Below are 144,179 nucleotides of genomic sequence, written 5' to 3' on the forward strand. Positions count from 1 at the left end.
TGGGGATATACAGATGGGATCGTGTACTGTGTGAAATCTCGTATCGCTCTTCCATATGCTCCCAGGAATCTGCTCCTAGTTGGTGACAGAATCGGCTCCTCATTGTCCCTGGGGTTTCCTACATGTCCGCTTGTGTTCCGTCCTGTTTGCTCGCAATAGCAGAGAAACCTCCCGCGTGCTGATGTCTTGATGTTTGCAGAGTGGACTGTGGCCCCATGCAATGTTGCATCTTCTGCCATCGCATTCCACCTCTGCAAGGTTCATTTGCATGAACCCTCCCCATCTGTTAGTGCACTTGATACCCCAGGACAGCCACATGTATGTCACCTGTGTTTCAGGCAAATTAACGTATTTCTCAGATTATGCTACCAAATGCATTTAATTATTCGTTTCCTGTTACTTTTCATTGCATTGGATTAAAATATTACAGCTCCTGCTTGCTTACGTCCCACATACAGTTTAATTTTTTGTTCGTTCTTCTTCACTGTGGACCAGCGCTGCTCTCGCAAAGGAGTAGCAAACCCTGCAGACCCAAGACAACACCCACCAATCTAGTTTAAGCCCCCTAAACACTACCATGTGGTCATTATGGGAAACAAATGGGGAAGTGCATGCCGTAACGGTAACGCTCCGTGTTTGGTCCAGGCGCCAGCTTATGGATATTGGACGCCTCGGACCCCCCCCCCCCCCCCCACCATCCCTTCACTCCCCATTTTGCTCACTTTCAAGCTGTGCCAGGGAGGATGGATCCATGGGAGGAGGCAGAGGAAGAAAGGAGATGAAATTGAGGCCAGGAGCACTATGGGAGCCACCTTGAGGGAAAATTCACCATTCAGGAGTTTTATTGTCATCTGACCAAATAGCGAACATGTGCACAGGTACCCGGCCCTACATGGCTGCCATGTAATTTGTAATAAGGCGAAGACAAGTTAACAAAATATATAAAGCTAAAAAGCGCATCCACTCAACATTCACACCTATGACAAATGGTCATATATCCGACATACAACAATAATATATTGCAAGTAATAAACAATATATAGACTTGTTATGACACTGTCAGAGAGCATGCTGGGTAATTGTCAGGGATTTGCCATGTCTGATGTGGGAACTTGGTTACAGCCAGTGTGGCTTTTCTCTGGAAAGCGGAACAGCAGGATGAATAGTCGTCCTGGAGTTTTGTATATGTATGTGTGTGTGTGTGTGTGTGTGTGTGTGTGTGTGTGTGGGGGGGGGGGGGGGGGGTGTTAGTTGTTCACATATGATGAACCATCTGTTTCACACCATGATGCCTGACGTGCAGCAAAGACCTCCATCTGATATAAGTTTCTGCAGATATTTTGCACTAGTCATTTTTTAGCCCCTCGGAAGCGGTTTGTTTGACCAAATGGACAATTTTGGTCAATTTTAAAGTGTTGATGTTGAGTCACTGGCACCCACCACATACAGTATGTGCCTGTAGTAGAATAAGTCATTCTTAGCAGCTTGGATAGTCTGTGTTGCTGTCTGTCTCTGCAGGGCATTGTGGGAGAAGGAGCGTGCCCCGATTCCTGTGTTACGGCTTTTCCCGTTTCCCTTTGACACTCTCCATGTTCTTGCATTTCAGGAAACACTGTGTTGTCTGCTGTAAATAGTCTTTCCCCATTATTCAATTTGTTTTGTTTTATTTCTTAAATAACAGTGGAAACTTTGTGTAGTGCTGGGGACTTGTTGAAGTTATTTCTTAACAAAAACGGTTGCAATGCGGTGCTGATTATTTCTGAATTGCTTGGATAAAGGCCTAAGGTGTTTATGTTTGATGGATTTGAGCATAAATACATTAAGTTACTTTGAAAGCTCAATTATAAGTCTGCATATTATAAAGACTACAGAAAGAAAGAGACAACCAAGCTAAAAAAATCAATCAATTATTCTTAGTGGGGTGGTTTTGCAGGTCTGGAAGGTTGTCGGTTCAAATCCCAGGCTTGGAAGTGTGATTTTACCATTGGGCCCTTGAGCAAGGCCCTTAAACCCGATCCCTCCTGGCACACTGGCTGATCCTACTCTCTGATTCTCACTTATACATTTGCTCAGTCAATGTAAATGTCTTCAAACGAAACATAAAGCTTACCTGACTTTACTGCATTGATACTTTTATGGTATTTTTTTATTTTATTGTTTTAAAACAAAATCTATTAGTGTTGTGTATTGCTTGTTATTGGTTTTACTTGACCAATTATTATTTTTTTTTTACCTGGCCTGAAATTTGTTTCATTTTATTTGAAGAAATTTTAAAGAGTGAAGCATTCAGCCATATTACCAAAATCAGGAAATGCGAACAAGAACATCCAGCTGGCCTTTACTGGAGGAAAAAATACTGCAGAAACATCATAAGTACCCATAAAGAATATAGTCCGAAGGAGATAAGACTTCAAGTAATAAACTGCTGAGTAATAACAGGACCAAAGCAAAAATGTATTAAAAACTGTTAATAATTAGGTCATCTGTTGTGGTTAAATGGCTGTTTGGTGTTGGCATAGCACTCAGTCGATGGATTAATATAATTTATACAACATGTGTCATAGAGCAATTTCTAGCAGTTATAATGACAGGCTTTATTGCAGACATGATGGAGTGGGTCAGGTAGGTCGAATAGATCAGTTCAGGCCAGACGTGTTATGATTTATGGTGTTTTGCATTCATATAAAACCACAGATTCCGATAGATGCTGATGTGTTAAGGGAAAAAATGGTCTGAAGGTACTGTTAAGGTACACATTATTCTGTAGGTTGTATATATGGTAGCTTTATTGTTAATTCTACATTATTATATTGACCTATGGTTTAGGTTTAGAAAATATGCTGGTATAGAAATTTTTCTGAACAATTTAGCAAGAGTAATGCCTGGTGTCTGGTAAAAATCCATCTTCCTGAATGATTCGAAAGACAAATGAGCACCTGAATGTGATCCTGAGTTTTATCTGTTAATGGTTAGTGCGATGTTAATGCATCTGCGCAGTGTTCTGTGTGGACAGCGAGGGGCTCGCCTGCTCTGTCATTGGTGACAGATATGCCTCTCGAGAAGAGGGCCTCCACTTGCATTGACCTTCTGCAAAGTGAACGCTTGGAACCACAGGTGGGGGAGATGGTGTGCAGCTCAGAAGCTGGAATCCCCACATGTCTCAAATCGCCCCCTTGCTGTTCAATCCATGTGTCACGTTGGTAGGAATGACAGATCATCCAGGTTAAAACTACCTTCCCCTGTGCTCCTCCGTGTGAGCCAGAGTGACCCCACTTAAACTCCACCATTCCCAATGACACTTAGCCAACACCCAAACTTACTGCAATGCATGCAGACTGCCAGCACACATTCTGTTTCTAAGTGTTTGGCTCAGAACATTGTGCCCATGACCAGAAGGTAATTGGTTCAAATCTCAGGGCCAGCAGAATTATCTTACCGTTGGGCCTCTGAGCAAGGCCCTTAACCCTGAAATTCCCCAGGGGCTGGCAAAAAATGTGCATTATTGTAAGTAAAAGTATCTGCTAAGCCAATGTAATGTGTCCAGGGTTTGAGGCAGTAGGTGTTTGCCCACTTGAACCATTATCCTTACATGTACTACGTTATAAAGGCCCATTTTCCAAGGTGGACTGAGTCAGTGCAGGTCCCAGCTGTGATGTATGGGGCCTTGTGATTGTACAGGCGTAACAGGTGATCTTGACGTTCCGTAATTGATGCTGTTTTTAGTTACACAAACATACAAATTCTTCAGTTGAGTTATTCATAACTCACGGTTTTTATTGATCAGTTCATTATGAGCCAGACCTCCATCAGCATCACCTCAAGACAGCAGACTCATGACATCATCGTAGGGGTCAGAGAGGCAGCTGCCAGCCCCTTCCCCGTACCATACGCTCCCAGCCGCCTGTCAAAGGTAACATTTGTGTTGTGTGGCAGCTGGGTGGGATGTAGTATCTGTGTTCTGCGTCACACATTGGGGCCAGATCCAGTTACATTAGTCAGTAGCTAAATAGGTTTCTGTGTTCAGACAATCCCTCTTTCACAGCCTAAACCAGGGATACACCCAACCTAACAAAATAGATGGCGAGGCTTTGGGGTGTGGGACCAACAGACATTTTCTTTGCCTGACCTTATAAGCGACGGCAGCCAAGCCTGTTTAGAAATCAGCTGTAATAACGACAACGTGAATCGAGGTGCCTGTCATTATTCCTGTAATGGTAATGGCTCACACCATGATAAACAGTCTCGGAACTAGTGATATTAATCATTAAACATAGGTTTCTCTGTCCTCACGTAGTTTTTGGCGTTTATCATGAGTGCATCGTTATTTTCATTAAAATATTAACACACAGCACTTTGGCAGCCTTATCACAGTAAAACATGGAAGCTTAGATGACTATAACAGGAGACAGTTGTTAGTAGGAAAATTATTTGTCCTGCAATTTTCATCTTATAAATGAGCAGTTTATTTGCACTATGCATCATGCACACTAGTTTTGTCTTTCTTGTACATTGAGAATTTTTTTATCCTTGATATTGCCTAATGTATTATTTAGCCATTTCTTTAATGATAAAATGAAAGAAGAACGAGAGACTGGTCCGGTCAAATTTGGCCATGCGACTTTAGTGCCTGTTTTATTTGTGTACTGGTTTGGGTCAACTTTGTCACAGGAGTCTAACCTAACATTTAAGGAGGCTATGTTTTGTGGTTCTTCAAGACCGCGTAAGCGCTCTCTTTAAAATGGACTACGAAAAGTGCTTTTGTTAAACAAGCTGAGGAGCATGAACGTACAACGTACACACTGGGGTCAGAATGTCAGCCCCAGGCCAAATAAAGTGTAAGGCCCATAAAACGAGGCTCTCTAAGAAGACTGCTTGCATTATCCTTCCGAAGGAAAGGCAGAACCTGGAAGTGGCTTAGCCATCTCATGTAGACCTGCCTAAACATTTTATTGGTAACACTTTACTTGAGGGGACACAAATTCTTAGTTATACACTGACCTCATGTTAATTCATCATTAATGAATCGTGACGCATGTTTTATCCCAAACAGTTACTGTATTTGTTATCATAACTGCTAATTCTGTAAACCTTTGTGAACTACTGAAGGAACAAGTCATGAAGTTATATACTCATCTCATATTAATTCATCATTAATTAATTGTGATGCATCTTTTTTCTCAAGTAGCAACTATATCTGTTCTTGATTTGTTCTTTGGTTGTAACTGAGTTATTGAAGTATTTGTGCCCCCTCCAGTAAAGTGTTACCATTTCTAACATTTTGAGAAAGCAGAGTCAGGCAGTTCCTGGGACAGCTAGGGTCAAGGGTCCTGCTCATGGGTCCAAAGCTGAAATCACTTTGTAGACCTGGGGATTTTGTAGCAGTGACCTCCCCCCACATCACAGGCACAATGGCCTAAGCCACTGAGCCAGACGCCACCCCCTTTCTGAGCTGCAGATGCGGCCTGCATTTCGACACTGATGGTTGCACAGCCTGCACTACTCAGGGTCGCAGGTGTCTCTGACCTCGCAGGTGTCCCTGATCTTGTAGGTGTCCCTGACCTCATAGGTGCCCCTGATCTCGCAAATGTCCCTGATCTCGCAGGTGTCCCTGACCTCGTTGGTGTCTCTGACCTCGCAGGTGTTCCTGACCTCACAGGTATCCCTGACCTCATAGGTGTCCCTGACCTCGCAGGTGTTCCTGACCACGCAGGTGTTCCTGACCACGCAGGTGTCTCTGACCTCATAGGTGTCCCTGACCTCGTAGGTGTCCCTGACCTCGCAGGTATCCCTGACCTCGTAGGTGTTCCTGACCTCGTAGGTGTCCCTGACCTCGCAGGTGTCCCTGACCTCGTAGGTGTTCCTGACATCGTAGGTGTCCCTGACCTCGCAGGTATCCCTGACCTCGTAGGTGTTCCTGACCTCGTAGGTGTCCCTGACCTCGCAGGTGTCCCTGACCTCGTAGGTGTTCCTGACATCGTAGGTGTCCCTGACCTCGCAGGTATCCCTGACCTCGTAGGTATCCCTGACCTCGTAGGTGTTCCTGACCTCGTAGGTGTCCCTGACCTCGCAGGTATCCCTGACCTCGTAGGTATCCCTGACCTCGTAGGTGTTCCTGACCTCGTAGGTGTCCCTGACCTTGTACGCTTGCAGTCCAGGCCTGTAAGCCTGCCTTGGCGCCATTTAATGGAGTGTCGAAAGCCGCCCCTGGTGTTGCTGTAACATTTAATACGCTACATTATTTCCTTGGGCCCTATTAACTGCCCGTTACCTTCACAGGGTCTGCCTGCACACACCACACATGCTTTCCCTCCCTGGGCATGTGCGCAAAGTATTTTATTTACACACTACTAAATTGTAGTCGTTAAATTGTAGTTACTAGGATTGTAGTGTACGTCTTACATGCCTATTGCACAGAACATGTTTAAAAATGATATTTATGATATTCATTACTATTTTACTGTTAATTTTGATGAGACATTTTTTAAAAGATTTGTGAAAAGAGGAATTATCCACAGAGAGCTTTTATTTTGACCACTTGGTGGAGCTCCACAAGGTTAACATTCTTTGGTCCCATTGTGGTTTGTTTCTGAATAAATTCCTGATTGGAGGCAGCAAAGAGTACCGTCCCATAAACCCCTGTAACTAGACCTAACCATTAACCCCGTACTTCATTCGTCTTGCCTTTTTTATGCTAGCTATGCTGTTTTGTCCCCTCTGGCACGCATTAGACAGGACTGAGGTTCACCTCTTAGCAGAGGGCTTGCAGAAATTTCTTTGCATGTGGCTCAGAATCTGCATAGCAGACAAACTTCAGTCTGGTCTTCCCTGCCACCTCCTGCTACTCATTGGGCAGGAGCTCCTTACAGCTGCCTAATACATTTTTGTTTTTTTATTGTGTTTTGCATATTATGGGCCATGATGTCATTTCCCGCTGCCTTCTTATAGAATCTCCCAGCTATAGATCTGTTTCCACAGTTGGAAATGGCCCATCGAAATCGCCTGTATAAAACGCCAAAACTATAAGCACTCCGTGAGTAGCTTTAGAACATTTCAATAATTCAGTGCCTCCATTTTTTATATTTTTATTGCCAGAATTTTATAAATTCTTTTATTATATAAATGTACAGTCAGGGGCGTAGCCAAAGTTTGAAAATTAGTGAGGTCCCCACCGGGGGTGGGGGGTGAGTCTCGTCAGTCACATTACTAGCACCGTCCCCTTCATTAGCTGTTTATTTTCTTTAGTTAATTAGTTACTGTAGGTGCAATTGGGCACGACATAGAATCACTCAAACAAAACGTCTGTCTGAAGTGAACTTTTCTTGAGGCCCCACTGCAAACCAGACGTCTTTAGCAGACGAAAGAACGAGCATGGATTCTGGGGTCTCACTGCTCACACTTAATGGTCTTTCAATCAAGCCTGTTCCTCCTAATTCCCTGTTTCACTGCAGCAGCTGCTAAACTAGTTTTACACCGTAGATGGGTCAACACTCACAACGCACTGGGGGCTGGGTTTTTGAAGACACATTCTTGACACAGGCCTAGAAGTTGCTAATGTTGTTTCAAGAGAGAGTGAGTGTAATCGGGAGTGCAGGGTTTTACATATACATTATTCTTTTCCTCTGGTAACATCCGCCTTTGCATGTGGTTTTATGATCAGGTGCAGATTTGACACTGAATTAATATCTGCACTACAATCCAATGGGATTAGTAGTTATGGGATGCTATTAGGAGACCCAGTGGCCTGTCAGTGATTAATTCAATTCATTTTTTTTTATAGAGAGTCCAAGGCACTTTGCACAGGTGGTTTGTGATACACAGTGTTGGGTAAGTTACTCTGTGACTGTGACTATTTATACTCAACTGGTTAGATGAAACAAAACCTTGGTCTGGATTTGTACTTTCTGGACCTGAATTTTCCACCTCTGTCTGTAATGGATCACTTTTGTAAGTATCTTGTCCAACACTGGTGATCCACTACAACATCATTAGGACAGAATAATACAGGAACAGGGAAAAGAGAGGATAAAGAAATTAAATGAAGAAAGTCAGATGAGAACAGAGGAGAGGAATCAAAAACTCCCAAGCAGGGAGATATAAAACCTCTAGGGATCCAGGGTCAACTGGCGCAGTCAAGCTGCACCCCAGTCAAGCTGCACCCCGGTCAAGCTGCACCCCAGGCAAGCTGCACTCCGGTCAAGCTGCACCCCGGTCAAGCTGCACCCCGGTCAAGCTGCACTCCGGTCAAGCTGCACTCCGGTCAAGCTGCACCCCGGTCAAGCTGCACCCCGGTCATGCTGCACCCCGGTCATGCTGCACCCCGGTCAAGCTGCACCCCAGTCAAGCTGCACCCCAGTCAAGCTGCACCCCAGTCAAGCTGCACCCCGGTCACGCTGCACCCTAGGCATGCTGACATTATGTGAAACGAATTATTGAAAAATTCAACATTATTTGGTCACTCCATTAATGTTTTTACCCAGAGGAATTATTTTTACTCATTCATTTTTCCCGATATTTTGCTGGGATGCCTTCTTTCAGAGGCACGTCAGCGGGGAAGCGCCACAGGACTAGCTTTTGGTTCTGAGTAGAGACCCTGAGTTCCCTCCTTCATAAAGAACTGATGTTTCTCCTCAGTAACAGGACCATGAGAACATATTTAATATACGTTGAAGAAAGAGGGGGGGTGAACAGGATGGTAGGGGATAGTTCTGCATAAAGCCGGGAGCCCGATGATAGTGATGGAGGCTCCGCTCAGCCGTGGCGGCGACTCCTTCATAAGCTTAGGGGTTGATAGATGGAGCACAATGGTGAAGAATGGACTCGCCTTGAAAAGCAATAAGGTCCCAGGATGATTTCTATTTTATTCTCATTATCTCATTGAGGTTCAATGGGGCACGCTGTCTGGGCATTTTCCATTTCGCCCAAACAGAGCCGTCCCTCAAGATGCATAATAGTCGGCATACATTTTGTTGAACTGTCCCTCTTTATTACCCCCAGGTGAGTTTAAATGTGTTTTTCTTACCAGATTGTCCAACTGCTGAGTTTTACTGAGGCTATAACCTACAAATTTACTCAGTACTCCTGATTCCCCCTCTTTACCAGCCCCCAAACAAACTAAAAAAACACTTGGAGGTCTTTCCCTAGAAAAGGTCTTGGAGACTGAAGAATCCATCTTGCTTTAGTACACATAATAGTACTAGCCTGGAATTTGATATATTATATGTCAACACAGCATTCACAGAGACTGAATATTATGAATTTATGGACCATAAACTGAGGCTTTGCATTATTTTTCACCATCGCCATAAGTGCTGTAAGGTTTTTATCCTCTGGGACAATTCATGGTCAGACTTACTGCAATAGTTGCCACCTGCCCTGGATTTTATGGGATTGTCGTGCCTCATTTTGAACCAATATGGAGGGGGCAATATGTGCCCCCACCTTCCCCTAATCCAAAGCTCAGCATATTTTTATCGTCCTGGGGGGTTGGGGGAGTTGAGGGGTGTTGCCATCCCATAATTCCTTAGATCGAAGGTGGCCACCCGACTTACAAGTTTTGGTTAGATGCCCGCAGCCCCACCCTTGGTATTCCTGACTGTATTTAATTGGGCTGGCTGGCCTTACAACCCAGCTACTGTCTTAACTACATGCTCAAATTGTACTTTCTGTTCTCCTGCGTACAGGACCACCCAACAGGGCCGAGGCGAATGCGCCATGCGATCTAATCGGCACGACGATCTCACAGGGGCAGTCTCCCGAACAAGACACCCTTGTTCAAAAGGGATTAACAGAGGAAAACCCATTGCACACAGCGAGGGGAAAACGTATTGAGTTTGCTACAAATGTGTTTGGCTGACATCACGCCGAAGGGGAGGGTGGGGACCGAGGAAAGGTGTGTCAGGCAGTCGGAGGCCAGGCAGGGATTCTTGTCTCCGGTGGTCACCCTCAACATTTTTCTTCTGGTTTATCTGTCTTCTCTTTTTTATAAGGGGCTTACAGATGACCTCATTCAACAGCCATGAAGATGGAGAGACATGGACCATTAATTTTTGATTGTTGCATTACAGACATTTAGTTCCTCTGGGTATTTTAAAATGCCAAATATCCAGACCCAGTCTCGTTTACACATATGTGTCCGCTAGACTCCTATCCTAGCATCTAATACACACAGTCATATTCACATAGTTGTATATTAATATGATTAGAAAAAAATATGTGCTAACACACATCTGCATGGGCATTGCAACCAATTGTAGGCGGTGTGTCTGTCAGTAAAGTATGATCACTCACTGCCTTCCATCCACCTGTAACGGTCAGTTCCTTTCTCATGGCACTGAGTCACTGTGAAAGTCCCTGCTTGCACACGGCTGGGCGGAGGTGAGTGAAACTTGCTGATAACTAACAAACGAGAGAGGGGAAGCGGACAGGGTGGGCATGGAGCCGGTTCTGTCTGGCCAGTTGGTGGTTTGTAGCAGACAGGAAGTGGCACTCTTTTTAAACTTTCATTCTGACACACCAGGTTTCAACTCCACTAGACAGAAGGCACACTTCTTCCTGTCGAACAGCCGCGATTATCCAGCCCTGGGGAAGGGCGACACAAAAGATTGACAGATTCGGCTGAATTTCGGCTTCTAAGCAAACATCTCATGGTAATCCAGGGATAATTATATAAAAATATGAGAGCTCTGATAAGGTCATCCAGCTAAAACAATTTGCAGCTATTATTTTCATTAGGATTTAAAACAACAAGGCAATCAAATGGAACAGAGAATAATGCTCAATAATCTTCACTCTCCACGCTAGTTCCAGGGATTTCACCAAGAAAAAACAAGATAATGGTGCGGTATTGATGCCAAATGGCATGTGAAACTGCTGCAGTGAGGTTTTTTTGGGCTGTGGTTTGCAGTTGGTTACAAGTGATTGATTCTATTCTCTTCTGTAAAATCCTAAAAGAGTCACATTACCTTTAAATGAAAAATCCTTTGTTTGCCAGTTGCACAAGTACACTGGAATTCTTCTCCTCGCCTGCCCCATCTTGCTCTCTATAGCTTGGGGGTCACAGAACAGGGTCAAGCCAATGTGTGGCACCCCTGGAGCTGGGGGCAGTTAAGGGCCTTGCTCAAGGGCCCAGAGATATGTGATTATCCTGCCCAGGCTGGGGTCTGAACTGGCAAGTTTCCAATCCCAGTCACAGAGGCTTAGTGCACTGAGCCACTCACCGCCCCCTATATTATAAACCGGATCTCCTTTTATCCCAGAGAGTGTGTGTTGTTGCTGTTGTTGTTTATGACTGTTTATGGTGTTTTCCTGTTGTGAGAAGGTTAGGATGGCACACAAAAATGTCAGGTCCCTGCCTTATACTTTGGAACTGTAGCTGGAGGCACCGGGCTGGAAGAATCTCAGGGTGGCTGTGGCTGTGTCCGGCACGGACTGGCTGGCGCCGCGCTAGGCCCGCGTCCTCCGTCAACATCCCGCTGCTGTCTTCTTTCTGCCGCGCTCTTCCGTCTGCCTTTCCCAGACCTTCATGCCTAAATATTTCAATCATACAGAGGCTGATTGGTGGGGTGGACCAAGCCCGAAAAACAACTAAATATCACAGTGAAGCAGATGTTTCTCTCTTTCACGCCACATGTTAGTGTTAAATGATCATTTCCTCTGTTTTTTTTCCTTCTTTTCTTTTTGTGCCGATTCCAGTTTCGCAGGGAGCTGGAGAACTGCATTTGACCCCTCTGCTTAGGTGCTGGATGCTTTATTGCGCACAATGCAGTTGGCTTAAGGAAACGGGAGGCCGAATGAGCTTAAGCTCCTGCTCGCTAGGTGTGTTTGAAGGGCCGAGGGCAGAGATGCGTCACATGGAGCCTGGGGGGATCGTGGCAGATAGCCAGTGCTGTGCAGTGCAAAGACCTCTGCGGAGGATCCAGCCCAGATCCCTTAGCGAGTCGCAGCCTCATAGTCCCACTTCACTGCTACAATATTTCCAGTTACATCTCAAGTTCACTTAATTGAGATTTTCGATTAGATTTGTATCTATTTAGCAGATGCTTTTATCCAAAGTAACATACAATTGAGAAAGCAGAGTCAGCCAGTCCCTAGGGAGCTGGGGGGGTTAGGGCTCCTGCCCAAGGGCCCATCGTCCTGCCCCCTCCGCGGTGGGAACCCGTCACCTTCTCATCACAGGCACGGAACCCTAACCCGCTAACTTATACAACATCCCACCGATTAGCTAAACCTTTGGCCGACGCAGAACCTCAGTAAACTCAATCTTAATGCTGAATTTGCCAAGTACATTTTTAACGTAGAACTATGTCATTATTAAATTAGCACTGCATTCATTTTCAGAATGTAAGCATTGAATAGAACAGAAAAGGCATGTAAATAATTACAACTGGGAGCTGGAAGATACGTATTTCTGTGTATTTCTATTTCAATTGTGTGTTTGGAGGACCCGCGTATACATTCTATTCCACATACAGTGGGGCAAAAAAGTATTTAGTCAGCCACCAATTATGCAAGTTCTCCCACTTAAAAAGATGAGAGAGGCCTGTAATTTTCATCATAGGTATACCTCAACTATGAGAGACAAAATGAGAAAAAAAAATCCAGAAAATCACACTGTCTGATTTTTAAAGAATTTATTTGCAAATTATGGTGGAAAATACGTATTTGGTCACCCACAGACAAGCAAGATTTCTGTCTCTCACAGACCTGTAACAACTTCTGTAAGAGGCTCCTCTGTCCTCCACTCGTTACCTGATTTAATGGCACCTGTTTGAACTCGTTATCAGTATAAAAGACACCTGTCCACAACCTCAAACAGTCACACTCCAAACTCCACTATGAAGGTATACCTATGATGAAAATGACAGGCCTCTGTAATTTAATTTAAGTGGGAGAACTTGCACAATTGTTGGCTGACTAAATACTTGTTTGCCCCACTGTAGGTGTATTTGTATGAGCGTGTTCGGGGATTTACTGTTTAAAGAACCACCTGGAAGCTCTTGAGACTGACTGCATTTATGGTTTTGAGGCTTTTAAGGGTGTTCACTGTTTTTTTTATTATATTATTTTGACTAGCAATAACTATTGTGATGGTGGTTAAAATGATCTGAGGTTTCATTGTTATTAAAATATTTTAGAAGCTGCACCATTGGTTCCCATTCAGATGTTTCTTTTGTGATAAAGGAGCGCAGTGCAGTAAAAGCGAAGGCCTTTACAAGGTCACAGAAAGCGTCGCAGAAAGAGCTGGTGATTTCAGACTAAGCAGCTTTCTGCTGGCACCTGCCCGCTGATAGACTGACTACAAGAGGCAACAGGAGGTGGAGTTTCTCTGGAATTTTGGGTAATCAAAAAATAAATAAATGCTAATGCTCCGTGCTACGGAAAAGCTTGACAAACTCCATTCCTTCCAGCTCTAGTTGTGTGCAAAGCACGCTGCCTTCCTGCCGAAGAAATAAACTTTAGAAGGAGGAAATTGCCAGCATTCCCCTAGCCCGCAGATTAGGAACATAACACAGCCTCATTTGCAGTGTCCACACGGGATGCAGAGGCAGACTGCGTGGCCCAGGGTATCCATATGTGCCTCTGTATCTCCATATCTGCATGTCTGTATGCATTTTGAACTCAAATGAAGCTTCTCTATCTTTCATTTGGATTAAGATGCCCGTTATAAGGCAAATGAAGTCGAAATGTCCGAAACTCACTCAGCCCGTTCTTTGTTGTGTTTGGGATGAGACCATCAATGACGAAAGTCAGACTTCCTCATCATATGTTACAGTAACGGGAATGAAAACACACTCAGTCCTCACATAATCCAATGGAGAACAAGGCCGGTCAATCCTATAGGCGACAGGCGGCCGCCTAGGGCACCAACTTCTTGCCAACCAATTTCACTTTCCCACAGACAGGGGGTGCCGGCAGTCATGCTCGCACCACAGCCTAAGATCTGTGCTGATGGAGAATTTTTGTGAAATTTTCAAGACTCAGTGAGTCCTCTTGCACATTAATTACATTTGAAAAACTTGCTAAATCCAGAGAAATGTTACTTACTTACTTATGAACTTATGCTACCATTATGTCTGCAGGACCTGATGGGCTGGTATCCCGATCAGGGACTCGGAGCTTCCTGGATAAGCAGTTGTGGAAAATGAGTGTTTGGGTGGAGGAGTGGATGCAGCAGCATGCTTAAATGCACCAGCCAAGGTTTTTTTTTATGTGACGAACTTCAGATTATTTTCATTTGTGTTAATCTACTGAATGTTTGGGATGGACTACCAGTCAGCCGATGAAGAACATGATGTCTGCATGGGATAAGAGATCTGCAGGAAAGCAGCTGCACCTGACCTGAACTCCCCAGTAACGATAAAACATTGTGCAGGACATTCCACCAGACTGACCAGAGTGCATTGTCCCTCCCTGCTCTGAATCATTTAAAGGAAATTAACAAAATAACCTGTCTCAATTACCTCAAATTGTAAACGCTTTAAATCTGTTACTATGAAAACATTAGAATTTTTGATTCCATTCTACCTTGTAAATCTGTGATGGATTCTCTCCTTAACTCTCAAGATTTTAAAGACAATGGGCAATTTAAGTTTAGTTGACAGTTAATGTGGTTGTTTACTATGTCCTACAACCTCTGACCTCTTCAAGCCTACACACAAAGGTCCGATTAATTGGTCTCATTTCCACATCGAATTTTTCCCCAAACTGCAGGTGCCTCTTTTCAGCATAGCTAACTCTTAGTGAGTCTGAAAATTCTTGCGACATTGCAGAGGCAAGCATCAAGTCACACTTATACGCCAATGAAAGCTTTGAGCTCAATGCCATCCAAAAAGTTGGAAAAATCATTATTTCCGCAGTAGACACTCCCCTTAGAAACCAATGAGGTGGGCAGGGAGGTGGTTGACTCCTATAAACTTCTGTACACCATGTTCACTGGCATCAAAACCACGACGAAGACAACACAACAGCATGGGTGTGACCTGTGCCAAATTTAAAAGCACCCCCCCAAACTGATCCTGGTATAATTCCAGAGTCATCAGTGGAGACATCGTCATGTTCTCCATGACTGTCTGCTTTGCACTACTTTCTCTCTTCCTTTGAGAACCTGCAGAACTCCATAGTAAGGAAGCATGTCGCTGACCCTTTCTAACCAGTGCACTCATCCAAGGACACTCTTCTAGAAAATTCCACAGATCCATAAGTAACAGAACAAGCACCACTTGAAGAGCTTCTCCCTCAGCTGTCTTCTGTGTGGGCAGGGGGCTCTGTAATAAACACATCCCCCGGCCCTCCCCTAACCCCCACTCACACTTGGGCCCCATTCATGATTACTTGTGCACAGGTGCATCTATATTTTAGCTCTCATTTACTTGTTAACTTTGTTGCAGTTGTATGCTTATCTGCAGTACTGCAAAGGCCAAGTGTGTAAGCAGGCTTTGGGGATAATCTTTAGTTTGGCTGCTCAAACCCAGGTGTGAGGAATCTTCAGCCAATTAGTTCCCTAATTAGTAATTAGTAATCTAAGCTGAATACACAACACCCCTTTCTGGATAAGACTGGCCACCCTTGGTGCAATGTCCTTAATTTTACCTTGTGCAGGACGCAATGCAAATTCCAAATACTTTATAATATACTTGGCAAAAAACTTTATTTTGGTTCTGTTTTTAAAAGTCAAGTTTCACCCTGAATGATTTAATATTGCAGAATATTAAGTTTCCTTCTCCACTTTTCATGCTTCAGGTCATAATACTAACAGCTCTAAAGCAGGGACTCTGGATCTTCTGTTTGACCTGTTTGCCTGACATTTTGACAGGATCACGGGGGCGAATGCCTCTCATATAACCGGTAATCTCTAGACCCCAGCTGTCTTTGCCATCTTTACCATCACGCCCTCCCCGGTTGGTAACTGGGAGTGGAATGGGAACGGAAGCGAGCTGGAAGGCTGAGTCTGTCCACGACGTAAATCCTGCTAACCAAGAGCAGGTAGGTCAAGTACAGCTCCTTGCAGACCTTCATATGGCAGCTCTGTCACCATTTCTGCAAGCGCACAGCACTGTATGCGGAAGTTCACACACCTTCACACCATTCTAAGAGTCTCATTCATCCTCTGCAGGCAGCTGCAGTACACATTCTGCAAATTTTAGCATGTTAGAAAACAATTAAAATAAGTGTTGCAATGGCTCAGTTTGTCGACCCAAGTGCTAGTCATGGTTGCCTGACAAAAGTCTTTAAAAAGAATCTCTTAACTTCCAACGTGCACGACTTGTTTTTTGAACGTACTTTCTCTGATGTCCCCAAAGCATCACTGAGATAATATTTAGCCAGGTGCACGGCATTGATTTTAAGACGTTTTTATGGGGAGTGTTTTATGGAATCCAAGCTTGCTTCCTCGCATCACTCTCATCCTAAAGACAAGCTGGAAACTGTAACAGGCAGTTAAAATACTTCTGCAAAATCTGTGACTAGGAAGAAAAAATTCCTCTGGCAGAGTATATTCAATATTATGTTCAGTATTACCGTCTTCAGCAAGTTTGTCATTCAGCTCCATTGCAACGGTGTCACATTGGAATAATATGTCATTCAGACGTGACCTTTTTGCACTAGAATTTAGCCCTTGTGCCTGATAGCGGGGGCGGTTCTAGCTTGAGAGGATATCCGTGACTTAGCCCCGAATTTGTCACGCATCGTAACACAATGATGGTGATTGTAAAAGTGTAAATGTAATGCTACAAAAGTAGCCCCCGAGACCCCCGGTGCTGCCCATGTTTGAAAACACGATTCATCTACCATATAGAGCTTGGCTTTGTTTCATAGATTATTTTTGTATTTCCATAATCAGACATTAACCTTGTTTGGGACATACTGGCAGTTTTATATAACAGAAGGTTTTGCAATAAGCCAGCATATAGTAACTGCCAAACATAGCTCCTCTATCCGAATGCACTGGGGCGGCTCTGATGGTCGCCTTTCCCAGTCGTGGCAGTTTTTTGGATGTGGAAGCTTGGCAGCGGAGACCAGATGATAGGCAGCAGTGTAGGTACCCTGAACAGGATCTGAGTCACCTCCCGGTTAGTCTAGCTGAGCTGACTGTGGCTCAACAGGTTAGGCCTGGGGGCCCGTGATTGGAAGGTTGTTGGTTCAAGTCCTGGGATCACCAGAGTTATTTCACTGAATAAGGCCTTTAACCCCAAATGCTCTAGGAACTGGTTGACCCTGCATTCTCAATTGCATGTTGCTTTGGAAAAAAGCTTATGCTAAATTAATGTCATGCCCAGATTTTTCCAGTACTCTGTCTTTTGGATTCAAAGACTAAGAAAATGTAGCATAATGTCGTAGTCAAATTTATAAGCACATGAAGCACGTTGCTTAGTGTAAAAGACGGGCCCTTGTCATTTTGGTACTTACTGTACATACAGGTATTTCCCTCTTTCTGCGTTCCCGGTTTACGAGTTTATATCTTTATGAGAAAAAAAAAATTAATTAAAAATTGCGTAATCCAATATGTGCTGCCCAAAAACGCCGTCCGTAGCCCGACAGAGTTTTCAGATTTGCTGTACTTTGCTTTGTGAAATATGTGACTGCGCATGCCCGACTGGTACCTGGCACGTCTGCGCAGGCGCAGCATTACACTTTATGGCATACTTTTCGATGCCGCCTGGTTTGTACGCCTGCATTTCACGTCCTGATCCCATTAATACACCAGGCTCATTTTAAATGCTATTTGTGAGCCACAGCACCAGCTCAGAATGGAACACATGAAAAAAACCTCCCCGTCTGCAGAACATCACAGGCACCAAAATGAGGCCTTCCGAGGCCTGTTTTTTTATTTTTTTGTTTTAAATGTGCATATATTTTTCATTCTAATAATAAGTTTGTGTTTCATTTGTTTATTTGGCAAAAAATAGTGAACATTTTTTTATTTTTTTTGGCTTGAACCAAAGTCATCGTTTTTATAACTTTTCTATGGGAAAATACCTCCTGCTTTAAGAGTTCTCGATTAACGAGTGGTAATTTGGAACGAATTAGCTCATAAAGTCGAGAACTACCTGTACATTAGTGTTTTTAGAAGTAGGGGTTAATGGAGTGGTCAAGGAAATGAAGCATTTCGTAATAAACAAATAGCTGTATAACGTTACCAGTCTGGTTGAAAAAATGGCTGAACAGTCAAATAAATATTGGTTATCTTTTTGGAAAATAAGGCAATGTTACGTAAATGATATAAAATGTCTCATGGAGACTTTGAGGTTATGCCTCTATTCCTGTCTTTCTTTGCTAGCTATCCTGTTGTGTATTCAGGTGCATCAGCTTTGGCTGAGTCTGCGGGACATTTGCACATTGTTTTCAAGCCTCCGTTTGTTCGTCATTGACAGGGTCAGTGAATGAAGGTTAGAACAGCTAGTTCTGTGTTGGCTTTAAATAGCTTTGAACAAACTAGTATAGTGTAGGGCTGTCTGGATGGTGTCCTTCAGAAAGACCGTTTAACAGATTTAAACATATTGAAAATGGAAGTAAAATAAGGAACCCCTGGTTAAGAACCCTCTGGAAGCAAGTTCCGTCTGGTCTCTACCGCAGCCTGTGGAAACAGAAGTCAGTGAAGTGTGAAAAGATGCTGGAGCTTCAGACGAACTTTTATAGAGTGTGGTTATGCACGCTGCATTTGTTGGGGAGGGGCTCCTTACATCTGCCGGCTGAATTTATGGGGCAGTGCTAATGAGGACGGTTACTGCTGCTGCTGCTCTGACTAAACACCCGTGTAAGGAGGGGGGAGCGGGCATCACCGAACGGCCGATACCAGGCAAGCCCTCTCTCTCTCTCCCCTTTTCTCTCCTGACAGAAACCTGATCAGAGGCCGCTTATCTCGGTCATTCACCGTAAGAACCCCCCCATAGATAGCCCCCAATCCTACTCAGGACTCTTCCCTTTATCTGCCTCATCTCCAAGGCTTTGGTTACCCATTTATCTGTCTTGTACAACTGAGTCCATTATCTCCCCCTCAATAAATAAAAAAATAAATATATAAACCTGATAAATAAATAAAATTCCTCTCTCTTTCTTTTTGAACCAAGTGGTGACTCTGGTTTCCCTCTGTGAGGAAAGCCGACTCTGGTTTCCCTCTGTGAGGAAAGCCGTTTGGCGTGAACGGGAACCTTGGGTAAGGGATGTAGGCACGGCATGCCCTCCACAAACAAGAGAAAACAGCGTCCCTGATCGACCTTTTCAGCACGTCCAGTCTTTTCTTTGGCTCCCCTCTGCCCTCGTTTGCCCGCCCCCTGCACCTCTCATCCTCTGCAGTCTTGCAAACATGTCTGGGGTAATGCATGGCAATGGATGGCTTTCGTACAAATATTTCCACTGTAATTTCAACCTAGAATGCGACTGCAAATCATTTTAATCACCCTGTTTGCTGAGGCAGCCGTGAATTGCTGCTTTCCTTGGCTACTAGGCAACAGCCTGTCCAAATAAATGGCCATTCTGCTGTTTAGAATACAATTAGAATTCAAAAATTAGAAAGATTCTAAATTGTAATGCAGATTTTATGTAGGCTACAATCTATAATTTCATTGTATACTATTACACTTTTATTTTACATTTATTGTCACCATCACAAACAGTTGATGCTTGTTGTGCATCAGGTATAAACTCGTACCACAGGCAGTTTTTCCTTTGTAATGCCATGACAGATGTGGATGTTTGGCCATCTCATTTTTGCATGTCCTCAGTGATACTTACAGTATTATGCCTGTGCATGTATGTTTATCAATGTGCACATGCAGGTATACTGCTCCAGTTCTCCAAACGTTTGATCCATCAGCCATGGAGCCACACCATTAGTAACAAGGCTGAAGATGTTGCACAGAATGCAGCAAGTACCCAACAAGCCTGAAGAGACTCGAAGTGTGTCCACAGGGGTCGATCATGTCCCTCAGTGGTATAGCAGATAGTGCCTCATGTACAGGAGCGTGATTGACAGTCTCAGCGGCATGATCGAGGACATATCACATCAGATGTTTTAGCCTAAACTGACCATACGAATGAGGATCAGAGATCGGGGATATCCAGTCCTGGGACAGCTTGGGTTAAAGGCCTGGTACAAGGGGGTTGGTGCCCCATCCTGGGTTATTCTCTGCATTGTGCCCATAGCTTCCAGGAATATGCAATGGACCCCTGTGACCCAGCATGGGAGAAGCGGGTACAGAAAATGGATGGATGGATGGATGGACCATGTTCAAGGGCTCATTGTTAATATGTTAATGGGTATGATTTGTACCCAGGGGCACCTTGTTAGAACCAACATCCTTCCAATTACAGTTGAGAGGCTTAATCCACACAGCGACACCCCACCGCTATGGAGGAGATCAGATTATTTCATGATAATCTGGAGGGGGGGATTACATTACTAATTATAGGAACCGGAAAATATAGTGGCAACATTAGGATAACGTTCTGAAAGCATTCTCAGGATGTTCCCAATGACCCTCATTGGCTGTGTTTACTGACTCTGCCAGTAAGTGTCCCAGTCTTCAGGTTATGATTAAACGGCCATTTACTCTCCCTCAGGTTGACATTGTGGGTTATGAGAACTCTGTAAAATCTTTCTTTTTCTAGACTACATATTTTCTGGTTATAGTTTTTTATTTATAGTCTTTAAAAGCATTTTATCCAGTCATCAATCTCACAAGAAGTAGAGCGTGAGTATGCGTGCTGTGACCGGTAGTTTATGAAATGTTTTTATATGAATGAAGGGTTGAAGTTTAATACACCAAAATCGCTGCTTATAAACATGTTCCATCCACAATGCTATTAAGAAAGTTTATGTTGCATTCCTGGTTATTAAGTGTCATATGGGCACGTTATTAAGATTATGTGATGTTTTCAGACATTTTAAACAAGTCACATGATTTTATGTTCCAAACAGTTCTGTACTTTCACAGTTGTAAAAGTAGTGAAATGTTATGAAAGCTGGGGAGAAAGAAAACAATCCTTAATATTCAAAGCAGACTGAACTAAACCCCTGCCAGCTGAAAACCAGAGATGTTAAAGTAGAACATCGATTCATTTTGATAGAATATTCGTGCAAGGAAGTCATATACTGTACTGTACCGTGTTCCAGTATTCCAACGTGAGGCACCCCATCCCTTTCCGGACTCTGAACTTTTATGGCACCAATGAACCAGTCACTGATGGTCTAGCTTTATTTATTATGATATCTGAGGGGGCACTTTTTCTACCAATTAACCTATGCAGTTTAGCCATTTATTAGTGGATTTACTGAAGCGATTAAGTACAGTGTTCTGGAGTATAATCAGCAGAATTCCTCCGGGGACTCGAACCGGCAAACCCGCATCCCGAGCTTCCCAAACGCCCTGCCCGCTCGCTTCAGCTCAGCTCCTCTGCTCGTTCATTAGCCATAGCATGCCACGACCGCAGCCCTATATGTGCTTCACTTCCTCCTGCTCAGCCCAGCCGCTCCAAGTGTGATGCCTCCACTGATGGTTAGACTGTGGCCACTTTTCTGCATGTTCCCTGCATGGAAAAAGAAAATACTTGCTCCAAGTCTGCCATGAACTGACACTTTATTTCCCATTTGCGCAAGAACGAGTACAAATACATTGGAGTACAGCAGTAAGAACAAAGCTTTGAGTCAGAGCGCAGAGTCTTGCCATTTATCTGGGACACTTTGAGCATTTCAGGGGGTTTAAGGGCCTCACTCAACGGGCCAAAGGAGCCTATTCTGGCTATTTTGGCAACGGCGGGATTTGACCCCACAACATTCCGAGGCCTAGCCCAGTGACACTCACACTGTCAGCAGCCTAATTATATACGATTCCCGTCCTCAGGCTGTATCACGTCCCTTTGCCGTCCTAATGCCTCCTCAGGTCTGGCTCTGTCGCTTTGTTCTCATGTTGACATTCTTCTTTCCAAAGTGCCATGTGTATTTGCCCAAATCTTCACCCCACTCTACCCAAACCAGTGTTAGTCGGATGCTCTGTTCAGCTCAGACCATTATCGGTCCTTCTAAATCACTTCCCTTTCCTTCAGGAAGGACCCACAAAGGGGCTGGAACCCCCCCACCCCCTGCTGAACTGTCGGCTGCGAGGCGCTCATTCCTAACCCAAAGAGGGCTCAGCACATTTACGACTATGTTACATTCGATAAACTTGTTAAATCTTACCAGTACGGCCTGGCTGACACATTTCTGTCTTTGACAACCCAGGACAGGCATTAATTCTTGCGGCATTATAATTACAAAACCTGCATTTCATCCAATTAAAAAGAGTAATGAGGTGCCTAGGTGCAGTTTATACTGAAGTCTGCTATGTGAATGAGCTGCCGAGTCTCTCCTGCAGGGGGAGCAGTGGTTAAAGCACGCCAGAGTCCTGCACGGGTCCACTTTTGGAGACCTGCACCCGCACAGTACAGCAACACACCCGCCCGTGCACCCGTGATTATTTCAAAGTTAAATCCGCACCCGCCCGGGCCCATTAACATTCCGCCTGTTACCCGCCCGTAATTGTGTGATAAATTACACACAATTATTTTTTCTATGCACCTCTCAACGTGACAAGCGTTAGGCCTACATGAATTTTGAATTGAAACGAAAAAGTCTGTTTAACACAAAATCAAATCAGATAGATCTAAGCTATCCATACTGTGATGAGCGTGAAAGAGATTACACGACGACACGCTTCAGCAAGGATTCAGACGTGTATGTGAATGTTTGTCGAGGCGGTTATCTAATGGTGCATTCGTTTCTCTCTTGGAACTCAGAAATTCCCAGTTGAGTGACATCACGTTCGACAATCTCCCGTTCGAGCGCCATGTTGAAATTCACAGGGGCAACTCGGACAACAAAATCTTGTCCGACATCAACGTCATAAAAGAGGCGTGTTTCCGACGGGAAGTGAGGTTTCTCATGACGTTTTCATCCGAGTTCCGAATTGGAGAGAAATAATCGAAAGCACCATGAGGTACTGTACCCCTGACATACTGAACACACTGTGATGATGACAATTTGTACATGATAGTCTAATACAGTACATAGATATTTTTGCATATATGTTATTTTTGCAGGCTACAATACTGTTTTGATTGAGCTGCCACCCGCCTGTGTGTAATGAATTACCCGCCCGCATACCCACCCGTAAAATTCAAGAACATTAAAGTCCGCCCGTTTCAGCAACTATCTGCGGGTACCCGACCCGGTGAAGGACTATGCAGCATATAATTCCAGCAGCAGTAATTCCTTCCATCATGTTCTATTTCATGTTCTCGCATGTTCTGTGTAAAACTGTTCCCCATAATTTTTGGCTTTTTCAAAGACATTTTGTTTGTGTGCCATTTTCAGTGCATTGAAAAAAGTAAAAAAATGTCATTTTAAATATACTTTTAATATTCCCTCTGGAGTGAGAAAAACAGAAACAATCTGTGATGTACTATGTATTAGAGCTGCAGTCCATGAAACAAAAAGCGTTTTTGTTGTATATCGTCATTTGTTGTTGTGTGCAGCCGATCTTGTGTGTGTGTGTGTGTGTGTGTGTGTGTGTGTGTGTGTGTGTGTGTGTGTGTGTGTGTGTGTGTGTGTGTCTCCCGGAACCGGAAGGAGAGAGTTTAATAAAAAAGAATGAGTCACAGCCATTAACTCGGGCTAGACTCCTTATTACAGGGGCACCAGGGAAATTGTACCCGTATTTCCACCATATTCAGGAACATAAGTTTTGTTAACGCTTTTCTTTAACTAACAAAAACTTGCCTTTTTTCTTCAAAGCAGAGTGACATTTTGAAGCACCCCCCCCCCCATTTCCATTGATTCCTGGGGGAAAAAAACCTGGAAAACTTCAGCCTGCTCACACCGGAAAGGAACTTATGTTTTTCTGTCGTTTCATGTCAAGAATGAAATTAATTTCAGCTGAAATTGGAAACAGACACTAATGCAAAAACTATTAAATGACCTTGGGTGGGTGTCCTTCTAATACACCTCGTCTACCATCCCATTTATAACTAATAGTAACCAGCACTTAGGCCTCTTGGGAGTTCATACCTGGAATGGCAGACGTACCCAGACAGACAAAGACTTGACTTGACTCGATCGAGCCGACAAAGAGTCCAGCATAACCAAGTATCTTACATGAACTGGTTACATCAGCACCAGTATATCTATGGAATGCTGGAAAATACATGTCTTTAACTTTGAGTGCATTTTCTTCCCTCATAAAGGAAAACGTTTTGTTTTTAAGGCTCAAGATTAATTCCAGTTGCACAGTAGTTGAAGGTAGTTTTTGTTTCCCAAATCCCGCCTAATGACATCATATTTAATAAGTGCTGAGGGTCTGTCTCGTTTTCTTGGTGAGGGGTTTCCACCTTTGAAGGCCGGGCTCTGGCTGCATGCTCTGCAGCGCCCCTGTTTTCCTCACATTCCTGCCTCTCTCGCAGCCATTCTCTCCCTATTTCAGCTTCGTTATTTGGTGCTTCTGTCTGGCTCTGGATACCGCCCCATGTATGGGCTTGTGCGCAGTGGCCTATCTGGGTCCTCGGAGCTGCGGGCAGAGAGCGTGGCTGCCTGCGGCCTCATTACCTAACCCACACATCTGGCTTGCAGCTGACCACCATGATCCTGAAGAGTTTGTAAAGGTGCATGTGTGGATGTGAGACATTCTGCACAGGGGTTGTGACAACAAAACACCCCCAGTTGATTTCTGCACATGTCATAAAATCTTAATACTTTGCATGCATAATACTTATGCATACTACTGAGAGAATCATTTTCTGAAAGGCAATTTTCTGAAAGACAAGTATTGTGTGTTGTATGGTGGTATTGAACAAAGCTTTATTTGTTGATTTAATTGCCTGATTCAAATATAATAGGTCTATGTCAAAGTATGATTGTGGCAAGTTAAGAAAACAAAGATCCAAATAATTGTGGAAATGTGTAGGAATAGTGTATAGTGATTTGGGGAGCGTCCAAGATAGACACTCGGTCCCAACGAAAACCGCTCGGAATTGGAGTCGATTGCACAATTTCACTTCATGTGGGGCATGTAAATATGTAACTGGGACACCACTAGGGCTGTTTCTGTTGCCCCCTCCCCCAAATAAATACACACTAATTAGTTTATGTAATGTGCTCTCATTCATTTTCATTAAAAGCTTAGCTGCCCTTTTCATAAATCTCTAGTGATGTTCCTGAGTATTAAAGCACTATCCCGCCAATCTGTATTGCCCAGTACTAACGACTGCTATACCCTGACCACTAACCACATAGCACGCCGACTGCTGCTCCATACTGCCCCACGGTGACCGGTGCCATCCCCGACACTTCATCTCTCCCATCACTCACAGTGTTTAATGTTCCTCACAGAGTTGCCATGACTGGTGTTTTCTCTTGCGCCTCAGACGTGTATCAGTGCAGTGGAATGCGAGCCCCATAGACTTGCACATGTGTTTCAGGCTGGGGGGTGGAGGGTAGGGGGGGGGGGATGGTTTGGAAGGTGCATATTTTTTGTGCCTTCGATTCCACGAACAGGCCACCCAATTCATAAGCTACGCTAAAGTCTGCTTCCAGATTTACAGGCACAGCCAAGCCGGCCTGAGCCCCATTCATTGTGGCTGAATCTGGGTTGATAGTGAGGCCATATTTTGGAGACAAAAAGCAGAATCTTTCCAGACCTTTCAGAAACAGAACATTTTCATTTCCCTTGACTCCCTTTATGTGTTTGGTCATCCCACAACAAGGCTGTCAGTGATTGGTGGCCAGCAAATCAGAGGGCCCAAAGGACACAGAACTAAGGAGACACGGGAATCGCCGAATCTCAGTCGATCGTTCCGGGAAATTCCGTGCCGGTGAGAGATTCGGAAATGTCCATGAGACTTCGAGGCCCCTCCAGAGGAGGACACATATGGTGGTGCCATCGGTGAGGGTTGCTTTGCTTTACTGTATTATCCGCTTTATGATGCGTGCATCGCTGATGAGTTATTTAGGGACGCCGTGTTACCTATAAAGAGCAAGCGGGACTTTTGAGAGTTACGCTAAAGATCGCCGAGGCTCCACTTCCCAGCTGAGAATCATATGGTGGTTTCACTGGGTACAGAACGCATATAAATCAGGCCTAATGTGCTCAGTCTCCACTTATGTGCCGTGGGGCAAACTAAACTTGTTTGAAATGAGGAAGAAGGAAAAAAATAAATAAAATGATCCTAAGACTAATGTTATTCCTGGCGCTCTATGTTTTATAAAGTTGTTTATCACTTTCGCTTAAATCGCTCCAGGCTGTATGTTTTTTTGTTTGTTTCTAATCTGCTTATAACACATTCTGCCACAGTGCCCCCTTCCTCAGGGTATATTGAGGTAACCGGATGTCATAGCCGCCCGCCTGGGCTTCTCTTTTGGCTGTTTTACTCATTTCACACTCTTTTCACCTTCAAGCATTCAGAATGGGATAAGCAGAAACGTTTTATGTACAGTTGTTTAATATACAACATTATGTGTAGTTAAATTGCTTTTCGTGTTTTTTTTTCTTTGTAAAGGATCAGCCCCGCATTCTTAACATCCCTCTTCAAGCATGACAAACCACCGCGGACGTACTAATGCTTCATTTCGGACACCTGCTTCCGGTGCTATTCCCACAAGCCCCCTATAAAACCATCTATTCATTCTCTCATCATCTTTTCCTTACCTCCTATATAAACAGGTGCCTTTCAGAGAGGAAATGCGCAGCCGTTTCCTCAGATAGTTCACCAGCCCATCAGAGACAGGAAATGGGAGCCAGGGCCAGCACAGACCATCTGATGTTTAATAACTTTTGATAGGGTCGTGCAGCATGCAGTCCTCAACTCCTCCTCCTGTTTGTATTTGTTTACAGGCTAGACAATATTGGAATACATTCATGTCGCAATATTTGAAATTTTTGTGACAAGTATTACAATATTTATAAAACAAAAAGTGAGTCAAAAACTGACCCAAAATAAACTATAGTCAAATAGAACTTGTAATTATCTCCCAATAGAGTCTGTCAAATACGTTGTTGCCGTTAATTGTATCAACACAAAGCTGTGCAGAGAAATCACTTGCTTTCACTCAATATCGTCTCTATGGAATCCAAAATATTTCCATGCAGCGGAAGACGGATGTCTTTCAGTGACTGGTTGTTGTTCACTTTTCTCCTCCTTACTCATATTTGTTAAATTTCTCACAAACGCGCCACACTGTCTGAGTCCAAGAGCAAGGACGAGAATGATTATGATTGGCTCAAGGAACGTATGAAGAGCTCACGCAAAAGTAGCGCCGGTAACCTTTACACTGATTTCTTTTTTAAAAAACATATACTAGATAATCTTGAAAAGGAACAATCATTAATGTTTCTTGCTAAGTTTTTTTCCTACAGAAGAATAAAAATGTTTGACTGTAAGTTATTGATGGTCTCAGCCCAGCTGACTAGCACAATCCTTGTAATGTTACAGTTGCATGTGCGTAACATGCAATGTCAAAATGAACATGGCACATCATGCAGGCCTAAATCATGATCTGGAACAACAAGCTGATCTGTCATCAGAAATGCCTGCATATACTCACAAGGCAAAGGCAGGCCGTTAAGGATTTGCCCCCATTTGAAAATTTTTGAAAAATGCGTGACCTGAGACAGGGTAAAACACACAAAAACACGCCGAGTATCTTTTACGGACCAGAGATGCAGAGAAAGCAGGCGGGATGGAATTCTTCCTCGGCCCTGGCCGCGTTTGCATTCTTTACGAGGCCTCGTCCATCATTCCTCAGGCTGCATCAGCTGCTTGCTGTGGGCCTCAGTTGATGCACGTTACACAAGCAGTCTCAGGCAATTAGTTAGGATGACTAACTGTGGTGCATGCAGTCTTTATTTCACAGTAAGGCTTTGTGTCACATGAAAGGCCAGGCTTCAGTCCCACTGACTTTCAGACGCAGGCTCCTGCGGCTCAATCCAGCAGTACAAAAACACTCCTTTTTCCTTTGGCCTTGCTTGGGTTCAGCTATTCAGAGTGAAGTCTGCCATGGTGTAATTTATTCATCTGATAAACGAGTGGTAATTAAAGTTTCTGCCGCACTCCGGCGCGGCCTAATAACCGGACGTGCGTGGTTCGTGCAGCGAGTGAGCTGGACTCGGAGCGCCGTCCCGGGGCACGCCGGTGATGGATGGGTTGGACGCGGCATGGCGGGCCCAGGGTCGCTCCCTGCTCCTCTCATGCGGGAGTCAGGAAAACACCTTTGGCAGATTCTTGAGGCCAGTGCAAGCTGGTCGCCATTGCCATGGATGCCGCAATACAACCGGCATGTGAGGCATTTCATTGGCTTAGGCCTTGCCATTTTGCAAGGATTAAGGAACAGAATTCAAGCTGTTAGACAAGTACGTCGCCCTCAGCAGAGACGTGTGCTGTGCTTTGACGACTTTGTTGTTTGGTTGTGTTTTTTGACTGCTGCACTATTTCTGATTTTGGCCCTAAACTGTGTCATTAAAATTGTATTTTGTATTAGTTAGGAGGATTAGGTAACACATAGTGGAAGAATTACCCGCAAAAATGTACTTATAATCCATTTATGAAATTTGCAGCAGAAAGATACCGTTGGGTATTTTTGATGATGATCGCTTCAGAGATGGGTCCGCCTTTGCTACACTACTGTGTTTGCAGATTTGGCCTGTGTGTGTGTGAAGGAGAACGACCAACGCGAACGCCGGGTGAACCACCGCATGTCGGCCGTAGCAGCGGTTGCTACATTTCTCTCGGCCCTGGGGTTTTGTGATACTCTGCACATAGTCGAAACCTAAAGATCAGACACCCACACAAGGATACACAAACTCACCGTCACACACACGCACGCAGAATTGCTGAAACACTGCAATTGATGGTGTTTGATTTCCAAGGTAATTAGCATTCCTTTGGCTATTTGGATTTCCAATCTAGGCCTATCTTATATCCACGCCGCATTCCAACAGTAGCTGGCTGACGTACAACTCCCCTAAAGTACCCACGGACTGAGTTAGGCCCCTGGTCGAATGCACACACCCACGCATACGCACACAGACGGCCTCCTCATGGAAAAGAAAACAGCTTGAATGGCAGGCTAACGGGTAGGACAGCTGAAGCACACTATGACATCAGCCGCAGAAGCGCGGTCTCCTTCTTTCAGGCAGGGTCATGAATGTGTGCCAGGAAGAGTCTATAAGAAGAATTAAGATTCTTCCTCCTGGAACAATTTGCAAAAATCTCCAGGAAAAAGCGGAAGCTCCTTTTCATCTAAATGTAGCAGAGTAGCATAGCTTTCGTCAAGCAAAGAATAGACGCCAATTCATAAGAACATAAGAACATAAGAACATAAGAACATAAGAAATTTACAAACGAGAGGAGGCCATTCGGCCCATCAAGCTCGTTTGGGGAGAACTTAGCTAATATCTCAGAGTTGTTAAAATCTTATCTAGCTCTGATTTAAAGGAACCCATGGTTTTAGCTTCCACTACAATAGCAGGAAGACTATTCCATACTCTGACTACACGCTGTGTAAAGAAGTGCTTCCTCAAATTTGTTTTAAAATGTTCTCCCGCTAATTTCCACTTATGGCCACGAGTTCTAGTATTTAGACTAATATTGAAATAGTCATTTGGCTGAACAGCATCCAGACCCGTTAGAATCTTATAGACCTGAATCATATCCCCCCTTAGTCTCCTTTGCTCAAGGCTGAACAGATTCAGTTCCGCTAACCTCTCCTCGTAAGACATTCCTCTAAGACCAGGAATCATTCTCGTAGCTCTTCGTTGCACCTTTTCTAAGGCAGCAATGTCCTTCTTGAGGTATGGTGACCAAACCTGCACACAGTATTCTAGGTGGGGTCTTACCAAGGAATTATATAAGTGTAACATCACCTCCCTTGACTTAAACTCCACACATCTAGAGATATAACCCAACATTCTGTTCGCCTTTTTTATTGCTTCCCCACATTGGCGAGAGTGGGACATGGAAGCATCAACATACATACCGAGATCTTTTTCGTAATCAGCTACCTTTATTTCAGTGGAACCCATAAAATATCTGTACTGTATATTTCTGCTCCCTGCATGGATTACCTTACATTTATCTGTGTTAAATTTCATCTGCCAAGTATCAGCCCATTCGCTAATTAAATCCAGATCCCGTTGAAGCCTCTCTGCTGCTTGATTAGTATCTGCTACCCCGCCCACCTTAGTGTCGTCTGCAAATTTAACCAGTTTACTGTATGTATTCGTGTCAATATCATTAATGTAAATTAGGAACAATAGTGGTCCTAAAATTGAACCCTGCGGTACCCCACTATAAACGGAGGCCCACTGTGACATAGTGCCTCTAATAACTACTCGCTGCTTCCTATCAGTTAGCCAGTTTTTGATCCAAGCTGCCACAGTTCCTAAAATTCCTGCAGCTTTAAGCTTTAACAAGAGCCGTTTGTGGGGGACAACATCAAAGGCTTTCTGGAAATCTAAGTAAATCACATCATAGGCCTTTTTGTGATCAATTTCACTTGTAGCTTCCTCAAAGAACTCAAGCAGATTCGTTAAGCAGGATCTACCTCTCCTAAATCCATGTTGGCTATCCTTTATAATGTTATTTGCATCTAGGTAATCTACCATTTTCACTTGAATTATAGCTTCCATTATTTTTCCAGTAATGCTAGTTAAACTGATTGGCCTATAGTTTGCTGGATTACTTCTATCCCCTTTTTTGAATATGGGTGTTATATTAGCATGCTTCCAATCTGATGGTACCACACCCGCAGATAACGATTTCTGGAATATTAAAGTCAAAGGTTGGCTAATAATATCCCTCATCTCTTTCAAGACTATAGGTAAGATGCCATCAGGCCCCTGCGATTTATTTATTTTGAGTTTAGCTAGGCTTAGTATCACATCAACCTCAGTTATACATATATTGGTCATAGACGATGCTGTATTCGTATTAATTGGTGGTAAATTACTTGTGTTCTCTATTGTGAACACCCTTGAAAAATAATCATTAAACTCGTTTACCATATCAATTTCGTTATCAATTATAAGGCCCTTACTATCCTGCAAATTAGTGATTTCAGCTTTTAGTGCTCTCTTAGAGTTAAAATATTGGAAGAAACCTTTACTGTCATGCTTAGCCTCCAATGCAATTTTTCTTTCTACATCCCTCTTTGATAGCCTAATGTCATTTTTTAACTCTGCCTGTAGACTTAGATACTCCAGCTTGATTTTGAAATCATTAGTTATTTTCCAGTTGTGGAACAGAGCCCTTTTCCTCCTGACTTTATTCTTAATTTCCTTAGTAAACCACCTTGGTTGTCGTTTCCTAGATTTAGTTTTGCTGGAAACAGGTATGAAGTCCTCTTGCACTTGAAAAATGCTTTTGAAAAATTCCCATGCCTCTTCAACTGTTTTGCTATTTAACTCTGTCCAGTTTACAGTTTCTAATTTCCGTCTCATACCATTAAAGTTAGCCTTCCTAACATTGTATACTTTTAATTTAGACTTTGCTCTTCGGACACTAAAATTAACCTCGAATTTAACCATGTTATGATCACTACCGTACAATGGGTCTAAAACCGCTAATTTTCCAATCCTATCCTGGTTATTACAAAAAACGAGATCAAGAAGGGCTTCTCCCCTGGTAGGAGTATTAACAAACTGAGTAAAAAAACAATCCTGTACTAATTCCACCATCTCAAGTTCATTTACAGAAGAGCCAGAGACTGTGTCCCACTGTATCCCAGGTAAATTAAAATCACCCATAACCACCACATCATTTTTATTACTCATAATCCTGATATCATCATATAATATTCTGCTTTCCTCTACAGCTACATTAGGTGCCCTATAACAAACCCCGACAATTAGGCCATTTGAATCTTTAGCATCAAGTTTGATCCATACAGCTTCTGAATTTTTATTTTTATCAGTGAGTTCCCTTGCCTGCAAGTTTTCTTTTACGTATACTGCAACACCACCTCCCTTCTTGCCTATCCGGTCTCTACGGAACAACGTATAACCATCCATATTATATTCATCACCATCATTGTCACTCATCCATGTTTCAGTTATTCCTATAATGTCGTAATTGTCTGAAGAAATTAAAGCCTCTAAGTCATTAATTTTGTTTCTAATACTCCTAGCATTCAAATACAGACCACTAATGGTAGGCCTTTTACATTGTCTACTTTTAATATTTATTTGGGCTTTCCGTCTCTCCCCACATAAATTCATAACTGACCTCCCTGCCCCCCCAGTCCCTAGTTTAAACATTCCTCAACTATTCTGCACATACGCCTCCCCAATACACTGGTGTAGGCAAGTTCAGGAGGTCATAGTTGTGAAGGTACAGTAGCATAGCCCAAAGAAGCAAAACGACTTCTGATACCTTTCACATCTCCCTGGTTCACAGCAGATCAGTGTGACCTGCACATACCACCTTCCCAGCCTCTTAGCCATGCTTGGATTTACAGTATCTAGGGAAAAAGACTGTCAGTTACACTGATGGCATTGACTTACCCCAGGCAAACCTGAAGCTAATTATAAAGATGTAAGCTCAAGGCATTTTCAGATGTGAAAAAGAATGTTACAGAGAAGCTCTCGAAGACACTATAATTACCTTCGAACTTTGGCCTTGGGTCACTCTTGGAAAACACCAGCTGAAGATGGATGTGCTTTTCACATTTGTTTATTACCGCCATTGTTGCTTCTCACAGAGCTTAAGGGAACAGAAGCCAGTCCAACGTAGAAGTGAGCAAACCTCAGATTGCAGACAATTCTGAGCACAGTGTCACCTTTAACGGTGGTAAAAACTAATAAAAGAATACAGGTGTACTGTAATACACCATCGGTATAGTAGGGTGACCTGATGATCCATGACAGGTAGGACACTTTGAGCTAGAACATGATTTGCAAACTACCATTTCAGTTAATAACACCTGTATTTCACTTAAGCGCTGAGTTCCTGCTGTGTTCTGATTGGTCAGTCTCCTATAATCATGTTAATAATCACTAATGTTAAGTTGGATGAGACTTTCATCAAGGAAACAAACCAGTCAAAGGACAAGAAGAACTGAACAATTTAGTCAAGCACAGAAGCCTTTCAGTTTTAAAATAGTTTCTAAAACCTGAAGTAGCTCAAAGTGTCCCCCTGATATGGATTATCTAGTCACCATATGTATAGTCAGAGCAAAAGTAACTTTTTATGTATTAAGCTTCTGCAGTTAAGCATGGTCTTAGGGGCGAACAAAACAGAAAGGATGGTTGTTTCTCAGTGCCGCTGAGGGCCAAGCCGGAGTAGCTGGCTCACGACCGACGCTATAATCCACACACTAGCTAACAGCTATTGTATTACATAATTACATATGAACATTTTTAAATTTCAGCTAATTATGTGAAGAAAGAACCATTCCATTTTCTCAGTAGGCAGTAATGTTTGGACATTATTCTCAGTAACTTTGTAGTGCTTTTTGTTGTCAGTAGCAGTGTCATAGCTTTCAGTCAGCATTTTATCGACCTAGTAATTTATTTGGCCCCAGATGCATATTTTAAGGTGCACTGACTTGTTTAACGAGCAGATGTTAGTCTTTGTTTGAAGATAAAAGCCAACCTACTACTTTATTAATTTTATCTTTTAAGTGTGTTACCACCGTGTCTAACAAGGTTTTAGAGGAAACTCTGCACTCCATCATGCAGTTATCATTTTTTCATCAGATGAGTGGTCATGTGACTTGGTAAAAGCCAATAAAAATCTGAAATTACCCGCACCACATGATTACATCACTACACGAGTGCACTTCATTAAAGCATTCCCCCTAAAAGCAGGGCTGTGGAGTCGGTAGATAAATGCTCCGACTCCGACTCCTCAGTTTCTAAATCTTCCGACTCCGACTCCGACTCCCCGACTCCGACTCCTCTGTATGTATATACTATGCTAATGTATTTTCTACATCCATTGAAGGAAAGGAAGGCAACATACATGTCATTTCACCACAGAACTACTGGCTAGGAAGCCAACACTCTACTATAATGCCAGATTAAAGACAAACACAATGAAAACAAGGTTTCAAGGGTAGCGCATAGCGAAGGGGAGCCGACGGAGCTGAGAACACACCAGATGATTTTTCAGGCGTTTGACGCGTGATGACTCGTTGAACGGCCGAAAAATCGGCAGTGCATCTGTAAATGTATGGGGGGCTTTAGGCTAGGTTCACAGTTCCCTGTAACAGTGGAACACGACACAATGGAAAGCGGTGCCGCACCTTACCTGTGCATTACATCCCATATAGTGACGCATACAGTCAATGAAAAGCATGCTTCATGGTTACTTGACATGTTCGTTTTGTGGTAACATTATGCACTGCATGCATTGGGCTTTATTCTTACAGCAGAGAAGTAGTTCATTATGACTGTTTGTGAATTGGGACATTTCAACTTACTTTTTAAATTCCCATTTAAATTTAGTAGGAGTCGGAGTCGGAGTCGGTTAACTTTTTGCCGACTCCGACTCCAGGTACCCAAAATTGTCTCCGACTCCGACTCCTCGACTCCGACTCCGACTCCACAGCCCTGCCTAAAAGTCACGTTAAAAAGCTTTGTTTCTCCCTGATTTTTGAGTAAATGATTTACAGTTGATATAATGACTCTCATTTAATCAGCATTCCCCTTTAACAGCTGTCCCACAGTAAGGACACAAGCCCAGCAAATTAATCAACTTGTTGGGATCACTGCATTTAAGTTCTCCATCCGCCCAGCCCGCAGTGACCTGCCGCAGCGGCCACAGAGCACCCTCACACGACACGCTTCTCATAAATTCTGAAGTTACTGTGCTGTTTACATCATGCCAGATGTAAAACTGCCATTATCGTATCACTTTAAGGACTTTGATGAAATAGCCTTTGAATGATAGAAAATCCCGATGACACGCACTGAGGAATGTCATTTTTTAAAAATACTTATCTCTAACTCTCATTTTTGCGAGACACCATCGGTGCTGAGGATTTGATCTTGGCTTCCCCTCTGTATGTGTGGAACTTGCTCCCTCTCCCTGTTTTTCCATCGTTTTCTCTTTTCAGTTTATGATAATTGAAAATGAACAGGATGGATGGATGGTTGAATGGATGGAAGGAAGAGATGCACCATGCTACTCCTAGTTTTGTTAAAAATGTTGAACATTTTTGAATATTCATGGACATTTGAACAATCACCCAACTAAACGTGATACTGGACTGAGGCCCACAGTCAACTGACATACAATGTAAATGCATTCCATAGCTGACTTTTCTCTCATTACTCACCCTAACACTAAAAAATATTCCAGTATTTTTTTTCTCCTCGTCTGCAGGGGCACAACTAAAATATTGAACGTGTCCCCAGTCCAAAAAGTCATTTATAAGGTTGTTGTACAGGGTTTGTAGTCGTGGTGCCCTGCTGTGCCAGAATAGGCACTTGCATTGAAAATGTTCATTGTGGGTTCAGGTCTGAGATGGAACGCCCTACATTCTATAGGAGCAACTATGATATGGGGGCAGTATTGGAGAAGAAAGCCTTCTGATTAGGAAAGCCTGCACTGACTGTTGATTCTTATACTGATAATGCCCTTTGGCACATAAATATGGGTAATATGGGTATACATTTTTATTTCATTATTTCTTTGTTTGTTACTGAAAACTGCTCCAAATGCTCTCTTTTCTGGTCAACCCACAGGGTTTTGGAAAAGAATCTATCGTATTTTTATGATTACAAAGTATGGTACAAATGTGTCTGGTTGATCCCTTGAAGGAACATTAAGGATTTTTTTTTGGCTCCGTCATCCATTTAGAATAAATAAATTCCACAAAAAAACTCCACATTGAGCAATAAGTGGGGACACGTCTAAACTTCTGCAATGGCATTATAGTTAAATAAATCAGTATGATTCGCGCTACACTAAACAAGCTGGAAAATGTATGCAGGCATCGTGAAATAGTTGGCTTTGTTGTAGGAAGGGTACCTGCAGTTTTTACTCTATGAAAGTCTGATCTGTCCATCATTTGACAAACATGCCATTCTGAGTCTCACAAATAAATATGCCAAGGTCCTTAGTGACTGCAGTGAGGACCTTGGGATACTGGCAGGGGAATCACAGCAGACTTACAGTAGGCCAGGAGCCAAACCATGTGAACAGGAAGTAGGGGGGGAAACGCCCTGACACACTTGGCCCCTGGGCTGGAAACTGGACATATAACAGAGCTGAAGCAGCTTTAAAATGCGGGGGGGGGGGGGGGCTCCTCTCTTCCATTTGCAGAGGATACCGACGGAACTCGTCTGCCTTGTGCGTAAAGGTGCATTTTACACGCAACTGGCCTTACAAGTTTACTTTTGCTCCACCTTTTCAGGGTACTTGGATTGAAAGAGATTTTATGTAAGAACTTGGGTTTGCCATGCAACCATCCATGTATTGATCTATTCCAAATGATTGATTGATCGTTCATCCATCTACCCATCCATCCATCTTCTAATTGCTGGTCCTAGTTAGGGTTGTGGGATAGCCCATAGATGTAAATTTGGTTTCAGCATTGATAGAGCCCAAATCAGCCCCCCCCCCCCCCCCCCCCCCACAAACGCACCCAGTATTCCTGCAATACCAATAGTGACATGTTCCTACTGTCCACACTCAAATCTATACTCCTGATGAACCATGATTTTTTTCTTGCTGGGCTGTACGGTTAATAGATTGAGAGAGAGATATAAATTTGGTATTCATGAATTGGCAAACAGTGATCCACATGCACAAATTGTTTTGCATTACATTCAAAAATGAAATACCAAAATTTTCAGTTCTTCCCCCCCCTACCCCCCTTTGGAGCAAGTAATTAGAAGGGTCATGACCCATCTATTACACAGGTAATTGCCTCCTCTTAACATCTAGTACAATAAAACTAATTGCTACTAACTAAGATGACCCCACTGTTCAGCAGAGTCAACCTTTCAGGTCTGTCCCCAGAGTCAACTTAAGGTCACACCTCAGAAGTAGGGAGAGGGAATGTTTGCTGAGGCCCTCTTCCGTTTACTGCACTGTCACTATATGTGTTGGGAGGGTACAGTATAGGGCGGTAATTGCTGTTTGTCCTTTTCACTCTTCAGCAAAATTTACCCTGAATACAGAGCAGTCATAAAAGTAACTCTCAAGCTCCGGGTCAGAGAGAGTTCAGAGTACCAAGAGTTAAGAGTCATCGTGCTTTTAAGAAGCAGCTTGCCTGAGTTCCATATGCTTTTCATTTTATAGAACACCACTGTCATTAATGTCACGAATGTTCATAAGTAATACTGACAATCAACAGCACAGCCAGCATTATAATATTTTCATGCCACGAGGATTGCATCACTACAATGGTGAATGGTATTAGATGTATAACCAAAGGTTTCATTATCATACTGACATCTCCCAATTGTAGCAGATACCATCCGACACTTTTTATAACGAAATTCAGCGTTTTCCATTTGGTGCCGCTGTGTCTCTGGGTGAGATTTCACACACTAATGCAGAATGACTGACACCTCCACAGTACACGGCTGGCTTAGTGACATTTCACTGCCAACCCCAAGTCCCACTAACTTTTGTGCTACTTGTGAGCGTTACGTCCAGCTCTTCTCAGCTGTGCAGTAGCTTCTGATATTAAGCAATCAGTGAAACTGTAATCTAACCCGTTTAAATAAAAATTTAGTTTCTGTATGACTTGAGTAAGTTTGACGTGGAGACTTGTGTGTTTATGTACTTGCACTAAAATACCAAAGCTATGCATGCACTATTTGCTCCCATCAGATATAAGTACTTCTCAATATGAATTTATTTATGTCTCTGTGTGTGTGAACTTGGTATTACTTTTGTTATGATATGAGGTGAAAGAAAAATAGTCACCACAACAAAGGCTAATGTCTGAAACCGGGGACACCAGCTGTCCTTCAGAAAGCTTTGATGCTGGATTCTTATGGTGTCTTGGTGTCTTTTTAAGTATTAATAAGCTGACAACCCCAATTCCACATCATTTTAGCACTTCATACAGGATTTGGAACCCATTCCCTTTTAAGAACCATGAATTAATTGTTACATTGTGTCTAATCATTTTTATAATACAGATGATAAAGCTGATGAAAACAATTGTGCATAATGAAGTAATAGGTGTAACAGTCATAGTCATCTTGCCTGAATGCTCACTGTTTATAGGACAATCAAATTGCCCCATCGTTCACCCAGCTGATCCAGAACAGTTCTGCAGAGCATCCTCTCCTGCTGTCTCAGGGGCTTCGCAAGCATCATGCCAAATCTGCCTGGATACCCAATATTCACAGTATCAGCACCTCATGCTGAAAACCGATGGAATCGCCACTGTAATTGTCCCGCAGCATCATCTTGCTCTTCTGGTTCTTTGTTTAGCATGTGTGGTCCAAGTGAATCAGACATATGGTCACGTTTAAAAGTAGATTACTTTCAATAGTTGTATGATCACAATAACAGCGCATATCCCTGAAGCCCCGCAGGCATTCTTAAGATACAGATACTTAAGAATAAAATAAAATAAAATAAAATAAAAATTCCTGGATTTCTTCGGCATTCCCAGGATTCTTGCGGTGGAGAGTTGCCGTTTCGGCATTTCGCGGGTCGTGGGTGTCTGGCAGAGGCCATCTTTATTCAGACTCCTGGCAGGGAGATCAGAGAGGGTGATTTATTGGGATGTTCTGTCTGCCTCGCTGAGGCAAGAAGGGAAGCAGCTGAGACAACCTGCTGTAGATACAGAAAGCCTCACGGGCCCGGGTTCAAGTCTCATTTAGAAGCTTGAGCGTCATCGACCACATACTCAAGAAAATATTTGCTAATTATGCTTTTTACTGCCATCTGTGAATCTGTGTCTCCTTCGTTTTGTGTAGTAACAAGTGTATTTCTCCACATGGTATCCCTCTAAACCATGGATATCTAAACTCTAAACCTGGATTCCAAATCCAAGCCGTGTTTTCAGTTCTCCCAGGATGTTCGTTTAATAATTACTGATTCTGATTGGCCAGAAGCTTCACACCTGGCTCTCAGGTGAAGGAAAGCTGGAAATTCAACACTGTAAGTTGCATAGCCCTGCTCTAAACAGATGTATTATATTCAGTGAATGGAGTTGCTACAGTTTTAATATTTAATCTGTGCTTTGCTACCTAATTGGGATTTGTTCTAGATAGAATTTTGGGCTGCCATTTCATACTGAGCTCACTGTGTTTTTCATCCCTGTGAAAACAGCTTGTTTCCTTCAGAACAGTCAGCACCTGCGATCAAAACAATATTTTCAGTCATTGCCCTTCAGTTCTGCTACGCTCGCGTAGAACAAGGGGGCCGCTGCTTAGCCAAGCCACTTGGCGGAGAGATCTGGAACATTAGTTAGCAAAGACCGGGAAGCATTTATTATTGAAAACTCTTTTTGTGGAATCTATACGCTAGATTTTTCCGTGCACACCGTTGATAGACATGTCCCAGGAGGGCAATCACGTCACAAACACCTAATTTAACTAAAAGCTGCAGCTAATGAAATGGAGAGATTGGCAAAACGGTTGGAAGGGGGTCATTTGCATAAGACTGCTGGTTGCTGTTGCCCTTGAAAGGTGTATCGGAGTCAGGAAGGTAGTTTTTTTTTGTTTGATCGGCAGTCTGCTGGCAATGATTGGAGGTTTCACATAGAGCAGAGGCATTGAGGTAAAAGCCAACAGTCACGACATGCCTGGAGGCACAATGTACAGAGTAAACAGATCGGTACCAAGCAGAATTTTCATCAAGTCAAAGTTAATTTCATATTATCAAATGCACAACAGTATAGCATACAAGAGTTGGTGTAGCCAATGAAGCGAGTTTCCCTGGGCACCCTCCATAATAAAGTAATAAGTAAAGAAAAAGTAAACAAACAAATAAACAGAAATAAAGTAAATATATTTTGTTTGGAAGTGTAGGAGTGTACACATTTTTTTTTATAATTTTCAGTGTACCTGCACAGAGTAGCATCTTCCGTTACGGAAATCATTGCACAGCAAGACAATCTACTCCTCTTATAGATTTATAGATTCATGATGGAAAATGGGATTGAGGGACCTTGACCGATAGAACAGACAGCTTCCTGCTACTTTTTGAGACATTGTTACCTTAAAGCTTAAAAGAAGAAGACACATGTTTCAGACCAAGTTACGTTAATAATCCTTTGAAACGTCTATGGTGAAAGAGAGAGATTCTATGGTGTTCCTTGTTATGTGAATTCCCCACTGCCCTTATTTTGTGACGTTGACCGACCATCTCTCCCGAGTGTCCTGGGATCACTGGGCGATGATCATCCCCACTGCCATGCGTCCAGCATTAAGTATGTTACATTGACAAATAGTCAGAATAATGAGTTGGCCTGCACTGGTCAATTATTAGCACAGTTCCTAGCCTTTATACTACATGTACAGCTGAAAATGTATCGGTCTGCCTCATGTTCTCATGCATGTCGGTAGAAGTACATGGGCTTTTAAGATAAAACGATATATATATTTTAACAGCAGCATAAATGTGGTGATTGAAAGATTACCAGGGTGTAAGATAACTTGCAAAGACTACGAGTGATTTAATCCTATGATAGAGAGCTGCTACTGTAGATTTACCGTCAGCCAACTACAAAGTCATTTAGGCCTGGCTGTGACACCCCCAGTGTCCCAGCATGACACAGAATAAAAACAAATACATTGTCCTAACAATATATCCTTGCAACACCATGATCATGGAAGTAATGTGTTCTTAGGCTTTTGGAATGTTCTGCAAGAATCACATCATACTTACCAACTTGCTGTCGAAAACACACATTTATTTTTACATTTTGTTTAATGGGGAAAAAGTAAATGGGACCGCATTTGAGGTGCACTTTTATGACTTCTTTCCACTGATTCTATAATTAGCCACTAACTCAAACCCCACACTGTAATATTTTTTTCCTCTGTTTCTTTTGTGTCATTCTTCCTGCCAACTTGTAACGTCTAGCACATGCCCTTTAGATCCTAAACCTCCACTTGAGAAATGCAGACATTCCTCTCGTTGCAAAGAAGACATTTAAAGCTTAAAACATTACCTTTGGTCCGTTTGTATTTGTGTGTGTGTGTGTGTGTGTGTGTTTTGTAAAACAGAGACATCAAACCTGGAGACAGAAATGGAGCCTTCATAGACTTATTGCACCCGCTTCTTACTCGAGTCTGACCCTTGTGCTTTATTTCTGATCTACTAATGAGAGAACCTTTTAGGCTCACCACTGTGGGCTGGAGATTTAAGCAAAATTTCGGCTGTTCTGACCACAAAAGTGAGAGCCAAACTTCTCATTGATTCTTTTTTGGCAGGTTTTGAGCGGCATATTTCCACAGTATCCCTTCTCTTCAGTTCCTTGTCTTTTGCTACTAACCATAGTCAGAGAGAAGGAATACCTGAGTGTTGCATGTGTGGAAGTTTTACTAAAGGGGAAATTTAACTCTCTTGTTTGGCCACGGCGCGTGAGACGCCGAGTGAGAGTACAGTGTAAGCAGACATCCTCAGCCGTGCTCCTGCCAATGGGTGGGACTCCCTGTGCAGCAGGGAACCTCAAACATACAGCGAGTCCCAACCGCACCAGGCGCAAATTTCCCTGACACCCACTCAAAATGTCCCGTTCTCACTAAGGCTCCAGAACCTGGAGATATTCAGCAAATGTGCTTACAATTTATTATTTGTACAACAGGCCGCTGGGAGACGACGTTCTCCTCTCTGCACTCTCCCACTCTTCTTAAGTTGGCGGAATAGGTTCCTTTCAAGAATATCCACAATGCCTAACAGGAATGCTGTCTTGTTGACTTTGGTGGAAGATGAGAGATTCACCCCAACCCCTCTCTGTAGATCTTAAACATGATTGCATTTCCTCAGCAAGATCAGATGTGAGGGGCCAGGCCGCATTACCATCCAGTGCTCTTCAATTTATTGTAGGCTTGGACGGGAGGACAGCACAGCGGCTTCATACGCCACTTGATACATGCGTGCTACTTCCTCAGTACTTACTTTCACTCCATGGGTTTCCACTCTAAATGCACCAGTTCATTCTATTCTGTTGTAATTACTTCCCGTAGTTATTCCCACAACTGTCATGTGAGACTGGCCGTTTTCCAATAAGCCCTTCTTCACATATACCTCAAAAGCGAGCATCGGAAAGTGAACTGCCTCACATTAGCCAAAAATAATATTGTATTTAATCTAGATGTCATTACATACGAAACGAGGAACAACTGAATTCAAGGGTGCCATTGTTTTACTGTAACTGGCTATTTTCTTGAAGTAATGAACCGTCTCCTTCAGAAATCCGCAACAGTGTGTTTAAAACTTCACAGTTAAGGGGAAAGGTGATTATTCTCACACATAAAGCTATAGTAGTATCTGACATATTAATCCACTCAGCCTCACACATCCAGTAACAATAAACAGCCAAAGCAAAACAGTTCCCTTAGATTTGCATATGAAAATAACCAGTAGAGAAGAAGCTCGTTCTTGATGGCCGGCATAATAAACTGTGTTTGTTTTCCTGGACCACCCGTTAGCATCACAGAATGTTGGAGGTGTCTCCCGGATGGTCAGTCGCCACCCTGACTTAGTCACACAATCCCAGCTTCTGCCACAAGTTGCTCGCAGGCTTGACCTACAGCCTTCTGATGGAGCGCGTGAACACCAAGACCCGCAGTCATCTCCCATCTCCCCTCCAATCAGAGCTTAGAGCACAACTTGAGATTAAGGGGATCCTTTACAGCAGAGGATTTCCCATGTCACTGCAAGATATTTAATTGCAAAGAAAGCCACCCAATGTAGTGTTCTGTCAAGATGGTGGATGACTGAATGGGTCTCAAAAGGGGATATGAAAAAGGTGAGATGTGTGAACGGCTTGATGGGGCCATTTTCTTGGGGCAACCAATCCAGACCTGATAATTCTCATGAGAAATGAAGCATGGGATTGGGTCTCCCACCGTGAACTTTCTCAGAGCCTAGTGTCTTAGTGACCATGACTGATAGTTCTCAACTCAACAGAGAAGGGACTTTCAAACACGTCAATATATTGAGAGATTCACACGCACACACACGCACAAACACACACCATCATAGTTTTGCTATGCAACTTAATCTCTTGGCCTAAGCATTGTGTGCTAGTATAAGAACAATGGAAAGAAATGGTTTAAGAAAAAAATATAAAAAAGTAACATACACAGAAAACAGACAGGAACAGTTATCAAAGTAATAAAAGCAAGGCAGCTGGTATTCATGCATATCTGCTTTTTGTTAAAAATGATTTGTATATGTGTGCTGTGTTGTTGAAAGCATTCAATATTTACAAGAATCTATATACAAAACAAATGTACATGCTCCAGCGCTGCCTTGTTGTATTGAATAATAACGTAAGTATTTTTGCTCACCTGGTATTCTATTTGTGAACATTCAGATAGACATATAAAAGTTTCACTATTCCTTTGTTGCTGAGGTACTGCTGTTCCAGAGCCTTCTGATCGTGATACAATAATTGTTTATCTGATAACCTGAGGTTTTTGCAGTATATTCTGCTTGTCTGACTGTGTCCAGCTTAGCCTATACTGCAGTACAACGCTACCTTCATAACAAGCACTAATTCAAATATGTGAGTTAGCGTTTAGCGTGAATACTTTGCATCCTTTTTTCGGTGTTAGCTTCACTAATTGTGTTGTGTTTTTCTCCTTGAGCACAAGAAATCCATCGAGGAAACAGAATATATATGTAATTTCTGAATTTTTATGGGGAGGGAAGCTGGTACAGGTGCTGTGTAGTGTGAGGATGCTTCTGCAGCCGTCGCATGGAATGCCACCACGCATGGGACCATGACAGCACCGTAAGGCAGGCGGCTGATGAGTGATACTCAGTGTCAGGCCCCAGAGTGGGGCTTCCAGAACGAGACTCACCAGCAATTGATGAGTGAGACCAGCAGGAGTCCTGGCTTCTAGCATAACTGCACTGAAAACACATGTTCTCTTTGGGGGGGCGATTAGCCTGCACAACAACCACTTGCATTTAAATTTTACTAAAACACCATTTAAATATTTAAATTTAAAAAACCATTTAACATTGCCTGTATTTGCAATTAGCTGAAATCCCCCCCACCCCCACCCCCACCCCCCGTTTGCTGAGTGGCACTACAGCACCATGACCAACCTCCAGTCTTATCATGTGATTTTGAAGCATGAAGAGTTTAACGGTCTTTCGCGTGTAACAATAATCTTTGTGAGTCATGTTTTTCTTGTGATAAGCAACGTGAAGTTAGCTTAGCTCATCTGATTATATTATAATTTTAAGGGTAATATTTCAATGCACTTCAGCAGTCAAACTGAGGACTAATTTAAAGATTTAAGAATTTAGGGATAGATTATTCTAGACTCATTAAAGTTTAATCAGCACAAACAGACCAATTAGACAACTAATGATGTGAGTAAGTTGAGCTTAAATTGCCAGTGAAGTGCTGGCTACCTAATTGATTATTATATATATATATATTCAGCTGTGTCTGCTGAGTTAATAAGGTAATGATGAAGTGGAGGTAGACTGAGGTTTGACTGAGGCAGTCATTTGCTGGCTAAAGTTCCATAACTTTTTTGAAGCTTTCTGTGGGCAGATCCCAGTGGCAGCCACAATACAGTCGCATATGCAGCCTTCTGCCCTTCAGATCAGCGTGCGGCCAGCCCATGTGAATGTTGGTGGCGAGTCAAGTCAAGGGTGGTCTCCACATGATGCCAGGGCTGAGATGGCATAACTGCTGAGCTTCCATGTCTATGCCAAGCCACAGGGCCCTTCTGTGTCGTTCCTTCACCAATGACAGCTTGGGCCAAGACTGAGCCTGCAGTGTATCAGCTTTACCTCCATGCCTACGTACAGAATTAGCCATGATACAGAATCCAGGTGAATATATTTTGAAATCTTCTACCCCAAAACACTTCTTACACTTGCTACAGCCGCTGTTATATTTAACAAAGACAGTCTTAGCTGCAGTGTTTAAAATGGAGAAATGGAGTCTGCAAGATTTCTTCCTGGTCATTATAAAAAGTTTTATAAAAGCCATTGAAAAGACACAACTGAAATGGCATATTGCTATGTACTGTATGCGCTGCCTCTAAATAAGGGGACCCTTCGCTTAAGAAGGCAAGGATCTTAAAGGTTTTAGGGTCTTGATTTCAGCAGGTTGCAAGGTTTGAATCTTAGGAAGGTATTTGCTGCTGTAAAATGTGTGTCTATACAGTATAAAATCTTTTGCTGTCACATTGTTAGCTGAAGTCCAGATCGGTTTGTTCCTGTTTGGTTTGAAGAGGTTTGGACAGACACTGAAAAACAGGGAGGCAATTACACAGTAATTTCCAGTAGAAATGAATAAATGTCCAAAAGGCTTTGAGATAAATTTTTACATTTGCATTGTCTGTCATAAAACTGATATTCAAGTCAGTTACAACAAACTGGTTGAAACAATTTAATCTCATGTAACAGTACAAAGTAAAAAAGGTAAAGACATTAAAATATCAAATTTGAAATATTAAAACTTAAGGCAAAGGTTTTTTGACTTTACGCCTGAATTATAAAGTGCTGAAATGTACCCGTACAGTTTTATAAGCCATTTACCATAACTCTTAATCTCCCAAGTGCTCCGCGATAAATCTCTTCATTCACATTAAATCGCAGTGAAAAGTGCTTATTGATTTAGCTGAAGAAATGCTTACAAAAGTGTTCCACAAACATTCCTCTTCCCACGAGAAAGTGACAGCAAGTGCAAAAAAAAAAAAAAGATGTACCTAGCACAGCCCAAAATACACGCTAAATAGCTGCAAGTGTCTGTATTGAGGACGGAAAGCATTGGACATGGTCATAATACTTTGTCCCCTGACACTTAGCCAAATGGCAAGTTTTAAGTTTTAGTGTGTATGCATGCAATGCATTTGACATATGGGGATATTTCTGAATTTAGATGTATTGTGATAGATATTCTATATTGTTAACCAACTCTTATTTACTTTTAGTCTTTGCCTCTTTTTGTCCATGTGAACCATTATTAAACAAACAAATAAGTTTGGATTCAAATCAGATTCAGTACCTAGTTTGAACATATAACTGCAGTGTTGTAGCTTTAATCCAAACCTGCAACCTGGAAATCTTTGCATTTTGTTGTTCTAAAAGATGCAGAAAGACGAGCCCTACAGGTCTTCATCTGGCAGTGAGGGCTGGAGGTTCCCAGCAATACAATACTAATATAAACAAGCAAGAAAGACAAAGGAACTCCTTGGTGGCCAAGAGAATCCTGAAGGGTCAGGAGAATCAGAAGACCAGGAGTTCAGGAGGAACATGGCAACGCAGGAGATGCTGCAAACGATACAAAATGTGAAGGGGAAGGGAACTGGAGGATTATGAAAACCCAGACCAAGAGATACCTATCAAGGAATTTACTAAATCACAGCCTCTGAGGGCTCCCTCACCCTGTTCCTCACAGATCTTTCTCATAGACAACCCAAGTATGTGGTTTGAAGGCCTCAATTTTTGGAACGGAGAAGAATCTGAGTTATAGCCCGAATATTATTTGTTTGTTTGTTTGTTTTGGTTTCTCTGGCTTATATCTTTTCTTTCCATCTCACTCTCTTGTCAATATAAAGAGACAGAAGCACATTAGCACACATGAAAACAGCAAGTATGGTCCATGTGTCGTTTGGCAGGGAGGCGGATCCAATGATAACGTTTTCCCACTTGTGTCAAATAATAACGTTTTCCCACTTGTCTCAAAACACTAAAGCTTAGCCAGTGGCTGCCATTGCAGGAGGCACACCGAACAAACGTATGTGCTTTGCCGTCCCATACATATGGCCTCATTCTGCGGCACAATTCAAATAGCCCTTTGGATCGTAGAATCAATGAGGAGTGAATCGAAAACAATAAGGGGACAAACAAGAACACTAAGAGGCCTGAATCAGCTCCACTGTAGGTGGTCTCTGCATTTCGCCCTTGGCCTTTCCGAGTTCTGGCAGATATTTTTTGGCATGTAGATCCATGTTTTTTTATTGTTGCAGGCTGGGGTTTTTTTTTGAGTTGCATGAATAGTGTTTCTGGTTAGTTCAGACCATGTCTGGGTATTGATATATGCTGTTTACTAGCTATATTGCTGTACCATACATAATGTCACATGACTGTACCGGATGAGCAGTGAATAGTTGATGTTGAGTTGATGTTACCTTCACTTTCTAGGGTATCTCTGTGGTTCCGATTTCATATAATCAAGGATAAAAACTGATTATAAACAAAAGGGATTTTATTAATTTATATTCAGGTCAATTATCATTTTAATAAATGACTCCCAGTTGAAGTATCACCACCTTCTCTCATCTACTGTATTAGGCTTAATGCCAATATCTCTGTTGTGACTTTTAACTGAAGAACTTGAATAGCACAGCACACTCTGGAAACATCGCACAAATGCCTGTAGGGTGCCAGGCTCAGTTGGACACCAGCGATTCTGCATTAGTCAGATCCATATCCCCAGTTGCAATTATTTAAGATCACAAGACAAAGGCCACATTTTCTGTGTGCTAAGCAGATGTTTATCTAGAGAGGGGTGTTCGTGCATTTGTTTATACAACTGTAAGAAGCCAACTATAATTTAGGATAACGACATTCTCCAGCCATACAGCAATTCTTCTGATGACCTATGGAATTTCAGTTGTTAGTGCAGACTGGCCCTGACAACGATAAGTGGATGGATGGATGGAGGGATGGATTGATTCTACACTACCTGCTGCCCCAGTTTCCGTTATTGGACTGTTTTTTTTTTTTTCTCTCCCAATTTCAGTTTACTTTCCGTCATGTAGCAGTCTGGCATACTTTTGATTTGATTTGATTCACATCATCCTGTCTCTCTTTGAGGACATTTGAAGTGATTCCTCAGCGGAAAAATGTCAGGACGGATTCATTCAGCCCCGCAGGGAACTGGGCGGGAGAGAGGATTTTTAGCGAGATGTAAATGGTCTGGGGGCAGAAAAACAGAGGTAGCTAGTGTCTCCAAAGGTGCTTCAGGTTTTATATAACCCAGAGAGTCACTGAAAGTTAAGTCCCCTTAGACGCCGCCTAAGTGGCCGATTTGCAGAATAATGAAGATGCAAATTCTCTGAAAGCAATGAAATTCTTGAGCCTTGAAGAGTTACTGTCCAACGTTAGAGTACATAGGATCTATTATCGAAGACGCCTTGAACATGGTTCTCGTCGATCCAGTCAATAGTGTTTCTTTGGCACAAAATACCTCGTTAATGAGAGAAGCCAAACTCATTAAAGCTCAAAGGAAGGACTGCAGAATGGATTCTCTCTGGATAAAGTTCTGAAAGAAAAGTGGATCCTTCCCTGTACTAGTTTAAATACATAATAAAGTGCTGACTGAGTGTATGAATCTCATAGCTATTTATACACATTTGGTCATTCAGATTATTTTGTGCGATCCATTAGAACTTGCTCTGATTTAATATTACTTGACTATAAAGCATTAAATTCAATTAGGAAAATAGTCTACTGTTTTCCTTTGTCATGAGACCAGAATATTGCCCTCTTGTGGTGGAACAAGACAAACAGATGGACTATATTGCCTATCAGCCCAACAATCATAGAAAATTAATGCTTGGCATATTTTGACTATCAATGTTTACTTCGTCTTTAATGGAACACTCTTGGAATTACCAGAAAATTATTGTTTGGGTTTACGTTGTGTCCTGCTGTAGGGGAAATTGCTGTCATGCTGACTTATTTTGTAATGAAAATAGATTTTAAAATGTTAGAAAAAAAGAGTAAAAGGAAAAGTCTGCCACCCCTCCCCTTCCCTTTTAAGTTTTGCTTTCCTCCAGAACGGGTCCAGCTTGACAAAATGTGACTGAAAATGAGGCTGATTTATTCTGCGTTATCTTTCAAGAATAACAACTCGGTGCGAAGCGTCCCTTATCGTCGCAGCCCAGCCCTTTTTCTGAATGGTCTTGGTTTAATTTATAGGTAGGAATGTTATTTTCTTAGTGAAATAACTGACCACGGCTCACTGGCTACTGGTTATCCGGCTTCCCTGGAAACACTTGTTTGGGGAGAGATGTTTTGAAAAATGAAGGAAGGGGAGCAATACTACAATGCAGAACTCGGTCGGAATTCCCCGCACTCCTGTCTGCCCCCCAACTCCATAGACAAGCCATCTGATTTATTTACCCATGTCTATCTGCGTGTGTTTATTTAATTTTGTCCATTGAAATCTGCTTTTCCTCCACATAGCCCGGAATCCGGGGGAATGATACAGTACACCTTCTGGAAACAATTACAATGTAATAATCTCCACATTCTTTCATCCCGCGATCTTGGCTGATTAAGTCCTTGCTGGTACACAAAGCCACCAGCCCTCGCCCTTCCTCACTCGCTTCTCCTTTTACGGCCGTCGATATTATTATTTGTTAAACTGATATTAGCAGTAACGCCGGACGAGGAATCTGATGTCTGCCATCCAGCTGCGATCGAATGTTTTTTAAAGTTAAACGCTTTTTTAACGTTTTTAAACCCCTGTTTCAGGCTCGCTGCTCTGGTTCCCAGTCAGAGCGCTTGCTAAACGCTTCCTTCCATTGTCAAGCAATGTCACGGACATGTAGACATGATCAGCGAAACGAAATACTTTCAAATTGATCATCGTTAATCTGCCTTGTTTTAAAATGTAGCCTATTATATATTAAGCAATTATAGGTAAAGATGGTAATTAAATACTTTTGTGTACTATGTATACCAAATTGCATAAGACATTAACAGGGTTGCCAACCTTCGTCAGCTGGCTGGCCTGAGATTTTCATCTGCTCATATATGCATATATATTAAAATATATAACAGTTTTATTACCTTGTAAATATAATGTAGGTACCCCAACGCGTTTGATGTAGCAAATTTTAGGTTTATAATGGAATAATGGTGATTTGGTGTGAGATTTCTTGCATGAGCTTGAATGTCAGAAAGCGTGAGTGTCACGCCAGATGCATGAGAGTTGGCGTCCCTGCATTAAGGCTGGTAAAGTACGCAGCAAGTAGTGAGAAGTGTGCATTTTCATTGTTGAATAGTGTTCGCTGCATCACTTTATTTCTCTGCAGAATCAGTTACCTACGCATCGTGAAAAAAAGGAATGAGCTCCTCTGTCTGCAACACATCCATCCACCCATTTACTGAAACCGTTTATCCTGTTCAGGATCGCGGGTGTCCGGAGCGTATCTCGGAGGCTGCGGGTGCAAGGCAGGGAACGACCCAGGATGGGGCGCCAACCCATCGCAGGACACACTCACACACCATTCGCTCACACAGTCACACCTACGGGCAATTTGATAACTCCGATTAGCCTGGGCATGTTTTTGGACTGTGGGGGGGGGGGGGGGGAACCAGAATACCCGGAGGAAACCCCACGACGACACGGGGAGAACGTGCAAACTCCACACAGGGAACCCTGGTCTCTGAGGTGTGAGACCACAGTGCTAACGACTGCCCCACCGTGCCACCCCCTGCAACACATCTTACTTCATAAATATTTTTATTCCATATATTTTAACCACATTAACAATGTATATCATTTATTATTCTATGTGCTTATGAGGCAAGCAGGGGCTGTATCTAGAAACTCTGAACCCATGTCAAAATGTCTTTGCAATTTTACGTCTAATTTTACGTATTAAAGGGACCCTGGCAAGTGGCGGCCCCTTGGATGTGCCAGGATATCCATGCCAGGATACCCTTGCCCCTCTGACGCCCCTAGAGGCACATTCCTGTTAAAAAAAAAAAATCAAAATATTTTCTTAATCCCACTCGTGCATTGTGGGTAATATTAAAGACTATTTGATTCGTTATCTTGATTGGTCCATGCAATATATTGTTAAACTCACAGCACAGATTGGTTAGACCACAGTTGAATGATGAAGAGGATTAAATATACGCTGCAAGGGGAACATGTGACAGCACAGAGCACATGTGCAGGGTGGGAGTGTCAGGGTATAATTTTACCAAATGTAAATGGGAATTAAAAATTACACACCTATAACATTATTGACTGTTCCTTCCAGAGGTCTTACTCAGCCTCGCCGCTATACAGGAAGGGAAGTTTCCAAGGTGCTTTTGGTAAAAATATCTGGCAGGCAACAAGGTTATTATATTAGTTAACTTTGATGGCATTTACTTCTGAGGTGAGGCCTGTATTATCGCTCACTGCTATGGGATGCATGGAGGACGTCCGCGTGGAGATAATTAGCCCCGTGTCACTGCCCTGCCATTTCTCCGCCAGCTTTTCTGCACATGTACCAGGGCATCTTCTGAAACGTGTGCATGTAGGTAAGACCTTCCAGCAGTTTTCCCCAATTCCAAACCGAAAGACCATTTTTTTAACTAACATTTTTTTTATCCTTTTATAATTTTCTTGGCCACACAGAAGTCAGATTGTACAGTACCCCATCTTTCTTATCTGGATCAGGCATTCTGTAGCTGGGGAAAGGCACTATCCTCACATTATAGTCATATGCCCTCCCCAGCACTGAAGAATTAGCTGGCAGCAAAGACTGTGGGTATGCAGCGTCTGTCAGGTGGATGTGGGCCCGGCCTGGACATTCAGAACCTCCACCTCCGCGCGTCCCGCTCCACCTGGGCAGCATCCAATAAACGCCAAGAGAGGAATTTCTTTCTGAAATTCATATCAATTTCAGCGACCATGCCCCCCCCCCCCCCCCCCCTTCACAAGACCACCAGCACTAGCCCAATTTTGCCCAAATGCCAGACATTCCTATTGAAGGTTACGGCAGATGAAGGCGGGGAGAGATGGTCCACATAAAGCAGCCTATTTAAAGCAGGCCAGAGACTGATGGACAGCTGCCAGGGATGAGAGGAGCCTGTCGCAGCTCCTGCTGTGGAGACTCTGTCCTCACAAAGCCCCTGACCTGCCAGAAACCCCTTGCTTCCACCCCATATTCTTCATAACAAAAGGCAGTGGAACTATTATGAAATGATTCTCCCTGTTTTTGTTTTTTTCATAATTAGTTTCACATTCTGCCGACATCTTTATTCAGTTATGGAAATTACTGACAATAACTGTATGTATTTTTATTCAACATCTGGGCAAGTTTTAATGAACACGGAACTGAAAGCTGAACTAACTCGCATCCTCAAAAAATATCAGCTCCGCCGTTGCTTACAGCCTGAAATGTGCGAGTCCAGTGTAGATGATAGAGTGGGAAGAGGCATACAGAGAAACAATGAATTCGAAAAGGGTGCATAGCGCCCCCAGTGGAGTATTATAGTGCTGCGCCATCTTACAGTGGCACTCTTGTTAGTTTGGGCCTGACATTCAAAGGCACTCACTGGAAATCCAGCTCCTTTATGCATCACTATTTAAGTACTTAGGCGTGGGGTCAGAAGTTATTTTTAGCAGCACACGAAAAATTATAAAAAGACGCCAAAGTGTGATGTCAGAGTATAGAGTCCCTTTTATTAAACATTCCTGTTTGTGGTTGTGTTCGATCATGGAACACTAAGGGAGAAAAGACGTATGAGTGAGCGAATTTCCAAGGTGTGTCAATAGAAAAGCTCCCACCCTGTAGCTAAAGTTAGCAAGAGACTAGGGGCCCCTAACTGTCCACACCCCCCCTCCACCCCCCAAGTGACGCCTTTTACACAAAGTCATTACTGGCTGAATGGAACTACCATGACATCCGGTTACTGAGAAATGTACCTGGCAAAACACACAGGCACAAGGCCCCCATTGATGACATCATCACCAAAGGCCTGGCAAACTCTGTCTTGTAAATGTCTAAATGACATCCATTCAGTGCAGCTATTCAGTTATTGCATATTGGTGGGGCTGACTTCACTGGATATTTATTTGAAGTCATTAAGGATTCTAGAAATAGGTACTTGATGTGGCTTATGAAATGGACAAGATTGGGATTTTGATGTTCCACACTTTATTTCATATATTAAAGCCAAACATTTAGAGTGAACAAGGCTGCATTTTGTTCTTTCCATGTTGCTTAAGATAAGATAAATATGAGAGCCACAAATCCCAGTCTGCACCAGTGTGTCCTTAAATATCTCCATTGTTTGAACTTTTACTCACATCCAGATTTCTTAATACATGACATTTCTGTTATTCTGATTTCAATTACGCACTAAACTATCCTATACTGTGATGTAGTTTGCATGTTTAAAGTAATTGTGATTATGTTATGCATCAACAGCCTGCATTCTGACTGTAACATTTTGGACATCAGTCTAGTCCTCCAACCAATAGTTTCTGTAGCTTATTCCAGGTAAACAAATATCTAAAAAACATCTTATTTTGTTAGCAGCGTCCTACCCAAGACCTAATTATGAACAGACAATATTGAATTTAAATCAAATCCTGGTGAAATTCTGCTCTGGTTTTCTTTCCATTTTTAAGTCTGCTGACTACTTTTATGCAGATGTGGTGCAGAAAAATTGCAGCAGGATGCAGGAAAGCACACGTTCCCGTTGGACATTTGAGGTAATCATGCCTGTCATAGACCCAAGCGTGGCCGTTATGCGAGCGAGCCAGCCTGACAAAACAGAGCCCTTGAATGAACAACGGCAGAGTTGAGTAAGATGCCATATTTAATCAGTAATAGAGGCTAATGTGTAAAAGGCTAACCTGAGTCTTTTCATTTGAAGATAAATGTAGATCTTTGAGTGGAAAAGTAAAAAAAAAAAAAATTACTGTAATTTGGCGATAGTGTGCTAAAATTGGAACGGCTGAACTTAAACTGTTATGCTGAGCAACAAGAAGCTCACTAAGCTAAGAAACATAACAGTTAAACTTCTGTCTTGTTTTGTATTTTTTCCTCGCTCGCTCAGTCTCTCATTGTGTTTCCCTTGGTCCACATTTCTAACCCTGGCTGGCAATTTACTGCTGCATTATCAGATTGCTCAGTCTGCCAGTTTCTGGTCCCAATAGATCCGGCAGTAAAAAGCCGGCCCTTTTCTTGTCGGCGGGCCAGTGTGCTGCTGCTCCATGGTCCATTTCCAGACCACAGCGACATGCAAACGCCGGTGCGGTCGGGCCCCGCGCATACCTTTGGCTCCTCGGCACTCCGAGCGCAAATTAGCGACTGGCGATACGAGCGCGATAGGGACACAATGCAAACGAAGAGGGGTGGTCAGCGAGTACAGCAGCAACGTGCTTTGTGCTCAATGACCGGCTTTGTCAGAAACGCAGCCAGTCGGCTTGGTCGAACCCCGGGGAGAGCTTGGGTTTTCGGGTGGGGCAGCGGTGAGAGAAGAGGGTTGTGTTCTGTTTATCAGATGTAGCCTTTTTTAAATTTTTATGAACTAAATATCACATAATCTAAGGGGCTGTTCATCCTAAATGGGGGCAATGACTGTGTTGGCATGGAACGCTCTATGGTCACACGGTCGAGGTCGTCATGCTCATCCAGGACTCCGTAAGTGAGAAGCTTGATGAAAAAACTAACAATAAAAAATAAAGTTTAAGCAGCAAGCGGCAAGGCACTGCTTTGTAATGTACTTATTTCGTGTAGCGAACAACAAAAAAATGCAGGTCTCACAAAGCGTTATCGTTCCTACTGGGGGTTGGATTCAAACACACTGACACTTTTGCACAAAGAGTTTAATGCTATATTGTTGACTGAAAAATGTTCTGTCAGTGTAATGAGTCAACCGATGTGCGACCTGAGCAGTTGGGATCCTCCCAAGGACCGAAAATGGGGGCCTCCCCAGGTCTGAACGCGGGATGCGTGATGCTGCTGGCTGGTAATAATGAACAATATGGCTCGGGGGGGGTGGGGTGCCATGGAGCCTCGCATCCTAGCTTCCTCTGAGTCTGACACACTACAGGCATTGCTCACCAAGCGCATGAAACCGTCTTGGTGTTTCCTTTACGGCCTGCTAAGCAAATACTGCTGCTGTCTGCTGTGCAGAATCACAAACCCAGGGGCTGCCATGTACGGCTATAAAAAGGACGTGTGCACCTCAAGTCACTGATGAAATTCTCAAGTAAGATTATTCAACATCTAGAGTTAGATTTAGCACCCTTAGTATATTAGTTATATATTTCTTTAAATATATTAAATATATTATATTAAGTTATTATTTATTTCCATTATGTAATTGATGGCTGAAAAGTGTACCGAAGAATCCTTTCCTCTGTGTGTGTATGTGTCTGTTTGTCTGTATGTGTGTGTATGTCTGTATGTAAGTCTGTCTGTGTGTGTGTGTGTGTGTGTGTGTGTGTGTGTGTGTGTATTTGTTTTCAGAGTGTTTGTGTTTGAGGTGGAAACTCCCACCTAATTCGCTCATTCACTGCTGCTTACATTTGCTTTTTGTATTAAAGGAACCTAAGAAGCAGTTCTGTCTGGGAGCTGCTCTCTCCTGCTCTCTCTCCCAGAAAGGCAGCACCAGTGAAAGGAAAAGCAGGCATTGGGGACATTACATCTTCAAGGTGCCTGATAAAGCCCGGCTGAGAGAACCTCTCTCTCTCACTGAACCGGGATCCAGCCTCAGCACCTTGTCTCTGAAACTCTGGCCGCTCTCTCGCTCCCTCTCGCTCTCCTGCTCGCTCTGCTCGCTTCTCTCTCTCCAGCTTCTCCCTCCTACTTTAACCCATGAGCAAGTGAGCACAGCGATTCTGAAGGTGCTTCACAAATCAACTTGTAGTCAGTCTAGAGGACAGCACTCGAAAAAGGTTTTTTTTTCCTCCTTGCAAAAAGCACATGGACTAAGTTTTCACCAGAGACAAATAAAAACAAAACAAAGAAAAAAGAATCTCTCACCTGCAGACATAAAAACGTTTTATTTTTGTCCTACATCTGTGTGATATTTTATTTCCTTTTAATTGCAGGACGTTGTGCATTTAAGTGTTTTCCCCTCCATCTCCTTAATTCCTGAAGTTTGAAGGAAAAAGCAGAAGATCACTGCCAGAAGCTCCACCGATACACCAAGAAATATTTCTCATTTTTCTTCAGACAGTAGAGAAAGGTAAGGAGTTACTCCTGTTCTCCTTTTAGAGTTTTCCTTTCATCTCCATTCATGTAATTCTTGCATTTTTCCTAATATCACATGTTGGTCTAGGCTAGTGTACAAAAGCCAAGTGCATCAGAAAAAAGTGTAAGAAAAAGCTGATGCCTTTATTTTGTTAGTCATGGGACCTGCATAATTCTCACTGGTACGGTAATTCTAGGCGGGGAATAATTCTGAGGAGATTAAAAACAAAATGCAGCATTTATAACAATGCTTTCTCTTGTCAATCTTTTTCATTCTTCTAAGCTCCCAAAGTTGTGTCTGAGAGGCAGAGAGAGTTTCTGCCAGGGGATGGCATTGATTATGTTTCTGGAGAGCTCATTTTCATCTGTTTTTCGATTTGAAAAAAAAAATCAAAAAACTTCATTATACTTAGAGTACGGTTCTCTCGTGGCGTGATGCAGCGTAGAATCAGAGGACGTCCAGTGCATCTAGGGGAGGGCAGGGAGGAGGTGCTGCGCTGGGTTTGGACTGCAGGTCTGGTACCAGAGAAAGAGAGCAGCTGCCTTCTGGAGCTGTGACTGACAAGTGTCCCCGTGGCCTTCATCATGCCAGCCGCTCGCTCAGAGTGCAGATTAGTGCTCAGTAGCGTAATTCAGGCTAAGCACCCACCCTTCCCCTCCACCCCCCATCGCCCTCCAGGTCTCACAGGTGCTGCCACCGCACAGCTCACATCCCGTTAGACGTGCTTTAGCTATGCTGTCATGCATCGAGGATTCCTTTCTCCTCTGCCTGTCCAGGTCTAGCTTTCCCTCTTTATTGGTCGTATATCGCGGCTTGCTTGCAGTTTAACTTGCAAATGTTTTTGTTGACTTTATACTGAAGCTGTGACAGTATCATTTGATCGGAGGGTGTTTCATGTCAGTGACTGGCTCTGCCGCAAACAGCCCCCCCCCCCCCCTCCGCCAGAGTCCCTCATGTATATTTTGTCCTCGCACCTTGAATTTTTCTCCTCCCGTCCAAACACTGCTGGCAATATAGTCTTTTTCTTCTCGATATTTTTTCAGCATCATAAAATTTTTCATGTGCAGAGGAAGAAGAAAAAAACAAAGCCAATTTCATGATACGTTCTGCATCTGAATCTCTGGGCAAGCTCCGGGGTGTTTTTCACTGCTTTCATAATATGTTATCCAATTCAAACACAAGGGGACAGGATTCAATAATACATTTTTCCTCTACTGAGCAGCAGGACTCAGTTTCTAGAATTTGACGGTGCTGAAACAGACCCAGCCCAGAAATGCTACATTCTCAAAAACATTTGGCATCTGCTCTCTCTCTCTCCCCTCCTCTCTCTCTCTCGCGCTCTCTCTCTCTCTCTCTTTCTCTCTCCTTCGCTATCCCTCTGGGCTGAGTGTGCTTTAGTGCCTGAAAAACCAATATAGGTGAGCTGAGATGCCACCAGGAGGGCAAACAAAGAGGATGCAGTGGAAGATGCTTCATGTTTTATCTCACTCCTTTCATGGGACATGTGATTGGCTAGCCAGTACAAGGGGCGGGATCTCACTGCCTTTTCTTAGATATGTTTCAGTCATAACATGCAAAGTCTGCGCAGTATGCATGTCTGCACATTAAAGCCCTAATTTGGGAGGTCCTCTCATTCCATTAAGCAACACCTCCATCCCCCCCTCTAGTCGGTCTACACGTTCGGGCACTGGAGGGGCTGTAATTGCAGGACCGTTTAGTAACCATTGACAGCTGAAGAGAAAATTTCCAAGACTCCCTCAGTACATGGACAGGATAACTGAGTGAGTTTGGGAATTTTAACAGAATTATGAGTAAATTTTGTTAATTGGTAGCCTGGGTACAGCTAGAGATTCTGGACCCTGTGAAAGCATATCACATTGGGCCCCAACCCATCCAACCCATTCAGGGTCACGGGGGGTCTGGACCCCGTCCCGGAAGCCTCGCGTATAAGGCAGGGAATCTACCAGGATGGGGCGCCAACCCATCGCAGGCCCCCAACCCAGACCAATCCAATTATGCTGCAAATGTTTTAGGACTCCTATGATTTAGGAGCCCCTAGAATCATCCTGACCTTCCCACCCCATCCCCCCTTTATAGCACCTCTGATTGGCAGCCTCATCTCAAAAAACAACGAGAAATGGACTGAGGTTTGGAAATTTACTCTTCAATTTGCCTCTTTGGACGAGCCGTTTTCCAGGGATCTCGCGGTGCTTCCTGGTTGCAGACGCGCTAGAGCCTGAGCAGCACCATCCCGCTGAGATGAGACCCTACCATCCTCCTCAATAGAACTTCACTCATCCTGAGGGAACCTGATGTAAATTACGGTTAACAACAAGGTTTATAAATACGGATCTGCTTATGGTCAGTTTGACATGCCTGACTGTGTTATTCACTGCTTGGACCAAAGTCTGTCTTGAAGCTGTGGAGTCTACATTCACAAAATACTTTTGAAAATTGTTGGATTCCGTCCAGCCTGAGTGGGCATGGACTTTGAGCTCTGGGAAGACAGCATATCAATTTTAATCCAGTGCTAAACCTGCAGCCAGTTCCGGTTGCTTTTTGCTATTTTTCCTCCAAAGGAATGCTATGCTAAAGCATATATGGATGTGAGCTAATGAAAAATCATTTCTATTTTCCAAAAATTAAACAATGGTGGTAAAGAGCTTGTCAGAATTCCTGATATTCCTGGTTTAAGGCAGTTTTAAATCTGATACTCGTGTTCAATCAGTCTATGCTCTTGTCTGTTTTGAACCTGGAAGCTTATAGCAAACATTGCTGGTAGTTTAGACAAAGCAGTACTACTAGAACATTTCCAGAGATGCTCCTTTTCTCAGTCTGCACCTCCCTTTGTGGGATAGCGGATTCTGATCCTGCTGAAAATCAGAGTTACCACTTTATCTGGCTGCAGGTTATCTGTCACCACATTAAAAGTGCTCGTACAAACCCACTGGGTGCATTAGCACTTCAAAGCACAGGGCTGATTTGACACAAGGTGTCTGATTTGTTATTGTGAGCATGTGATGATTTGCCTGGATGTTTTTCTTCCTTGGTATAGTTACTGTGCTGACTGGTTTGGTTCGCACCCAGTCGCAGCTGTGAAATCCAGTGACTTCCCGTCACTCTCCATTTCATGCCAAACCACAGTGCAGGGACACATCTGTGGCAGTGAACACCGCTGTTGTCCCATTACAGCACCGTTTAAAGCATGCATTGGCTGAAGTTTCCAGGCTCATACCATTGGAGCCACAAGAGGGCAGTATTTCTAATGCTGTTCTGCAGTTCTGTGATTACTTACCTAGACGGTGCAAGGGAACTGGCTTCACAGACAGTGATACAGACAGTGATGTGCAGACAGTGAATATTTATGAAAACATATTGCATTGACTCATAACTTAAAGGGTACAAGGATGGTAAATTAGCTAATAAATCTGTAAGATTTTATATAGAGCAATGCAATGCAAACTCTTAAAGTACTTTTATAATATCTGGTCGACTGAGGTGTCCAGTGGAAGTAAGATACTATTTTGATTGAATGGCTGATTGATTTTCACACTTTTAGAACATGAGAATGCTGGTTTTAGTCTTAATGATATTTTAATTACCAACTTTTCTGGCTGTCCTTTCTTGTTAGTGAAATGTTTAAAATGATTATTTAAACATCTCAAAAGTAATTTATAGAGAGATGTGTGTCATTTTGCCTGTAATCTCCTACTGTCTTGCACTGCAGAAGAAATGCAGACTCCGGTTTGCTATGGATCTTTGTAACTGGTACATTTGGTGCACAGATGAAACAGGAAATTAAGTGGAATGACTCCCATTACCAAGGAAACACAAATGCCCGACCGACTTACCTTCCAAACGCGAAACGTTCTAATTCTTTAGCAGAGGCCTTTGTTCTTTTCTCCACACGGAGAGTTTGTGCTTTTCTATATGTGTGCTGGCGGCGAAACAAGAATCCTGCTCCTGACAGAGACAAGTAATTGCATGGCAGCCGAGGCCGAGCGAGCGTGCTGCGGCGCAGGGGAAACGTCGCCTTGGGCCATGGCAGCCGAGGCCGAGCGAGCATGCTGCGGCGCAGGGGAAACGTCGCCTTGGGCCATGGCAGCCGAGGCCGAGCGAGCGTGCTGCGGCGCAGGGGAAACGTCGCCCAGGGCCATGGCACTTGGTGCGTTTCCATTGCTTAAGGTTCATTTTCATCAAACGTGAGCATGAGTGTCCGAAAGCTCAGAATGCATTGTGGGTGGTTTGCAGGGCAGAGGGAGCCAGGACTATAGACTGGGGAGTAAATCTGAGCTGAGCTGATTATTCATTTGATATCCATGAGGATGTCTATTCTGCTCTTGTGTCAGCCTACATATCTAGTCCTGTTCCTCTGCTTGCTGGACCAGTGACGTGCCCTGGTGCAACGAATGTCCTGCAAATGCTCTACAGACGCAGTTCCACAGTTTCACATAAGCGAAAGACAGTCTCAAAGCAGGCATGTCCGGGAGATTGAGAGCGTGCTTCAGGGAAGTGTTTGCAAGGCGCTGGGAGGAAGTGACCTCTGAATGGCGAGGGGAAGCTCTTCATAAGTTGGGTTCCTCAGAGGTGATTTATGGCTCTGTTTATGGAAGTATAATGAGTCCTGGTGGGGGGGAGGCCCACAGCTATAGGTTTTTGTCAAAGCATGGACACGCTGGTAGGCCAAGTGAACACGGAGGCAACACATGTACAGGAACCTGGTGTTCTTCAGCAGGGTAGCAGCATGCGGCTAAAATAATACATCCAGATACGCTCATTGACTCGACTTTTCATGGACCACATGACCAGTGCCCCCCCTTCAGGGGGAATTTCACACAGCATGCTGGAGGAGACACTAATAAAACTAACATCTGCATGCCTCTCTGCGTCTCCCCCTTCCTCCTGCCTCCTCTTCCCCTCTTTCACTCCCTCGGAGTCTCCCCCCCCCCCCCGTTGGACGCGGGAGTGTTTTTCCGTTCCACTGGCGGCGTTGGGAGAGACGGGAGCGCTTGGCAGCCGCCTGTTATTATTTTTCCTTTCGCTCACCATCGGCTCTGTCATCACTGCCGCTCTTAAACGTCTCAATGGCGAGACTTTAAAGGCTTCCTTATCGCCTGCAGGCCGCTAGGGGGCCCCACTAAGGAAGTGCTGTGTCAGCTGGTCCCCCCTGCCTCCGTGTGCATCGCTCCCAGAGAGCTGGAGGCAGCCTGTAGTGATAGACAGTTGGGGGGGGGGGGGGGGGGGGGGGGTACTGTGTCCACATGTCCTGAATCAGCGGCTCTCTGATATTGGGCCCATTCTGCTAAATGGACCAGAACCTTCAGTCACACGTGTGAAGGTTCGAGCTGTATATAAACATTTACATTTATTTATTGAGCAAGTGTTTTCGTCCAAAGCAAGAGAGAAAACAGGGTCAGCCAATCCCTGCAGCAGTTGGGGGTTAAGTGTCTGGCTCAAGGACCAAACGGAGAAATCACTCCAGCTACAGGAATCGAACCTGTGACCTTCCGATCGTAGGCCAGAGCCATAATCCGCAAATCCACATATGGCAGCTGTAAAGCTTGCAATCAATGGGTTGTCATTTTGGGTACCGGGGGAAGCTGCTGTTGTACCTTTGAGCAGGGAGCTTTACCTGTACTTCTGGAGTAAAAATATCCAGCTGTATAAATACATCTCAAACTGCAAAAGAAATTTGACTTCACCCAGTTAAAATATAAAACATGCATTATTAAACTCAAGGGCAGAATGTGTCATCTCGTAATAAAATTGGCACACAGACAAACATGCATATGTATATGCTCAAATATTTAAACCTCGGTCCGTGGCTAGGTGTATGTACAGAAGGGGTGTAATCAAGGACTGGCTATAGTAGGCAAGTAGATCCTCTAGCAGAGATACAGAGAAGACAGCAGAGCAAACGGCGTTTTGGGTCTTATATTTATTTATTTTTCTAATAATAAATATCTTAAGGACCGAGTCTGTCTACCCTTTGGTGGTAAAAGGGTGTCGGTGATGAGAGAACTGTAAAGCTATGAGCCTCAGCGGCCTTTCACTCCTGCCTCATCCCTCAACATTTACTCCAGGAGTCATGTTTGTGATAACGAATGTTAACATATTGCGCCCTTAGCTGATGTCTCGGCAGTACATTTTTAGCAGCGTTGTCTCATTAGCTGTCTCCCTGGAAGAGCTGTTCGGTTCATGAACTTCACTCCTGAAAGATTAAGTGGAACGCTGGCGTGAGTATGGGTCGAGCATGAACAGCTCCATGAAGTCCAATGAAGCATGGTGTTCGTGGAGAACGAGCAAGGCCAGCCCGGCGACAAGACAGGAGTCGCTGAACTATGGCAGGGGCCGACTTGGACGAGCTGCTGAGGGGACCCAAGCTTTAATGTGGGCAGTAATATGTGGCTGTGAGGAGCCTGTCGGGTAACGCGAGGCTGTGTGTGTGGTATGGCTGGAACGGCCACAAGGGAGAGAGGGATTGATTGTTGGCCAATTCCCCTAGAAGAATATGAAAATCACAGCTCCCTCATGTAGCAGATATATAGCGGGACAGGAGAGCCAGCTGGAGAGACTTCACTCCTTTGTTTGGTTTAGTTTTACCTGTTTAAGACAATCCAAGTGAAGCAATGCAGTCATGTTGGCTACAGGGCGGAGTTAGCTGGACTGTGGAGGTTGAGTTTATTTGTCTTAGTTGTTCCTTCTCCCCTGCCTTCTTGTTCAATGTCTGGCACTGAAATCCAATGAGCAGATCCAAGACTGTACAAGAAAACAGCAAGTTCCTCTTTAGGTCAGGTCCTTTGTGTCAAATGCGAATTTGCTTTTTTTTTTAACAATAGATATTACAAATGCCAAGATTTATGTCACCCCTTGTTCAACGGGAGCTTGTCGTTGGAGTGTCAGCAGGTGATAAGTACGCAAAAATATTACCTGGTGTTTTGGTCCGGGTGTGAATCGGCAACAACGGTTATCTAGATGTTTGGGGGGGGGGTATTTTGTGGGGTTGGGGGCCCTGGATTTTTGTAGCACTGCTGCACACCCCCTTTGTCCGCCCCCCCCCCCCCCCCCCCCCTTTGCCCAGACCCCCTTTGGCCGCACCCCCCATTGGCAGGGACGGATTATGGGTTGTGTGGGCCCCTGGGCAAAACGTTCGCGAGGGCCCCCCCCCCCCACCACCACCACCACCAGCACCACCACCACAACCACCACAATTCAAGGGCCCTTGGCAGCCAAACGCCCTCCCTCCATGTTTCCACCAGAGGCCCTATAGGGTCAGGGGCCCTTGTAGGCAGAGGATCAAAGAATGTAGGCCCTCTAAAATAGACAAACGAAAATACATTGTTGATAAGCGTTGCAAATTGTTTTGGGCTAGGGGCCCCACGGGCCCCCTGCACCCCAAGGGCCCCTGGGCAGCGGCCCCGCTGGCCCGGTCCGTAATCCGTCCCTGCCCATTGGCCACACCCCTTTGGCCACACCCCTTTGCCTGCACCCCCCCCCCCCCCCCCCCAGCAACACCCCCTTTGCCTGCAGCCCCATTGCCCACAACCCCCTGGCTTCCTTTTCAGATGAAACTCTGTTCACACATATCCCCATGTGAGTGTTCTGCAGACGCCAGAGGAGTCTGAAACCTAGAATTAAGCGCTTACTGTGGAGGAAGCGCTTTCATATCCACTGTAATACATCTGTCTGGGTTCCTCCAAAATAGAGAAGAATAATGGCCAGGCGTTTTATTCTCCTCTGCTCCTTCTTTCCCATCCGCCACCCCCGCCTTTCCTGTACTTGCTCCCAGCCAGCTCTTTGTGTTTTGAACCTCGCCTGGCCTGCTGAAACGGCCTTTGTTTTGTCTGAAAGTGGTCTGTGATGTTCTCACCGCGACAGTGCGGCATGGGATCCGATCTGTGTCATGGTGTCAAAATCAAACCCGGAATAACCTCCACCTAGTCTGGGAGGGTCACACATGTGCTCATCGCAGTCAGTTCACAACAGACGCCTGACCCTCTCCCCCACCGGATCTTTAATTCGGGATTTTCTACCATCACTTCAAATCTCTGCTTTACTGTAATTTTGGACATTTTATCAGTCCAATTGCAGGATGGAATTTCAGTACATGAGCACATTATCACTTGCATATCCTCAGAGAAGAACTTTGTGAAGGTCATACATATTACGTTTAGTTGTTATTATTTTATTTTGCTTTCGACGCAAATTAATATGACTTTGCTAAAAGAAGATCACCTTTTTGGTTATTGCTAAACTGAGGTAGATTTATAGTATAGAGAGTAAACGTGAAATTTGAGACAATAATTATGCATGGGCACATATGTACCATAATAGTGATTTTCAGCTGCCTGTCTAATGAGACAACTGAATACTAGTAAAAGCTAATGTTTTGGGCACAGAACAAGAGATGAGAAGGACGAGCCTGTTGTAAGCTGTGTATTGATGATGTAGCTCACTTCAATACTCTGCCTAGGCTTAGTTTGCACTGGATGGACCAAGTATTATAAAAATGTTCAGTTCTGGCTTCTAAAACCTCCTGTTACTCGACAAGTAAAGAACTGTTAATAATGCAAAGGTGGTGGGTTCAATCCCCAGGCAGGACTCTTTAATGTTTGTAGCCCCTTTCTCTACTATAGATTTCTTTATTCCTTTAAATAAAATCCATCAGATAAAAGAGTAAAATGCAAAATTCCCTTGATTGTTTTTACTAACTTCATGGATTTTCTGTAGTGCGTACAGGGGGGAAAGCTTCCGGAAAGACTTCTGCAAAACTGAGGTTAAGTACCATATCTCAAGGCTTAGCTGCTGTAGACAACACTTCTATTCTTGACCACCTCCTGTCATTAATTTCAGAATAAGGACCTGATAGTGTCACTCTGTCCAGCTATCATCATCATTGCCTAAATAAATGTTACTGGGGCTGTTTGCAAGTTCTGAAATAACACTGCTGGATAAGCACGCCCACACCTCAGACATCATTACTACAAGGCCCATCAAGAAGGTTGGGGGTGAATGCCTACACCCCAAATCCAACCACCAGCTCTTTAGCGCTGTCACTCTGTGTAGAGTCCTTGTAGGTGCAGTGAGCTTCTGGGTGCCAGTGTCTGGACAGCACAGCACGGCAACGGATTTTGATTGATCGAAGAAAACAAGAAAACCAGCAAAGGCCAGAAAATCCCACAATACTGAATAACCCACATTGTATTGCAGACTCTCTTATAATTAAATCAGTTCAGTGTCCCCCTTAAAGTAAACATGAAATCAAGGAATGTTCATGGAACGGAAATCTCAGAAATTACACTGCTTCAGACAGCCGGCCAAAGACTAATCTTGTCTGGATGGATTAATGGAATGTGGTGACTCTCGCTGTCACTCATGGCTTATTCGAAAATATTTCAGTCCTTATTTTTTCTGGTAAAGAAAAAAATGATTGAAGTCTTCCTTTGGTCAGCAAACACAGTGGTTTATTAGTCCAATATTTGAGTCAATTAGTAGTGTCCTTCATATGGCTTGCAGATGCTAACACAATCTCCTTTATTCTTTCACTTTCCTTTTATACATCTCATAAAAATGCAGCCCTGTTGTTCTGACCCTAATGCAAAGCAGAATATTACTCTGGAGTCACTTCTTCACCTGCCAATCTTTAATAGCATTTTTATCGGCCAAAGAAGAACGAAACAGCACAAGAAGTCTCCTGGGGTGCATCTAGCGAGAGGCAGAGGAAGCTTCGCTTTGTTTTCAAGATTGCCAAGATATTCACCTACTGGGGGGGTGCTGGCACGTCGTTATCTTCTGGGAACATGACAGCTTTGATCCAGCAGTGGTTTGAAATGGCATCAGCGGAAACATGCATACTGTTAGTTGGCTGGTGGCACGATCGAGAGGGTGTTTCCATTGTCAGGTCATGCTTCTTCCATTTATTCCCTACAACTGACGCAGAAATGAGGTTAGTCTCAGCCACTAGAGGCCCAATCTCCTCCTTTCATGAGCCAATCTGCCAAGAAGCCCTGCAAGTTGCCATCTTTGTGGATTTACTGGATTTCCTCACCTTCGGCACTGGAATGAGCTCATAGATCCAAGCAGTGATCTGACATTGGCATTGTGTACCGTCACACTCATGGTGGTCAACAGAATGGGAAAGGCCATCATTCAAGACACTGGGTGGCCTCTGAATGTTTAGAGGTTAAATTTGAAAACAGTTTGGTAGTTACAAGATCAGTTTTATAAGCTGCTTGCAATTAGCATTTACATGTGAGCCACTGACCTCATAAATGTGGATAAAATTAAGTGCCTTTCGCTAAGGGACTACAGCAGAGACTCACACATATCTGTAGCACACTTAATCTACACCATGAGAAGAATTTGACGCACTTATCTGGGTGCAATGACAGCCACGCCACTATCCGTCCTTGTGAGCGCCACATCTCATCCCTGTCCGCAACTGAATTCAATCCCTCTGATTTATCATTTGAACATCGTTAAATTGATGACAAACCTTCACTGTGGGCGGCTGCTCTGTGGTTCAAAGTGACCTGTAACATAAAACACTGTGGTACCCCCAGGGACGACAGCAGCGCGATTGTGACCCCCACCGCAGTAGGAAACACTGCCTCTTTCAGCTAGGCTGGAAACTCTCTCACGACCCTCACTCTGTTCTCCCTCTAGGACAGAAATCTCTTCTCATGATTAGTTTTTAGCTTTTTTTATCCCATAACTGGTCTTTTTTTGTTCAGTGAATCAGTCACTTGACTGTATCAGCGTAAGTACACGCCAGCGCGGTGTAAATTTGGGCTGGAGTGGGCAGGGGGAGGCTGGCAGAGATCCACAGAGCAAAGACCATGTGAGGACAGAGAAACGGCCCCTTCAAGCCGGAGATATACCCTCCGAGATGATGTTCAATGCCCTTCAGACCCTGCCACTGGCCTCTGAAATCTCTTATCTTTCAGTATTTATTTATTTCCTTAATATTATATTATTGTTTTTCTTCAGCATATTGCAGTGCGCACTGTGTACTTAGCACCATGGTTGCTTGTTTGCATTATGTGCGCTGACTTCGCACATCGTCTGTCTCCCTGTGTGTGTGTTTGTCTCTGCGCTCTACGTACCTTGCTGCTTTATTCACAGGTATTTCCCCCGTGATCAGTATTAAATTTTTATCTTAATCTTAATCTTAGCCTTGCAGACAGTATGTACGATTCCATTATGATATCACATTGTGCTAAAAACCTGTTATTTTGACTTTGTGGGGACCATTTTTCAGGTCCCCACAAAGATCTGCGAATGCAATCAAAAAACAAACAATGGCAAAAGTCTCATATTTTGTGTGGTTACTTATGGTTAAGGTTGTCATGTTGGGATTAGAGTTTTCCCCCATACAAATAAATAGAGTCCCCACAAAGATATTATTATAAACCTGTGTGTGTGTGTGTGTGTGTGTGTGTAGGGAAGGGTATGTACATCAGAACATATTCATTTGGTATAGGTGTCTGTTTTCCTCTTATGACTCATTCCACTAATATATTCATTTACAAATTTACATCTTATTTGGTCATTTTGTTATCATTAAAGTATGTTATAACATATCCATTAAAGCATTGTAACACGAATAATGTAGTAATTCAGTCTTGCTTAATGTATTAACCAGAAACTAAGTGCTAGTTATGTGCTAATCCCACATTCATTCATCATTAATCAGTCATAATGGTTCATGCACTTCAAACAGTTACTATGTTTGTTCATGATTTGTACTTGAGTAGTGTTACAGCGTGGCATGGTGCAGGTGGGAAAAGGGTGATGATCCCCTTGTGTTTCTAAGCCAAACAAGGGTTTATTAAATTAAACAGAACACACTATGGAAAGGCACAAATTAAAGGGACCACGAAGGATCAAAGACTAATGGGGGAAAAAAGAAGAACCTATTAAACAAACCATAAAATAATATCACCAGGGAACAGAGCAACACAGGGAGCAGGACTATGAAACAGAACTCCTAACACACAACAGTATGAAGATGACGAATGACAGACTAGGCAACAGACAGGAAACAGGCACTTAAATACACACAGATAACCAGGGAAAACAAGGGACAGGTGTAACTCATAATCAGTTAACCAATCAAGGAAGGCACAGGAACAACATGAAACAGGTGGAAGCAGTAACAGTAAATGAACAGATAAACACTAAAGACTAAGAATACCCTGCAAACACTAGAGAGAATAGGACCGTAATATGCAGAGACAGTAAAACAGCAGAAGCAGGGAAAACTTAAAAATGGGAAAATACACCGAGTAATAAACACTAAGACACAACAAACCTAATAAACATAGAACAGGCGAGATTGGTCTCACGCCAGCCTTGAAACCTCAACTGGGCTACACCACCTCTAAGCTATAGGCTCGAGCCACTGAGCTAAGCGGCACCCCAGAAAGCAAAATGACACACAAGGGCTGAGGGGGGGGTAACAGAATGGGCAGCAACACAGGACATGGAAGACCGGGCCGGACGGGTGCCGACTCTGGCAGAGTAGTAATTAAGTTACTAAGTTATAAGCAAAGTGTTACCTAGTATCATGTTACATACTGTTGTTGTTGCACATGTGTTTGCTGGGAGAAATATCTGTGCTCAGATACATTTGATTAAAATGTAACATGAATCCTTGATTTGCCCAGGTGCTAAAGTACGAGACGTAGGTTGCCTATCGCCGTATAATCCGTCTACATTACAACACGGTTATAAGAGTATTTTAATTACATGGATTATTTTGCAGACTGACTTCCTACAACCCAGAATCCTTGGCAGAACATTTACACGCATTATCTGGGCAGAGTCATTATGCTTAATGGGAGACACAGGTGACCTGTATCACAACAGCAGGGATTTGGAATAACCCAGATGTTTGTTTGATGCTAAAATTGCATTAAATATCTCTCTTGCATGCAACTAAAAGTAGTATTTATCCAAAACCAGAAGTCCCTTTCTGATCCTCTGAAGGTTTGATGGACTACAGATGTTATTGGAGTTGATGTAGGCAGTTTGACAGAAACAGCTGGTTAATTTGCTCTCCTGTCTGCCAATGTAATGCTAATTGATTGGAAAAATTTAAAAGAATACTATGTGCAGTATGTAGATGCAATACAGACACGTAGAATAAATGTCCCCCAACATGTCTGGACCCTGACTGGTAGATGGCTTTTGTTCTTCAGACATGAGTCACGCGGATCTCCTGCCTCAGTAAGCACTGAGCTTACAAAAGAGTCCATTTGGCCTTGGTGTCCCAGATCGTCTGCATAAATATTTCTGATATTGCATACTTAAAAACAATTTGTGTTTGACTGTGCAGCCTAGACGATTATGAATTAAGATTGTGTCATCAACAGCTCTTAGCTTTCAAAACTTACAGGAGTTCATTGACTGCTGTTTAACCTAACACAGAGAAGTACATTTGTTATTTTGGTCCTTGTATAGTTTTTTTCCCTAAGTTTTTTTTTACTTTCCAGGGTTCCCTGAAATTGCTCAAACACAGCCTCCAGAATCCTATAGGTTTGTTTTTTTTTTTTTTTTTTTTCTCAAACTGAACCTCAGCTGCAGAATAAGGGATGCTCAAGACAGTCATATTTGTCAGTGGAAGTAAAGCAGCAGTGAATGTGAACAAGTTGGAATTGAGAGAATGTGGCGGCGGTCTGCATCATATTAAACAGTGTGCAAATTCAGGCTCATCGAGATTGAAGGACATTAGATAAATAACAGAACACCCAATCACTGGATCTGCACTAGCTATATGTCTCAGAACAACCAGGGTGATTTTGAAACTGATTTTATAACAATTGATTTCTACCAAAGCAATTACTTAAGGGTTAATGCACAACAAGCCCTGTATTATGCATTTCTAATATGCTACTGCAGAGGTGAAACTTCTTTCTTCCAACACTGATTAATGTCCATTAATTTAAGACTGTGTCCTGCATGTGGCATTTTAAGCTTAGAATGAAATTAGAATTGTTAGAATTAAAGATCATAAGACCGGCATTGATATGCTACTGTGATTCGCCTGACTAGCACTCTGTGTGCGGTTACAGAAAATTAATCGGCACCCGTCTGACCAATCAGATTCGAGAATTCAGCTGTGCCGTGGTGTAATAGGTGTATGTTTATTGCTGGAGTAATACAGCGCCGGATTGCTGACCCAATAGCTATACTAATCTGCTTCTTGTGACTGTTCCCCCTTCTCCCTCTTGCCTGGGCTTGCTTCTCTATTTCACTGCTGTCAATAGCATTATTCAGCAAAAATCTACTTAGTTGTGAGACAAAGTGCCAGCGCCGGGTCCCACTGTCCAAATAGTTTCCAATCTTTGCTGAAACTATACGGCGCTGCGCCCTTTTTCTGTGCTCTCCAAGAATGTTAGAGGCTGGGCTTGGCTTGTTTCTGAGCTGCGCACCCCCTCCCATAGTTAAAGAGTCATAAGGGTGACAAAAGTCCCATTAGTGTATATTTCCGACATTTTTCCATAGCTAATAGGTATGCGGACCAGCATGGTTGGCTGAATGACCTTGACTGATTTATTACTTTATTCCCATGGGAGGCACGGAATATTTCCAGTGTCTATCACAGGAGCCGCATTCCAGTTCTGATTGCAGTCTCTCTGTATGATAGCACAGTCAAGTCAAGTCAGCTGTATTTATATAACACATTTAAAAGACAGCAGGTGTCGACCCAAGGGCCGCACAATAAAATCAACTAGGGTATGGCAAACGTTTAAACAATTTAAAAGAGAAAAGTAAGTCATGTAAAACTGAGAAACTGAGATTAAAATAAAACTATAAATACTTAAAAATTAAGAGTAAAAGGCAAAGCTATAAGTCATTTAAAACAGAAGGTAAAAGAAATAACCATTGGGTTAGAAGCAATTAGGAGAAAAACACAAGCCAGCAACACAAGACAGAATAAGCCAAGACAGAACAGGCAGCCTACTTCTGTGAAGTGACTGAAACGCCTGGTAAAATAAATAGGTTTTTTAATTTGACTTAAAATATCGATTGTAAGGGATGATTTTATGGAGGAAGTCTTGGAGCAGCTACTGAAATGGCCCGGTCACCTTTGAGCTTCAACTGAGGATGTGGAAAATTGAATATCATCTGATCATAGGATTGTAGGACTTGAGCATTAGAATGGAGACTGACGTGGTCAGAGATATAGCTTGGAGCCATGCCATGAAGAGCTTTAAAATAAATAATAAAACTTTAAATTCAGCTCTATACTTGACCAGCAGCCAGTGCAAGGATGTGAGCACAGGAATAATGCTCTGTACAGGAGTAATGCTTTATATGAGAGTAATTCTCTATACAGGAGTAACACTCTATAAGCGAGTAATACTCTATACGGGTGTGATGCTCTATACAGGAGTAATGCTCTCTACTGGAGTAGTGCTCTATACAAGAATAATGCTCTATATGAGAAGGTTGCTCTATAGGGGAGTAATGCTCTATAAGGGAGTAATGGTTTATATGGGAGTAACGCTCTATATATGAGTAATGCTCTATTTGAGAGTAATGCTGTATATGCATTATGCAAGTGATGCTTTATAGAAGAGTAATGCTCTACATGGGAGTAATGCTTTATATGGAAGTGATGCTATATATGGGAGTGATGCTATATATGGGAGTGATCCTTTATCTGGGAATAATGCTCTATATGGGAGTAATGCTCTATACAGGAGTGATACTCTGTATGGGAGTAGTACTCTCTCTTTTTGTGGTACTGGTTAGGAGTCTCTTGTATATTAGACCAACAGCAGGCGTGACAAGCTTGCCAAGCAGAGACACAGAGTCACAACAGTCAACACAAGATGAGATCAAAACATTAAAGTCTGGTCCTTAAAAGTCCTTAAAAAGACAAAATATGTTTGAGTTTCGCTTTATTCCTGAGTTGAAAAAAGAACTACCACGAACCACTGAGTTTATTTGTCTATGAAACTTAGCAGCAGAAAAAAAACAGAGAAAGACAAACATTGTATCAGTAATATAAGATGCACACAGACTCATTATTTATTCGTTTGCACAAATGCATGCCTCTTGACAGCCACCTGGGAACTTTCAGGATCGCTGTTCTTTAGTGCATAAGCTGCGTGCTTGATAGTGTGTATTTTTATTTGGTGACACTTGAGGGGACATGAATAATGTAGTAGAACACGCTTACTTAATACATTAATTAACCATGAACTAAGTGTTAGTTCATCATTAATCAATGATGGTTCATGCATTTTAACTAATGAGTTAACTATTAACTAATATAGTTCCTGAATGGAATACATGAACCATGATAATTGATTAATGATGAACAAGCATAGAATCAGTGCATGTGTAACAAACACTTCATTACTGGTTAATTAATTCATTAAGCAAGCATGTACTACTACATTATTTGTGTCCTCAAGTAGTGTTACATTTTATTCTGCTTTCATGTGTGGTGAGGACAGATATGCCTGTTTGTATATAGCCAGTCATTTTGACCCCCCCCCCCCAAATCTGTGGCTTATACTCCCCAAAATCTGATATGCTGCTATTGACTCAAATACCTACAGAAGTGCACAGTGATTCCCACATACAGTCATTCAGGCACTTAATTCATTTCTATGAAAGCCACAGGCTCTCTATTAAGGACCCTCAGGCACCATGTCTGAAAGAGGGAGCTCATTGGGAAACAAAACGAGCAAGTCAGACAATGTTTGTTTTCTTGTCTGCTTTTGTGTCTGCTCCTCCTCCCTGCTCTCTCTGTTTGACAGGACTGAATGGTGTTCGGTAGATTTAGTGCGCATGAGGGAGGGAGCTAAGTTAACTGCTCCCACAGTCATTTTTCTTCTCGTTCTCTCTGGGGATGATAAAAAATAAGACAGTACAAGTCTTATGCTGCATAATAGACTTTCTTCCAGAAGAAGAAGGTACAGCTATATTACCAAAACGGTAGATGATTATATATGAGTAATTAAATAATAACGCCAAACAAAAACAATTAATTTCTTTATGTAACTGGTGCTTTTGTCCAAAGTGACATAGAATTGAGAAGGGAGGGTCAGCCAGTCCCTGGAGCTGTTGGGGGTTAAGGGCCTCGCAGACTCTGGGATTTGAACCAGTGACGTTCTGATCATAGGCACCAGATCCTAACCCACTGAAAACAGCAAGTAGCAGAGGAGGAAACCGTGCAAACACGGTAATAGCTACTTCGTGCCGAGGCAGCAGGGTCAGCTGATTCCCTCCTCCAGAGAGACTGCAGTGTCTTTGGTCTAGGTAGCAGTAAATGGGTTATTATTATTATTATTATTATTAGTAGTAGTAGTAGTAGTAGTAGTAGTAGTAGTAGTAGTAGTAGTAGTAGTAGTAGTAGTAAGTGCCATCAAGTTGATGACGGAATTCCTCCTGAACGCTCGGTCTGTCTGTGCCTAGGCAGGTCGGAAAGCTTTATCACCGGCATCATTACAAGGCAGCCCACGATCTCGCTGCTCACAGACACTGCAGGCCGAAATCCACTCGCTTACCGGCTTTGACCAGAACCGGCTCTGCAGGGCATGTTTTCTACCGGTAGCTTCAGTCTTGTTAGATAATGTCCAGCTTTGAGATGCAGCTTAATAAATGTAAAAAGTGAATCGATGAAATGAAAAGTAAATGTGAAGCGAAAAATATACCCCACATCATATACTACAGCGTTTTAATGCCTTCATGAAAATCAGTAACCGTAGGGAGTAAAGGCATATGTCTGTGATCACAGAGTATTCTGTAAAACAGTGTCGTAGGTTTTAATGATCTGTGAGTTTGAGACAACCAATGAGTCTGTTAAACTGGTGGAGAAACACTTCACTTGCCTGTAAAAACATATAAACTTTCCCCAAACGTCCCTCTGATGTGTGACAGACTCAGGCACTGGGGAACAGGCACAAGGTACCTCTCTGGGTTGGCTGTGGGGCTGCGTTTGGGAAGTGGGGGTTTAAACTGGTTCCTGGTTGACTGGACCCACTCAAATCTTTTCACTTAGCCAAGAATAATGAGCCATCTTTTCCATATAGTCCTGTAGGGGCCCCTGGGGGGGGGGGGGGGGCGTTCAATAATTCTGCTTTTTTACATTGTCGTCACCTAACTTAGGTCAGAAGTGAAGCTCTTGGGCTTTGGGGGGGGTGGGGGATAGATAGCTGGATCCTTGCCCAGTGAGGCTCCCTTCCTGAGGCCACAGAAGATGAGATTGTGCCAAAAAGTTTAGACGTTTACGCATTTTGTGTTTGCCTGCAATGTGTCCAGTACCAAGTGCTAAGTGACACACAACAAGTAACAAATACTATTCTAAATACAGTACTTTGAAATGCCCTATTAGATGCTGCTTCTAATTATAAGGACAGTACTGCTAATAAACTATTATTACAGTATCAGTACTGTTAGGAGTGACAGAAGGAGAGAATGTGATCTAGGTTTTTTTAGGCTTTGTGCTTTGTGTCTGGAGATATGGGTATGAAGAACTGGTCATTGACCAGCCACGCTACATCTCTAGTGAAACATTACATCAAGTATATTAACCAGAAATACACAGGTTACAAATAGAGCTACATCACTAGACTTCAGCTAATGGTTTAGTGTTGGTCTGCAGACAGTCTGGCCCTCCTATACATCCTGGAACTTCAAGTCTCATCAGAACATCTGCTCCAGAACAGAGCCGCTGTCCTATCTGATCATCCTGCACCTTTTGGTATCTGCATATGCATTTATTAATGCATTGCAGATTCTTTCTCTGCTCCCAATCCACTGTTAAGAACCATGATGCCCCTCGACACAGCCTGTACATTCTAGCCTTCGCTTTTCACTCGCTTTGGTGTCGTATGCGCTGTTATTCCGCTCCTGGCCTATAGGGGTCGCTTGACCACAAACAAGGGGCGCAAGTCGGGGAATAACCCAGAACAGGGCGCCAACCCATCACAGGGCACAGACGCCACTCACACACAATTTGGCAACTTCAATTCACCTCAGCATGTTCTTGGACTGTGAGGGGAAACACGAGTACCTGGAGGAATCCCCACGACAACACGGGGAGAACATGCAAACTCCACAGACAGACACGGGGAGAACATGCAAACTCCACACACGCGGAGTGGAGAAAACTAAGTGGTGTCCAGAGGTGTGAGGTGAACACTCGTACAAATGTAGCCCCATGCTGCCTAGTGTGCAGGTATAGAAAAGGACATTTTATCTAGGGCTGTGATTTCCACTTTCTCGCTCTGGTAATAAAAGCCTGCATGAGGATGACAGAAAGCCTTACCGATGAAGGACTAAACAAACGTCACGCCGTCCAGCTGGCGGAGTCTACAGCACAGCAGTGTCCTTTTTAGACCATGAATACTTTGCCTCCCATTCAATGACTCTGCTAGACTGACATATATTATGCAGCGGCTGAAACAGCAGCTGGGAAGCAGGATTTGTGAGCTGAGTGGGTTGTGTTTGGCTCTTAGCTGAGAAAATGCTGTTTAACCTGTAAGAAAGTGATCTGAGTGTCTATTTGATACCATCGGCCAGAATCGGTCTGGTATAAATGGCATAAAGTATTTTTATGATTTTCTCCATTCCCACTGGCCCACCTTAATTCTTCTTAGCATCTCCTCCCATGGCAGCCGGACTGGAGCGGTTGCCGTCGTGTCTGGGATTGGGCTGCTATCCCTGGCGCTTAGATCTCTGTCTATTAGTGGTTGTCCCTCTGGGATAAACAGGATTACTCATAGCAGTCAATGAGGGAAGCACTTTGTCAAAATACTGCAATCTGCTGGGTTCTTTTTTTGATCTATGTCTAAGTAAACACAATCTTTTCCATACCAGACCAAAGAGGGGAATTATTTAAAAATAATAGTGCTTTGTCAGCATTAGTGAACGACTTCTTGGCTAAAAAAGGTACACGGACCATGTGCGTGGACTGTATGTCATTCACGTGTGAGACGTCTATGCTGACTTTCTCCCAGGTTAATCTCTGCGTCTGATCCCTGTCAAGTCCTTCATAAGGCCCGGGGTCAGGCCAGTATTTATTCTGCTCCTGATGTGGTCTGACTGGCATCCAAGTCCGCCCAGTAGAAATATGCGTCCCTCTTGCTTTGCTCACTGCACTTTCTCATGGGGATATTTCTCGGTATAGCTGAGGCATGGCTTTGCGTCCGGCATCTCCTTCCTCCTCCCTCCATCTGACTAACCATAGTCATGTTCGGAGAACAATGGACCAGCTATTTGTTGTGGCATCAGCTCAAATCCTGTGCCTCGGTTTGTGGACCGGGCCCAAATATCCAAGAGCCGCATCACTGAGCCACAAAAGCGCCCCCATTTCAGGACTGGGATAACATTTATATGTGGCTGTCACATTCTGGTTTAACTATGTCACTCTGACATAATTGAGGAGAATAAATGTCATGGCTCACAGGTTGAAAGGACTCTTTGATTATGGAGAAATAGGTGGGATGAAAGAATGTGGTTGAGAATTTTAATTGAGTTCCTTTGAATGCAGCTATGAACTTAGTACAAGAAAACTCTTTGAAGTCCATAGTCTCCTATATGAACAAAAGAACAATCTGTTCAGTGGCTTATACCTGGAGGCAGGCGTGTAGTTTGGCACTATTCATAAATTTCTATAAAACAGAAGCTTTTTTTTTTTTACAAAATAATCGCTCTAACAGAACTGCCCCAACTGCACCCCCAACCCCACCCTTTGTGCACCACTCCTGTTTTTGCCACCTGTTTGGTTCTGTGTTGATGGGACAGCCATCATGGAGACATACAGGGTCGAGCTGGATAAATGTCGCTCGCAGCTGTTTACAGAACTATAACCAGACTGCATTGCCATGATTTTAGCAAAACAGCAGTGATGTTTGGTTAAAAAATGCCAAATAAAATAAACAACAGCTATAAAACATAGCCAATGAACTGGGCAGAAATTGGATTTGAGGTGGATTTGTGGTGGATTTGAGGTAGTTAGGCTACATAAATACTAAGTTTACAAACAAGTAGGATGCCGATTTACTGACAGAATTAGACATGAGACACATAAAGATTAAATGTTTGCAGCCTGCCTTTTTGGGTGGAGTTAAAGCCTTTATTAGAATTTTAATGAGTTTCAATTCAAAGACAATTTTATTGCAACCGCCTCAGTGTTTTCTATGGGTACTGGATCCCACTGTCTTAAGTCAACCTAGCAGACTTCAAACATTTTCTTGTGATGTAACTCACAGATATAAGAAGCCACCAGCACACCTGTGGCCAGAGTTGGAGACAGAGTTTGGCAGGAGGTCAAGAACATAGCATGTGGTCAAAAATGAGAGGTCAAGATGGGGGGAATGATGCGTCAAGAAGGGTGAATTATGATTGTTATCTGGCTGGCAGCACGAGTGGTGTTTATTCGAAATATCCAAATATTTATGGCTGTGTTCTTTTGCAGGGATACATCATATTCAGCTTCTATCTGGAGAGAACAAAAAAAATGGAAATATAAACAGCTGAAACAAGCTCTTGTGGTTTTGTTCATCTATGGTCTGTCTTCTGCATCCCTATTACTTCAAAAGAAAATAATAATGATCTTAATCACTATTATAGTGATTACCCTACCAGACTGAGGCAATTCTATGCGTGTGTGTGTGTTTTTTTTCTTTCCGTGACCAAGATTGGTCTCTCCCAAGTCCTGTGCTGCCTTAATTTGGTTTGGGGTTTTGTGGCCTGGCATGATAAATTAAATATTTGTGGCATTTCATTAATGGTGTTTCCTCCTCAAACGTTAAAGTGGCTAACCAAAATGGTGCGCATAAAATGGCTCTTGTGGGATAAACAGGGCGTGGGAAATTAGGAAGGAACAAAGGAGAAAGACGTCCACATCCTTTAAAGAAGAGCTGATTGCTTTATTAGGTGCTTTGAGTAACAGTTTTGCATTTATGATCCCCAATTCACCTCCAGTTCTTAGCATTGTTGTGTATAACTAATTGAAATCACATTTCCACGCTGCTTTTAAGGGAATAAAACAACTAGATTCATACAGTAGTTGTTGGGGCCTGTTTGGTATTGTTTGGGTGGTCAGAATACAGAAATGTAGCTGCTTTTGAGGCAAAATACACATTTTCTTATGTAACTCGTCTAGCAAGCATGTCTGTTATCTGTGGGTCTGAAAGCCTCTGAAGAGGATATTTCACATGACATCCCCCTTTTTTAGTGTATGGGGGCGTGGGGGCCAACAAACAGCTATGCACCTGGCAGGCATGCAGAGGAACAATTTCAAAAGGCCGGTGTGGAATTCACATAAGACGTTATAAATCAAAGAAAGAATTTTTAAAACAAGCAGAAGGGGGAAAGCGGGCCCTCAGAATTTTGAGAAGTCAAAGGGAACATTTAAGCGAGAGATCAAACAAATCCTTTCCAGTTTGCTGCCTACTATGCTTCAGCCGAGCGGATTTTCAGAAGCAGCAAGTGTGATGAGTCGTTTCTCGCTGAGTTGCTCTGCTCTCATCCAGCAGGAGTGAGAGAATAGTGCCCAGACTAGTGCTTTACAGGTATGATTTCCTAACATTGCTTTGTCAAAACTCAAAATAAAGCAAAAAGCAGCAAAGACTTACTGAGGAATACCTACGAAATACCTCGTATTTCACCTTCCCTCAAGAAGAATACAGTCACACTGATGCAGGTATCTCCCTAGTGGGAGTGATGTGTGGTTCAGTGGATCATGGGGCTCTGCCTGTTGTCAGAAGGTTGCCAGTTCAAATCCCCAAGTCAGCACAGTGGTTTCACCAGTGGCTCCCTGAGTGAAACACGTCGCCATGCAGTCAGGTTTACAGACATTAGTGACAGAATGGGTCGTTCTGAAGAGCTCAGTGAATTCATGGTACTGTCACAGGATGCCACCTTTGCAATAAGTCAGTTTGTGAAATTTCTTCCCTGCAAAGAGGAAACATTTAGGAACAACATAAATGGCCGACCATGTAAAATAACAGAGCTATGCTGAGGCGTATAATGTGTAAAACACTCTGTTGACTCAATAATTGCAGTTCCAAACTTCCTCTGGCATTATTCCTGGTATAAACCCTGCACACAGGGAGCTTCATGCAATGGGCTTCCATGTCTGAGCAGCTGCATGCAAGTCTCACAACACCAAGCGCAATGCCAAGCATTGGATGGAGTGGGGTAAAGCACTGCACCACAGAACTCAGTCTGATGGATGAGCCAGGGTTTGGTGGATGCCAGGAGAACGCTACCTGCCTGACTGCATTGTGCCAACTGTAAAGTTTAGATAATGGTATGGGGTTGTTTTTCAGGGGTTGGGCCCCTTACTTCCAGTGAAGGGAGCTCTTAATGCTTCAGCATACCAAGACATTTTTGACAATTCAATGCTTCCAATGTTGTGGGAACAGTTTGGGGAAGGTCCTTTTCTGTTGCAGCATGACTGTGCCCCAGTGCACAAAGCAAGGTCCCTAAAGACATGGTTGGGTACGTTTGGTGTGGAAGAACTTGATTGGCCCACACAGATCCCTGACCTCAACCCCATCAAACACCTTTGGGATGAACTAGAATGGAGATTGCGAGCCAGACCTTCATGTCCAACATCAGTGCCTGACCTCACAAATGCTCTTCTGGATGAATGAGCAAAAATTCCCACAAACACACTCCAAGATCTTGTGGAAACCCTCCCCAGAAGAGTGGCAGCCGTCATAGCTGCAAAGGGGGGACCAACTCCATATTGATGCCTATGGATTTAGAATGTGATGCCATAAAAGTTCCTGTAGGTGAAATGGCTAGATGTTCTAATATTTTTATCCATATAGTGCATTTCACCCGATTTAGTTGCTCATCCATTTTCTTGACATTGAGTTCTTGATAAATCAGCTACAGCAGAGATTTTAACTTACAGAGAATCCTCAGAAACATTTCATTGTCAAGAACAAAGCTGAACATGAGGAAAAACATTGGTTTGCACAGAGGGGATCCTGAGTTATAGAACAGAATCAGTGAAGCAGGACGATCTCATTAAAATGAACTTTTCCATTTTCTGCTGGATTGTCTGAGATTACATTCTGTACGTCTCCAGCGGTCTCTGAGCTGTGCTTCTGCATTTAACAAAATGTTTCCTTTCATGTTTTTTTTTTCCACTGCCATTTTATTTCCTTACATTTCGTTCCCAGGATTTCTTTTACTGTGGTAAATCTCAGTATGAATTTAAAGTTTCGTTTTTCTCCTCGTTTATGCGAAGTCCCTGCCATCCTCCCTGGTGTCTCCTGTAATTCATTGCCAAGCGCTTTCAAAGTGACTGCTCGCTATGAAAATTGGCCCCATCTATCATCCAAGCGTTGCCCCCTAATTTCGTTTATTCAGGCTGCTGGCCAACTGACCGCACCTTGCCGGGACTTGAAAAACGTATGTTTAGCGTTGTTAGATGGGGGGGGGGGGGGTTGTAATTATGGAAACTATTGGTAATTTTTTTTTCTTTTTGTCAGTCAAGGTACCAGTGCTGGCTCTAGTAGGACTGAATCTATATTCGGCTAAATGGAATGCAAATGTACTTCCCTGCTTGAGCCCCAGTGTTGCGGAGGAGGAGTTTCCCTTCTGCTTTTAACAAATCTTTCCTTAAGGAGCTGAACCTAATTTTGACAGAGTCCTTTGAGATTTTACTTTTCCTGCATGACAGAACGGTTACAAGAACATTTCACAGGACTGCAATCGGAGGGAAGAACAGTATTTGAGAGAAACTGAGGCATCTTACTATTTTTACAATTTTTTTACCATTCCCCCCCCCCCTTTTTTTTGGCATGTGACACTACATTTTTATTACCACATTCAGAGCCAATCGAAGATATCATAGGGAAAAAAGAGGTATCTACAGTTATATATTTCTCGTTTCCTAATCAGGGACATGGCTAACGAGTCTTGCACGTGTTACTTAGTCTGGCTACGTAGCAGTTGACTTGGTTGGGATTTGCTGCTTTTTTTGGGAAATGCACCCGAACAGGTGAAAGTGGGCCGGGAGCAGTATAATTATCTCGGGAAGGTTATTGTCGTTAAAGATTTTTACATGCTTCACTGCAGAAGGCAGCAAATTTGGGCGAGGCCTAGACATTTTAACAACCTATTAAGCATAAATTTGTTGTAATTTCTTTGTGTTTATGACAAGAACAGATGTGAAAATGATTCCACTTGTACCTATAAAAATTTTATTTTATTTATTAGTTCAAGGACGATAAAACCTAAGGAGCGATCTCTCCGTTAATCCAATCATACCTCTTATCCTTTATTTCCATTAAATACGTTCTGTTGACCAGGCCGAGAGAATGAGAAAACCAGCTCTATAAACAATTTCATTTGTTTGTGGAGGATTGGATGGTTGTTGTTTTGATGAGCATAATATCCTGGCTCACCGTGCTGGGATTTACCGGCCCAACACAAAAAAAGCCATAACCGCACCCCAACACCGAGGCCCTTGCCAAACTGGCCGGCTGAGCAGCTCTGTATCCACTGCACCTGAAGAAGCCCAGTAATGACCTCACTCCCCAAACTGGTTATAAAAAGCACTTAGCCAGGGGGCGATTCCAGCGTCTTTTAAAGGTGGGGGGAACAAAAGGGGCGGTCATTCATACAGAAGGGCCAACCTTTTCATTAGCCAATGATATGTCTTACATCAGTGAGTGACATGGGAGTGGGCCGATCAGCTTTTGACTGTGCTTCTGTGGTCTCGCCCTGCACTTAGGAACTCTCACTGCAGCACATTCATGGTTCATTGCCAACATTCACTGGTGATTAGCTACCAAAATGTGATTATTTGCATTTTTTAGTAAAAAGGACGGCTCTCTTGTGAACAGTAGATATATATAATTTTATCTCATTAGTAGATCATATAGTAGATGCTTCTGAAATGTTTGTTTACATGTCATTCCATGGAAGATTGCTTATCTGTTTTCTTCAAAAGTATTTATGCTACCCATTTTATTACTTAATTGTATTGCTATGGAGTAACAGGTGCTCCTTAATCAAGTGCGATTTTTTATGTTTGACCATTCAGGAATTTCTCCAGTGAGGTTCACTTGCCATAATGAGTGAGGGTAAGCCTAAGGGAAGACCTTCTCTTATTTTCTACCTACTGTAAGCCAGTGCACTGGTATTTATTTCATGAACGTATTTGAGGACAGAGGGGCACCATTCGACATCACAGGTGACCTCAAGAGTGCTGAGATGTTTCTTACTTCTTCCTGAAGAACTGTCCTCAGCACTGTCTAGACCAGTATCTCCCAATCTGCTCCTCGGGGGCTCACGGTTGGTCCCCATTTTTGCTCCCTCCCAGCTCCCTGTAGGGAGCAAAAACATAGGCTGTCTGTGGCTCCCCGAGGGCCGGACTGGGAAACAGTGGTCTAGACAGATACACTCTGATGTCATCTGTCAGAACCATTCCATCCATGTGTCACATTGTGTAGTAGCAGCAGCTGAGCCTGTCTACACCCAGGCCAGCTTCTGCAAATTTGAGCCGCATGAGTCATTCGTCTGGTCCACTCTGACACCTGGATAATTTGTTATATCTATTTACGATTATGTCCCTCATTTTGGAACCCCTAACTTATTTCAAATTGCCTCTCTTGTCCAAATTTGCCTGGAGTTTATGCTTGTCTATGCAATTCGTTTTGGAAAAGGATGATTTTCCAAATGCAAATTAAAAAAAAATAATCAAACTTGCAGGTTATGGGCATTGTCAACACAAACACCTGCATGTGCTTGACTTATATGTGCAGTATGCATACAGCAGGTTGCACTGCGATCTGGCGACATAGACCCGTCATCAATAAATCGCCCGGAATGTCCCCTGGTTTACTGGAACGCATCGCTGTTCCCTGGAACACCGAATTCCCCGCGGAGGCCGGGCATCCAGATCTCATTCCCCTTGCTATTTAAAATTGGGTTTTACAGCCCTTTCAGCACAGGGTGAGGATGGGGGTAGTGGTGTCTGCTTACAGGGCCTGAGTCTGAGGGGCAACAATGCTCAGCAGTGTTCAGGCACTGGGTTTGATGCGGGGGGTGACCCGTAAGAGAGAGGGTGTAAGCAGCACTTAGTCGCTAAATCACACTCCAGTGCAAATGTGGTGATGAACGAGGCAGCTGGATTAGAACAGGACACTTCAGGAGGTCCAGATTGAGCTCTAGTCACACCTTTCTGCAAGCCGGCATGTTTACATTTCGAGTTATTTATTGGATGGTTTTATCCAAAGCGACATGTGTTTTTTGGGGAAGGCTGGGTCTGACAACCCCTAGTGTAACTGAAGATTAAGGATCTTGCTCAAGGGCCCAATGTGAGAAATGACTCTTCCAATCTTGGGACTTGAATTTGCAACCTTCGGATCACAGGCATAAGCCATAAGCCACCCCCAGATGAAATTTTTGAGAGGGCAGGTGAAAAGTAAAAAACACCGAGCTGTGCTTGGACTAAAAGCTCTGAGGGGAAACAGCAGGCACTGAGAGAAGTTTCAGTGCAGCGGATTAATTTTAGAAGGTCCGCCTCTATCAAAGTAACGTGTCCTGATCAGCTTGGCGTCCAATTTGGTGTCTTGCCATTATGTTGACCCATATTACTCACAGACACATACAAGCATTGCAGTTAAGTAACAAAGTGCACTAAAAGATTTGATAGCAAAACAGTAATTTGGGTAACTTTCACATATTCCATCTTCTGTTATGTGACAGACACAAAAACATGTGTCTATAGCCTACAGGTGAGACCAAGTTTGGGGATCAGATCAGAGGGTTAGCTCTGAGCTCAGGAGCAGTTGAGGTTTAGGATCTTGTTTGAGGACCCAAAGGTGATGTAATTATCCTGCTAGCCTGGAGTCCCCCCCCCCTGACATACCAATCATCATGGCCCCCCTACCCTCCTTACATTATATAGTTTTATACAGTCAAAGGCCCCTGTAAGGTACTGCCCCCCGGGTCTGCCAGGGTATCCATGCACCTACTGCACCCCTCTGCTAGCTGTAGGATTTAAACCCACACCCTACTGGGTACAGCTCTCTAACTAAGCTCTCAGCTACAGACCCAGGGGTGGAACTTAAGTGTTTTTGCTACTAGCCAGCTGGGCTATTTCAGTAAAAACTGTACTCCAACATACAACTTTTAGTACTTGTGTTCAGGCTTTTAGTAGCCAGCATGCTAGTGTTCAGGTTTTTAGTAGCCAGCATGCTAGTGTTCAGGTTTTTAATAGCCAGCATGCTAGTATTCAGGTTTTTAGTAGCCAGCATGCTAGTGTTCAGGTTCTGTGCTCCTTAATTTGAATGAGTGTATTTGGTTATCTGTTATATCACTGAAGTACATTGGCATTTACAAAAATAATAATCAGATTTTAATAAGGAGGTTGGCAGGATGACACCAAATCTCATTGTGCTTTGTCATACCATTATGATGGTGTGTGTTTTCACTGCCTTCACCAACCCCCCCCCCCCTTACTTGAGCCTCCTCTAACCTGATTTTGGGGCAATAAGTGCAAAAACTGCAGCCCATTCCATTCTGGAACAGGGAAGCATTTCATCTTATTTGGGGATTGGACAAAGATTTCCTGCGTCGTATTAAAATAAAACCCCAGCCGGCTCTTGATCCCCATTAGAGGGACTAGGCTCTGCTGCCAGCACGGCCACGAGAGCAAGCGGGGATTACCACACGTCTTTGCCAATTTGACGGTGTACGGGGAAAACGGCAAATGGCGAATCGCAAATGAGGAACAGGTTAGCGTGATGGCAGAGCTCATCCCCAGCGTGCTGCCCCACTGTCCCCTCCATCTGCTTGGAGTTTTGCTGCGGGGAGAACGCTGTTAGCGCTGCGGAGCTGCTGCCCAGCCACATTGTATGGGAATTACTATTCCCCATTTGAAGACTTAATATTTACACTGTAAATTCACTTCTTTCACTGGACCTTTACGTCCGCTGATTTCAGATTTTCCGTGTTCGAGTTTCCGAGCCAGTGTGGGATGGTGGCTCAGTGGGAAGCCCTGGGGCCTTATATCTGCAGTGATAGGGGTTTGCGAGCTGCCTGTGCTTCCTGTGATGCCTGTGCTACCTGTGCTGCCTGTGCTTCCTATGCTGCCTGTGCTCCCTGTGTAGTGAGGGTATCCTCCTGGTGCTCCTGGCCTGTCCCTGCCTGTGGTATGTGGTTAGAAGATGATGCTAAGCAGAGACCGGTAGTTTGGATCCAGAGTAAAAGTCAAGACTTACATTTTGTTTCAACTAAGGCTGTCACTAACAACTTTAACACTGACGATTTTTCTATGGATTAATCAATCGACCGTTTTACCAATTGATCGATTAGTCTAAAAGATTAATTTTCCTTAAAAAAATCAAATTGGCCGCTTAATTTAAGTGAATTTTATCTTGACAACAACAAACTTTATGTCATTGGAGGGCTTTAGATAATGGACACCAGCTTTTTGGCACTGCACAGATATTATTTTGCATGCACGTCTTCCAGATTCTTGTATACCGGCAAATCAACTACTAGTTGATCAACCCAAATGAAAAGGTTCTTTTACACTTTTAATCTATTATTGCCATGCTTCTTTGTCAAAGTTAACCCGATACACCATCAAATGGTTTTATTTTCTCTACCCCCTTATTAACAGTTTTAAATTTTGAAATGTTCTTTCACCCCAGCATGCCTCAGTCCCCTATGCTTAAATCTGCTTCCCGTTGTTGCCATTCCTTTTTTCCTCATTGCTTCTGAATGCAGTACGTGTTATTGGTTTGCCTTTCGTGGGGTCGTCCTTCAGTTTCAGTTATCCAGTTTAATAATTTCTAGTTCGCCTTGAGCTGCAGTGCTCAGATTATTATGTAAGTATCACTCATAGTTGATAATAGGCACCATACTTCATGCTCTTCTGGTTTAAAGCTCATTCTGCAGCATCATTTCCTCCCTAAATTTTCCATTGTTCTTCAAATAGCAAATGGCAGAGTTATATCTAATATTGCTCCTTCGTCTTGTAGTCACTGAAGTCAAATCGTATTACACTAGTATAAGAGCATCATAAATCCTGGTTCTGAAATGTTTCCTTTCTCAGAAGATTTGATTGGCGATGTCAGCATGAGATCTTTAATTTCCAGTGATGCATTCCTGTTTACATGTTTCCCAGTTACATTTTTGTTGTATCTGTTAACAAAGTTAGGCTAATATGTAAGCAGAGAGGAAAGATCACTGTTGTGCCAATCTAGAGATTTAGCTGCATGGACCGCAGTGTATTCAGCTTAGTTGGCAGAGATGTAGAAACCAGCAGCAGATGATAGAATCAGTTTCATTTAAAGCTGCAAGGAAAATCTGTTTCCATTTCTTGTCCCAGAAAGACGAGGTAGTTGGGTATGCAATGCTTTTCCGCTGCACATCCATTTGGCAGAAAACAGGAAGCAAGTACTGTACACACAGCGATCACAGTCAACCATGATTTCTTGCAGCATGTCTTGTGCTCTTTATCTGGTCTATAGTGATTGGAGGACTGTCTGGATTATATCATGCAATGAAGCAGCCATCACAGAATCGTTTCCTTATTTGACAGCATTTCCAAAGAAACAGAAAAAGACCATTTCACCTGCTGGAGTACCAAGGTTCAAGCGCTTCGGATAATCCATTCCATAATCCATCCATCTTTCTGGAACCTTTCATCCCATGCAGTATCACATGATACCTGCAGTCTGTCCCAGGGAGGCGAGGCCTGGAGCCTGGATACACACAGACCAAAGTCATTTAGATGCACCAGTTCACCAAAGACACATGTTTGAACTGGATGGAAACTATAGCACCTAGAAGAATCTTACATGATCATGGGCAGAACATGCAATCTGAACCAGGCGATGCTGGTGCAGGAATGACATCACAGCTGTAGAGGTTTAAGGTCATGTGTTATAACCACTGCTTTACTCTTACAAGGTATGCTTTTTTTTAAAAAAAAAAAAAAAAACTTGCTTGGTCATTATATGCTCTTCTATCTACCCATCTTCCAGCAACTGAACCTGGTCAGGGTTGCAGTGAAGCCTGTCCCAGCCTGTCCCACAATCCTGGGGTACAGCCTGGGTGGGAACTTTTATGTTCATGAATTGACTCATTTTAAGCCTGATACTGTTGCATTATGCAAATGAATGAGAAAAACATGAAAAAATTATATAAGATCATTTATTTACGGTTTAGCTCTTTGGTGATTTAGCCATAATCAATTTAGGCATCAAAGAAGACAATAAAATAGGCAAAGCCACATGTTCTAATCCATTTTGGGGTAGAGGTTATAAACGTTGTAAAATTTAAAGAAGGATTGGGAAGGCATGTAAAGAGCCAAGCCTCCGCAGACACCGCACAATGTTAAATGGAAGATTTATTCCTAATGATTCTGTTAAATGTTGGTGTCTCAGTTTCTGAGAAAAAGACCCACTCTGCAGCAGTTCAACAGGGAACACTTCTTCTGGATCATTCTCTGACTGAACTCTTTTAAATTACGTGTGATTCACCTAACTTTACATCATGAATTAGCGACCACTTAAGCTGCTAGTCTTACTGTTTACTAGGGGTGGAGCCGAACCCGAATACGGTATTCGGAAAGGCACAAATAATGTGTTTTTTACGAATATTTATTTCGAACAAATACTTTAAAAAATATTTGTATTCGGGAACAAGAAAAACTTTATATCAAAAAGCTGCGTTTCCTCTTGAGACCGCAGTGCATGCCCGGATGAGTGAGTGAGTGAGTTCAGGAGTCGGGGGGGCAGTAAAAGAGGTGACTGACACAGGCTGCTCCACACAGCAACAGAGAAGGCTCGGCTGAGTGAAAAAAGACTTAACTGTATCACTATTTTTGTTGAATAGATTTTTGTACCTTAACTGGGTTCCGGAGGCAGTTTATAACTTTCGGGAAGCAGAGTTTGATCGGGAGATTATTCCATTACGCTGCATTATTGACGTCTGCAATCAGGTGCTCTCATGTTCGCTCTGTTTACGTAGCTCTGTTAGCTCGCTAATTTAGACAATAGGCTGTTGACAGAGTAACGTTAACGTTTGGTTAAAAAGGTTAAAACAATGCTTGTGTAGTTGTGTCGAATTGGATGCACTTGTAGGAGTTATATGGTACGTTTAAGTTACTCTGTCTACTGCATATCCATAATTATTATAATGGATATAATTAAAGAATACTTACACTATAACGTAAATTAGAAGTGCAACGCAAAAAAACTGGATTTTTACGCCTATTTTGAATTTTACTCGAATACGAATATAAATACAAATACTTTTCCCCCCTCAACAAATACAAATACAGATACAAATACCGGCTGCTTTGCACACCCCTACTGTTTACCCATCACTGGTATCACTGGGACGGAGGTGTTGTGCTTAGCAGCCGAGTTCATACTGTATGACTCGCTAGTAGCAAGGAGATGAGGACAGGATGGGGGCTGGACCCCATAACTACTGGGCATTACCTCACAGTAGTCGCTGACTTCATACTTGGAAGTCGATTTTTAGATGAAAATTTTTCCTCAGTCTCTTCAAGTCTCGCTTTAATGTGTCTTGAGTATGTTCTCTAGTCATGTGCCAGATGTTAGGCGTTTTCATATACGCATGTCAGCGTACAAAGTACACAGGATTAATGTACGATTAATAAAATATCTATCTATCTATCTATCTATCTATCTATCTATCTATCTATCTATCTATCTGCCTGCCTGCCTGCCTGCCTGTCTGTCTGTCTGCCTGTCTGTGTAGCCATGGGTGCTCTTCACCACATGCCTACATGCATAGAAAATGCATTAATTTACCAAACTGATGATTACTGTCCAAAACTCACATTTAAAGGATGGGATCAAGAAATCCTAAATATGAACAGGACTATCACTTCTGCTGTTCTGACTTTTCTGAATGGTACGAATTAGATTAAAATAGTGGCATGAACCGGGCAGAACTGGATGAGGAATGCAAAAAAAACAAGTAGAATATGTAAACATTTAGTCTTTCTAAGGGCACTTGGTATGTATGGTTTATAATTACAGAGAATATCGAGAATACCGTGTTTTGGAGTGTTTGAAGCTGCCATCACTTGTGCAATCAAGTGTTGTTTTAGCCTGCCAGGGTGTCACTTTGGAAATGTCTTGCCAGCGGTTTTGCTTCCAATTCACCTCCGCCCCCACCGTGGCAGCGGGGCAGATCCGAGCCACGTGAAAGGAAATAAAATCCGCCCGTCTTCTTTTTCACCATCTCCGCGCGGGATGGTATTTGCTGAAGGGTTTCCGATATTTGCAGTGAGCCAGTCGTCACTCCGCACGCTCACAGGGCCCAGTCTTTCTTGGCTTCTTCTCCTCCAGTCTACTCTGGTTTTCCGTTGCTTAAGACACGATATGTCACATGGCGCATTAAAGACTTGGAGTGTGTTTTGCACGCAGACGGATGCCGCTTTAGTTTAAGTCTTTCTCAGACTAGGTCAGATATTAATCCGATGGTAATCTGGCAGCAAGCAGCGGGTTGTGTGTTGGTCTCCAATCCTGTCATATTAAAGCAGCACTACTGACACAAATATGTAACGTTTCCAGACCAGCTGAAATTAACTTAGCAGATCAGGTCGGCGTGGCTGAATGATTAGGTCAACTGCCTTCAATCCAACAACCAGTGATCAGGCCAACAAGTTTATATATTTATATGTTAATGTTTACATGTTTACAGTATTTAAATTCTATTTACTATTTTCTCATTTGCACTATGACCAATGCATGACATTTCATACATTGGACTTGAGCTGCTTAAAGAGGTCTGCTTATAATCTTTAAATGTTATTTTGTCATTGAAAAGGCCGTCAGGGAATTCCCCACAGTATCCTGTGATTGAATTTTTAACACATATTTTTATCTATCTATCTATCTATCTATCTATCTATCTATCTATCTATCTATCTATCTATCTATCTATCTATCTATCTATCTATCTATCTATCTATCTATCTATCTATCTATCTATCTATCTATCTATCTATCTATCTATCTATCTATCTATCTATCTATCTATCTATCTATCTATCTATCTATCTATCTATCTATCTATCTATCTATCTATCTATCTATCTATCTATCTATCTATCTATCTATCTATCTACCTAGCGATCTATCTAGTGATCTATCTAGCGATGTTGCAGTTGGTAGCGGGCACCGCATTTCTCGTTAGTGTTCTCGTGTCGCTCATGCTGCCAGCCTAATGCCTTTTACAGGGAATGTGGTTTTTGTCGTTTCATTTTTTGGCCACCAGGGAGCTGCTAAGCTACCTCAGTGTTTATGTAAAGCTTGTTTCACTGTTTGTTTCAACAACCCAGCTCGTCGCCGTCTGCACGAGGCCGTGTCTCCGCTGTAAACACATTCGCCGTCGCCAGGCAGATTGCGTGAGACATTTTAACAGCTTTGACCAGAATTTTTGGGGGAACACATTCAATAAACAGATTCTGTGAAAAGTGAGACATGTCTGATTTCATTCAGGCAGACTGTGTAGACGCCTTTGCAACGCTGGGTATCCTGGTAAAGTGCTGATCTGCTTTCTCCAGAAAAACACAGCTCTCAGGAGCAGTATAGGAAGCAGCTGGAGGGTATTGAACTCCCACAAATTGTGCTGTTTTTTTTCTTTTTTTAATTAAAAAAAGAACAGCAAACTTCCTTATATTTGTTTTCTTATTGTGCAGCTTTCGGGAGAGTTTACCATACGTGCTATCAGGCATAAGGGAATGATTGAAAGAAGATCACATATTCAAGTGTCCTTACTCAAGCCTTTGGATCCTACATTATCACATGGAGAAACAATCAAGATGGCAACCACAAAAATGATTTGCACACCAGAAATGGAATAGAACAAGTTTTAGCACAGGAACTGGGCTTGTATCACGCTTGGACTGAGTGGCTCTGAGATCCTAGAGTCCAGTAAAAATAAAATAACCAAAGATTAGGAGGCCATATTCGGTGAACCACACAGGTCTTGCCTCTCATCACAGAAGTTCTCCAAAGTTAGCGCCATGGGACCTGGCTGCCTTGCCCGCTTCTGCGTAGACTTAGGGTCATGTGTAGAAGCTCAGACAAAAGTGCCCTCTAGCAATCACTAATCACATTTGTCCTCAAGCTTCTTGCTTGTCTCCAAACGACAATGTGTCAAAAGTGTCAAATCTCCCTTTTGGTTTGATTGCCAAACAACAATGAATGCTGGTAAATGGTGGATACAGCAGAACATCTCTCACCAGACTGATCTCTGGAAGCAAATGACCAGTGTTGTGAAACATCAACCTACAGAGCTGGTGTCTCCTACTTTTTCCCTAATAAAACCAGATAAGCATCCTCCCCAGTCTGCTGGGACTGGTTTCCCTCATTGGATATTGCCCAATTTCATCATCTGTTGTTGTGTAGTCCGGATCTTTGGATGCTAATTCCTAAATGTATTAAAACTGTAGGACGTTATGTAACCTGCTCATGAATGCCACAGATCACCTGACCTCCCTCATCTTAGTAACTCAAGTACATAAGAACTATTTTTTGTGCCATGTTTTTGTCATTGTTTTGTGGGGCAATGTAATGAAGATGTTTAGGAACTTAATTAGGCATTGTGAGGATGGTTCACCCAACACAAAAACCTGTTATTTTCTTGGACTAAGAAAAGGTATAAGTGTAACAATATTTGGTAACACTTTACTTAATGGGGCTCTAATAATGTGCCGTTATGCTGTTACTTATGTATTAATTAACAACAAATTAAGTCTTAGTTACATACGTACCTACATACTACATTAATGAATGAATAATGCATTTTTTATCTTGAGCAATTACTATATTTGTTAATTCTGTAAACCTTTGTGAATTACTGGAGGAACTACTGAAGGAACAAGTCATGAATAACACCAGTGAAATACTGATCTTATGTTGGTTCATCATTAATGAATCATGATGTATCTTGTATTTTCAAGAGCTACTATATTTGTTCATGATTTGTACTTCAGTAGTAACTGAGCAACTACTTAGTATGTGTGCCCCCTCAAGTAAAGTGTTACCCTTTAATGTTTTGCTGTTAGTTTGAGTCTATTCCTGGGGTTCAAGGTGTCACTACATCCACAAGAACGGGTCCCTCACGAGCAGATCCCTCTGTCCCCCGACCGGCCGCTCGTCAGAGTAAGGTGCACGGAGCCTCGTCAGCCTTCTGAAATCACCAGCCCCGCTCAGCACCTGAATGGCCTTATGTAAATATTTGGTACGGGTAACATGAGGATGAAATTATCATTCCAGCCTGGGAATTAAAGCAAAGAGGCCCGGCTGTCCTGGGGATGGACAGGTTACACAAACAGCGAGGCGGGGAGCGTGAGGCTCGGCCCGGCCTTGCTGAAGTCCATCCAGGTGCGGGCAGCTTCGGTAACAGCGACCTGCACAGCCCATGACGGGGGGAGGCTGCCTCCTGGCTTTCATCTGGGTCTCGCCTCCCCTGCCAGAATGAAAACACACGCCCCGACTCCAGCCGCAGCCTCCTGGTACCAAGTTTTCGTAGCCCTTCTCCGGTTCAGTCTGACTGCTGCGTCTGGATCTCCATATGCCCGGGAATGATTACAGTCTTTGCAGTGTTTCTTTTTTTTGCGGTATTATCTTTCCTGAGTGTAATAGCCCAGGCCTCATATGTGGTTTACCAAGGACATGGTTCACTGTTTACACCTGATGGAGGCCTTCGTATTAGGCTCTTGATGTGAAGCTGGGGAGACCCAGTGCCCAGAGCTGTGCTGATTCCCAGCCGATAATCAGTCTCCACTTACACTGTGTATCACTGCAGTATTTTACCTCTGCAGAAGCCTTGTTCTTATTACAAAATCAATTCCTAGGCGCATTTCTGAGGCGTGACATTAAGCAAGCAGTTGCACAAAATTGTAAGTGCTAATTCAACACATGTTCCGACTCGAGAAAACAAACAGTACATGAATAGAGCAGTATGAACACACTGCTGATGCATGTGCATCTTCTCATTATGCACGTTTTATTTGAACAGTTGTCTTATTAGACTCTTGGTCCAATGCTGCATGAGTGTGACATACGTATGATGATTCAGCCTGCGTTTGGGAAATTAGCTCTACAGTTGGACATCAACATGAAGGTGTTCTCCTCTCGCTCCTCTCTCATGCTTCTCCTTACACCCCCACTCCCTTCCCCATAGGTCGCCCCTCCCTGGCTGCCTGAGGCTCCTGACCATGCTGCCTGTGTTCCTGCCGCTGTTCCTGCTGGGGGGGGTTCTGGGAGGCGGATACCACCCCCTGCCTCAGATGAAGTACGTTCAGCCCATGATGAAGGGCCCTGGGGGGCCTCCCTTCCGGGAGGGCAAGGGCCAGTTCTTAGGTAAGCTTTCTTTCTTTCTTTCTTTCTTGTTTTGAATATTGGGTGGGATGTGTTCCAAGCCCCCCCCCCCCCAATAGTAATACCTATAGATGAGAGTATAGCTGTTAGAATTAGTACAACAAACTGAACGCCAGCTAGGAGTGAGAGAAGAAGTTAAAGAAAGAGAGAGTTACAGACGAACAGCGAAAAGCTTATGTTTGGCATAAGAGGGGCCTTAATTCAAACAGAGGGACTGACCTTATAAGTAGCCAATCATGTGGCTTTTGAATCGATGAGTGAACGGCAAGGGGGGACTCAAGGGACCAATCAGCTTTTAGCTAGGGGCAGTGCATCTGTGGACCTGCCCCTGTATAAATCTTTGCAGGTTCACACACTAAGCATTTCCTAGGAAAATGAGCTTTGTGCTGGTGTGTGTAAGGTCAGGATGGCTGGGTCAAGCAAACGCTGTGATGGTGGAACACAAAACGTGCTCTGTTACAGACGAAATGCAGGCGAAAGCCTCAGGTTGCTTTTACCTGAGCTCTAATTTATGTCATTCAGCTCATCTGTAATTTGAGCGGCTCGTTTGCATGTTTTATGGCAGCCGCTTCTGTTTTATGAAGGTGTCATTTCGAAGCCCTGAGGGTAGGCTGACTGGATTTCCTCTTCAGCTCTTAGGTAATATGTTTGCTTCTAAAAATTGATAGTTAATATAAATCTGCCAGTTTTTGACTTGATATTGTCCTGTAGTCCGGTTAAATGAAGTTTCCGTTAGCTAAGGAATACAAGCAAACTCTGGGAAAGTATAACAAAAAAAAATACTAAATTTGAGCTGGAACTAAATTCAGCCGATAAGAAAGATTGCTAATCATTCAAAATATCGATCATTTTATTATTTATTACAAATATTTGTAGGGTTGTACTTTGGAAGGGTTGTTTTGAATCAGACATTAAGCCAATAACTAGGTCAAGATGTATTTGATCCCAGATACCTGAGATTCACAACCACTGTTACAAGCTTTATGACTTGTTGTCACCCCTTTTTGTCAACGTGTAGAAATATTACTAAGAATGTAACTTATTTACACTTGGTGCTTTTTCCGCTGCAAGCTGTAGCCTAGGGCTGCAGTAAACAGTAAATATCGGCCACATTGGTTAAACCCTCGAATCAACCCCTAGCAGCAATGATGTATAGCTGCTTTAATTATATATTCAGCTTATATAAGCTTATGATTGATTCCAGTAAAATGCCTCCTCACATCTGTCTGTCCTTCAGAATAAAGAAATTAGCACTGAACTACGATTCCAGTGCTTCATTAAATTTTCAAAAGTGCAAAAGTAAGATGACAGCACTCACTAATATACCTCACTAGCTGCTAATTCCTTCACTGTTTCAGCTTTACATGTATTGGTTAATCCATACGTTTACTATTTGCCAAAAAATGTTTGGACCACAATTCATGCAACTGATGCTTTCTTAGTTGCTTGACTTTTAGTGTTGGCCTGGTAGGTAGAGTACATTACACACCACTTATTGAGCATGTGTTTTTTCCTCCAAAGGAGCACATTTGTGAGAAAGCAGGCTCAGTCAGTTCCTAGAGCGGGGGAGCAGGGGGTTAAGGGCCTCCCTCAAAGGGCCCAGTGGGGAATTCACTCTGCCAACCCTGGGGTTTCAACCCAACAACCTTCTGATCAGAGGCACAGAGGCTGAGCCGCATGCTGCCCCTGTATGGTGCGCAGCTCATCTAAATGTGATAGTGCCGCAAGGAAAGCGGATGCCGGCCGCAACCGCGGCCGCCGTCGGAGTTGCCACGGCAGGGTTGGAGGAAGCAGACAAAAACATTCCTGGGATTGTGGACTGGATGCAATTCAGAGTGTTTCTGAGAATGAGAGCAGACTGCAAACAGGAGTAATCAGCGCATGCGTGTGCCCGTGAAAACAGCTTCTCACGGCCCGCTGCAGCTCTGCACCCTGAAAGGGACCACGGGCCCTCGCTCAGACTGCTCTCTGGGGCTGGTGGGGCCACATGGCTCATTCATAAACCTTTGATTGCTCTCCGTTTGGAAAGCCTCACGAAGACATGCTCCTCCGAAGCATCTGGTAGCTGTTAGTAGTGTTTTTATATATTTTTTTTTAAGTAAGTTTAGTCAGGGGCATGTGAGATTGTGCTAAAGTGTGTCAGACTTAACGGTCAGTAATGCTAATATCCCACCCAGCTTTGTCAGCAGAAGCAGCCTCTGACCCATCCTTCATTTCCTCCAAGCGAAAGTCCACCCTGGACAAAAGCAAAAAAAAACAACAGAGCAATTTCGTTCGATGTTTCGTCCGATGTGTCACCCGTACTTGGGCCTCAGAGCGGCTGGAAAAAGAAATGCTTTTTTGCTCTCCCAACACGTTCCAGTTAAGTGGGCTGTGGTAAAAATGGAAAGGAGGCATGGAAAACACAGACTCGTCATCTCCTGGATCTTGCCTGAGGCAAAGAGACCACAGCCATGAGTGAAGTGGTCTCCTGACCCAAGCTGAAGTTTAGCTCCTTTCGCTGCCACTGACTATCCATACATCAGGTATAGTAAGTACAGTAGGTGTTGGCCTGGTAAGTAGCTTATATATATATAGCACCTTTAGAGACATACACATATCTATGTAGAACAAATGTCACAAAGTACTTCAGAAAAAATAAAACAAGATATTCAAACATCAATAAAAGCTGTACAAAAAGTTTTCAGACATCATTTAATGGAGCCCTCTCTGCCGGCTGATCCAACGTCCATGGGGCAGCAACAGCAACAGCTCTGTCAGCTCTGGTTTTAGACTTGGACTTGGGATAACAGCAAAACCTGGATCGGAAAGCCTGAGTGTCCTGTTTGCTGAGTATGGGGTCAAAAGGTCACAGATATAAGTGGGTATCTGATTGTAAAAAGGATTATAAATAAGTAAACAAAAATCTTAAAATCTATTCTATATTTTACTGGAAGATGCCAGAATGGGAGAGAGATGTGCTCTGTGGCTGGTATAGCTGGTCAGACATCTGCTGACTCAAATTAAAACTGGAGTTGACCTGTTTAATACTGGAAGCAAAAGTTTCCAAACACTTTTTGACATGGCCAGGAACCATTCTGAAACCATTTTCAGCATCAGCAAGCCCCTGCAACTTATTGGAGGAAGACATTATTTTAACGAGGAAAAAAACAGAAACAAAAATGCTCAAAGACAGACAAACTGTTAAAAATGTCGCCATAGTGCAGCCAGATCATATGGAATGCAGGCAGCCCTCCTGAAATGTTACCATTTGAGAAGATGGTGCAATGTCCTGTGCATCAGATCCTCACCCTAGTGTCAAATTGTCCACCACACGATTCCTGGGACCTACCGCAGAACCCGAAACCTACATTTGTAAGGAAGATAGGAGTCCCAGCTATTTGTGAATGGTCATCCTGAACCTCTCTGTCATTCCTGGGTGTGCTTTGCTCTCCTGGTTTTCCACCTCGAGTGTGATTGGGCTGCACATAAAGGCATCCACCACAAGAAGAATCCGCTGATTCTCTCTTGGCAAAGTTTGAGCTTCTGGATTTTGCTAACACAATGGCTCCTAGTTACAGGGCCTGCTGCTACCAGGAATTTTTATTTTTATTTCATTATATATATATAGCTTTTTATGTGCTGCTTTTGTAAGCCTTGAACCCAATTTGCTGCCACAATCCTAGACTTACTGGGGAATGAGATCATCAGTGTCGTGCTGGGACTGGGGCACGCTGGCTTTGTGAAGGGGGAAGTCCTCTGTATTTAAGATCCATTCTAGAGCCACGGAATTCCTGTGTCCTTTTTCCTCTGTGTAGGAACGTTCCAGTGATGATAATGTGCTTTTTAACGGCAGCTCACTCATTTATTTGTCTCTACTCCCACCTACTGGAATGAATGCAGCATTGCATGTAAAAGTAGATCTTTTTTGTTTGGTGATCTGGCCCTAAATTGCTGGCATTTCTGACACCAGAGAAAGTGGTCAAGTGTTTTGTAAGGATTAAAATTATTCTGATTTGACTGATTCTCAAAATCATATTACTTATTTACTGTCCACACATAAGGCTTCATTTTCCCAGTATGTACATCTTTCTTCCTAAGCTTTATATAACTGGAATGATTAGCTACCCTTTTTATTATCTAGTGATGTATTGCATTTTCATAATATTGTCAGTTTTATATATTTAGCATATGTATACAATAAATATTTACACTAAATAATGCATTAGTATCAATCAATGCCACTATTCCTCTGCCGGTTGTAACCTATTTTAGTCGACTCTTACTTTGGACACGACAATTAACCTACAGTACCTTTAGCAAAATCCTTCTTTCTGCAGTACGTCAGAGCAGATTTTTCTGGAGCAGATTACCTGGTGTGGCTGTGCACAGCACAGCTTTCTAGTTCTCTCAGGGCCTAACCCTGTGTCACAGACTGACCCCCTGGCAGAGGCAGACCCCATGGCAGATACAGACCCCCTAGCAGATACAGACCACCTGGCAGGCACGGACCCCATGGCAGATACAGACCCCCTGGCAGACACAGACCTCCTGGCAGACACAGACCCCATGGCAGACACAGACCCCCTGGCAGATACAGATCCCCTTGCAGAGGCAGACCCCCTGGCAGGCATGGACCCCATGGCAGATACAGACCCCATGGCAGATACAGACCTCCTGGCAGATACAGACCCCCTGGCAGCTACAGACCCCCTGGCAGCTACAGACCCCCTGGCAGATACAGACCCCATGGCAGATACAAACTCCCTGGCAGATACAGACCCCCTGGCAGACACAGATCCCCTGGCAGACAAAGACCCCATGGCAGACACAGACCCCCTGGCAGATACAGATCCCCTTGCAGAGGCAGACCCCCTAGCAGATATAGACCCCCTGGCAGGCACGGACCCCATGGCAGATACAGACCCCCTGGCAGATACAGACCCCATGGCAGATACAGACCCCCTGGCAGACACAGACCCCATGGCAGCTACAGACCCCCTGGCAGATACAGACCCCATGGCAAGTACCATACCAGGATGACAGAGCATAGCCTCCAGAAAAAAAGCTTCACCACCCACATATCGTAGATTGGCTGGTTTCCTGATGGCCGTTGAAGTCTGACGTGACCATCACTGATGGCCTCACATGGTCACGTCACACTTCACACACCAACCACGAGGAAGGGCGAGCCATGGTGCCTTTACATCCTCAGACATCTGACGATGGTCTGAATGTCATCAGCAGCGCCAGCCCATCTTTACAAATATACTATTGTGTCTGTTCTCGTGAGAATAACAAGCGCAGCAGAGAGAGGAGATGACTGGCCAGAGGAGAACCGACACAAAGCAGCTCAGGGCATTTGCATGATACACTTCCTTAAAATGCCGGCCTGGATCATAAACTTGAGCCGAACTAAGTACTCAGATTACATGATTCAGGGATGGTTTTACCCACCGTCAGCCAGGTTCCTCAACGACAATTGATTGCATGCGAAATCTTGCAACACTTGACACTCTGACACTTTACACCTCAGCTTCTATTTCCAGCGCCGCTCTCACACATGTGTATGCCGAGTGTTTGTTTATACACTGGGGTGCTATTGTCTGTTGTCATGTATCATTGTTTATCTGTGACTGCCATACTTACCGTCTTGCATTTGTTGTCTGCTGTTTGGCACTATAATCTGCAGGAAGCATTCAGGTAGAAAAGAAAAGTTTATAAAAATGGTTTATAGTGTCAAATAAATGTACTTAAGTTTTATAAGTACTTCTTTGTTATTTAAAACTTACTATGTAGTAAATATAACATTTTCTAATGATTACAACTGACCATTAATTGTCTAATGAGGCATTTGCAGTCAGTGGAATGCCGGACATTAACAGCACTTTATGTTATTTGGTTCTGGTGGCTCTTCTGGCACATAGAATGGAGAACATATTACCTAGATTACTTCTGTCATATTTGGACTGTACCAGCAGCCAGAAAAGACAAATTTAGGAAACAAATGTAACACTGTATCTCATTTCCATTCACAGTAACAAAGTAAGAGAACATTTTTAGTTTTAGAAAACCTCAGTCCCTCCACATGTAAATTTTTTTCAGACAAACGTCGCATAATCGTGTCCAACACAAAGTGGCATTTTGCTAGTGTTACTGATTTCTAGCGTTACTGATGTTTTCACTACAACTGGTGAGATCATTTCCACAAACAGTGGAAATATGGAATTCCGGCTGAACGATAAATTTTATATAAAGTTATGAAATATACTCTAATATCACATGATTCTTTAACATGACGGCATTCTGCCTGAGTTGACCTTTTGGGAATTTACACACATCTTAGCAAACAGTGGTATTTGTTACTCACACCGAAAGTCCAAATCTGCGGCTAGCCCCCCAGCACTGAGACGTAGGTAATGTGTAAACTGGCGACACATCTTGAATCAATCTGTAATGTCTGACTGAGGCCGAAGACTTGGAACAACTGCCAGACCTGGCCAGTGGATAGACTGAGATGACATGATAGATGACAGCCGCTCTCTCTCTCCATTGCTTCTATTACTAATTGATCTTGAAATGTGCTTTCATCATCCTGCCCTGACTTCGAAATTCCCACATATATTGCCGCCATTTTGAAATGTTAGTCTACATGATGCTACTTATTCTGACACTCAGATAAACTGTGGAATGGAGGAAAACTGTGTATCTTTCCCATTATTGTATTTTTTAAATTTTTTTATATTATAATTGGACATAAACTTTCAATTTCCCCCGGTAATGTTGTCTTGGATATCCCTAATAAACAACATTTCATATTGTTTGAACAACCAATTAGCCATGAATTTGAGCACCAAGCGTGAGGTTAGCTTTACAGATACGGTTTGTTTCTCTTATTATGTCAGCTGATGAGAAAAAAAAACACTTAATGGTTCTGCCAATTACACAGTAAATTGTCTCCTTGACTGATCTGCCGTTATGTGAGCAGGATGTGGCCCAGTGGGTTTGGGTGCTGTGACTGAAAGGTTTTTGGTTCAAATCCCATGGTTAGCCAAGTGATTTTACCATTGGGCCCCTGGCCAAGGCTGCAGGGACTGGCTGACCCTGCTTTCTCAAAAAAAAAAAAAAACATCGCTTTGGTTAAAAGCATCTGCTAAATAAATAAGAATGTAAATGATGCAGCTGACGTCGGCCAGAAGTGCAGCAGTGCATCCATTCAGTGTGGGCAGTGAGAGACCGGAGCTGTCTGCAGTCCATTCTGTCTCCCTCTGTCAACAATGGCTTTCCAAAGCTGCAGCAGACCCTCCCGGAAATTAAATTCGGAGGAATCATCATTCTCCTCCATTCATTTTCTTTTTTATGTCCTCTAAGGGGATATGAGGCTGTAAGGCAACACCTGCGACTCCATTTGCAGGGGAACAAGAAAGAACTGGGATCCCAGTCATTTAAGGATGATGGATTTCCCATCTGTGTACAAAACAATAGGTCACACCTCGGTCATAACAAATAACAGCAGATAGTTTTGGAAAAATTCCCAAGTTCACTAATCTTTTGTTAAATCCCATGACTACGTGATGACAGCGTACTAGTAAATTCATACAGCTGGGAAACGAGTGTGAAGGTGAAGTATGATCCTCTTTAGGAGCCAAGAAAATATATGAGCACATTGTCAGTGGCCCTTAAATGGTTTCTCTTTGCATCACTTTGCAGATACGCTGCCTATGGTGGACGTCAAAGGAGAACCTGGCCCTCAAGGAAAACCGGGCCTCCGTGGGCCGCCGGGACTCCCAGGTCCTGCAGGGAAGCCAGGGATTGGAAAGCCAGGACTCAATGGGCAGCCTGGGTCTCAGGGCCCCCCTGGGCTGTCTGTGATCGGGAAACCGGGGCCCCCAGGCTTTCCTGGAAAGGCAGGTCTGAAGGGCATAGCCGGGGGAAAGGGTGAGATTGGCCTGCGAGGTGAACCAGGCCCAAGAGGATTGCCCGGGCAGCCTGGCCTCCCGGGACCCTCGGGCTTGTCTCTGAATGGAAAACCTGGACTCCCCGGCATTAGGGGCCCTCCAGGGGGCAGGGGTGAGCCAGGGTTAAAAGGGGAACCGGGTGCTTATGGAGAACGAGGGCAAAAGGGGGAAAATGGAAATGGAACTCCAGGTATACCTGGGCCACGGGGCCCGACTGGCCTTAAAGGTCTTCCAGGACTACCTGGGGCCCAAGGCATTGGAAAGCCAGGAATGAATGGGCTTCCTGGGCCTGTTGGGCCAAAAGGTGATGGTGGACTTCCAGGAATACGAGGATCACCAGGAGAACCTGGTGCTCCAGGATTGCAAGGTCAGCCTGGACCAATTGGACTAGGGAAACCTGGCGTAGATGGCTTGCGTGGAGTGCCAGGTCCTCTTGGACCAAAGGGGGAACAAGGGCACCAGGGGCCACCGGGTCTGCCCGGAGCTGCTGGCTATGGCAAGCCTGGGTTGATGGGGCAGAAGGGGGATCGTGGTTCCTCAGGACTACCAGGACTCCCTGGAGATAAAGGGGAGCATGGAATGGATGGGCAGCCAGGTAACATTGGCCTGGATGGACAACCTGGACCTCCAGGAATCCAGGGCCCTATCGGTCTTCCAGGTAAGCATGGCATACCTGGCCTAAAAGGAGAAGTTGGGCCTGTTGGGCCCCCAGGAGCACCTGGGATCAGAGGAGCTCAAGGTCCCAATGGACTTGCAGGAAAGCCTGGTGTCCCTGGAGAAAGGGGTCTGCCTGGCCCCAATGGTGTTTTTGGAAAGCCAGGTCCCAAAGGAGAGGCTGGCCACATAGGCTTGCCTGGTAACCCTGGGTTGACAGGTGTGCCAGGATTGAAAGGGGAATCTGGAATTGTAGGGGCCCCGGGGCCTCGAGGTCAATCTGGGATTCCAGGCCTCCAGGGCCCATCAGGGCCTATGGGGCCCCAGGGAATTCCTGGTTTAAAGGGGGAGCCTGGTCCTCCTGGCTTACCTGGGGTAACCATGAATGGCAATGATGGAGTACCAGGACCACAGGGCCCCCCAGGAAAACCTGGTACAGCGGGACTGAGTGGCATCCCAGGGCCCCCAGGTCCTCCGGGCCCCCCGGGTCCTCCAGGAGCCATCATCAATGGTGAGACGCGAGTGTCTGGGCTGCATGAACCTGACCTTGGCGGGGAGTCGGTTCCAGGTGGCCGGAATGGGAAGCCCCAGTATGGACAAGGGGTGCTGTCTGCCGCACTCGCTCCCGCTTTCACTGCCATCCTGACCACTCCCTTCCCGCCCTCTGGCATGCCAATTAAGTTTGACAGGACTCTGTATAATGGGCAGAACGCCTACAATCCTTCTACGGGGATCTTCACTAGTCCATTCGCTGGCATCTACTACTTTGCTTACCACGTGCATGTAAAGGGAACCAGCCTGTGGGTGGCGCTATACAAGAACAATGTGCCTGCCACATACACCTACGACGAGTACAAGAAGGGCTACATGGACCAGGCATCCGGCAGCGCCGTTCTGGAGCTGAAGGAGGGAGATCAGGTGTGGGTCCAGATGCCCTCTGACCAGGCTAATGGGCTGTACTCCACTGAGTACATCCACTCCTCCTTCTCAGGGTTCCTACTCAGCTCCACATAACGGCCCTCCCCACATCCAAATTCACGACCATCATCATCATCATCATCATCATCATCATCATCATCGTCATCAGCCATAAAACACCTACAGCATCAAATGACTTTGTGAACAAGCAGAAGAAGGAAAGAAAACATTTCAAAGCAGGGGAAGGATATTTTATACTGTCTCTGAGTTTCTCTCTACCTTTCAATGTTTTGATTTTGTTTTCACTTTTTGAACCTGTTTTGTTTTCTAGCATATATTATTAATATTAATATTATTATTGTTTCATTTGCTGTTTTGTTGTTCTTTTTTGATGTTATTGTAATTGATGTTCTATTGAATTGGACGGTTAAGGACCTTACTTCACAATGTGGTTGCGCCTGCTGCCAATGCTTATCTGTGTGACTGAACACTGCCTGACCCCTGACCCTTAACCCTTGACCCCTGACCCCACAGAACGTTACATCCCAGGGTTCATGGGCATTTCACTTTCTGCAGTCACAAACTTCTGATCACTCACGTGCCACCGCTTACTCCATATATGCATTATTATATCTATATAAACATATACGCAGTTCAAAAAAGTACAATCAATACACTGAGACGTCATATAAACCGGCTTGTTCTCTGATCATTTATCAATACATTTTACGTATTTTTTTCATCCATGATATTCTGAGATCACGTTACGAGTAGGTTGCATCAGGATAGCTCTTCGTTACAAATACTGATGGATATATTTGTAATGCATTTTTGCTGATCTATTAAATTATGATAGCCTGTTGTCAAAATAGCTAGGTAATGGTTACATTCTGGAAGCTGACGGCTGTGATTAACAGTGTAGTATTAGAGGTTGCATGCCACAGTGTGCTTTTTATTTTAACAACTATAAAGACAAAATCAGTCATCGCAGAACCGTTTTGTGTGCAATGTAACCCGGTCTACTATTTGAAAAGTCCTAGATAACATTTGCGTAATATGCCGCCACCAATCGATCAATACATTTTTATATAAGTAAGTGAATATGGACCAGCTATTGGATTTAGCCTGCTAGCTTTCTCTGATCAGAACAGTGGATTTTCTTTCTCTGTGTTGTGGAATTATATATATTTTTGTACTGTAAAGATAATTCTTTTCTGTCCTATGTACTGTAAGACCTGAACATATCGTTGTTATTTATTCCCCTGTTGCATTTAAGTACCGTTGCTTTACAAGCTCGGATCATTATGACTTCTGAGCGATTTGTGTTATAAAGCATATCAAACAACCTTTTCTGAGGATTCTTCTAAAGTTACACATCACATTTAAACATTCAGATCATGTATACGCATTAGGCTCACTGTTGGAGATTTTCCTTAAGGTTATTTTATGTTTTGATACGTGTTACTTTTGTGCTGTTTGTGTGCACAGGATTTGTGTACCTAATTTTTTGTCTTAGTGGCAGTGGTCTTCAGTGCCCTAATCCCTGGACTAGGTTCTTGAATGTGTCATTCCATGCAGTGTTTCTTTTTTGGGGGGTGGGGAGTGGGGGGGTCAAAGTAATCAGCTGCTTCTGTCCACCAAAAATATATGCATGGAATGTCTAACAGCAACACTCTTCTTGCCTTAGCTCTGCTGCCTTACTGTGGGCACGGCAGGTGCTAACCTCCACCTGCATGCTGCAAAGGGCCACTTCGCTCTAGCTGCTGTAGGCATAGATGGGAATGAGTCTTAGTCTCCCTTTAAAAAGCCTGACCACAGTTCCTGCAATTATATTTAAAAAAATACCTTGGGGTGTTTAATGGTAGTATTAGTTCATTTACAGATCGAGAAAGAAACAAGAATATTTTTAGAATCATTCTCCTATAACAGCGTAACAAAACACATTTGGCACAGAGTTTTCTTCAGTGTAGCCACTGAGAAAAGACTTAAGTTCAATATGGATACTTAAGCCTTTAAGAGAATCAGTTTACTACTTACTAGTTAAGTCTAGTGTTAATTGAAGGTGCCTGCATCTCCCTTTAATTTAAAGTGACACCACCATGAAGTGTTAGTTCGTCAGGAGCAGCCTGTGGGTGACGCTCCCCTTTATGCCCTGAGAAGTAAAGATAGTGATATGCAGAGTCTTATCCTCCATTATTGGCCTGCACCCTGAAGGATGAATAGGTGATCCACGCGACTGCTTGATGTGTTTTACTGGGCCAAAGTCAACAGTCAGCTACAGCTTCTGCCGGGTCTCAGAGACGGTGTCAGGACTCAGCCCAGGATTTCTTTCACTGGGTGGTGGCTAAATGAATGTCTTACTTGGGGTATTCTGAATGGCAGTAAATGCCACAGTAGAAACCCCTTAAAGATAGCGTCATTAGCAGGGGAATGTGTGATAGCCTTAATGTGAGGGACACCATCATCAGCTGCAAAAGTGTACACAGCTGGGGCACCAGCAGAAACTGTCAAAATGGACAAGTGCTTGATGTTTGCGGTGTGAAAATACTTAAAAGAAGGGATGGCCAAATGAAGCTTCATGAACCACTTGTTGTATCTTCTGATGCCACTAGATGGTGCTTTCTGTTCAAAAAAGGGCTCAAAGCGTGCCCCAAACAAACCAAGAGCACCATCTAGTGGATTCAAAGAATACAGCAAATGGTTCATGAAGCTTCGTTTGGCCATCACTACTTCAAGGGTATTAGAAAATAGAGGAGCTTACAGTACATTAACATCATCCTTGAACTTTTGGCTCAAAACAAAACAGGCTTCAAAACAAAATACATTCCTCCATCCATTTCTAAAAGGATGACAATCCTGCTAATGGAGATTGGAATCAGTGGTCGAAAAGAGTAAGGTATAAATCTGGGTGTACTGTTGAAGTGATGCCTGTCCAGGAGAGGGCAGACACATAAAATCAATTTTCAGGTATCAGGTGCGAGGAAACACCAACAGACTAATGCTGAGGATAAATGTGAACATACAAGCATGTTGGTCTGAAACCACAGAATAGAATATAGAGTTAGCACGCTGCCTTACATCGTTTGTGCGATAAATATTACAGTGATCTCATATAAAAAGATGTTTAGCAATGCTGAACAGGATCCTTAAGAGGTGCCTGCCACTAAGTTAGAATAACTAAGCATCTTATCAGTCACCCATGCTTGTTTCTGTGTTGGGTCCTTATTAACCCCACTTTCTGCAAGATTTTGGTTCGGCCTGCCTGCATATTTCACTAGAGAGCTCGACATTTTTGACTGAGAAGGAACAGTCTGGACAATGGTTTTTTGTTGGGTGTCTAGTGTTGGTCTCTGCTGGATTGAATCGCAGTGCTGATCTTTTTCAGGTCCATCATCTCCCTAACCTTTGCGCCTGACTATCAGCAAAGCGTTTCGAAGGCACAGCCCGTTCAGTAGCCCTCTGCACATTATATGTTTCTCAAGTATATATAAGCAATGTACCTTTTTTACCCTGTGTTGAAATGGTGCTGTGTATGCCACAATCCTGCAGCATGCAAGCTCAGGAAAAGGTGTGGACTGGATGTATGACACATCCTGACTGTCTGAAGTTAGGGGGGGGGGGGCTCCACTGCCATTTCTGCCAGAGATTTAATATCTGGACAGCCTTGTAGTTTCTGCAGGCTAATTATTCTGTTGGATAATTATTACATAGAGTTGTGAATGAACTGCCAGTTGTTTTTATGATGTTCCAGTATGACCCAGTCCCACCAGTATCATTGCTAATAACTTAAAAAAAAAAAACATATATCAGCTCTGGCTTGATCCCCAATAAACAGAAAGACACTCATCTGTTTACCACCTGGTACCCAGAACATAGAAATACACCCCCTGCTTATGTGGGTCAGGTACAATTAAATCATTGTTGTATATTTGATACTTTCCATTTTTGGCCATTGCAAAGTTTCCAGTTTAGTGCACAGGAAAGAATTTCACTTATAGATTTTTTACACCCCCCCGCCCCGGAAGCCTGACAATGAGAGTGAACTTTGTCCTCATAAACAGTATTTTTGTACAGTTAATGCACTGTTTGACATTACCTTCAGCCTAGTTCTCCAATCCACCATCAACACAAAGTTTGTAAATGATGATTGTTGTGAGTCCCTTTCGACAAGGCAAGGTTTTTTCTTGTTATATATCATTTATATATTTTTATATATCCATTCTGTTATGAAAACGCAGGATGGATTTCCATGTTCCCATTATGTCTTGTGTTTTATTTTCCAACGAGACTGGATGCAGTGTTGCATTGTTATACACTCTACCACAAGTGTGCATAACAAAAAGGAAAAAAAAAAAAACCATATAAGAAAAACTGTGCTTTTGCAAATAAACAAAAACTAGGAAATTATATCTCTTGCTTGAGTTTTACAGGATATTGTATTTTTTTATTTAAAATTGAGTGGAAATTCCCATTTGCACATGAAATTAATAAAAGTGATATTTATACATATGTGCTGAGATAGCAGGAATGGCCAAAATGATTGCCGAAGCCCAAAAGTTATATACAGTATTTAACAACAATGACAAGTACCGTGCATTTACATTGATAGTTAGCACTATAGCATTGTTTGTGAAGGATAATCTTTTGTGTACATTATTTTTCCTCTCGTGTTTATTGTACTACATATCACACAATTGTTTGTTTTTTTTCCTTTGTGAAGTGTCATTGCATACACTGTATGTAATAGATTTTGGGTATAAAATGCACTCTTGTTTGATTGAAAATGTTTTGTCTGTTTATACTAAATCTACAGAACTTGATAGTATTGATACCACATCAATAAATACTTTCCAGTATATCTGTGTCATTTTGCTTTTGAACATTGGACATATATCCAACTGAAGGCATATTTTATGCTTTACATTACATTGCCATACGTTATTAGAAGATTAGTACGTTTATTGCTTTTTATTTTTGTGAGATGTTTGAATTTATGGAATACCTCAGAACTATTTCTATCTCAAATGCCTCAAGCAACATCTCAGAAACTTGTAATTTGCAATTCTCAAATTCAGCACTAGAGGGAGAATAAAGCTAAAGTTTAACTCCTGAGTTAACTGGTACCGAGGGTGAGATAGGACCGTAGGAGAGGCATGGGTCCATTGAAACATATTTAGCTGGGTTCTGAAATCCTATCGACTGTTATTGCGTATTTTAGATGAATGCAATTATGTGTGCCATTGTAGTATACCTCACGCAACTAAACCTTACATTCAAAATAAAGCGATTCCTGGGTGATAGATATATAATCTTCGTGAGTGCTCACATTTTAGTCATTCATCACATATTCATATTGTCTTAAACGCCGTTAATGTAATTCTATCTTGTAAGAAGACACTATTGCATAACACGCACCACGCCACAATAATTCCTTATGTATTTCAGTGGTTACAGTTTCAATAATTCTAGAATTTGAAAAACTGCATGGTCCTCTGACTAAAACTCTACCCTACGCAAAGCAATAAGACACTTTTTACGTGATAAGTGCTTTTTACAACTGAGCTTGATATACTGTATTTAACCTTGTGTACGATTGCTTCTAAATCTGTTGTTAGAAGAGTTGACATGCCTACTAAAATACCACAGTCGCTAAATTTTGTGACCTGTTATTCAACTTGAAGCTATACTGCGTGAGAAAAAAAACTGTGTTAATGTTTTCTCTATTTATAAGTAACTCCATTGTCTCACATCCACAAAACCAATATAATATTTTTTTTATTGATGTATGTATATTATGTAGAGTAATGCAACATCGAGATTGTTATGCTGCAAAAAGGGTGCATTTTTAATTATTTAGCTTCTGGTTCTTCTCTGAAAAAATTATAACCGTAACTTTACCATCTGTTTTATGTATTTAGTAAAAAATGCATTACTATATGCGACATCAAAAATGATGGAGGCATTTGGTTCTGACGGTTTTTCGAAGCGGAAATTTATACGTGGATTGTCATATTTTATCGCGCAAACGGAGGAGATGGAAAATAACCTTCCGTGTACGTCATGGTATGGATCCACAATGGAAAAAAAAGGACACAATAGTTAACTCCGTGGAAATTCCAGGGAAATCGGCGCACCATATGTGAACCGGTTTTTAAAAAGCCTTTGGACAGATGGCTTGCGATGTTCAGGATACACTGGCTGCTTCAGCTATACAGACACAGTGCAGCTACTATATATGAAACCAACGGATTTATTGGAGATCAACGCTACAATTTGACCGCGAAACAATCAGTTTTAAAACAGCTGCAAACTCTGACGAACATGTACAAGAAATTATTCGAAGCACAGGTTTATTAACTACGGGTATTTTATTATTGTGGAACAGTATCATCGTGTGCTGCAACTTGCTTCACACGTCGGTCAATGTAGACCACTTATAACTAATATTTATCCAGTTCATTCAGAGTTGGGTGATAGGCCTACATTAAAAAACGTAAATGTGCTTTTCATTTTATAACAAAAAATGTTTCATTTTATGACTTCCACGTTTTATCTAAACATGCGCCTCTTCGATTTCTTTGAAAGTCAATACAATAGCTGTAACCTATGGTCAAAACCATTCGTCACGTTTTATTGGAAAATCTTAAAGAACAATCTAATTACTGTCTCTTTATTAAATTTTGCGTGAGAGTGAAACAGTAGAAAATTAGCACTATTAATGAATAAACAGAGAAACAATAATTCATTCTTAATAAAATAATTAACAACAACAACAACAATAATAATAATAATAATAATAATGCGCAGAGGTCCATAATTGCATGATTGCTCCAAGACTATCGCAGTATTTCCATAAAAATTACACGACCAGCCCCTTCGTCACCGACCATTTCGTCAGAGGCCACGTTGCGTGTCCGTGACGTCAGCGGACGGCGAGACGTAGCGCTCCGCTAACTCCTCCTCGGCGAGTCGCATTGAACTCAAAAGGGGAACAAAAAGAGGCCCAGCAGCGCCCATCGCTGTCTCTCCGCCTTCTCTGTCGTTGTCACGGGATTTCAATGTACAGCCTGCTCTTTGTAAGTACGCGACGCGCTCATTTTCTTAAGTACATTCCGACGATACTAGCCGAACGAGTAAAATGAATTCGGAGCTAGTCGTGAACTTTAACTAGCTGGTCCGGGGACGGCGGCTAACCAGTCAGTTAGCGTGCAAGCCGTGAATGGTTGGAGTAGGAGCGGCGGCAGCCATTGCTTGTGATACCAATATAAAGGATTTTGTTAGCAGTTTGTTGGTCATTCCGTATTTCTGAAGCTTGACGTTTATTCGCAATGGGCTGTTAAGACACACTTGGTTACTTGTATCCTCTAAACATTGTTTTTTTGGTACAATATAGAGAGTTTGACTTGCGGTGCTGTCCGCACAATGATACTGCCACAGCAGCATAATTGGCTAGCTTGAAGACTGAACTGGGACTTTTGTTCTTCAACAAATGCTAAGTATTCCATATCTCGCAGTCAGATAAGACCTTCTGGCTGCTTTCTTCTTAGACTAGCCCTTTGCCGTGGTGGCTATGTGTAACGGCAGCGTGTGTCGCTGTCTCTCTCCCTTACTGTCCATCATTGCTAATCGTGCTAAAATGCCAATAATCTCCTCAGGCGGCTTCATTGCCCCGTGACATTCGGCACGCGCTGGCTGCCTTTTGTGTCAGTTACTGTCACGCATGTGCCTGTGCTGCTCGCCGTCCTCGTTGCCTTTGTTCTATCTGAGGTCCCCGTGTATGTGACCAGGTAAAGGACGTTTCTACGTCCTATACTGGACCAGTTCAGGGCTGGTTGGGCGCACCCCCAGGGATCTCCCGGATATGACTAGCTGACGGTGTGTGGAAACGGCCGCCTCCTTTTTCCTCCTTTGCGGTTGTGAAACGGTACGGTGCGCTACGTCCCGTAACGCCCGAAGGCGGCGTGCTCCTCCTTGGCTTAACGAGCATCTGTAACCCGTTTTTTCCGGCCTGTCGGTGTGGGACCAAACAGCGCTGTAACACGCGCCGGCGTCTCCGACTCTGGAAGTCGGGGCTTCGACGCTCGCAGCGGCTGCCCTGCACGCCGAGGCCTAGTTAACTCCTTCCCTTGCGAAGCCGATTCGTGAAGGCGTGACTGGGAAGTCCCCCCCCATCACCACCACCACCACAAGTGCCGTCCAAGCTGCTGTCTTGCTTTGAGTGCAAAAGCTGTTATCGCGTCTTGTAATTTGTCACAGCGGCTTTTATCCAGCGAGGCTTATCCGTTTGCGCTGCTGGTTATTTTGCTGAAGAAGATTCAGGTTAAGCCCCTGACTCTAAGGTGTAACAGCTGGCACCTTATGACACTTGTGGCTGCGGTAGCCTTTTGGATACACGTTCTTTAGAGACTGGCTTATCAGTGCACGCGAGGATGATAAAACGCAATACTCGAGTCGTTCTGTACCCTTCCATGGATATGGTACAAATCATCTAATTCGTTTTGGGGAACACAATAATCCGTCTGATCCAAGGCAGCCTAACGTTCCCGCTTGTATCATATTTGAGTTATCTTCAGTTTGGTAGCTGATCGTGTTAAAGTTTGAATAGCTAACGGCGAACATTTACTGCTTTTTAGTAGTTTGAAAAGTAAAGTTTGAAAGACAAGGGGGGGAGAACTTGTAGAAATAATCATTGGAACCCACGGTACATGTATCTGTTCAAGTAGGTTCTAATTTATTGCAATCGAACTGAGCCATGGTGGGACTAGTAGATGGTGGTCTCGTCTTGCATCTGTGGAGGACTGAATGCCCAGATCAAGGAACTATGCATGCATGTTGTAGATGGTTGTCTCAGCTCCAAGGTTTATTGATAGCTATTAGTGTAATTATCTGTGCCATTTAAGAGAGACAAAATTTTACAGTTAAGGCTTGGGATACTATTTTTCCAATGTTACAGTAGAAGTGCACTTGTATTTGAATTTACATGTGGTGTTTTGTTGCTGAACTCAGTGCCAAATGGCCTAGTTTGTATTTGGTAGTACTGAATACACTAAAATCTCACTTTTCTAGTTAACTTGATGCAGTGTCAGATGGCCTTAAGCACTTTCCCCTTTTTGCAATCATTGAGCCACTAATTAAAGAGCCACTTTTCTTTAAACATCTGTAATATAGCATGCATGCTGAATTGCATTTGTCACCTTGTATAGTAGTTTGTACCATATACTTGGGGGTTCTTTGTTTTCTAAACTGCATTTCTAGAGTTTCATGTTGAAGGTTTCTAATCTGTTCATGATCATAAATTATTTCTTCGGAATCTTGCTAGACTAGACATGCTTTCTGGGTGATGTCTAAAGTTTTTTCAGAGCTTTGAGGGGCAGGCTTGTAACAGTTTTGATCGTAAACTGCCACAGCCCTTGAGAGAGTGTGACCAGTATGTGCGAGTGACAGCTGTGTCTGCACTGTGAAAAAAATGAGCCTTGTACCAGGTGACTGGAAGAAGCTCCATGGTTTGTTACCAGACGTGCACTTAGAAAACTATCCAACAGTTGCATGAAGGTGGTGTTGACCTGGATTCTGCTGATGTGGTTTTTCTTCCCCAGTATGCCCCCTCAAATTCTACCCTGGCCTACCATATATTATGTGTATATGTGGGGGGGGGGGGGGGGCTTACAGTAGGGACATGACCTAGGCTGCAAACAATGACTGTCGGACATATTTTTGCTTCTTGTTGATCTGTTCTTTCAGCCACACTTTACTATCTGTATTGTAAATCTATAACAAACAAGATTACAGATTCATGTTTGAATCCATTGTTAGGTGTGCAAGGATGCTGGATGACTTAACGTTTTCAAGTATATGAAGTGCAAAGCATGAGAGCCTCATTTTGAGGAGGCAAGCAAAGTGATAATATCACCCTTTTCCATATCAAAGGTCGGTTTGTATCATGTTGAGGGTTAATCTAATTTCTTACAAAAATCCCATTATGATCAAGTAAGATGGCCAACATTGCGTCATTTTAGTATCTAGTTTGTCTTGTATATCTGTAATCTGTTTTTGTAGAGAGAAGCAGCGTGGTCTCTATGCCCCCTGCAACCTCTATGGTCTATTGTCCTGCTGAGGGTTGTATATTGTCAGGTTTGTGAGAATGTAGAAGGTCAGTCCATTTTGGTAATGAAGGTGAATCACCTGAATGATGTGACATCATGCTGCTTCTTAAGGTATTATGCATCTACCACTTTTTTGTTCCTTTGGCTTCCCCTTCATTGTTGACTCACTAAATAATACATTTACATATTTTGTGATTACCACAGCTCTGCATGAGAAGTGGTAGGCACTTTCCTGCTCCCTTTTGTTTTTATAGCAACACAGAAAGCAGCTATGTAATTATCTCAGATGAGGGTCAGTCAGTCTTAAATGTTTGTTGATGTGGAGTCAAAACAGGCTTTTGATTTGTGGTCCCTCAGGTAATCGGGTCTGGCAGGTTTAGAACTGCTGGCAGTGCATCTTAGTTTGGTGTGAACACCATCTTGTTGATGCCCCTTGTAGATACTCTGACTTTGTTTCGCGTGACTTCCATTGCTCTTTCCATTGCCTCTTCTGACAACAGCCCATCTGATGATTATTGGTTGACTGACCTTGGGCTCAAATGACAAACTGAACTGCACGATTTGAGATAGTTATACAGAACAGTTTAAAATGCTTAATGTTGAGCTTTTGAAACATTCTCATAGCTGAGCAGCATTAGCAGGCTGTCAGAAATGCATATGTATGTGTGAATCGACCTGGTTGTGTGTTTGCATTGAAGCACTGCATCAGTGATACTGTAGATACCTGTTTCAACAAGTGTAGCGATCAAGTAATGCATATTAACTCAGGTCTCAGAAAGACCTTTAGAATCTTGGCCAAGCGTTGCGATGGAAGAATGGCAGACAAGTTTCTCAGGTAGTATTGCTGCCTCACATCAAGTGTTACAAGGTTAGCTCCAGTAGGATGTGTTGCATCTCTGTGCTCATGAACTTATTTTTCCCTTCCACTGTCCCTGGCTTCTGGTTTAGGTGAATTCACTGATAAGGAGAAATTTCTGTTATCATCAGCAGTGGATTGACATCCTTTTGTACGCAAAGGTTCCTGCATTGCATTGAATGTCATATTTTAAATAGAAAATCTAAATGTTGCCTATTAAATGATGTTTGATTTTATCAAGCTTGAGCAGTCCCATGTTTTTGGGAACTACTGGGCTTGTGTTTTAATAAAGCGTGATGTTTCTATGGATATGGTTAGTTTTAAATTACTTTTGATGAGAGATCTGGTCCTGAAACATGCCTTATGTTTCATTGTAGGTAGATTGAGGGGTAAGTCATTTGCTTTTCTAGCTTGAATTTTAACCTGTAAAATTGTTTCCTTGATGCAAATTCACTTGACCCTCCAGTCCCTGTATCAGCATGTCATGAAACAAGATTTTGATCTGCTTTGGAAATGCCTATCATTTGCCATTCTTGCTGAGCTAAGTGTGCCCCTCTTCAACTTGTTGGAGGTTGTTTCCTGCTGTGCTGATGGTTTCTGTTGCTAATGATACCCACAGGCCTGGTGTTGTTCTGCCCCTAATGTCTCCGGAGGATTAAGAGTGATTCAGATCTGTGAGCAGTCTGTGCGCCAGGTGTCTCTGTGGCAACGATGAGGGATTCTAATCCCCTTCTGGAACGGCATGTCGCTGAGCAGAGGCAATGTGCTACTTATGTCCCTGCTCTGGCTGATGTCAGAATTCCCTCTTTCAGGACCACATCATCCTTCATTGATATGGTGGCCATGATCTTTATAGAAATGACTGGTGTTGGGAAAAACTAAGCTTAGCATGTATGTTGTAGAACTCTGATTTAGTGTTTTTATATCACTCTAGGTCATAGAGCCCTTTGCATGTCCTCCTCAGTGATAGCCGCCTTGCACAATTTGCTTTGCAAACATGCTGTTGTGTAAATGAAATGTTAGTCATTCTGGAAACTGACTCACTACTTTCCTGAGGCAAGGACACGTGCGTACAATTGTACGTGGGAGAGCAAGAAGGATGTTGCTGCTTGTTGAGACTTCTCTTGCCATAGAGAGCTCTGGCTCCCGTCCCTAAATACCACAGCATGGCAGGGGTGCTTGGAGTTGGAACTCTCCTCCTATGATTAGGCATTTGGGTAATGTGAGAGAGACAGGAAGTCAGAGGCAGTTGGTTTGGTTGAGTGGAATTGGGGCCAGTGTAAACTCATCCTGTACTCTGCCCTGTTGTAGTTTCCTCTGGCATTACTTCCGATGAAGTCATGCCCTTGTGCTCAGGTGTTGAGCAAATGGACTTTGGGACCAAACTACTGTAATGCGAGGGGTGCTTGTAGCCTGAATGGCATAGAGCCCCCTGAGTATAACTCTGCAGGCTGGCTGGCTCTTGAGCCTGGTTTAAGAGTCTGGCTGTTCAGCCGTTTATGGGATTAAGTATTCCTTCAATTTTTTTAAACGTTAAATTAAATGAACCCTACTTGTGCATATTATGAAAAACAACCACATTATCTCTCACCAGCAGTAACCATGCCTGGTGAGTCTGTATCATCCCAACCCTCTGCAATGTGACCATAAACATCAGCCAGTGCAAACTGGGTCAGTCTGTAGCACAAGGGAGTTGCTGCCTGTTTGATCCAGTCGTCAGCCCATTTTTCGTGGAAATTCTGCTGTGGGGTGGGTGGGAGCATTTGCTGAGCCCCTATCTCCCCCACCCCACACTCTCTGTTCTCTGGGCCAAGGACTTGGCTGGCTGCCACCAGGTCATCCACTTCTGCCTCTTGGTCTAGATGTAGAAGTGTTTTTTTTTTTTTTTCTTCTGCAGGTGGCTTGGAGGTTTTGAAGAACATAGCACCTGAAAGCTTACCTCCACGGAAGAGTTAGTGATTTTACATTCAGTATATTCATGAGTGTGGGATCTGCAGGACTTTCCCTGCAGTGTATTACTGTTCTTTTCATTACTACCTGCCATTCAAGTTGTTTGCATCGCTTCTGAAACTGCTTCTGTTGTATAGCCTCATCCTCAAGTTTCTGTACCTGAGTAATTATTAAATACTCATGCTGGAAGGTGAAGATTAAAAACTACTGTACTGTGTCCTCTTGGTACATGGAGATGTAGTTTTTATTTTCAGTTGCATTTGCATTTGTTATTGCTGTCTCATTGTATTCACCCTTTTAAAAAAAATCCTTGATGCATTTTTTTGGGGGGGTGATATTGAATCCTTTGGGACAGTTTTTCATTTTGAATTGCACTTTATCTCTTGTTTGGGTTTCTTTTGTTCTCTGGGTTTCATGAAAATGCCATTTTTATCATGTTAAATATGACCCTCCCCCATGCCCTGTGCTTATATTTGAGATAGCTGGTATGCCAAAGGTCTTTGGATCTTGTGTGTGTGGTAGTGGTGGATGCATAATCACACCACTCATTAATTTGTTTAATATTATGTATGCAGTGGATTTGTGCCATATGCTTTTATGCAAGTGTGAAGTTTGTGAACATTTTGTTTGACATGTCTCAGTAGGGAAAATATTTAGGTAGGTTGCTGCATATTCTGTTCAGTTTATCAGGCCGTAAATGGCACTATTGGCTTTTTTATTTTTTTATTTTTTAAATACTTCTGAGTGGAGAAGGATTAGCCAATAAGGACATCGGGAAGTAATTGACACCATGCCTCTAAAAATGTGGCCTGTTTGTATCTATGGAATGGTGAGTGCTTTTTAGGAACAGGGCCCCTAGGCTGAATGTGCAGCCTCCCTGTTCTCACAAAAAGTAAACAGTTTTATGCTGTGTTCCACCTTTCATGATTGTCTGTACAGTCAGTCATGTTCTTAGTGTATTTCAGAATGTAAGTGCTTGTGTACATATGATATTTCTGTTTCTGTGTCTTGGGGCACAGTTTTGCACAAGTTCATATACATGGGTTTTTTTGTGAAGAAAGGACACTACTGTGCTGTTAGTTGTTACTTCCTGCAATGACACTGAGAATGGAGACCTAACAGATTATGAATAGCATAGTGTATGATCCTTTTTATCAAGATCAAAAACACTTTTTTTCTTTTTGCTTGAATGGACTTCTTTATATTTCTTGAAGCCTTTGACCTGTATTTTTTATTTTTAAGGCTCCTCAGACAGGTGTTGCTTGGGGTGAATCTGCTGAGAGTGACTGGGCTTTTGCTTTAGGATGGGGTTCATACTTTCTTTTTCAGGAGGGTGCTGTGGATTCTCTGGGGGCAGAAGCTGTCTGGGTCCGGGGTGTGTGCTCTTTCTGACAAGCATGTGAAACGCGTGGGACCGTGAAAGCGGTGCCAGTGGTTTGAAGTTTTGCTCTGTCGTTATCCTCAAATTGTGCCTGCTTTTGACACTTCGCTGCAGTTCAGGGAGTTCAGCTCCCGGCGAGCTGCATGTAAAGGTGGCCGGCTGCACACTGGGGCTGTTCTCGGTCCTTGATGGGTGGCTTCGGAGAAGGTGTTACCACAAAGACAGTTTACGGGGTGTAGTGACTGGAAAATATCACATCTCAAGCTGGTGTGATTGTTTCACTTTATGCTGGTATTCGGTGCTTCTGCTTCTGTGAAAGTACCTCGTGCACAGCCTTGTGGTAATGAGGTTGCCCTGTGTAATTGCAACACCTCTGTATTTACAGTACTTGACGTATTTGTCCGACAGTAAAAGTGAAGTTGCAGCTTTTTTTAGCTTTGAAGCCGCTACATCCCATAGTTGCATGTATTGCACACCTTGGTCCTGCACTCAATTTGTCTCCACCCCCAACTCAGGGTTCCATACTGATGCTTCCTGGTGCAATGAGTTTGAATTTTGTTTACCCCTCTAACCCAGTGTTTTCCAATCCGGTCCTTCATGAGTCAGACAGTCCACATTTTTTGCTGGGAGGGAGCAAAAATGTGGACTGTCTGACAGAGAGCTTGGAGCAAACAAAAACGTGGCCCGGCTGTGGGTCCCCCAGCACCAGATTGGAAAACACTGATCTAATGTGTTGCCTCTCTTCTCATTCTTGCAGAGTTACTGTGTTGATTTTGGCCGCCCATTTATGGCGTTTGTGAGTGTCAGCGGAGACTTCTGCCAGGCACAGCACGTCGCCTCTGCGGACGAGTGAACCATCGGCCCCAAGGAGGACTACGCCACCCAGAAGCCTCCCTGAAGACCAGCACCCTTGGATTGTAGCTGCTTTCTCCCACTGCCCTCCCTGGATTCACACGTTGTCCTTGGCCAGAACTACTTCTCCCCTGTCCCCAGATCAGGCATTAAATACGACCAATACAAAGTTTACTGCCTGCCTTTTCTGTCATCAGCCAATCTGAACACCTCTCCTGAATGGGGTAATCTGCTGCAATAATCTGATTGGATGATTGAAGGATTGACCCCTACCCCCTCCCTGTTTTATCCGTGGAGTATTGTGGAATTTTAATTTCCTTTTTTAACCTTTTGAGTTCCTTTAGCGGTCTAGTCCAAATACCCAAATTTTCCCGACTTGTATGTTTTTTTTTTTTTTTTTTTTTGTTTTGTTTAAAGTCTACTAGGAGTCCTTAAACATCTGAGCCAAAGTCTCCCTTTTTAGACATTTTATTTATTTTTATATATACGTATATTTTTAAGACTTCTCGCCAACATGAACCGCCCTGCCGCCGTCGAGATCTCCTATGAGTGCATGAGGTTTCTCATCACCCACAACCCAACCAATGCCACACTCAACAAATTCACTGAGGTGCGTCCAGCAAGAGTCGCCATACATTAACCACAGTGGTTGGGGCTTTGGCATGAAGTGTTCAGTTGTGCGAAAAAGAAAAGGTCACATGACATTTGAGTCTCACCCCCCAACCCCTCTTTCCTTGCTACCCAATTTAGGAACTGAAAAAATTTGAGGTGAACACCCTGGTTCGGGTCTGTGAGGCCACCTATGACAAGGGCCCTGTGGAAAAAGAAGGGATTGAAGTCCTGGTAAGGCCGTTTTCCCTGTATGTTTGTGCTTGTTTTCTAGAGCATTGGGTTATGCGAGTCTTGACTTTTAGGTCTTTAGGATTAACGGGTGAAGAGTAAATGCGTCGGTGCCATGCTCAGCAGACTGGGCTGAGATATTGAACATGGGGAGACATCTTTAGCCCACATTCTCTCTAAAACCCCACTTCTGTGATCCTGCCTACGTTCTCACACAGCAGTGAAGCCGAGAAGGAACTTCAGAGCAGTGTTATGGTGTATGTTCGTTACAAGCCATTCAACCAATCGAAACTGTGATCCATGCATGGATGCATGACATTACTAATAGATGCTGGGAGAGTGTTTGGCTTGGTGCCGATATGTGTCAGACATGCTTAGAGGTGTAAGATGGCAATTTTTCCATCATGATCCTGATCAGAGTCTAGATGATTTTCCTTCAGATGTTCCCAAAATGAACACACTCTGCTCATTTAATGTGCCGCAGCTGTGTTTTGTGTTAGTAATGAAGGGGTGTTTTACTAAACTTAATGTCCATTTGAAACACACCTAATTCTAATTTCATTGTGATTCAACAACTAAAGGCAAAATTAAGATGCCAAAAATTGATTAGATGCAGCTAATTATTTTTCTTTTAATGTTCTTTCAAATGAAGTCAAGTAATCTTAGCAAAAATTATTCAGTGTAAATTAGAGATGCGCTGATCCAGACCTATTTGACGGATCGGGTATCGGCCATGCGTGACCGATCCACGTCCTATACTTATTTATTTTTTGGCAATCTCTAAAAAGATGGCTCCTATTTCGTGTTAAATCTATTTGTATCAATCGCACAATAGCTCTTTCCCATTTTACATGTGTGTTTTTGCTGTATTCAAATCGAACGCTAACGCTTTTTTGCTACTCGGTGGGTGAGTACAGTGACTTCCGCCAGCTGTGACGTCATATGCATGCCCTTCGCAATACGAGGGGCGTAAGGAGACGTGACGATCTGGGAGTATTTTACGCTTTTAACAGAAACCAGTAGCACAGTGATTTGTAATCTTTGTAAAATAAAGTTTTGAGAGGTGGGAATAGCATTTAATGGACGATCTCGCTTCAAGCGCACGCAACTCTGCGAGACAAAATAAAGCAATGGGTGATTTGGGAGTCGCTAACCTGGACTGTCTTGCGAACTCACTGCAGCTTGTGGTATAAGAGGGGAATCGGATCGGAACTGAAAAAATGTGGATCGGCCCATCCCTAGTGTAAATTCCACCTCCAGTACCCTGAGTGCAGAAACACATGAATGTATCATCGTGGCCAGAATGTGTCCATATTAATCTAGCCATAAGCTCAGCTGAATTAAACTCCAAATACTCAAGACCAGTAGCCTGTACTACGAACCGGGGTTACTGGCGTAACTTGTCGGATTTAAGATACCACAGTTTAAATGGGCTTAATATTCATTCGGTTACAATTTGCCCAGACTACCTTAAATCCGACAAGTTGCCCTGATAAGCCAGTAGCCCCGGTTCGTAGTACAGACCACAGGACTGTGAGTAGCCTGTTTGTCACCACTGTTAACCGACACGCTGTGCTGTGGAAACCTGTGAGTTTGTCTTTCTGGAGGTTTCAAAGCGGATTATAAAGATGGAACGCTGAGAATTTATCACTAATTGTTAATGTACTGGCGTTTTAACGTGCTTTACAAAATTCCTGCATCATGGATTGTACGTCTCTTCCAAGAAAAGGTATTGCTTCTTTCCACCGCAAAGTCTGAACTTCTGTTGCTTGAGATCCCTGCCGACTTCCGGGTCACTCGAGGACAGCGACCGTCCATTCTGTTTTTCTTGGCTGCCGTCCTGAACTCGCACCTCACAAGGAGGCACTGACCTACATAAGCGAGACTCTGTGCCCTGGCCCAAGTGTCGCTGCCCCTCCGTTCTCCTCCAGCCTTTTCTGTAAAGCGGAGTGTCATGCACGTGAAACGAAAGAGGGTGCCCTCAACGCTTTATGAATTTTTTTACAAATTAATGGATGTGCACATGCTGGGTTTTTACTCCCACCTGTAATTTTTATTTTGTTTTTTAATTGGTTCCCTGAATAGTCGATGTAACCCATAGTGTTATATCCTTCATATCTCTGCTCCCTGCACCTCCCCCACCACCACAGCACTGGTTACTTGGCCGGTTCCTGCCCTCCTCCTTGCTGGGTGTCACTGCGGAGTGACAGCGTGGTGTCATGGTTAGTTAATGGTCCAGGGTTGCTTCACTGTAAGCTCATCAAAGTGCTGCTTTATAGAGGCAGTATAAGGACAGAATGTCTGGCTGTTAAGGCCTTTTCTGCCTACACTGCAGCTTTAATTTCACGTGCAGGATCTTGGTTAGTGGGCACACACCTTCACTTTTTTGTTTTATGAACATTCTGAACAGTAAGTGAAATGTTCTGCAGTGCTGTTCTGAAATTCATTATGGCATGTCTTATGCAGTGCATCTTCTGAGGGAGAATAAGCAGAGGTGGAAATTTCAGGTCCAGAAAGTACAAATCCAGACCAGGATTTAGTTTCAACCAACCAGTTGAGCATAGAGTCACACGGTACTCCACTGGTTGGTTGAAACAAAATCCTGGTCTGGATTTGTACTTTCTGGACCTGAAATTTCCACCTCTGAGAATAAGTGATTCTGGGGAGTTTAGGAGGACTTGTTACTGTTTGAAAATGGTCTTAATTATGAACACAGGGTGGCTTTTGTTGCTCGTGGACTTCTATCTAGGAGAGATGGCTTAAGTGTCCTGACCAAGGCTGGAATGTGGCCTAACCTCAAGTTGGAGGTCATTCAAAGAGCCTGCTTATTTACCGTAGTGACATAAGCATGGACACAGTGTCTCAGTCTCTCTCCGCAGCCGCACCTTCATGTAGGTAAATATGCCGGCAGAGTGAACAGGATTACTGTTGTGCACCTATACAAAGTGGGCTCACATTGTGCTGCGATGTTACTGGTTACGGTCCTGTTCCTTTAACTGTTCTGTAAGCGCAGATGTCCAATCAGGGTGAGTTCAGCTCCCTCCCCGCAATGAACTTTGACTTGTGGCATTGTAGCAGTTTCACTAAGACCTGGTCCTCAAAGGCACTCTTGGGTATGTCAGGTTATTTGAATTAGTTTATCTATCATGAAGTGCTGGGTATGTTTTGATGTTTGCCTTTTTACTGGGTGTGTGCGTGCCTTTGAGGTGTACAGCTCTTTATATGTATACTCAAAGCCTGGGGAGCTTTGGGAAGTTAGCCTCTACTACAGGTAAACAGCTGACAATGGGTATTCCAGGAATCCTGTTTGTCTAGAGCCTTCCTTACCATTCCATTAAAATCTGCATGAAGTCGGTGGCTACATTTCCTGGTTAGACATGGGTGTTGCTGGTTGGGATCCTTCTAGAGCAGGGCTATTCAACTCTAGGTCCTCAAGCGCCGAGCCCTGCTGGTTTTCCAGCCTTCCTTCACCTGTGAGCCAGGTGTGAAGCCTCTGAACAATCAGAATCAGTAATTATTAAACTAACTACCTGGGAGAACTGAAAACAAGGCCTGTATTTGGAATTGAGGACCTGAATTGAATATCCCTGCTCTAGACCATCACTGTCTGGTTGATTTCCATCACTGTCCTTTGTATTTGTATTGGGCAAATGTGGCCATCACATTAAGTGATGAATGTCAAGTACAAAAATGATGGCAATACTACAAAACCAGTGTCTCTCAATTATGCAAATTGTTACTCCCGCGATTCTTTTATTCAGATGGCAACATTGCTTGCTTTCCTCCATTTCTTGCTTTGCCATGTCGGTCTTTATCTTACTCTCCCTCCTGGAGGTCTGTGTCAGTCTGGCACGAGACCAGAAACCTCTTCCTCAATCCCCAGTGTGGCTGGGTGCCCAAGTCAGACCCGTGAGAAAAGAGATGTCAACATTGCACAAGGCAATACAGCTTGTGACTTCCAGGGCCAGACCCCCAGGGCTGCAGCCTGCAGTGTTAGCCTGTCACTGCATGTCACCCACTATCCTCGGGGCCTGTGGAGATTATGGCTTAGTTCTTGTTTAGTGACAAACCAAAATGATTGACTTGCAGATGAACCCAGATGTCTTTGGGGAACATTCTGAAGGAGGTGCTGATCCTTTTATTTCTCTCTTCCCTCCTTCATCTGTTTCACTTCTTATTCAAATTGTCATGATACTTCATGCTACAAATCTTTGTGGAACACCTCACTATGAACATGCACTTTGATAACCCTTTCACCAGCCTACTGTTACCTGACCTCGGGTGATTACCCCCATTGGCTGGATAACACTGGAAAATGGTGGCAACCATTTCTGCAAAGAATGATTGCTTCACTAATGGTACAGTCCTGCTTGGTTGGGAATCCCTGTAATCTTTCCCCTAGATTTGAAGTTTTAGTCACGTTTTTAAACGTCTTGTGAAATTGCTCAATTGGGTAGCACATTCTTTTTATAGTGTGTATTTTATTAGTCTTATTTGTAACCATATTGAAGCATTTGTCATTTTATTATATGGGAATTTCTCTTTTCAGTGCCCTGAAATATAATTTTTCTTTTCTAGGATTGGCCCTTTGATGATGGTGCCCCTCCCCCAACCCAGGTTGTTGATGATTGGCTGAACTTGCTGAAGGTTAAGTTCCGTGAAGAGCCAGGATGTTGCATTGCTGTGCACTGTGTTGCAGGACTAGGCCGGTATGTACAGCAATTGTACCAGGTGGAGGGAAGTCAGGTGTTTGGGATGACTGTCCCCTGTAGAATGGTGGAAGGTGAATGTGCTTGCATGCTCCCTAAGACTGAAAGTCACAGCATTGAATACCTGACTGCCATGTGGATAGCTGTAAATAATCTAAAATAGGTGTTTATAAAAAAAAAGTGAGATGGCTTTCAGAAATGGCTTTTTAATGTCAGATACATCTGAAGATGTTTCATGATTTTGGCCTTCCCTTTGTGACATTAGTGTCCAATATAAAGTAGTGTACACAAGGGGAACTGCAGGCTGACAGTATTTCAGCAATTTTTTAGTCGCAGCAGGATGGTAGTTAACTAAAATAATCCATTTCTTCATCATATGAAACTACTATTGAATCCTCTTAGCTGCCAGATTTTCTTATTTGTCAATGTATAATATGAATTTTCCCATTAATCCAGTTTATGGGACATTTATGGAGTGTTATAACATGCACTTCCTCTTTTCTCATGGATGTCAAGCTTATTTTTATCTGAGGGGCCTGTAGGGTAACTGAGCTTGCTCATATGACAAGCAGGAATGCTGAGCCAAACTCCAACCCACATTCTTGATCTTCACCTCCCTTTATTTTTTTTTCAGTGCACCTGTTTTGGTGGCTCTGGCCTTAATTGAGTGTGGGATGAAGTACGAGGACGCTGTGCAGTTCATCCGACAGTAAGTGGATCTGGCTCTGGTGCAAAAAGATTCACGCACTTGTGAATGAATTTTAAATGACCCGCTCGCTCCTCTTCTGTTTTTAGGAAGCGACGTGGAGCCTTCAACTCCAAACAACTGCTTTACCTCGAGAAATACCGGCCCAAGATGCGTCTCAAGTTCAAGGAAACCAACGGCCACAACTGCTGCATTCAGTAGGGTGGTCCTCAGCAACTAGGGAGCAATGCAAAAGGAAAAACTGCAACTGTAATTATTAAAGTGATGATTCTCATGGCAGTCGATTACAGGGAACAAAGGTCGGTTTTGTTTTTTGTTTTAATATATGGATTCACCAGCTGAATGAGAAGCTGAAAGCACAAGGAAGGCCCTTTCTGCTTGCCCTAATGTCTAATTGTGGGCAAGAGCCTGACACAGGTTCTGCCTGGTAAACAGTGTAATCATGGGAGGGTTTTTTTGTTAAACTTTGTATACTTAAAATGAACAATGGTATAGATATTTCAAATGTAATAGCATCTTTATAAATTTATATTTATGTAACTATAAATATAAATTATATCAGTGATCCAAACGAATGGATTGAATGCCCCATGTTTTCTGTTAACATGGAAACTTACATATTATGTTTTTTTTTTTGTTTTTTTTTTTTTTAACTGAAAGTAACTTGATCTCATGCAGTATGTTATATATTTTTCCCCTAGGGTTTATATATGGTCTGTTTTTTACCAGGCATGGCACCTCTTGTCCTGGTTTTTTGGGGGACTGTCCCACCCCCTCCCCTTTATTTGATGCCCCTGTCTACCTTGGAAAGGCTTCCCTTTGCCGCTGCCCCACAGAGCTTCTCTGTTCCTCACAGGAAGACACCTGGCACTCTTAGCTTCTTATTCATCACTGCATCACAGTTCCTGTGGGGGTTTGCAATAGGACATATTTGCAACTATGCTGTGCCACCCCCCCCCCCCCCCCCCCCACCCCCCAATAACATGTGTGTGGTGTCTAAGGGTCTAATAGCTGGGAAGGGGGATGGTGGAGAATCTACTATAGACCTATACATTTTTCTCCCTTTTTAAAACATCCCCCAATTCTTATTGCTTTTAAATTTTGAAATAAAATGAACTTTTCTGCTTTTAAAATGTGCTTGGGTTGACAGAAATGTCTGTTCTTGGCCACCTGATATCAGAAAATGATACATAATCTCTTATCCTGGAAGAATATTTTTGGGCAGTGCTTTTCATCACAAAAATGGACATGCTCTGGTCATTTAAAAACCCTTATGCTGTGTGTGTGTGTGTCTGTGTGTCTGTGTGTGTGTGTCTGTGTGTGTCACATATATATATATAAAATGTTGTGGGGACCAAATGTCCCTACAATGTCATAGAAACCTGTTATCTTGATGTTGTGGGGACATTTTTTTTTTTTCTTCATCTCCATGAGGGGAAACTTTTTTTTTTTACGTCTTACTGCAATCAAAAATCTAAATGTCAAGTCTGGTTACTCATGATTTAAGCTTAGGACTGGGTAGGGGTTAAGGTTGTCATTGCTGGGATTAACGTTTTTCCAATACAAAGGAATGGACGGTCCTCAAAAAGGTGTGCGTGTGTGCATATACATATTTTCTTTTTCAGTTTTTTAAAAGTGCATTATGCTTGACTTGAAGGGACTGAAGCCTTCATGAAGACTCCACTGCCAAATGTGCCAGTAAGGAACGTTGAACCAGCTTGCACTGGAGGCCCTTGGTCCCGCTTGTTCTCGCAGATTTCACCTCCTTCGCTTGTCCTTGGAGTACGCAGAAAGTGACTCGCCGGATTTCCCCTCCCCCATTCCCTTCACTAAGTACAGATATTTCGTTTTAGATTTTACCCAGTTGTGCGGGTAGAAATTCTGGTTAAATAAGTTACTAAATGTCACATCTTTCTCCTAAAGGTTCACACTTAAGTACTACTCCCAGCTACACAGCTGTAGGTCTTACACAACTGATGACTCAGTGGTTCACTTGAGAAGGTGGAACATGGTTCTGTGTGGATCACTCATCACCTTTCCTCATCCAGCATGACAGCATGTCTAGTAGTGGCTAAGAGGAATTTTCTTCCTCTGACCATTTTATAACCAGTTTTCATGCTATTATTTTGAAATGTGATAACTCAGTTTTTAGTTATCAGATGCTTTGAGCTACTTGAAGCACAGAATTGAAGTCTATGACTGGAATTCTGTTGTACAGTGAAGTTATCCCCTTCATTTTGAAAGGATCTCGGAATTTACTCATGATCGTAAGAGGTTATTCGCAATGGCCCTGCCGCCCAGTCATGCATATTCAGTACAAAAAAAGCTGTCTTGTAATGTGTTAACCTGTGATCTTTGGGGACCTTTCATTGAATTATTTGCTGTAGTAAAACCGTTCCGGCTGTATTCTTCACAAAACACAGGAAATGCTCTGAGTCATTTCAGTTGACCTTTGCATCTTAGTAAATGACTCGGTGAAACAATCACACCCGCTTATCAGAATGTCTTGTTTTCAATGTGTTCACCCACTGCATGAGTTAGGATGCATGCAAAAATATAGGAAGTTATTTCTCTGAGATATGTCCAATTTGGATTTTTTGGTGACTTGTGTTGTCTAGAAACACAATGTAGGAAATAATGGACATAATCTGCTTTTTTATTTCTTAATCCCCTTTGGCATACATGAGCCAATTTACTAATAGCCAATGTCACAAAAATAGCATTGAAACCTACTCCATTTACCTTCTGAAATGACGTATATATAAAACAATATCCTTGGAACCAGCCTCATGCGATGTACTTAAACGACCAGAACAAAAAAACCTCTCCTGATAGAAATCTAAACTGGCAGCAACCACGCAGTAAGAAAAAAAGTGGCAAGCATTTCACAATAGGTGTACCACAATCATCTCTATTATGGAGGAAAGTAAATCAGTCTCAAGAGTAACTTGGGTTTTCCCTTATTGTGACACTCAAACAAAAAGGGCACTTTGTGATTTGAAGTTAACGTGCCGGATGATTATGACTCATCCACATGCGGCAATGGAGAGCGCTGATGACGGGGTACTGCTAGCGGCGCGCACTGTACAGCGGCTCATCGGTGTCCTAAAAGAAATACTGTCCCTTTTGCATTGATCGGGCTGGATAAAAGGCCGAGCCTTCCACAAACTTGTCGAGCGGGCGGATCCGTGTAGCACTGGATGCAGTCGCCCACCCTGCTCCCTCGTGTTCTGAAACGTCTCTCGGCCGAACTATCGCTTCAGCATTTATAGACGAGTTTATTTAGCCGTATATACAATACAGCTGTCAAACCAGAAAAGCTTAATTTAAATGCTGTTGACTGCTTTTCCGAGTTCTGTGTCTATTGCGGCAGAACAGAATTGATCTGATTCGTCTAATTTTCAGCAGATCACGGTCGGAACCCCTTCAGTGCCTTGGTGTGATTTTCTTCAACCTTTGCGATGCAGCTGGTGGGGAAAACCCGACTGGCAAACCTACACCGCTTATCGCCCTCTCCGGTAGTGACTGTCGGCCGGAGTAACGCGATCTCCGCCCTTCTGGATGAGTCAGCAGCGCCGAGACGCCTGGGACACGTTTTATTCTGACTCATGTGTTGGGGATGGGGGGGAAGGCCCCCCTACCTCCCATTATCTTTAAGATTTGAACGTGGTGTTTTACTGGGGCACAACACATAAATACTGGGCCACGTACCCCAGTAAAAGGGGTCTACGAACGCCCATTGGGGGGTAATTCGTGAACATATGGATAAAGTGCTGACATTTCTTTAGATTATTTACAGCCACGAAGCAACATCTGATAGTATATACCCAGAATATTTTTTTAATTGTTTTTATTTTGCATACTAAGTTGTAGTGGGTCGTACGTTTAGGGTAAGCAGTTTAATAGTGAGGCGACCTTTTTGAGACATAACTGTATAGCCCTGAAATTTAATGTTCAGGGTTCACCTTTCGCTATCGGCAATTCGCAGGAACGCTTCCTGTTAAACAGCGTTCACGGAAGTCTTTCGTTGATTCAGCACAAGCTTTCCATTTCTGTTTCACGTGGTTTGTAAAGGAATAGCAACAGTTTAACACTGCGTGTTTATAAATATGTAGCACTGCGGGATGAAACAAAATGTTATGATCCAAAACAACCATTAGACCTACTAAATAGACAGCAGTTTACATTTAATTTGTATCGCAAGGGCGATTAAACAGCATGGAAGATATTAGGTCTTTGTGATTATGAAGTTAAACAAAGGAAAACAAAGGCATGTAGAAAGTGAAATGCTTTGCATAGCTAGAATTATACTTGTTTTGGAATTTAGATTATCTATCTATCTGTCAGCCTAATATCTCTCGCCCGTGTTTGGTGCCCTTTAAACATATAGGCCTAGTCAGTTTATTCGTGGCAGTTGCATGCTTTATTATGTTTAATGAACTTAACGGATGGGTTACCGCTCCCTCTCTAGCTCTGATCCACGCCAGTGATGACGTGAGAGATCTGGCTCTTTTATCCACCCACTCAGGTGGGAAAAGCATTTCATATAAAACTACATAAATCCTTTTGTTTTGTAAGCAGCTGGGTGTCGTGGTTGAAATCTAAAAATGTTATCAGGACCTAGAGAAAAAGCAGAGGTATTCACCCCTGGCGTTTTAACTCCCCCAATTCACTGGCCGATGTGAGGTTAACCAAGGGCACCAAAAAGTGCACGGACTGCTCTTTGGACCAGAAAAAAATACATGCAGTAACGCTGGATTGCTGAAGGCGCGCGGCCGCAGCGCTGCACATGTAAGCATTACCCACATGGTCCCTGTTGCTTTTCACTGGTCAGTTTCACTAGTCTCTTATCTGATATTGTGACATCCATTTTATGAAAATAATTCGGTTTTCTGAGTCGTCTACCTGCATTTCCTAGAAAATAGTTTTGATAAAAAAAAATGCGTGGCAGTAACTTTCTTGGTCTCGCTGGGACATCTGCTGGGGGAAATCGGAATTACAGCAACCTGATTGCATCAGGGAGGGCACTGACCCAATTTCTCATCCGCATTGGATGGATGAAGAAAAATAAACATACAGCTTCATACAGTGTCTTTTATTTATAATGGTGCTTTTAAAATGGCAATATGCAAAATATAAAATGCAGAACTGATACGTCATCAGTTGAACTGATATGTTAAAGACGGTCATGTGCAATTCGTTTATTAATAATACGCAGAAACATCTTTGGAGAGTCGTAGACTGCCCACGAAGATAAAAGTAAAAATCGGGAAGAAGTGGTCGTAATAATTCACTGAAAAGCTAAACATTATAACTTTTTAACAGAATCGCGTGTCTCTCATGATGCATTTGAATTAAATACGAAGCCAGTTTGAGCATGCGCGTGGCTCACATGGGTAGATACTGAAATGCAATACGACTTATTTCAGTAATGGGTTCTTTCACGTTTGTCAAGCTGTCAGAACCATTTACTACACATCACTCTTGAACGAATACTTATAGGGGTGTCTGTATGCACGAACCACGGAACGGGGTTGATACGTCCCATTCGCTTGGATGCCAATCTTACAATACACTGTTCAAGCATAGGGCGGAACCAGGGCAATTTAAGTAGGTTAATTGTTCTTATGACAACTGTGGTAGTTAGCACGTGAACAGTGGCCTTTCGCACTTTCTTTGCCAGTGAAGTAATTCTTGGCTTGCAACACATTTAAAGTTGGGGCACAGTTGCAAGGCTTCGTGGGCTGTTTAAAATCAATTCTCCTTTATGTCGAACAAGAGGAGCTTACTAGCTCAAACCGAGAAAAAAAGAGACTCAGCATATCAATCATATTCAAGAAAAGTGGTGTATTGCTGGTTTAGAGGAGCAGACAGAGCGATTAAGTATATGAGAAATAAACTCTGTTTTGGTGTACTAACAGTTCACAAGCCGAACTATGGAGTTGTTAAAGCAGTTGTTAAAATTGTGTTGCTTAATTGCTTTGCAGGGTTGGTTTTCCAAAGAGACCCATATTTGATCAAATTTTGCTACTTTATTTCATAGGATATCTCACGTATATAATTTAAGCCACTTGCTACAGTATTGATCGACACTTTGCAGTTTCACATTTTCTCCCATCCCTGTCATCAAATTAAATTTGTAATACCAACACAAATGTATTTAAAGAAATAGTCACTTGGATGATATCTATGACATATTTCAGGAAGATGTATACTTATATATTCGGCAATGCACAAAATGCAGTATTTAGTGAATGCAAGGGCGTAACTTTTGCTGGAACATTGGGGGCGGGGGTGGGGGGGGTGGTTGAGGTCTCCGCCCATTATGGGGGAAACATGATTATTGGGGGGGTTGTATTAGCTGGTTTTGATTTATTGGGGGGGCTACAACCCCCACCCCGTGATTTACGCCCATGAGTGAATGTCTCTTGTCTTGTGGTTCCCACTTGTGGGCAGTATTGGCCTTTTTTTCCAACTTGAGACTTTACTGGTTGTAAGTAATGCAATCTAAGACAAAGCTCTGCAGAGAAACATCAGCATGTTCTGCACTATGAGTTCATTTGTGCTGTTAGGCCAAATATGGGTTTTCAGATTGACCACACTCACACTCCATGTTGCAGATATTTGTTGCCAGATAAGATGATAATAGGTGTAACACAAATGACAGAAAGAGCTACACATGGCAGGTGTAAGTCAGTACTGATTTATGCTCATAAAATAACTGTAATATTAAGAAAAGTCTATTTTTAAGCTTACATTGGAACATGGTGTTAGTGTATTGCAGACTAGAATGCAATTTTGCTAGAAAAAAAACATGCTACTTTGAACACAATTGAATCATGTGCAGTGGTTCTACACAACTTCAATCAGTATTTTGAAAATGAAACATTCTTTTTACATTAATGCATTCAGTTTGCGTCCTGAGAACAGAACATAGATGAGTTAATCTCACCAAATTTTCTCAACTCTAATTAAACCTACTGAACTGGTTGCTAGTCTGCATAACATTATTTAGAGGACTGAGAAAAGGTGAGAGCTCCCCTAGTGGCCATAGTAGTGCATAATGCTTAATGTTTGATATTTAGAAGCCCATTTTGATGGAGGATGTTGTGTCATGGATGTTAGTCTACCACACTTTCCTGTTAGTTATTTTTTTCAGTTCTTTAGGTTGCCAGATGTATTTGGTATATGCCAGTCGGTCCATTGCCTCTGCCTTTGGTATTGCAGTGGTACTTATAGGTGTGTAGAGTCTAAATAACCCTTGGGGATTCTTTTCAATGTATGCAGTACATCAGGAGTACATCATGTCTTGATGTGTTGTTCTTGCATGATTGGTTTCAGCTGTCAGGTGCAGGATATGTACTTACAGCAAAGGATAATCAGTCCTGTTTATTTTTTCTTTTTCAAAACAACCCCCCCTCCAGGCAAGCCATAGTGGTAGCAGCCATGCATCTCACAGGGCCCCCATAGGGAGGCCATTGCAAACCACTGGGTAGCACACTGGCCTGCAGCTTAGTGTGCGGTTCCAGGAACTGCACAGAAAAGGGACGTCACAGGTTGCACATCTTTCCATACATATTAAGCCGCAAGGCAGAGCCCTGGTAATCGAAACAGCCTTACATCAACACATATACCACCCCTGGGGTAAACCACAGCCGCTGTTAGATTATATACCTAATTTAATTTGAATGAAAGTGATTAAGATGGTTTAATTAGACACAAGAAAATTTAGTGAGATTAACTTAACTATGCTCTGTTCTCAGAATTGCATCAACTTAAAAAAGAATGTTTAATTTTCAGAATAGCCATTCAAGTTGTGTGGAACCGCTGTCCATGATTCAGTTAAGTTCATTCAAAGAATTATGCATAAAAACTAATACATTTACATTGTATCAGCACAATTTATTTAAGTAACACCAACAAGTAAGTTGAATTCTTTTTCCCGTGAAAGAGATATAAAATGCATATTGCATTTTAAAGAAAAATGGATGATAGATTTCTGGTCTAATTATTTTCTTTGAAAAACATGCAGTATAAATCTTACTGGGATTAATAATTAATTCAGCCTTTTTGATTAATTATTTCGAGAAATATATTGGTAATAGTTTCACACAACTTTGCCAAGCAGTAAAATGGTGATGATTAAATATCGTTTCGCAGCGGATGTGTTTAATTTAGAAATTCGGGCTGAAAAATAAAAATTCTCCCTCTTTCTGAGTGTTTCACTCGTACATTTAGTGCTATTTCTTTGATTTAAATTGTATTATGCTGACTGCAAAAAAAATGGATACTAAAATATGCTATTTGTCAATTGGTATTTTGTTTCAAAGTTCTTAAACTGGGAAGATTAACACATTGTTTACCTGATAAGAAGCAAATTGGGTTGTATGATCATAGTTGCAATATAATTTTTGTATCTCCTAACATAGGTTTACACAGTTTTTTGTGTCTATCATCATCATCATTTTATTTAGGTCACAGATAACATCTGGCTACACTAATGTGTCGCTATAGAAACCATGGGCCAGTTTTTCTTGGTCGTAAAAAATCGAGTCATTTTCATAACAGCAGCAGAACAGGAAATGATCCATGTCCGTTTTTATGGGACCTATTTATTTTTTTAATTTTTTGGGATTACAAGGGATGCTCTAATCGAATTTTCTGTAAAACATTTACTCTTTGATGGTTATTGTCATCAGGATGAAGCTTTTCGCACTAGATGCTGGTACAGTAACTTGAAAATACTGAAGACTTGAGACTTCTTCAGTTTAGAGGCTGTTTCACAGATTGTGATTTTTAATGACGAAGCCTAAATTTGCAAATTACCAGAGGTTGTGCAAAAAATAATGGCTCTTGACTCACAGTGAATGCAAAATTTAAAAGCATAGTGGAGACTGGAATGCAGTTAACCACAAGCATGGGCACAATTTACTCATAATGTTTTATGAATAAGTTAAGTCAATGAATCACAAAGGTACATGCCAGGATTTAGAACTTAAACTGCTTCAGCTGATAAATCTTTAAATCTACTGAGACACAAAAAAATGAGTTTGCATTTAGGGATAGGTAGGGTTCCATGTGTGGAATTTATGTATTTTCTCTATTTCGGTGTCCTTCCTCTGGGCAATTTGGTTTCCTCAAGTACTACCAGGCTAGGTGGGCTGGTCAGGTGCGCTAGTGAAAAGGTAAATTACCTGGAAAGTGTAACTGCATGTGAGTGCTTTGTCGTGTATGGGTGTGCCCTCAACTATACACTATCCAGTGCCCTAAGAATTAGTGATGGCCAAATGAAGTTTCATGAACCGCATGCTGTATTTTCTGACCCCACTAGATGGCGCTTTCTTTTCAAAAAAGGGCTCAAAGCAGGCCCCAAAGCAAACCAGGAGCACCATCTAGCAAATGGCTCATGAAACTTCATTTGGTCATCACGACTAAGAATCACAGGATCGGGTGCAGATAAAGTATAATTGGAAATATTTCATTGAATATGGACTTATAGTAAAAAAAAAAAAATCCAGTTATTTCAAGTTCTCTGCACTGTGTACCAGTGAAAGTTTGCCACATGACTCATACAGTCACATACACATAAAGTACATTGACTTCCTGTGGCATTTTGATGAAACATGGCTCTAATTCATAAAAAAAATAAAATAAAATAAAATAACACATTTCTGTTAAATATGGTCAGTACAGTGACTTCCTATTCGCTCCGTCGGCTAACCAAGCATTTTCAATCTTGTGTCACTTTGGATAAAAGCATCTGCTAAATAATTGTAAATTTTTAAAATGTGAAAATAAATGCCTGGTAACAACTTATATCAAAGACACTTGGAACTGTGGGCAAAAATGCCATTCGGAGAAGACACCGTGATACTTCAGTTTAGGATTAGGGGAGCTTGGCTGATCTGGCATTCACCATTCCCAAAGCGAACAGTCATCTTTACCAAAGAGCCGCTTGCCAAACTCGAAACGCAAGCAGATAAAGATTTCCAGGTGAGACCCACTTTCATAAATATCCAACAGTATCGACGGGTGAATTGCGGTATGATTGTGAAACTCTGTATGTAACTTTGGAAAATGGTGTGATGGGGAGAATCACCAAATTGGTATCAAGTAAGAAATAACATCTTTGACACATTTGCTCAATGCTGCCCATCCTGTGGTAGCATAAGAAAATTGCTAATGGTTTCACTGCTCTCAACATGACAAATCGCATGGACCTTGACAGGTAATTGCTTTTATTGTATGACTGGTGAGGCTCCTTATCCTGCTGATACTGATCCTTCTATAAAACACAGTGTTGCGGTTTCCTGCCTCACATTTTGAAATCGCTGTCTGTGTTTGTACAAACAGATATGCATTATATAGCAGGAAGCCAAATCAGGTCAGGTCTAGCATTGAGTACAATGATCGCAGAATCTTGTCAATAAAAGAAGAAATTAGCCTACAGTAAAAGTGTGTGTGTATGTGTTCCACCACCATGATGTTCCAAGTTCCTTTTTCAGAAAAGTAACGGTCATGCAACATCTCCTGAGCGAGACCGCAGGAACAAGAGAATTCACTAAGGGAACGAATCAATAAAATTCAGCACATAGTGATGCTATCTGTTTCATTACCATATAATCATGTAATAAATATACAAGTGTCAGGTAGATGGTAATCTGCCTGTGACATAAAGAAGAAGAAAAAAATTGGTTATAATGAACACTATAAGAGGTTTCCACTGTCTATGATTGGGTAGTTTTGGGTAGGTTCATTGGAGATGTTATCGCATCCGTCTCAAGCTCCACCGCGATCAGTATTCCCTTCTGATTGAGTAATTAATTCAGTGTCCGTTTAATGTTTCCAAGACATTTCAACGTGGCATGACAGCAGCCATTTTGCGATTGTTTGTGAGTCGGTCTTAGTGACTTAGCAGTCCCCTCGACCACTACTTAGTTCTCGCAGACGTAGGTGCTACTTTTAGCGCTAAGAGGCTTCGTGAATTGCTCTTAGTCAAAAAAACGTAGGAGTCCTACGTTTAGGACTGACACGCCCATTATTTTTAGGAGTTTCTCCTAAATCGGCAAGTTAGTAGCTACGTTTAGCCTTAAGATGCTTTGTGAATACAGACCCTGATCTCTACGCTGTGTTTACCTGAACGCAGAGTATGCAGCGAAATCCACAGAAACTGCTGCAGCCGGTTGCACCCCGAATGCCATTTGTCAGCCTCTGCACAGTTTGTAATTTAGAATTGACTTCTTCTTTGTTAAATGCACTCCTTAATTGGATGAAATGGAAGGTATTAAGGAGGTTTGATTGTCACCGCGACGGAAGCGGCAGCAGTTTGACGAATGTCTGTGTTGCCATTCACACTGTGCAGTAACTCATAAACCGAATGGACGGCCACATCCGCACACATGGTGTGGTTGAGTAACAGGTACCAATCTGTAAAAATATAATAAAGGACATTCATTATAAGCAGTCATTGTTTGTATATTTTGGCTTTTTAGGTCTTGAAGTGTTTCGGTTTTTCCAGCGTGCTCCATATTTCAGATGGGGCCTTTTAGTTGACGGGAGTCATAAATTGGGTAGAAAATATGTAGGCTTGTAGCTCCTGGCTTTTCACTGGCATAGTAAATATCCAGCCAGCAGTTTTTTATTTTCCCTGAAACCGGCAGGTGATGCTGAATTCAATCTAAGCAGTCCTCGTGCAGCATGGTTGCTCAAGCTCAGGTCATCAGATATCCTAAGTAGGCATATTTTTTTTTTTTAAGAATTGGTTTTGCACTGTTAAACCCTAAGGTTTCAAAATTCTACTGTTAAAACCATGGTATATTAGCAAAGGTTCCTTTCTTTGTTCATTTGTTGTAAAGCTAGATTTCCTCTGACCTGCGCTGTTCGAATAGAGTTTCTTCTTTAAGTATTTCACATTTCTTAGCTTCTATATAGAGTTCTGGTTTTGGGCTGGCCCTCTACTCTTGGAGATGTTTGCCAATAGACGTCAGCTTGAGAGACCAAAGCATGCCTCGGTATGTAGTATAAGGGCACAGTTTTTACTCTGTTTGCCTAACACTCGTATTAAATGACAAGTAAAATCATTAATAAATTTCATAACCTCAGGGACCGCCTAGACAGTCTGCATTTTTTTGGGATGGAGCAAAAGGGTGGATAGCCTGGGGTTTGCCAAGGACTGGGTTGGGTAGCACTGAATTTATAGATCAATCCTGCACATCCTGCCCAGGGTTACCTGGAGCCAATCCCAAGCAGCATAGGACACAGGAGTGGGGTGCACCCTGGAGGAGGTGCCAGTCCTTATGCACACAATCATACTCTATGGGCAATTTAGGAACAGCAGTCAGCCTGACTACATGCTTTTGGCCAGTGGAAGCGAAGCACGAAGAGCATGCAAGCCCCACACACCGAGAGCAGATGTCAGATGCATTCCAGCCCTGCAGGTGTGTGACAGTAGTGGTAACAAGTGTGTCACCAGTACTTGTATAGCAGACACTTCCACCCAAAGCAATGTGCATTTGAGTGAGCAGGATCAGTCAATCCTGTAGCAGTAGACAGTAATGGGTCCTGTGATGAAGTCACTCTACTGACCTTGGGATTTAAACCTTATTACAGGCCCGGTATCGTAGCCTGCTGAGCAACACACCGCTAACCATGTATATCTTTGCCTTGTGGTATTTATGATGTTTTTTTCCGAATTTTGGAAGCCAAGTCATAGCTTTACTTCCTATTGTTAGCATGACCACACCCCAATGTGGGTTTAAGGGCTACTTTTCCTTTGATCAATGCTGAGCATTTTATGTCCACCCCATGGTGATTACTGTCAGTGAGTGCACTGCGGGTTGCCAGATTCACCTGCTGGTGTGGCTCACTAAGTTGCCAGATTGCAATCAGGGTCGCGATGCTGGCCGACCTTCTCTTCACTGGAGGGACAAACCCAACAGGTGATTCCACTGGGGATGGGGGGCCTTTTGCAGTTTCCCTTCTTTGGTCTCCCAGCATTCTCTGACTTCCACACCCACAAACCGGCGCTCGATGATTCCTGGTTCAATGACAAGTTGCTTGTAATGAGTTTTTCTGTTTTTCTGGAAGGTGCTTTTTGGTGACCTTGCCTGTTCTCTAATCTCAGGAAGTGGGTTGTGGCACAGTGGCATGGGGGGTGGGCAGTCACTAAGCCTTCTATAGTTTAAGTTCTTGGTTCAGCAGTCAGCAGTGTAATACAAACATGTGCACATGGGTTAGTCTCTAATGGGACAGAGACCAATGAGCATATACTGCCTGTTTGTCGGTAGCCAATGAAGATATACTATCTGTTCATCAGTAGCCAATGAGCATGCACTTTCTGTTCTTCGGTACCCAATTAGTGTAAGCTTTGCCCTATAATCAACTGGCATTCCACATCGACATGTAGCAAAGCCCAAGAATAATTTAAAGTTACAATGTACCTTTAATCATGTTAACTAAGTGATAAAAAGTAGAAGGACTGTACAGATAATGGAACGGATCTGGCATAAAGCAGTTTCACAGTTGTATAGTTGTTACTGTTGAATACAAAGTAACAGCATGGCTTATGTATAATGTGAGTGTCAGAACATTAATAACAGGCTGTAAATAGATTTTTTTTTTTTTCGTCTCACCTCTCTTGCATGATAATCAGAATGTTCTTAATCACAGAAAAGTCATATAAGGCGTTACACCTCCAGGTCTGAGAGAAATCTTTCAATTAAGACAGTTAATTTTATAATGGACCAGTGTAATTTGCTGTGAATGTACTTTGAATTATGACTTCCGAGTATGTGTGCAATTTGACTGCTTGATTAAAACAGTCTTGTATTTCCCATCGCAGTAATTCTTCTCAGGTGGAGGATAATGTAATTGCGTTCAGGCCCACAATAGACGGATGCTGGCAGAGTTGCGTCCTGACATTCACATGTGACTTGTGTTTCTCCAGCGGGAGGCCCTGCAGCCAGGCTTAAGATGCTCCATCATCTCAGCTGAGCTGCCTGCACTAGGGGTTCCTGCTTCTCAAAGGCCTCCGTTCTGGGGAACTTCCTGGGCTTCATTAAATCTCTATCTGTGGCCCTAGAGAATCAGGTTCATGCCTTGTAAGTGTGTTTCAGGCTAAAAAAAATACTTTTTGTTTGAAATTAAATTACCTCTCATGGAATGTGGAATTAGTGTGGCGTATCGCATAGTAAAATCAGCAGAAAGGGGAGAGTAGTAGCTTCCATTATAATTGCATTTCTAAAGTGCTCATTTTGATCTGACAAAGTGATATTTGATAGTCAATGCTCTGGATATTGCTTATTTTGTTCATGTGGGGACAGTGTTCAGGGTTTGCGTCCCTGCTTACCACTCTACTTTTTGATCGGGGCCCTTGGCCTCTGGATAAGGTGCTAGCCTGAGAATATCAGGCCTCCCCTATGCATGTCATGTAACATTTGTTTTTTTTGACCTTGAGGTGGAAGTGTCTAACTGTGGGTCCCCGAGGACTGGATTGGGAAAGCGATCAGTGACCTACAATGTCACCCTCAGTGCCCAGTTTCCTACGGTGGAGCAACAAGACACAGGAAATGAGCTTTTTTCACTCTTGTGCTATAACCTTGACTAATAGTAGTTGCTGCAACCATTTGGAAACTATTTCGAGCTGCATTATTTGTTTTGAGTTATTATACAATATCTGACAACTGACTGTCTGACCAATGAAGTAACTTCCCCCATATTCTACCATGAAGCTCTATTTATGAAATTTACGGGAGCAGTGAGATATGTATTTTGTATTCATGCATATTGCCCTGTATGAATTTACAGCTTAGCAGGTGCTGGTAATTGCCCAGTGATTTAATTTCTCTTTAATGCTGCTTTTTCATTTCATTTACATATAACCCCTTTGGTTCTGCTGCCTGCAAACTTTGTTTATTTTTATTGAGTAGAGCAGTAAATGGTAACATCATGCCTGTTTATATTTATGTGAATACTTAGAGATATGTTAGGTGTTTAAATCCTAACAGAAAGGCAATCTGTTTTGATATCATTGTTGCTGTTGAGTTCCCATTAAGCAAATTGAATACACTGGTATATAACCTGTCTTTCTATATATGCACAGTTTTGTAATTTCTCCCGCACTCTCTTCCTTTGATGTTTTGGCTGCCCGTGGGCTTTCAGAGCTACGCATCCGTATCTCGATCTGCTGGCCTTCCTGCAGCCAATTGCCTTCGTTTTGGCCTAAAAGACATCCAATAAGCCGGGAATATCTGCTGCTTCTTCCCATTGGTGACTTACTCGCGGTGCGATTGGTCTGGCTCTGTCCTTTTCATATAAAGCCTCATTCTCTGCTTACTGGGGTTTGTATAGCCAATATTCAACAGCCAGCAGCTATTCACAGAATGTGAAGTCAGTTGATTTGCTTGGATCACTGCCATAGTTTGCCAAATGCACTGGATGTGGTACTGGAGTCCCTCTGCCCTTCCACCATAATTATAATCTTGATCTTATAATCTTTTCTAAAAGTTTTTTTAGATCTCTCTTTTAAAGTTGCTGTGCTGGTAGTATATTATTGACTATAAAATAGCCCTTAACTTTTAGAGTTATTCCTGCTATCCACAATTTATTTTCGAATCATCGATGCATTGTCACAGGATGATGCTGGTAGTGGGTAGGCGATCATGTGGCTCTGTCGCTCATTCCCAGTCCGATCTCTCTCCCAATCCAATCTCTCCCAAGGCTGACCAATCCAGGAGGGTGGGAGAAATATAAAATATACTCCTACCTTGCTTGCCTACTGGTTTTTGCACTGTATAGACCCATGAAAATGTCCCCACAATGTGATAAAAACCTGGTATTTTCATGTTGTGGAGACCATTAAGGTTAAGGACAGGGCTGGAAATCCTTCTGACCAGGAGTTAGCACGTCTCCAGAAGCGGCCTTGTGCTTTCTTGCCGAGGTTATGCCGTGCTGGGAGATCGTAGGGGTAATTATGACATTGTAGCCCATTCTACATAATGCAGACACTGAGGTGATGCTGGGATCTGATGCCAATGGGGTCATCTGCTCAGGCTGACAGGGGGCCGGGTGCGAAGCGGGGGCTGGGTGTAAGCGGGGGCTAGCTCCGATGGGGGCCAGCAGCCAAGGGGGACTGAGTTGGACACTCCACTTCAGAGCCATGTGTGAACCTCGGCAAAGTCTCCTGATGCGACAGATCTGCTGGATCATGTTTTCAGGAAGGAGGTTTCATTTTACTCTCTGGAGGGGGGGCGCTGTATGGCTCAGCAGGTTAGACCTCTGTTGCTCATGAGCAGAAGGTCACTGGTTTGATTACCGTCCTCAGCAGAATAGTCACATCTCCATCAGGCCCTTAGCCCTCCAAAATGCTCCAGGGGCACCACATAAATGGCCCAACCCTGCACTCAGACTCCAAGCTTGCTCATCACAGTGTATCTGTTGTGTTTGCCCCAAAGGAGAGCAGGATGGGATTCGTAAAAAGAAGCATTTTAATGTGCAAATAAAGCTTAATTTCTTAAAAGTAATCAGATGTAACTGTGCTGTGCTCACAAGTAACTTTTTGGAGGAGGAGTTAGTAAGTGTTTTTGTACTTTACAATCCAAGCCTTTGTTATTGGTTTACCTCGTAAATTTAGCGGAAGAAATATTTTAAAAGTTGGCACGGCTAGTTTCTTTTCAGCGTTGAGTCCTGGTGCCCCCTGTCTTGCTGTATGGCTGCGAGACATGGACACCATCCAGTGACCTGAGACGAAGACTGGTCTCCTCTGGTGCTGTGTCTCTTAGGAGAATCCTTGGGTACCATTGGTTTGACTTTATGTTGAATGAGCGGCTGCTCAGGGAGTGCCAGATAGCAGACAGACAGCCATTTCTGGAGAGTGGCACTGGGCCGCGAGTTGACCTGGGGGGGGTCGCCAACTGGGATCTGGAGGTGTTGCATCGTGTGGCGGGCGCTGTACCAGTGCATGCTCCCTAACCTGACCTGTTTATTGTCCATTCTACAGCAGTCCTGTTCACCAGCAATAAAGAGAACACTTACAGCTGTCACTCCAAAATCGACCAATGAGTCTGACACGTCATTCAGTATTGAATAGATGTTTATGACTTATATACACTCATTTCCAGTTCAGATACTATCCCTGGCATTATCCGTTCCCCACTACATAACTTTTACTGACTGTTATTGACTAGAACAAGATAACTGGTTCAGTTTTATGGAAGAAATATTTTTTAATGTTGCCACTGCTAGATCTTTTCAATGTCAAAAAAAAAAAAATCAACATCTTAACACTAGAAAGACTGACTGGGTCAATTGACCCAAAACAAACAAAATCACTGCTATTTCTCATTGAAGTTCTTGCTACAAAAATCTGAAAAAATCGGACTTTTATTTTTTTATCATTCTTGAACAGAACATGGTAACACAAATGAAGTTGCTGGTGAAATTTGTATTTTACAGCAGTATATACCTAGAAAGACTGACTGGGTCAATTGACGTAATGTCATGCAAATGAATTAGATAACCAAGTCATAATAACAATAACATAATAGTCATAACACCATCACCGACAGGGCAACTTGAGAGAAGAGTCAGCTGTCAAGTCACGGTCGCTTGTAAACGCAACAAAACTGTCACTACCTGTGACACGTGCAAGCGTCCTGTTTGCGGCAAATGCTTGGCCAAAATATGCATGAGCTGTCAAACGAAAGCTAACTGAAGCTAACTTTTTTCAGATTTTTGTAGCAAGAACTTCAATGAGAAATAGCAGTGATTTTGTTTGATTTGGGTCAATTGACCCAGTCAGTCTTTCTAGTGTTAAGGCCTAATGAGGGAAATAAATAGACTGTGGTTTGAAGACACTGGGAATAATGAGATATGAGAACATTTTGCAGGTCAAAGATAAGCTAAGACATGCTGTATAAGATCAGTGCGTCTGAAGGCCCATGCTGATAATCAGGCTGCGATAAACTGAGTGATTAACTATAGTCCAGGTAATAGATTATCATAGGCTAGATGAGCATTTGGGTGGGTAGTTTGGTGGGGTAAAGGTGGATGCTTCAGAATTTGCAGAGTAAAGAGTTTGAAAGTTTTTCTAGACAATATGTACCGGGAGAGTTTGAGTTTCGTCATTGCACATGCTGCTGGGATTATTGCCATTTGCAGATGCTGACACTGCTCTGTGAACATACGCTAGAGCGGGGAACAGCACGGAATGTGGGGTATCTCCATCACCAACAGGTTGACTTGCAGGTGGAGGCTGGTAATGCAGATGACAATGGCGCCCAGGCGTGTAGCAATGAGGGCGGAGACTGTATGTCAAAGAGGGAAAGAGCGGAGAGTGATAGAAGAAGCGGGGTTTCAGAGCTGACGGAAGGTAGGAGTTGATAAATTGGCATTACAAATTAGAGGGAAAAAGACTGCTGTGTGAAAACTGAGAGTGAATTCTGTCTTGACAGATTAAAAGGCCATAGAGTATTCTTCTGTGTCAGCTTTGATGATGGCATGTGCACAGAAAGAGAATGTTTTATATAAGGCATGTCCAAAACATACAGTGAAGAGCTTAGAAGACTGGTCAGGTTTATTAGAATGTAATCTCATGCCAAATCACACCCTATTAGGCTTCTGAATAGCAAAATACTAATATTACTAATAATACTAATATGTTATACAGCCGTGGAAAGAATTAAGAGACCACAGCATATTTTTTTCTCTCATTTCACAATTTAAGGATGTGCATCTGTGAATAATTATTATTATTTTATTTTTTTTTGCAAACTGCAGCCTGATTCTTCCCTGCTTCTCATTAATGAAGGGCTTCTTCCTTGCTATATAGGACTTCAGTCCTGCTTCTAGGAGCCTGATACGTACTGTCCTAGCAGTGCACTTCACACCTGCACTTAATGTGTCCCATTCCTTTTGAAGGTCACTTGATGTCATCCTATGATTCATGCGAACCTGTCGGATAAGTTAACGGTCATCTCTGCCATTAGAATGTCATTTCCACCCTTCACCTGTCTGGCTTCTGGTTGTTCCCAGTGTCTCCTGCTTCACCTTATTCTTGTGTACTGCTGTCTTAGAAATTTTGAACGTTGAAGCATCCTGATGCTCAGCGTAGCCTTCGTCCAGCAGAACTGGAATTAAACCGCAATTTAAGAATGCAAATTTATTTAAAAATATAGAGTGGTCCCTTAATTTTTTCTGCGGCTGTATTTTGGAGAGACTGGCAAAATGACATGCATGTTTATCTCAGAATAATGAGAAGCTAATTTATTTTACAATAAATCAACTGGTTTTCCATTAGAAAACTGTGTAATGACTGCCTTTATCTCAATTAATGCCTTAAGGTATTTTCTTTGGCATTCAACTGTATATGTATGTTTTAATTTCAATACATTGAATAATGGAATAATCCTTTTATTTTGGATCATTTAATTACAGTCCTTGATTATTTTCTATTTTATTGCACATTGGTAATGGGAAACAAGTTAATTCCTCTAAATGTTTAGCCAATGTTCTCTTTATATCAATACCAGTAGTATCAATGCATTTCTTTCATACTTTTTTTTTAAAAATTATTCAGTAATAATTACTGAAAATTGGTAATCAAAACAATAAGTTGCATTAAAAGAACCCCAGATTAATTATACATTGGTGGCATTGAGGTCATTATTTTTGGATTTTTTTTTTTCATTATACCTTTATAAAAATGTGGGTCCTGTGTTCTTAGCTTTTTATTCTCTGCCGTAATAGTTAATGACACAGTTTCATTATCTCAATCTTCCATCTGTGAATTTGTGAGTGCGAGTAAAATGTATAATCAGC

The 144,179-nt window shown here is 42.9% G+C and overlaps 2 protein-coding genes across 6 annotated transcripts; both read left to right on the forward strand.

Moving 5' to 3' along the window:
- The first annotated feature begins 15,585 nt into the window (after positions 1-15,585).
- col8a2 (collagen, type VIII, alpha 2) lies at positions 15,586-107,823 on the forward strand. Of its 4 annotated transcripts, XM_023832075.2 has the most exons (5): positions 15,586-15,981; positions 55,430-55,537; positions 55,937-56,073; positions 93,262-93,440; positions 101,148-107,823. In XM_023832075.2, exons 4-5 carry the CDS (start codon positions 93,296-93,298, stop codon positions 103,061-103,063), a joined length of 2,061 nt encoding a protein of 686 aa, XP_023687843.1. In that variant the 5' UTR covers positions 15,586-15,981; positions 55,430-55,537; positions 55,937-56,073; positions 93,262-93,295; the 3' UTR covers positions 103,064-107,823. The 4 variants fall into 4 exon arrangements, with proteins under 4 accessions (XP_023687843.1, XP_072561688.1, XP_023687844.1 ...); XM_072705587.1 differs by lacking the exons at positions 15,586-15,981; positions 55,430-55,537 and adding an exon at positions 25,833-25,907; XM_023832076.2 differs by lacking the exon at positions 15,586-15,981 and having other exon boundaries at positions 55,427-55,537.
- Positions 107,824-109,904: 2,081 nt separating this feature from the next.
- On the forward strand, positions 109,905-125,501 carry ptp4a2b (protein tyrosine phosphatase 4A2b). 2 transcript variants are annotated; one of them, XM_023832086.2, is made up of 7 exons: positions 109,905-110,043; positions 118,015-118,333; positions 118,611-118,719; positions 118,860-118,952; positions 123,528-123,658; positions 124,293-124,367; positions 124,454-125,501. In XM_023832086.2, the coding sequence occupies exons 2-7, from the start codon at positions 118,329-118,331 to the stop codon at positions 124,563-124,565; spliced, it is 525 nt and encodes a 174-aa protein (XP_023687854.1). In that variant the 5' UTR covers positions 109,905-110,043; positions 118,015-118,328; the 3' UTR covers positions 124,566-125,501. The 2 variants fall into 2 exon arrangements, with proteins under 2 accessions (XP_023687854.1, XP_023687855.1); XM_023832087.2 differs by having other exon boundaries at positions 118,015-118,719.
- Positions 125,502-144,179: the final 18,678 nt, after the last annotated feature.

This window comes from Paramormyrops kingsleyae, chromosome 23, assembly GCF_048594095.1.
Source record: "Paramormyrops kingsleyae isolate MSU_618 chromosome 23, PKINGS_0.4, whole genome shotgun sequence".
Classification (NCBI taxonomy): Eukaryota; Metazoa; Chordata; class Actinopteri; order Osteoglossiformes; family Mormyridae; genus Paramormyrops; species Paramormyrops kingsleyae.

What these genes read in the sequence shown, in the direction of transcription:
- ptp4a2b (XM_023832086.2), top strand. An exon ending in CACTCAACAAATTCACTGAG is followed by an intron (nt 118,720 to 118,859) that starts GTGCGTCCAGCA and finishes TACCCAATTTAG; the next exon opens with GAACTGAAAAAATTTGAGGT. An exon ending in TGTGTTGCAGGACTAGGCCG is followed by an intron (nt 123,659 to 124,292) that starts GTATGTACAGCA and finishes TTTTTTTTTCAG; the next exon opens with TGCACCTGTTTTGGTGGCTC.
- col8a2 (XM_023832075.2), top strand. Translation starts at nt 93,296, where the DNA reads ATGCTGCCTGTGTTCCTGCCGCTGTTCCTGCTGGGGGGGGTTCTGGGA. An exon ending in GGGCAAGGGCCAGTTCTTAG is followed by an intron (nt 93,441 to 101,147) that starts GTAAGCTTTCTT and finishes ATCACTTTGCAG; the next exon opens with ATACGCTGCCTATGGTGGAC.